Source organism: Carex rostrata, chromosome 35, assembly GCF_964058835.1.
Source record: "Carex rostrata chromosome 35, lpCarRost1.2, whole genome shotgun sequence".
Lineage (NCBI taxonomy): Eukaryota > Viridiplantae > Streptophyta > Magnoliopsida > Poales > Cyperaceae > Carex > Carex rostrata.
In genome coordinates, this window is record NC_135952.1 from 1939561 (window position 1) to 2083739 (window position 144179).

Consider the following 144179-nt stretch of genomic DNA (forward strand, 5'->3'; position numbering starts at 1 on the left):
TCATGCTTCCATCTGATACGCCATGTACATTCACACATTGAGTCTTCAAAATCATATTTATCGGAGCTTATAATATCAAATTTTTAATGACAACTATATAAGCACGACGAGCTTATCTAATTAGATTAATTTGTTTGTTTTCCCAGTCAACCAATTAATACAATGAGTTGTTTACTTATTTTCCTAGTCAACATTTTGATAAAATGTACACCTAAACAAAGTGAAATTAGTTGTGACACGTTAAGTTTACAAGACAAGTGTTCACAGAAAATCATTAAGAGGTGCCAGCCGGAGAGGGGCCACAAATGAACGAGTCTTTCGGCGCCACGTGTGCAGCTATATATCCGTATGTACCTGGAGCTGGGACCCACCAATTCGAATTCCTCGACTCCTCGTGCTTCCTAAATCCTAAGTTCATATTATAATAAAAAATTGATTTTGCAAATCATATCTGCCAGATCTAACCCAAAAGACAACTCTTAGCCAATGGGCTATATATATATATATATATATATATAGAGTTAGGCTGGGGTGCTATGGATAGCATAGAGGCCTCTATGCTACGGCTCAATATTCGAGTTTTCAAAATCCAAACGGTCGATCCGAACCGTTCATCTTATTCTCCATATTAATATCTGCTTGGAGACCAAATTTTACATTTTTCTGAATTTGTTTACTATTTATTAAGTATTTTACAAAATTGTTGATCCAACGGTGGCTGCACAAAACAGTAAAACCGTTGGATTAGCGATTTTCAAAGTGGCTTAATAAATAGTAAAAAAATTCAGAAAAATGTAAAATTTGGTCTCCAAGCAGATATTAATATGGAGAATAAGATGAACGGTTCGGATCGACCGTTTGGATTTTGAAAACTCGAATATTGAGCCGTAGCATAGAGGCCTCTATGCTATCCATAGCACCCCAGCCTAACTGTATATATATATATATATATATATATTTTTTTTTTTTTTTCTTTTTTTCTTTTGATGAAAAAAAAGTAGAAGGAAGAAGACGGCTGATCAAGAGGAGGAACGGAATCTGCTGGTCTCTAAAATTTCTGATTTTTATGTTATTCTTTCTAGATATGTTTAGTTGGGTTGATAATAGATTATTTTTAGAGTTAAGCTATTTCGAATATTTTATTTGGTGTTTCGTTGAGTAATAACTAAAATAGGGAATTCAAATATTTTGCCTTATTAGAATAGGTTATTCTCAAGAATTTAACTATTTTAATAAGATAAATAATAACTATTATTGATTTGACTATTCTAGTTATTCTTGTTTTGCAATCAAACATACCCTTTCTCTCTCTATCTTTTCTCTCCCCTCTTTTGAAGAGATAGAGAGAAAAATAAAAAGCAGAAAACTGCTATTTTTTTTAGAATAGTAGCATATTCAGATCCTCAAAAGGATGCCGGCAGTTCAATAGTAGAGGATCTACCAAACAACTGCAAGCTTGTGGTGTCCAAAATTAAATTAGTAAATTGAAAGTTGAACGGAACTAAAAGAAAAATTAATTGTGAAAGTACGATTAACATAATGCATGCACATAAAATAAATTTGGTATGTGTCTAATATAAAGATGTCATTTTGCATGAGCAGAACTAGATATTTAGATTAGAAAGACTCAAGTGTAAAATGCATAATATATAATAGGTGAGATTTCAATTGAAATCTCTATACTTACAAAGTAAAATCCTAACAACTAAGGCTGTGCTCCAATCAGGGGGAGAAATTCTTCATTAAAGGAAAAGAAGTGGACGCTCTCAGACTGGAGCTGCCCGCCACGTTTACTCGCTCTAGCAACGTTGCTGGGGTAACTTTATGTACAAAGTTCTGAAATTCATCCCTCCCAATTCAGGGTGTAGACAGAGTAACGAGCTCTTGTGTTCCTTCCTTCCTCTCCTGTCTCCTTCCTCTGCGCGACAGATTTCTGGAACACAGCCTAAGTTACAAATACATATTAATATTTTATGAGAAGACTAAATCATATAAGAACTTATAAAAAATAAAATTCAATTAAAATTTTAATATATATAATTAAAATTATAGTGTTGTAGTTGCTTGTATAATTGGCTATATCCCCATTAATTATAAATGGTTGAACTCAACGACAGGCTGGATCGATGCTGCCCATTGGTTTATATAATAAAACCCTAATTTAGTTAATCATGATAAATAGCGATTATCGTGCCACGGAAAAGCTAAGAAAACAACTATAGTTAGTCATTGCGTAGCTAAAGTAGGAAAAACGGCACGACATAACCAACTCCGTCACAAAACAATATAGTTACAACACAGAACGATACGGCACGTGTGACTGTTTCGTACACGTGCCGTAATCATCTAAACGAACTTCCATTATGAAGTGAAAGTAGTTGTGACACGTTAAGTTTACAGGATAAGTGTTCACAGAAAATCAACAACTTTCGGTGCCACGTGTGCATTTTTATGAAATTGGTAATAATTGGCCAATACAACGACAAATTTAATCTTTTTAAATATTTTTATGAATTATAATGTTTTACAATTTATACACATGAACTTTTAGTTTTGCTATGCAATCATTGACCCTCCTAGATAGTTAATTTAGTAATTTATTAATTAGTGCTTAATCTAAGTACGAAATGATCAACCAATATTGATAAATTTATTCTTGTTTAAATATTTTATGAACTATAATGCTTTGAAATTTTAATATCAGTTTTAAATTAATAATAATTTCTTAATCATGTTGTTTGCTATTTTTCATGTGTAATTAAGATACTTTTTGCCTATGCGCACTTCACAAAATAATAATAATTCTATTCATTTTAGTTATTTATGCAACTATATATTTTCTATAAAAATAAAATGAAGCATTTAAAAATAAAAATAGTAAAAAAATTATGAATATTTAATCGATCAGGTGTGCTTATATTTATAAAAAAAAATATATATAAACTTTATTCAAATAAAAAATTATAAATTATATATATTTTAAATATTGTACAATAAATAACTAAGAGTGTTCTACTCATTTGGTAGTAAAACTAATCAATAAATATTAAATTAAATATTTGAGAATCGTCAAATTAACAAATGATCGTCAAAATAAAAAAAGCTGAAAAATTACTTTTTGCAAACTAAAAATTTAAAAATCCTTCGTGCATGACATTACTGCTTTATTTTATTGGGGGAATTTCACGTATACCCCTCAAAAATTTCAAGAGCACATATTCTCCGGCCCCTCTAAAATTTAAAACTACATATTTCATCCCTCCAAACTTCAAAAACTCACAAATTTACCTATTTTATTGTCTTATATATTAAAACTCGTTTTAAATTTATAAAATATCCGTTTTATCCTTTATTAAAAGTGTAAAACATCCATCGTATTCAACTTAGAATATGAAGGGTTCCTCTACCATCCAAATTGCTTTAAGATTTGTGTGCACTAGATCAACACGAATCTTGAAGTGAACACGCACGTATATTGAAGTGGCGTGCACATATCTTAATGCAATGCTCGGAGATCAGAATTGCTTTAAGATCTGCGCGCGCTATATCCAAACGAATCTTATAGTGAATCCGTACGGATATTGGAGCAATGCGCACAGATAGGTCGGTAGAGGAACTCTTCATGTTCAAATTTGAGTCTAATGGACGTTTTATGCTTTTAATAAAGGGTAATTGAGTATTTTATAATTTTAGAATGAGTTTTATTTAATATAAAAGACAATAAAATAAGTAAATTTGTGGATTTTTGAAATTTAGAAGGGTAATACGTAATTTTGAACTTCTTGAGGGGGTATACGTGAAATTTCCCCTATTTGATTAATAGCGTGTGATTTTGAACATTTGGATGAGCACAAAGTTGAGATGGCAGCATTAACCAGCTTACCGATGAACATTTGGATGGATTTATCTTTACAATTAAGAGGGGGCTCCATGCATTATTACTCTCTGCAATGCTGTATGCTGAACAGGAAGGGATCACATCCTGCTACTTCTTTACTGATTGCAAGTCAATGACTACTGGACTGGACAGCACATGATAAGGAGATGTACCAAATCTGGCAGAAACTTAAAGTTAATCGAGGTTACTCGTGCATACAGCTTCATTACAAGGCAAGAAAACACCTTAGCACGCAGTAGCAGACGAGCTTCCACGAAAACGAAGAATTAATGCTAGCTGGGAGTACAATACAATACACTGGTTTTACTCTTCCCTGTTTTGAAACAACTCTGTAACTATAGATGGGTAGAGGTCTCATTTATTTTACCAGCGGTAGAATTGATCCACTTTATTTCTAATGTTATCGCGCGACTCAGCACAAGTACGTAATAAATATTTAGCCACAGAACGTAAGGTCACTGTCATGTACATGTGGATCCCACAGCTAGGATCTTTTTGTTGTTGTCGAATCTATATCCTCTGGGTAACATAATAGTTATGTTTGAATCACGGCCGTCTGATCAGAATCCGTCCCGATCCATTCCGAAATGGAATGCATAGAGTAGCTTTAATAGTCGTGCCGATCCAACAGAATTTCTCTGTTACCTTAGGTGATACGAATTCATATACATCCATTTCTTTTTTTTTAGGAAATTCAATGCATACTAGATTACTAGTCTTTCTGTTTTTGATTGAATATTAATCAATCTTCCTCATCTCAGTTTAGTTGGTTAGGTAAGTTAAGTAGGTAACGGACTAACGAAGAACGATGCTCAATTTTTTTAGAAATTAAAAAAAAAATTGTTGGAAAATAGAATGATGTTTTTATTTTTATTTTTAGGTAAGTAACCAAAAAGGTGTTTGAATTTTGGTCCACCTTTTTGGTTTGATTTGTTACTAATCTGGAGGAATTCAGAGTAAGTTCAATACTCATGGAACCTACGATCTGAATTAAGATGCGTGCGCTCTACTAATTAATCCATTGGTAATTAATTTCCATCATTAATTATTATAATTTTCGATTCTATCATACATAAATGTTTTATATATATAAAAAAAAAATTATTTTGTTAAGATTCACGCATGAAAAAATTTGAACCGTTGAAATGGAAATAACAGGTTCTATTATTCCTTGTCTGTTATTCCCAAGAAATAACAACAGATTTATTTCCTAAAAGAGGTGTATCCTCGATCTGCATTAACTCAAAATATAATCTTTTTTTTGTTAATACATCTCGACCTTCCAAGTCCCAACCATACAAAAAGAGAGCTGCTTTAGCAACTTTATTTTGAATCACATAGTTTGCAACAATGTTTTCTACCAGAAAAGAAACGAAAATTCAAAAGTTGGAATTAAGGGTCATTCCTCAGTTCCTGTTATAGGACTGAACAAATGCAACAATCCAACAAAAAAGGATCAAATGGAATATATATATTAGTACCATTCTTTCAATACCATTCAAAACCCACCTTCCTAGAAAGTAGAAATTAGAAACCATCAAGGCCACGTATCGCCGACATTTTTATTTTTACCCAATTAAAAAAATAATTTAATAATAATAACCATGATCCAAGAACATTATTAAAAGTACCCAACCCGTGGAATTTTTCCACGGTTCCAACCCTTTTTTTTTTTTTTTTTTTTTACAAAACAGAATTTTTTATTTTTTGAATTGAAATATTAGAAATGTTTAATATATTTCTTTAAAAATAGATGAAATACAATATAATTTAATTTATTAGAAAGACTGTAACAAATAACTCAGATCAATATTTTTCATGCCGAATTTTTCACGACTGTAAGAAAAATTAATATATTTCTTTATGTGTTATTGGAAAAAAATAAAAATGCTTAGATTCTGAATTATTGATCCCGGTTCAAAAGTCACTTCTAGGTAATCCAGAAAATAGTGTGATCTTTCTAATACATTTAATTTATAAAAAGTTATATCTATTTTGAGAATTATTTTTGAAAAATAATTATTAAATAAATTAAAGTTTTTATTTTTTTTTTCAAAAATAGATACAACTTTCTATAAATTAAATGTATTAGAAAGATCACAATATTTTCTGGATTACCTAGAAGTGACTTTTGAACCGGGATCAATAACTCAGAATCTAAGTATTTTTATTTATTTCCAATAACACATAAAAAATATATTAATTTTTCTTACAGCCGTGAAAAATCCGACCTAAAAAATATTGATCCGAGTTATTTGTTACAGTCTTTCTAATAAATTAAATTCTATTGTATTTCATCTATTTTTAAAGAAATATATTCAATATTTCTAATATTTCAATTCAAAAAATAAAAAATTCTGTTTTGTAAAAAAAAAAGAAAAAAGAGAGGTTGGAACCGTGGAAAAATTCCACGGGTTGGGTACTTTTAATAATGTTCTTGGATCATGGTTATTATTATTAAATTATTTTTTTAATTGAGTAAAAATAAAAATGTCGGCACGTATCCAGAACTTTTTAACTTTCAAACTTTATTAAAAATAATATAGGAAAACTCAGGAATGTATATTTTTGTTTTTTCGATTCTATAGAAGAAATCGAATAAAATATTATGTTCTACACAAAATGCACGCATGGGTGCATCATGAGTCTTGACCACATAAAATCCTTCGAGGCATTTCGAATTATTGATTTGGTTCCAACTATTTATTAATAATCTTTTTAATGAATTTGTAAAAATAAAACATTCTGATACATATCTGTTATTGTTCCCTGAACTCGTGTCGTAAAGAAACCAGTACACGTTTGAATTTGTGGTGGAAGCGCCAGGCCTGGGCCTACTGGGCCCCCACACCACTCAATAATTGTTAGATATCTTTGGGAGGTTGACAAGCGGGTCCCTTCATTTCACGGGTCATCTATGCCTGAGCCTGACTTGTTTTTCAGCATTCTCAACTAAGACATGTGTTGCTATCATATGTCTTGTTGACCTTCATATATAAGTGCAAGCACAACCACACTCTCAGTTCTGAATCCGTATCACTCCAGTACCTGAGGTGCAAGTAAAAAACCCTGACCATTCTTTTAACGTGGCACGAATCTCAAAGCAGACTCCTACAGTGTCAATAAGTTCCGGATTGAATTTGAGCTGGTTGAAATTAATCTAGACCGCCCATTATTATCAATTGTACCTCAGGTACCCGGGGTGGGAGCGCACAGACTCCTCAGTTCTAAACAAAATGCATGAAAGCTATGTTTTAGCAAGAAAACTTCATGGTTTGATTTACTATGCCTTTAAAAGCCCACTCAAAGAGATCATCTTTTATAATTGTTTTACATGTAGGGACCTATCTATATTTGGGCCGAAGCCCATTAACCCCGAAATAACGAATGAAAATGTTTAAATAGCTCCTGCGTTCGCCCCCAATATATATATATTTTAATCTTTTCCAATAATCCAATAAATGGAGATTTCCCCATTCTTGGTATAACAAACAATGCTCAGCATGTAATAAATAAAAGTAATTTAATAACACCAAGCTATTGAGCTCTTTTAGGCTGCATGAAGTCAAAACATCATGTCATCAATATCGTTATCACTCATACACAAGAGGCGGTGTTCATGCTTCCATCTGATACGCCATGTACATTCACACATTGAGTCTTCAAATCAAATTTATCGGACTTGAAAACGACATTGCTCAGCTCAATACCTTCGCATGGCACCGCATTACTACAAAGTAGCTGGACCGCCACAGGAGATGCCGATGTACCGGTGATGTTTCGGAACGCAACATTCTGTATCTTCACATTTGAAGGAGCCTGTAATATTTAGATGAAAAAAAAATGAAGTAATTATCAAATTTTGTAGAAAAACAAGCTTAAATTTTATCAATTTTTTTTTTCCCAAATAGAAATATATATAACTGTTGAACTTACATCAGCAATATCACTGCAAAAATTATGGGGACAGTATTTCTGGTCAATAATGATCGGGTTTGTCACGTCATCCATCTGAATATTCTCGAAAACGATATCAGATGCTACCAATGGAGAAGGGTTATTTTGCCAAGTTTTAATCCTTAGTCCGTTTGTGGTACCCGTTAAGGCGCAGTTTTTGACACGGAGACCCCTAACATCCTTCTCATTCAAATATTTTCCAAGGCTGCCTATGCTGATACCATGACCAGGACCACATTTTACATTTGATATCGTCACATTGGTGCTCCCGGGACCGATCGAGACACAGTCATCGCCGGTGCCTATAATCGTGTCGGTGATTGTGATGTTTGAAACATCTCCGATATGAATGCCGTCTGTGTTCGGGCTATCTGCGGGTGCTTTGATCTTGAGTTTGTTGAGAAGGATATTTTTCGATGCGAAGACAGTCATGTGAAAGAATTTGCTGTTCATCAAGTGTATCGCGTTTATTTTCGCATCCTCAACAAAGGCAAGCACCAAGGTCTGAAAATTAAAAAAATTAAAAAGTTAATTGAAAGGACAAGTATTCACATTTGCTCAATTATATTACTGAAAAAAATAGTAAAAAAAGAATCTAAAAAATGTAAAATTTAGTTTGCAAATACATTTTTACATAGAAATCACATTTTTTTTTGATCGATTATTTGGAATTTGAAAATAAAAATATTGATGCGTAGTACGGACCAATATGCACTATGCATAGTACCGTAGCCTCACTCAATTGCAAAGAAGATACCGAAATAAATGTTTAATTACCGTAGGTAAGGTATGGCATTTAGATTTATTTGGGCATTGGTTCTGTGGCCAAGCCGACGCCCCTTGTCCGTCAAGCGTCCCTCCCCCGGCGACTTTTAACCCTTTGATATAATGAAACTCAACCCAGTTACTAGAGAACAGATCGAGGTTGGTCGATGCTGACAAGCTGCCTTTCAGACTCACTGACATAGGACTCTTGCATGGTCCTTTCAATTTCAACGGTCCGACAAGGAACGCCCCCTTAGGTATCAGCAATGTCGGTGCTCCGTCGGCCCCGCATGCCCCCTCCCATGCTTTTAGAAATGCCTGTTATGTATCAGTATATCATAAGGGATCAGATATTAATACCAGAACTGTAAGCTAATACTGATAACTCACTGATGTGCTGTCGGTTAGTCCGTCAGCGACTGCGCCGTAATCCATTACATTGAAGACACATGAGCTCAAGTTTTGAGCATGAATTGTGCATGCAAAAATTACAAAGATCAAAATTGTGCACTTGAGAATTTTTAGGAAGTCCATGGTTATTTATTTTCTGTCTTTTTTTTATTATTAGCAATAATATTAAGGAACTTCCTCTCTCAAGTACCAATTTCTATTTTTTTTTTTAAATTTTGTGAGTTTTGGAAAACATATATATAGAGATAAATTGAGCTGATGTTTGTAACTTAAGTTTGTTTATCTACAATGAAATTTGTTTTGATTGTTTTACTGTTAGAAAAATTTGCCAAATTTGTAGGGTGTTTTATTTTCATAACAAACACTAGTAATATATTGCTATTAGATGGAAGTGTTTAGTAATTTAAGTAAAACTGATCAGTGTACATATCTAGGTAAACAAAATTGTAAAAGATAATATACAATTTGTTGCGATAGTTTTGATTTGCTTGAACATAAATAAAATATCCGTTAAATTTTTAATTAATGTATTTTTTTAGGTCTATAATTTTTACCTCTGTTCTTCACCAGGCATGTTTAACGGTAATATTTAATTTAATGAAAAATAAAAAATGTGTTCCTTTAAAATAATTAATTGATGGGTGAATATTTTAACAGAGAAGGTTTGGCTTCATGCAGAGCACGGATTGTATAATCAAAACACCACTGCATGTTGTTTGTGCGCTGCAGGAAGCTAAAACTACTATGTTAAAATCTCTACCCTTCATTGACCATGTCTAAATTTCAGTGAGCCATTAAGTCGCAATTTCATTTGATAAAAAAAATCATCTTAAGCAAATCTGTTTGACAAAAATTTCATTTGTTTGTGAATTGTGAATCACAATCATTAAATTCTGAAGCGAATTGTGAATTGTGAATATGAGTAGAAAAAAAATGTGCATTTCAAATTGTTTGCATCTTTGTAGACTGTTATATCTTTGTGGTGAGAATTATATCGTTTAAATTCTAACATAATAAAGTTTAAATTGTATTTACTTCTTCTGTCTAAACAAATAATTTGACCTCTTCAATTATTTGTGAGAATTGAACGAGACAATTATTTCCTGACAAAATGTGAAAGGCATGAATTATAAACTTCGCTTTCATTTTTATTTTTTCTCTTCCTTTTTTTTTTTTTTCTTGTGGACAGTAAAATGCCATATTTTATTCTCAAAAAAAAAAAAGGAAAAAAGAAAAGTATGGTGTTTGTCATGGAATTGAATGGTATTCCACAATTTGTCCCCCTAACTTTTCAATAGTAAGACTAACTAATTTATAATCCCTAATTTTCCTAAACTGAACTAGACCTACATTTTACATTTAAGCCATTGAATGAAAATTAATTGCAAGTAACATATAGTAGTATGACTTTTGAAAGTTTCTAGTATCCAACCAAATCAAAATATATATATGAGAATCATTTCACCTACAAGACTACAATTCTAGAACACTATTAGCCAAAAATTCAAGAATAAATAAAAACTAGCAAGTTATTCAAGGATGCCACAACATCTCATAGCAACCAACAACCTCACACTGAATTCATATCACCTAAGGTAACAGATTATTTCTGTTTTGATCCATACCGTCCAATCAGAATCCTCACGAATATTAAACAGAAATACTCGATTACCTCACACTGGGCTCTGGCTGTCAGAAGCTTTTGACACAACTGCTTCTGCTTCCTCGACAAGCAATGGTTTCTTGTACATTTGAAGCAACAAAGAGGAACAAACTACACTAATAGAGGAAGCAGCCATGCAAGCACCGGCAAGCCAGGGAGGAAGTCTGACACCAGTGAACGGGAACAGAATCCCTGCTGCAACCGGCACGCCTAAAATGTTATAGCCAAGGGCGCAGATATAGTTGAGGCGGATGCGGTCGAGGGTTTTGCGGGAGAGATCAATGGCAGTGACTACATCAGCTAAGTTGCTACGCATGAGCACAATGTCGGCTGCTTCGATAGCAACGTCGGTCCCGGCTCCGATTGCGAGACCAACGTCGGCTGCTGCAAGGCCGGGTGAGTCGTTTATGCCGTCTCCTACCATGGCAACTGTTAGGCCTTTCTTCTGTAAGAGTTAGGAAAGGAAGTGTTGGTTTAGTTGTAGACAATAGATGCCGGTGTTTTGAAAGTTTTGGTTCTGAAATTTTTTTTAAGCTAGGGTTTAGGACTGAATACAGAATATATATATAGTTATTTTGTAGAGTGAGGCTATGGTAATGTGCATATTACGGATTGACCCGTGCTATAGATCCATATCTCTATTTTCAAAGTTCAAACAGTCGATCCGAACTGTTAAACATGATCTCCATATAAAAATGTACTTGTACACCAAATTTTATATTTTTTGTAATTTTTTACTATTTTTTTAGATGGGTAGAAAACCACTTTGTTTGGATGGTCCAGAATTTTCAAATAAAGTGATTTTATACCTATCCAAAAAAATAGTAAAAAAATTATAAAAAATGTAAAATATGGTCTGCAATTACATTTTCATGTTCAATGGTTCAGATCAACTATTTGGACTTTAAAACAGAGATATGAGTTCATAGTGCAGAAATTTGTGTAATATGCATATTACCATAGCCTCACTCTATTTTGCATAACAACCATTCTGCTACGCAAAATGAAGTTTTGAACAGCTCGAGAGAGAGATTTATTATAACCTAAAGATTATTCTTTTTGTTTATTTACATATTTTGTTTCCGGGCAATCGACCAAGCTTCAATAGACCAGACAAGATTTTCGTAACTAAACAACAGTAAAACAGTACAGGCGAAATTTCTTATGTTTTCTTTTATCATTCAAGGGACTTATTTAATTGACAGAGTACAAAAACTACCTGTAATTCCTTGATCTTGTCGGCCTTTCCTGCTGGGTCGATCTCTGCAAATACTGTCCCAATTCCGACTTCTCTTGCAATAGCACGTGCAGTGGCCCAATTGTCACCTGTTACCATGATGCACGAAATACCCATTTGTTCCAAATATGATACAACCCGACCCGCTTCTGGTTTCAATGGATCTGAAACTGCAAATGCACCGCATATTTCACCATCTATAGCAACCAATACACAAGTCCTCGCCAACTGTTCCATATTATATACAAAATCTTCTATTTCATCTTTTATTGGAATATGGAACAGGTGCATGAGTTTCTTGTTGCCAACCAAAACAGATCGGGTACCAATTTTGGTGTTGACTCCGGCACCGGCATGTACTTCGAAATCTTTGATTTCTAAGGTTGAAAAATCATTATTGGATAATCCGTATTGTTGGTTGAGCGCCTTTGTATAGTCCACAATAGCCCTGGATAGAGGGTGCTCACTGTTTGCCTGACAAAACAAAATGGTTGTTTTTCGGTTAAGTACTCAGTTTAAGAAAAATTAAAAGTGACTATGCAATTCGATGGAAACTACCTCAGCAGCAGCAGCAAAATCGCACATCTCAATAAGAGTTATCTTGGCGAAGAGCTTTGTTTGTACCACAGAGGGCTTTCCAACTGTCAGCGTACCAGTCTTGTCAAAAATTATTGCTTTCACCTGGTATTAATACATCAAGGTGTTAGCCTATGCACAATGCCCAAAATACCCCTCTTTTCAAATGGTTTAATCTACGCAGATGAAGGAAAAAGGGTGGTATATATATATATTTTTTTTGATAAAAGTGGCATAGCAACCGATTGCATTACGAAACCAATCAGTCTTACAGAAGGCAGTATCAAACAGCTGGTACTTAAATGATGAAAACTAAAGTTTAACTACTCAGAGGGAGGTATATTGTCATTTACATTTCTTTGAGGATATATTGAAACAAACGAAAACCAAAAAACCAAACCTTGTGAGCTTTTTCAAGTGCATGGCCACCCTTAATAAGCACACCTTGGGAGGCACCTTTACCAGTGGCAACCATGACAGCTGTTGGAGTTGCAAGACCAAGTGCACATGGACATGCAATCACTAGCACTGAAATGCTGAACTGAAGTGCGAGCTCAAACTCATCCATGCCCTTTGGAATCCAATGCTTTGGGTAAAGGTGGGTCCCTCCGGCTATAAACCACCCGAGAAATGTAAGAAATGCAGCTACCACAACCTATAGTGAAAAGGGAAAAAAAACAACCAGATAAATGTTAAAATGTTTTTGCCTGTATCAAAACACTAGTATAAGAGTGGAACCACTATCAAAAGTTATTGTTTATCAGAAAAATACCAGACCTAGAAAATAAAATATGATTTGGGCCATTTTCTTAGGTGATTGATAATATGACGTCAAATAAAACACATTCAGGTTGTCTAGATTAAATCATATTAATCATATTCAGACTTGAGTTATTTTCATTTCAGATCAACAAAATGTCACATCATTCAATTTTGAGTTTGATCTGGTCCAGGTCGGTCATTCAACTCATTACAATAAAAAGCCAATTCAGCAGGTCAAATTAAGTTTTTAGAAGTCAATTTAGGTTATTTGATTCTGGTCAGGTCTTCTTTACGTTTGTTTTAATATCATTCCAGGTTAGGTTAACTCATTTTTCACGTCAGTTTGACTGCAGGTCAGACCTTATTACAGACTCTTTCAAAAGAAAAAAAAAAAAATAATAATAATAGGGAACTTACAGTGGGAACAAAAAACCGAGAAATGTGATCGGCCAGCTTCTGAACAGGAGCTCTATCCAACTGTGCAGCTTCTACTAACTGAACAATCTGTGATAAGGCGGTTTCAGACCCAACATGTGTTGCCTTAACAAGTATGCACCCATTCTCATTCACTGTGCCACCAATCACCTAGAGGGAGAGAAAATATTTGAAAGGATTTCAACATTTTGTATTATATGGTTCGGTTGAAATTTGATCAGTTTTCCACTGCTGTTTGGATAATTGGTGTTTAGTAAATTTAGCCGAAGTACAGAGGATCCATAGTATATATTTTACAATATCACAAAGAATGAGATATTAATTTTGTTTGTGAATGTTGTGTTTCTCTGTGTGTGTGTGTGAGAGAGAGAGAGAGAGAGAAGAGACCTTGTCTCCAGGTCTCTTGGCAATGGGTATCGACTCGCCAGTGATCATGCTCTCATTAACATGACTTTGTCCCTTAAAAACTACACCATCAACTGGCACTTTCTCACCTGGTACTATCTTTATAACATCATTTCTTTGTAAAAGTTGGGTGCTTATCTCTGTCTCTGAAATTACATTTCCGTCCCTGTTCATTGAAGGAAGAAAAATAAATTTTAAGATATTTGAGCTGAAGAATAATGGAGGGTAAAAACACGCAATGAAGTTACTCAATAATGCACCAATAGACCAAAACCAAAAAATTCTAGTAGAGGATAAGTTGCCCTTTTCAATTTTCTTCATTATTTTTGCTTTTCTAATTTCACTTCCGTGCACTAAGAATGAAACAAAACATACCAAGGATGGTTAACTTTTTTAATACTTACCCTTTTTCTTTTATCAGTATTCCATTTTTAAGGTTAGTTTTTATGATGCTCAATTGAAATTCCAACAGAAATCAAGCAGTGTGGGTACCACCTGTCAAGGTTGAGCAGACATGCAGTCTCGGGTGCCAGCTCAGTTAATTTCGACAATGCGTCAGAGGTTTTCCCCTTTGCCATGGACTCAAGGTACTTACCGAGGAGAATAAAAGAAATCAGCATTGCACTGGTCTCAAAGAAATCCTGACCCTCGAAATTCGGCAAGGTTGCGGCTTTTACCGCAATATAAACTGAGTAGAAATAGGCTGCATTAGTGCCAAGCGATACCAGCACATCCATGTTAGATGAACCCCGTCTCAGTGCATGATATGACCCCATGTAAAATCTTTTTTTGCATAGAAAAAAAATGGATATGTTAGAAAAATGCTTTAGTATTTGGAAAAAATGTGAATTGCAACTTTAAATGAAAACCGATAAGTGAAGAGAGTAGTATTATCAAAACTGGTACTGGAATCATAATCAATCAAATGCAGTGCCTGTATGATGTTGTAAACTGCATTAAAAAAAAAGCACAAGGTCAAAACTGGAATTTTACCTCCAGCCAATTATGAACTGAACAGGAGTACAGAGCACCCATCGAAGAAGCAAACCAACCGTCAAATTATTTTTCACATTAATTTCCAGCCAATCCCCAGCTGATCCGGCCATCGGCAAAACCATGGCAAAAACAAAAACAGGTACAGAAAACAAACAGCTCAACAGAAACTGATTTCTGTACAACCTCGTTTCCCCGTACCGGTCCCCATCTCCTCCCTTAGAAGGTGTGTCAAATTTCACATCAAATGAAACCGGGCCTCGTTTGGCAGCCTCTTCCAAGCATTGCATGACAGATCTCGGACCCGTTAAGTCCGGATCGTAACAAACCACCACTCTCTGACTACTGGGGTCCACCTCTACAGTAGTCACCCCTTCTATTCCTTCCAGCAGTGCCTCAATGAAACTGTACTCTTCTAGAGAGTTCTTAATTCCACCTATTTTTAAGTAAATTTTATTCACCTCCCAACCGGAGCTAATTAAATCAGCCCCGAAACCTGCATCCTCAATTGCCTCTATTAGCCCGGTTGGATTAGTTTGGTTTGGGTCAAAATGGATCTTGGCCTCTTCTAGAGCAAGACCAACTGCGGCTTTCTTGACCCCTTGTACCAATTTCAGAGCATTTTCAACTGATTCGGAGCAGCTGGTACATGCCATGCCTTTAATACGGAGTCGACATGTTGCAATCTCTTGAGATGAAGAGTCAATATCAACATCAAAATTAAGGCCCTTGATTGATTCTATAATGGTCTCTACCTGAAGAAAGAAGAAATTAATTACAAATGTTTCATAGCCTAAAACTCAAATTTTGGCAATTGTTACATTTTAGGCTTTATACCAGTATGACCTTCAGTAGCAGATGCATATAGAAATAAACCCCTCCTTCTAGAGACAACTATAGTTTTCTAAAATTTAATGCTACTTTCAAATTTTGTATCATTTTTCATATTTAACTTTTTTAATATTTTCTAAATTCTGAAGTTAATTAAGAAATGAATACATGAATATTGCTCCCAGTAAGATCAAACAAACAGAAATGCATGAGAAAATGTGTTTTACATACATTTGTAAGATCAGGTCGGTATCTGACGATTGTTCGTCCTTGCAGAGGCGAAACTGATACACTCTCAACTCCTCCAATTTTTGAAACAGCAGATTCAATAGAATTTGTGCAAGAGGTGCATTTTATGCCCTTCACCCTGAAAATTACTTCTTTCGTTGTTTGGTCTTTTTCGAGAAGGGGAGTTTCAAGGCCATTCGATCCTGCCATTTCTTCTGAAAATCTTACAAAAACAAAAGTTTCTAATATAAATTAAAAAAGAATATCAAAACCAAGGAGAAAGTGGATCTGTTATAAACTTAAGTAGCATGCATCCTGTACCACTGGTACACACTGGTACACAATTTTACATGTACAGCATTTTGATCTTTCTGTCAGTATAAATTACTAGTATCTGCTGATTCATAAAAGTGCATAAGAACAAAAAAAAGGAGGTAGAGAGAAAACATAATTATTCTAAAAAAAAAAAAGATTTTCAAATCAAAAAGTATTATTAAAAGGTGCATATGCAAAAAGTCGGAACCAATTATGTATTCCCCAAGTAAACGAAAACTAAGACAAAGTGGAAAAAGAAAAAAAAATTACCTTAGAATTCTCTAATTTGAACAAATTGCGACTCTTTCAATCCTGCGATTGTTTGATTGTTCTCATTTATTTCGCGGGTTTTAGGTTGAAAAAAACTGAAAAAGGCGGTAGGGGCATAAATCAAAAGGTTTCTCTTTTTAAATGGTGGGGAGTCGTGGGAAACTCAACTCATCTGTGGTACCTCAAACTTTGCGTTTCTGTAGAAAAAAAATCTATACCCTCCGATCTGTACTGACACTATTGTTAAAGAGGCCCAGGCTTACAGATGTGGTCCGGATTGGCCAGAATTCTGATCGGACGGCTCTTATTTAGAAATTCAAGATCTGAGGTAATGCAGAGGATTCTGACTCGGTCGTGACTCCCTCTCTGTTTGGTAGTGTTCGGCAAGGGTAGCTTAGGCTTCCTTAGAGCTCCTTAGTGCTCTAAGGAGTCTTAAGCTTGCCAAACACTTGCTCCTTTGTAAAGCTTAAAACCACTTTCTTAAGCCTCCTTTTGCCCACTTTCTTAAGCTTGTCCCAATTTTTAAGCCACCATTCTACATGGCTTAAGGCATTAAGCCTCCTTAAGAAAGCTAAAGATTCACTTTCTTAAATTTATCTTGCCAAACACCTCTTCCTTAGTGGAGCTTAAAATTTAAGCCAAACCAACTTGCCGAACACCCTCTTTAAGATTTCCCCTCGATTGGCGATTGATACTATGTTATGAGAAATCGGTATTTCTGTGGCGGGCATAGATTCAGAAAACTGTGTTGCTTTTCACTGACACAGTCGCCTTGGGATTAATTATGTTTTGATCAACGATTAATAAGTGCATTTTTATATTGAGATAATGTTAAATGATTCATATTGGTTATTTGAATTTTGAAAATGAAAATATTAATTTATAGTTAGAATCAATTTGCGCTATAAGAGAAACAATATTATATAAGAGAAAAAAATACCAATTAAATGCTTTCTCAAAAAAAGAAAAATACCAATTAAATGGAATTATATCATGTTTAATAATTAGAGAGTTCAAAATGAATCATGTTGCATGTATTATCATAATTTACAAACTTCTATAACAAACATTTTTTATAATTAAAAAGTCCATACATTAGAAACCAATATGATCATTATCTCTATATTTCATTCAAACCATAATTTTATCTGAATTGTATTTTAATTATACGCTATTGACTTTTTTTTAATTTAATTAAAATTTTCGATTAAAATCAACGCTCTTGGCCCTTGACTTTTGTATTTACAATTTTACATACGTATCCATCTTTTATCCAATATAATATTTCACATGATTACAAACAAAATTACAATGTTGGGACTTGTATACTTTTATCTCTGAAATTTTTGGTTTTTTGGATGTTGTCATCATGTCATTATCATCACCTATACGCGTGCCAGATGTGTAAAATGACGTAAATAGGCCTGACTTTTAAAATGGACCTCACCGGATTGAACTGGATATCTCCAGTTACATATTCAGATTGCTTTATTCATGTATTTTTTTTATAAGGATATAATTCTCACTATAAAATCATGAGCATGAAAAAGATTGTTGAAAAAAATAAAATGAACTTTTTTTTTATGAAAATTGTAATGTTTGTAAAAATTGATGAGAAATTATGCTTTCGTCCAAAAGCGATAAAAGAGAGAATTATGCATAATTAAAATTTGTGCATGGTTCATAAATAAATAAGTTTCTAATCAATTTTACACTAATTAGATATTTTTAGTAACTAATATTTTCGTGGCTATTATTTCTCAATATCGCATCTGAAGACTGAGAGAAGGAATGTTACTGTAAAATAAACAGTAACACCCATTCAACTTTTATGAGTTTATAATTTTTAAATTTTTAAAAATGCTACAAATATACCAGTCTGAGCATATCCAGACAAAAATGCTTTTGAAAAAGGTGCAATTGAATGTGGAATCAGACTCAACCACTGAAACTAAAGTGCCACCTTTGCCCTTTGGTTCCACCTGGACCAATGCAGTAGGGGTGATTAATGAGCGAGTTGTTAATGAGCGAATTTAAATGAGCGGATAAATGAGCGAGTTGTAAATGAGAGAGTTGTAAATGAGCGAGCTTTTAATGAGCGAGTTATGAGCGGCTCACGAGTTATGACTTATGACTCATAACAAAATTATATAGTGTGTCCACGCATAACAAAATTTGTTAAAAGTCATCGTAATAAAATCCAACAAATTGTTATAATTCATTTAAATGAGTGAGTTGTTATGACTATTACTTGTTTTGGACTTTTGGCGGAGGTTTTGATTCTGCCGATTTACAAAAAAAATGAATATGAAACTATGAATATTAGTATATTACACATGATTAAATATTACATTGTACTCATTATATTACACATAATTAAATATGAAACTATGCTCACTATTTATCAATTTTAATGAGGCAAGGTTGATGTTATACAAAATTACATAGGATTAAATGTGGCAGGGATTAGGTGTGGCAAATTCTTAATGAGCGAGTTATGAGCGAGTTGGGTCATGCTCATGCTTGTATTACATCAAAGGTTATATCTGGGTGATAATTAAATATGAAAAAATTAAGCGACTAAAAAAATTAAAGAAAACAAAAGAAATTGTAAGGAGTCTTAATCCTTCCTTGCTGAACAATATCGATAATATAATATAATACTTGTATTACATCAAAGGTTATATCTGGGTGATAATTTTTGTATAACCTTCCGGTGCACTCATATATTTTATTTGCTCAATAATTAACATATAATACTTTGTGCGAAGTAGGTCAAACTAATAAAAAAAATATTGGCAACGACAGAAATACTAAAAGCGCCCCCATTTCATGGTGGCATAGAATAAGAGATTCTTGCTTGTCTTATCTGATAATTGGACTGATCACAGAAGAGGGTTGTTTACCAAACATAAAATATTTTATATCTTTTAATATATATATAGTAAAGCTAGGGTGTGATGTGCTCACCAAGAGGGTTTGGTGAGCACAATTCTAAAAGTATATTGGATCGACTTCAAACACTGAATCCAAACCGTTGAAACCCATGTACTTCATTAGTGATGCATGTACATGCAAAAATTTAAAAGTTTCAATTTTATTTGCTACAAAGTCAAGCGGTCAAAGAAATAATAAAAAAATTGAATATATAAAACAACTTATAAATTAACTTATAAAAACTTCATTCCTTTGACCGCTTGACCTTGTAGTAAATAAACTCAAAACTTTCAAAATTTTGCATGTACATGCATCACTCATGACGTACATGGATTTCAACGGTTTGGATTCAGTGTTTGAAGTTGATCTGATATATTTTTGGAGTTGTGCTCACCAAATCCTCTTGGTGAGCACATCACACCCTAGCTTTACTCTCTCTCTCTCTCTATATATATATAGAGTAGAACTAGGGTAACTCTAAAACTTATCAAATCGATTTCAAATGACGAATCCGAACCGTTGAAACCCGCCTACCTTACGTGTGATGCATCTACATGTGAAATTTTTAAACATTCGAATTAATTTAGTATAAAGTCAAGCGGTCAAAAAATAAATGCACTAAAATTAATTTATTAACCTTCTAATTTTGATCACTTGACTTTATACTAAATTAATTCGAATGTTTTAAAATTTCACATGTAGATGCATCACACGTAAGGTAGGCGGGTTTCAACGGTTTGGATTCGTCATTTGAAATTGATTTGATGAGTTTTAGAGTTAAGCTAACCAAAACTTTGGTGAGCTTAAGAGCACCCTAGTTCTACTCATATATATATATATATAATGAAATTTGCGATTTTAAAAAAGGAATAAGAACATGCGCATCCAGCTGTAATTGCAAAAGATTATAGATATTTTTTTTTGTTATATATTAGTTTATTGGATCTTACAAACCAATTATAATTGTAGATGTGACCAATGATGTAAGATTTTTAAATATATTGTTTAGAGGACTAAATAATTGGAGATGAATACACTATAAATTATATTTTATAAGAGAAGAGTTAATTTGACAATTGTTTATCTTTTACGATTGATAGAGGAATAAATAATCAGTATTCTTCTGAAATTAACGACTTTCGATGTATCACTAAATAATATTTGTTGTCTGAAATATTATTGATTAAAAACTTATTTATCCAAATATATTACATTGGTAAATTTATTTTTTAACTTTTCAATTTCATTCAAATATTTATTTTAAAAAAAGGAGGGTTCAAATGTCTCCATTTTAAAAACGTTAATAACTCAAAATTTAAGCCATAAACGTCATAATAAAACAGTTAGGTGCGATCCATGTTATTTTTTTCTAAGTGCTCATAAAAAATTATCACATTTCAATTTTATTTTCATATGAATCAATAAGTTGAAAAATCAACGTTTAGAAATTATCTACAATAGTTTAATTTTACAAGTTCTTGATAACAACCGAAACAAAATTGAAATGTCATAATTTTGTACACGTACATAAATCAAATGACGTAGATCATATCCAACGGTTTTATTTTAACTTTTAAAATTTAAATTTTGAGTTATTAAAGTTTGTAAAAATGCAGAAAGACACAAAATGAAAACATTTAAACCCTCCTCATTTAAATAATTAATATCAGAATTGTTGGTATTGAACTATCATGAGATCTGACTTCTGAATTATGTATACTACTCCATGTTCTAATTGATCCTATCCACACACTCATTTAAATAATTATTATCAGAATTGTTGGAATTGAACTATCATGGGATCTGAGTTATGTATACTACTCCATGCTCTAATTGATCCTATCCCCACAAAAAAATTCTATATCTTTCATGATTTTTTTTTTGACATTGATCTACCCCTTTTAACCAGTGTAACAAAATGCGGTATATGCGGCCGCATATGCGTATGCGGTTCCGAACCGCATAGAAAATTAATATGCGGTCTAATATGCGGTTCCGCATATGCGGCCGCATATTCGGCCGCATAATTTTTGACCGCATACCGCATATGATCCGCATATGAACCGCATATGATCCGCATACCGCATATGAACCGCATATGAACCGCATATGATCCGCATATGATCCGCATATGAACCGCATATGAACCGCATATACTGCATATGATCCGCATCTGAACCGCATGTGATCCGCATATGATATTGTTATTGTGTATTCTTATATATGTATGTTGCTTTTATATTAGAGAATAATGGATATAAAATAGTTCTACAAATATGTGTATTCTTATTCTTGTTGTGAGATTATGCTTCCAAATATATATAAATTTTTATTTTAAAATCCGCATATATAAATCCGCATAAAAATCCGCATATGCGGCCGCATACCGTATATGCGGTATGCGGTGACTTTCCGCATACCGCATAGAAACCGCATTTTATAACACTGCTTTTAACAACCTTTACCACTGTCCCAAAGTAACTGGAGATGCCCATGATTGGATTTGGGGCGTAGATACCAACACCACAATAAAATTAGATTCTGCTCTCCACTACTACCATCATATCACCTTTTCAGCTCCTTTTAAAAGCATCTTTTGAAAAAAAAAAAAAAAGTCAGGGAAGAGCACTTTTTAATTTGGTCTTCTTAAATTAACGAGTAGAATTAGGGTGTTCTTAAGCTCACCAACACTTTGGTGAGCTTGACTCCAAAATCCGTTAAATCGGTTTCAAATGACGAATCCGAATCATTGGAACCCGTCTATTTTACGTGTGATGCGTCTACATGTGAAATTTTTTAACTTTCGAATTAGTTTAGTATAAAGTCAATTGGTCAAAATTAGAAGGTTAATAAATTAATTTTAGTGCATTCATTTTTTGAACATATTTTGACCGCTTGACTTTATACTAAACTAATTTGAAAGTTTAAAAATTTCACATGTAGACGCATCACACATAAAATAGGCGGGTTCCAACGGTTCGGATTCGTCATTTAAAACCAATTTGACAGATTTTGGAGTCAAGCTCACCAAACACTTTGGTGAGCTTAAGAACACCCTAGTTCTACTCTAAATTAACTATAAACTAGCTTACCAATACAGCCTGTTAACTGTTGAGTCAATTTAAGGCCCAAAATTAGTCTAAAACAACTCAAATTTCAAGATGTTAGTTGGGCCTGTTCATAGGCTCCCAGGCCCAGATTGTAGTCTTTGATTGGAACGAAACAAAGTAGGCCCAGAATATAAGTCTACAACTGGTTGGTTGCGTTTTCTTAGGTAATGCTAGTGGTTTGCAACTCGGGCGGGTACGGGTACCCCGGGTATACCCGTCTCGGGTACGGGTACGTCTCGGGTACGGGTATACTCGGGTACAAGGGTATTCGGGTACGGGTATGGCGGGTATAATTTTCAAAACCCATACCCTACCCGTCCTATACCCTTACCCGTGTACTCTTGACGGGTAAGGCGGGTACGGGTATTTTTTTTTATTTTTTATTTTTTGCTGTTTTTTTTCTGGTTTTTTCTGATTTTTTCTGGTTTTTTCTGATTTTTTCTGGTTTTTTCTGATTTTTTCTGGTTTTTTTCTGATTTTTTTGGGGGGAAAAAATCAAATTTTTTGAATTTTGAACTGTGATGAACAGTACTCGGGTATACGGGTATGGGTACTCGGGTAGTCGGGTACGGGTTTAGTCGGGTATGGGTTAACTCGGGTAGGGTAAACTCGGGTATTGGTCTAAAATAACGGGTCCGGTCCGGTTTTTGCCCGTACCCGTGTACCCGAGTACCCGACCCATACCCGGGCTCGGGCACGGGTACCCTAGCTGGCGGGTACGGGCGGGTATACCCTTAACGGGTTTTATTCAACCTCTAGGTAATGCTCTATGTCATGGAATGCAAACAAGATCAAATCTCCATGTTTTTCATAGAAGTTGAGTACCGTGCTATGTCATCAGCATGTTTGAAAACTGTTTGGCTTCAAGGATTTAAGCTTGGTTTAATTTATTCAATCCTCTGCCCACATCTCTTCAAGCAGACAATCTCAGTGAAGTATTTACTTTTTCACGAACGAACCAAGCATATTGAGGTTGTCTGTCACTCTATTAGAGATGTTGTCGAACAAAGCATAGATATTACAAGACTTAAGTGTCAACTATGTTTCTTCATATTAAAAGAGCAATTTGGTTTTCAAGCACATTTTAATACAAAGATTTTGCTGAACGTTTTAGATCTTTGAACATGAAAATATGGGCATAAAAGTATAAAATAACCTCTTTACTTTATTTGTTGAGCTTTGGTGCTTCCATCCGAATCGCTCTAACATGATCTCAAAATGTGATTATAGACAAAATTTTATATTTTTTAAAATTCTTTTACTATTTTTGAAATGGTCCAAAATCTTTCAGATTTATCGATTTTCTACCCATATTAGAAAATAGTAAATTTTTTTTTTAAAAATGTATAATTTTGGTCTTCAAGCAAAATTTCATATGGAAATCACATTGAGCTATTCGTACTGCTGAAGACATTTGGTACCGCTGATATAGTTACTGGTATAGAAATTTTTACGAGAATTAGCAAACCAAAAAACTATAAGGACAGCATTAGGGGGCTGAACTGGGCACTCTGTTCTTCAAAGTAAAGCTCATCTCTGTTCTCAAATCTAGATTTTTGGATCTTCTTTTTGGAATTTATTTTCAGTCAGTCAATGTACATTAGCTTGTTTTTTAGCTTGAGAAAATCAATGCTTTACTGAGATGCCATGTTATATTTTGTGAAGTCCTACAAGGCTGAAATGGGAGAGATGATCAGTAGAAGCTAACATCAGATTCTTTTAAATTCTTATAAGGGTAAAATGGGAATTATGGATTTAGAAGGGTGATGAAATTAAAATTAATGATAAAGTTGATGAATTGAGTAAACATGTGACTTTTCATAATTTTGAAGGGTAAATAACTAAATATAATATTATGAACTTTTGAAGAGGAAATATGTAATATTGAAGTTTTTGAGGGGATACATAAAATTCCTCTATTTTAGAAAGAGATAGAGAGGAGAGAGAGAAAAGGAGAAGATTCCTGCTCTTCTTTTTTAGAAGAGCTAGCATCGGATCCGAATTCTTATAAATGACAGTAGTGTGGTCTACAGTGCAAATTAAAGCAATAATTATTGACTTGACACATTCTTTTTCTCAAAAAAAAAAAAAAAAAACTTGTCACATTCAGATCCTATAAATGAGCAATTATGCATGTGCTATCATACACCTTCTTTTTCTCAAAAAAAAAAAAAAAGACTTGTCACATTCAGATCCTATAAATGAGCAATCATGCATGTGCTATCATACACCATACACCAATGCTATAATTTATGATGTTTTCGGATGATATATGTCCCTCTCTTATATATTTCAGTATGACTATTGTAAATATTAGGGGTGTCAATAACATCTGTTTACTCGTTTACTTTATTCGTATCATATTTGATAAAACGGGTATGGTAATGTTTTTTTTTTCGTTAAGTAAACGGATATGAATACGGATAAAGGTTATTTTGTACCCGTTGGGTAACGGATAATTATATAAAATAAATTATATCTATATAAATATTATATTCAATTTTCTATTTTTCATATCTCTGTATCAACGCTAATCCATGAGAAAATGTATGCCTTTTGTTGTAAGAATAATATTATATTAAACATATTATTTTTTTTATTTGAATGTTTTGTTATTTAGTTAATGAATTGAATTTTGAATTTGGTAGAAGAGATATTTGTGTTTTTGATTTTGTTTTTGCTTTAAAAAACTATTAATTATAATTGATTGCATATTTGTGTATGTTGCGTTGCAGAGACTAGTCAGAGAAATATTCACGGTAGGAATGCATATATTGCATTGCCTCCAGATCTACGTGATCGACCAGTGCTTAGGATATCGGGACACATGTAATATTCATTTTTTGTGTACGTTGTAATTATGCATTAATTGTAGTGATTGTAATAATTATTTCTATTTGCAGGACTTTTGATGCAGGGCACCCAGAGCATACGAGGCAGGTCAACAAAAGTTATTTTGCAGGAAATATGTAATAATTATCTTGGCCCGTACTCCAGTTACACGGATTTCCCTGAGGATAATAAGTTGGTTATCAAGGCAGAGTTTATGGTGAGAAAATTTTTCTAAAACAAAACCTCTAATAATTACTTGTTTCTTTTTTTTAAGCTAACAAACGATATTAATTTTTAACTATGCATTGCAGAAGCACTACCAGTTTGCCGATGAGGTAGCTAAGAGGGATGCATGGGATACTTTCATGAAGATAGCTGACAAACGGCTAGATCGACTGTTTGGACTTTTAAAATTGCAAAATCATATTATTGTAAGATGTTATAATTTACAAATGTTATAAGTGGATCGCTCATCTATATATATATTCATATTATATTTTTGTTTTCTAGACAAGTGAATATTTTGGGCCATTCTTTCACAATGAAGACGTATAAAAATATAATACATTTGAACTATGTGAAAAAACTAGTTATTGAAATTGATTTTTTGTTTTTGTCTCTTTCTTCATGATGTTTTGATATAATTCTGTCTTGATTTTGACCGCCCGAATAATTAGATTAAACGATGGATCCAGAGTGCAAACTTTGGGAATGGTGAAGTAAACGACTCAAAAATCAGATTTCAAAACTAAATGTATGAGGCGTGATACATTATATTTAATTAGCTAATTCATAATTTCAGCGACTCAAAAAACTCAAAACAAAATTAAGAAAACATTGCCTACGGGCTTAACCTTAACCTTAAAACAAAAACAAAAAAAAGTCAAGAAAACATTTATTGTGGGAATGGGGACCAGACCAAAATAATAAATACCAATGTTAGAGGTCGTTGTTATGTTAAAACTGAACCAAAAATCTTCCATTTACGAAGAAACATCAATGGAAGAAGATCAGAAGGTTGTAGATGTCGACCTCGCTCACCTTTCAGAATCAATGTCACTTGAACTCAACAAATTAGGGACGCAATCGAACGAGAATGAGATAGAGAATTTCACCATCTTTCCTGTACCCTATGAGTTTCGCCAAAGCAAGAAAAATCTCTTTGATCCCTCTGTGGTTTCCATTGGTCCATTACACCATGGTAAAGAAAGCCTCAAAGCTATGCAGGACCAAAAATGGCGGTTCTTACGGGATTTCCTGTTCCGCGGGAACCACATAAGTTTGGATCTCTGTTTATCAGAGATTAAGCTGCTAGAACAGAGAGCACGGAGGTGTTACAGTGAGAGGGTGGATTTTGGCAGCAATGACTTTATAGAGATGATGCTGCTTGACGGATGCTTTGTGCTCGAGTACTTTTTAAAATGGTACGAATGTAAGTTAGATTTTATTGGTCATTCTGTGTTCGTACTTTCGGATTTGCTACTTATAGAGAACCAAATTCCCTTCTTTATAATCGACAAGTTTAAAACCAGACGATAGAAGCGATTTTACATGTCGCCTTATTAAAATGTTTCGACAAGCTGGACCAGTAGTAGTTGTACATAACACCTTAATTCGAATCCCTAATCCAAATGAAATTCATTATCTCGTGCATCTATGGTACAACACCTCATCACCCTCTCTTTCAATCCAACAATATGTATTTAATTGCGAATATTTTTTTCTATGTATGTTAAATGGAATTAAAAATTTGTTTGTTGATTTTCCTTTATGGGTGCTCACAAGAATATTTCCCAAAAGAAATTCTCTAAGCTTGTCATTCCCAAATTCTACCCATAAAAGCTTGATGGTGATCCCTTGTGCCACTGAGCTCCAAAATGCGGGCATACAACTCAGACGAAAGAGCAAACTGTATTGTATGCTCGACATATCATTTGATCACCGTGTCTTGAAAATCCCTAGACTAACAATCACCAATGAAAGTAAAACTATTTTGGCCAACATCATAGCATTTGAACAGTACAAATCAGATCATAAAACGAGTGCAAGCTTGTCAAGCTTTGCACTGTTCTTGGATTCGCTAGTCAACACGCCAGAGGATCTGATGTTACTACAGCAGTGTGGGATCATCAATAACCATCTGGATAGTGAAGAGGAGTTGACTAATTTCTTCAACCAGATCTGCAAAGGCATGGTTGTAGAGAACGATCACTTTTTCGCAGAATTGTTCGTGGAAGTGAACAAATACTGTGAATCAAGCTGGAGCAAGCGGCGGGCAAGATGGAACAGGCATAAAAAACAATTTATTAAAGATTATTTTAGCAGTCCATGGACAGCAATTTCTCTTGTCGCTGGTGTGTTTGTTGTACTGCTTACATTTGTACAAGCTTTCTTCGCAGTTTATGCCTACTATGTTCCTCCGAGCTGATGTCGCCTTAACAATCATTTGTGAAAGTGGCTTTAATTACCATGTATGTTATCAAGTAGTTATTATTGAAATCATTTGTTTTTCTTTTTGTTTTTTCAACATTGTGTGTGATTTGGTTTAGTCTTATATATGTATCTTGTCTCTTTATTTGTTTTTACGATATGGTATATATGAAGTTGAGAAGCACCTTGTAATTCTGCATTATATCATTGGTTTTCTTTTACTTTGTTTTTATTTACAATTTTCTTTCTAGGTTATTTTCTGGACCGGAAACAGCCATGTATGTCAATAAAAATGAAATATACAGCAAACAAACTCTTTCAATTTATGTACATTTATATGATTAGTCTAAAACTTTCTCCTGTATTTCTACCAACAATATATGGAATCTGTATCCCCCGGAGATATCTCAACCAGTGTTGTAAAAAAATGTCCGTTTAGGCTAATTAATCGGTCGATTTCACGTTGGTCATGACCAAACCGTTATGGATTTTTCTGATTAATTGATCAATTATTTACAACAGTTTGGTCATGACCAACGTTATTTACAACAATGATCTCAACCTTTTAAGTTGACATGTGTAAAAATCTGAACAGTTTAGCACGAATCTTGAAGCAGCTCATTTTTTTTTATTAACCACCCGCTGCATCTAAATAGGCAACGTTTAAATCTGGCAGAGGATACGCGTTCCAATATATTTGAAGTCATGTTTGTAGCCAGCCTGTTGGGCCTGATTCCAATCCAGTCCATATCGTTGTTTCCTTCTGCTTTCGCTTTTTCTTTCTTGTTTCTGTTTGCATTCTACAGCAGAAATAAGAACTTTAATGGGTTAGCCAAAAGTAGATAAGATGAAGTATACAAAACAATAATGAGGATGAAAACCCAACCATGTCACAAAAGAAAAAGGGTAAAATGGTCATATTATAAGATATGTACTTCTACAAAAATGAATCTCAATAAGAAGTTCCAAGTCCTTTTGCAAATTAACCTTATAGCTACTATCCGGTTTTAAAAAAAAAGTCCTTTTGCAAATTACAACAGCAAATTAGAGGTCAGAGTTGTTTGATCCGATTTGAAATTTTGAAATTCAATGCGGAGTATTTATTTTAAAATCCGAAATGTGAATCTAAACAAACATGATTGTAGGTGCTTAAGTAGAATTTTTGCTTAATTTCTTACAGTCCAAATTAAGGAGTTATTTGCTGACAATGGTTTTGCTTGTCGCATTATTTTACTATTTGAACTTTAGTAGTGATGGGAGGTGATTTTGGCCTTTGGGAAGGCAGGGGTAAAATATAGAGATAAAAAAAAAAGTATGAGACAATTTGAATTATTGTAAGATAACAATAGCAGTGATTCTGCTCCAATGGAGCATTGGTTTTTTAATATTATGTATGGATGACACTCTGGGTGAAATTTCATGGTACCATCTAGCAAATGTTACTCTAAATATCCTCTGGGCACTACTTGGAGACACTAAACATATCCGCCGACAAGGTGGACCCACTAGTCAGACATTCAGAACAAATTTCTCTGGGTATTGAATCTAGGTGGACTTGGATCACATATGCTAAGCTGCGTGAGCCAAACTATCAGCGCCTACATTTCTACACATGACATCGCTACCTACCTTCATTAATACACCCCTTTTTAAGAAATTTCCACCTAATTTATTCACATCTGCTACAGCAATCAAATAAGAACGGAGTAGTCCGATGAGCATCGACCTACTTTTGGGTCCAATGAGTGCCAACACTGTCCGATCCACTTTAAGATCTGTTTGCATAGAAATTGAAGTAGACACATACGGATTTGAAAGCGAAGTACACACATTTTAAACCATGCATGTTATCAAGTAGTTATTATTGAAATCATTTTTTATTATATATATATTTTTTTTCATCATTGTGTGTCATTTCGTTAAGTCTTATATGTATCTTGTCTCTTTAATTTTTTTTTTTTATGATATGGTATGAAGTTTAGAAGCACCTTGTAATTGTGCATTATATCATTGGTTTGTTTTTATTTACAATTTTCTTTCAATTAAGGTTATCTTCTGGACAAGAAACAGCCATATATGCATATCAATAAAATGAAATATACAAAACAATAATGGGGATGAAAACCGAACTCCGCAACCATGTCACAAATCAAAGGGTAAAATGGTCATTATAAATACTAAAAAGGATAATAAATGGTCATTATAAATAGTAAAAAGGATAATGAGGTGTTACTTTAACGGAAACAGTGACAGTACCCCTGTTCAATTCCGTCTGATGTTAAATGGAGGTGTCATATCATCTCGGCTGAAGTCATCTATCATCAGCAGGAAAAATATTTGGACCGGAATCGAAAAATAGACTAAATTTTTGAACTGGATTTCGCAATCCCGCTGTTACTGTCAATATTACACTTTGTACACTCTTTCTGTTAATTTCTCCCTCTTATTTTCTGATAATTTCGACCAATAGAAAATTCTCAGTTCCCAAGTACAATTAGCCTGCTTCCGATGCTCCCTGCAATTCCATTAATTCCAGTCTGATACCTTCTTCTAATTTACGAGAGATCTTAAGCTGAATTTTGAACAAAAATGGTTTAACCAAAAACATGAATATCTTTGATTAATGAAAGTTTCTCGAAGGTGCGTAATCAGCTTATGAAATTATTGATGAATTTGATTTTGTAAGAAATTGTATGTAGGTCACTAGGTCTAGTTTGATTATTTAGCTCCGATATTCAAATTATAGTTTCCGCCTTGCCTGCGTACTGAATAAGTTTTCCAAAGTTCTCTTAAAATACACTTGTCCATACATGCATCATGCAGCTAGCATTAAATCACGTGGTCATGTGAACCATTCAACTACGTACAATGCATTTCATTTTATAGTTGGGTAATGAATTAATTCAGTTTATCACTTAAATATATATATATATATATATATATATATATATATATATATATATATATAGTTAGGCTGGGTGCTATGGATAGCATAGTGGTCTCCCGTGCTACGGCTCAATATTCGAGTTTTCAAAATCCAAACGGTCGATCCGAACTGTTCATCTTATTCTCCATATTAATATCTGCTTGGAGATCAAATTTTATAATTTTCTGAATTCTTTTACTATTTATTAAGCGACTTTGAAAATCGCTAATCCAACGGTTTTACTGTTTTGTGCAGCCACCGTTGGATCAACAATTTTGTAAAATACTTAATAAATAGTAAAAAAATTCAGAAAAATGTAAAATTTGGTCTCCAAGCAGATATTAATATGGAGAATAAGATGAACGGTTCGGATCGACCGTTTGAATTTTGAAAACTCGAATATTGAGCCGTAGCACGGGAGGCCACTATGCTATCCATAGCACCCCAGCCTAACTCTATATATATATATATATAGTTTAGTTCAGATTTCAAGGTGCACTGCCAACTGGCAACTGCATGTGCTTAATTATTTGTACTTATTATTCCTATATAATTCATTAGTCAAAGCCAATGGAAGATCTCGACGTCTACCCATTTCATTTATTAATTCCGTTGAATATTCTATGTTCAGATCGCATCTAGATCTCTCGACCAGCAGCTAATTAATTTGTACTAAACAAGAATAGGAAATGACCGAGTAATTAACGAATAACGATAGAGTTATTCGATGGGGAAATAATATTTCCCTTCCTCCGAATTAATTTATTGGATAGGAAAATAATCTTTTCCTTTCTACGAATTAATTTAGTTGTAAGAATTAATGTAGGGGTGTGAACGGATATTACAAGTATTTTCATACTGATCATATATATCTGTTACAAATTGTATTATCCGTATTTTAGTTTTATTCATTACAAATTATCTTATTCGTACTTTATTCTTACTTTGTCAGATAACAAATTATAGCAAATAAATAACGGATAATACTAATATAATAATAATTATTATTATTTGACAAATAAAACATTAAAACATATACATTCATTTCACACATGTATAATATTTTATTAAAAGTATTCTGGTCATGCTAAGCACAAGTAAAATAATTAAAGTATATATATATATATATATTCGTACCAGAAATGATATATTATGTAAAAAATTCTTATCTATATTCATTTTATCTAATACGATACGAAAACATGATTGCAAATATATAAATTGAGATAAACTAATAGTATTCATTATAAAATTATTGTAATGCAATCAATTGTCCGATTTCGTAAGGATTCAGATATGTAGCTTTTTTTTAGAAGAGCAGCGTCTTGATATATTAAATATTAACACTTGTGTGCATATGTATTCATATTTGCGCTCCAATTATAGAATCTATCAAATATTAAGTGGTCCTCCAAGTAATTAATGATGCATAGTTAATGAGCAGTCCCCACAGGTAATTATTAATTGGAGGATAGTTAGTTGATTCCTTTGATTTATTGATATTGTTAAGAAAAGTTCAGGTTTCAAGCTAAAATCTGTTTACAAAACTGTATTCTAGGACTCAAAATCGTTGAGTCAGGATCTAACAAAACCAAAAACTTATCAAAGAAAAGTAAAAGAGGTGATGAAAAACAAAACAAACATTGAAAGAAAACAACAAATAGGAAACCACATCGATCAGTTCCGAAGAGAATCTTTTACTAGTATAAATTATCAAAAAATAACAGAGAAACAGAAAGAGTGTGGAAGGTGTAATATATATATTGATAGTAATAGCAGGATTGTAAAATCTGGTTCAAACTTTTGGAGTTAATTTTTCAATTCTAGTCCAAAAAAAATTGTTTTTTTTTTCCCCAATTTTCTGTGGCAGCCACAATACAGAAAATGTAAAACTAAAAGAAAATTTGGGGAAAAAAAAATATTTGGACCGGAATTGAAAAATAGACTCCAAACTTTTAAATTGGATTTTGCAATCCCGCTATTACTGTCAATATTACGCCTCATGCATCATGCATGCAGCATGTGCAATGCGCGGCAAACAAGGCTTTGTCTTTGCGCGCGGAATCTGAAACCAAGCATTCACGTGCATGGTAATGTAAATCATTCAACTGCCATGCATTTCATTTTATAATTGGGTAATGAATTAATTTCGTTGACATTATATATATAGTTTTCTATTTGTATTTATATATTGTTCCTATTTAATTCATTAGTCAAACTCAATGCAGGTCAACCCATTTCATTTATTAATTCCGTTGATTCTATCGAGTTCAGATCGCATCTCTCGACCCAGTTGCTAATTATTTGTACTAGAAAACGACCGAGTAATGAATAGCGAGAGAGAGTTATTCCGTGGGGAATAATATTCCCTTCCTCCGAATTAATTTATTGGATGGGAAAAAAATCTTTTTCTTTCTATGAATTAATTTAGTTGTAAGAATGTAGGGATGCACAAGGGTCTTGCCACTAATTTCGTCTATGTAATGTAACTTGAAAAACATGATTGCATATATATAAATTGAGATAAACAAATAGTATTCATTATGAAATTATTGTAATGCAATCAGTTGTCCGACTTCGTAAGGATTCAAATGTGTAGTTTTTTTTTTATAGAAGAGCAATGTTTTCATATGTTAAATATTAACACTTGTGTGCATATGTATTCATATTTGCACGCTCCAGTTATAGAATCTATCAAATATTAAGTGATCCTCCAAGTAATTAATGATGCATAGTTAATGAGCGGTCCACACAAGTAATCATAATTGGAGAATAGTTAGTTGATTCCTTTGATTTATTGATATTGTTAAGAAAAGTTCAGGTTTTAAGCTAAAATCTGTTTACAAAACTGTATTCTAGTACTCAAAATCATGAAGTCAAGATCTAACAAAAGCTAAAACTTTTAAAAGAAAAGTAAAAGAGGTGATGAAAAACAAAACACCATTGAAAGAAAACAACAAAAAGGAAATTAACCAGATGGATTAGTTCCGAAGACAATTTTTACTAGTATAAATTATCAAAAAATAAGAGAGAAACAGAAAGAGTGTGGAAGGTGTAATATATATATTGATAGTAATAGTGGGATTGTAAAATCTGGTTCAAAATTTTGGAGTTCATTTTTCAATTCGGGTCCAACACAAATTTGTTTTTTTTCCCCAATTTTCTGTGACAGGCACAATTCAGAAAATGTGAAACAAAAAGAGAATTTGGGGAAAAAAAATATATGGACCGGAATTGAATAATAGACTCCAAACTTTTGAATTGGATTTTGCAATCTCGCTATTACTGTGAATATTACGCCTTGTACACTGCTCATCCATACATGCATCATATATTCATGCAGCATATGCGCAATGCGCGGCAAACAAGGCTTTGTCTTTGCGCGCGGAATCTGAAACCAAGCATTCACGTGCATGGTAATGTAAATCATTCAACTCCATTAATGTATTTCATTTTATAATTGGGTAATAAATTAATTTCGTTGACATTATATATATATAGTTTACTATTTGTATTTATTGTTCCTATTTAATTCATTAGTCAAACTCAATGGAGGTCAACCCATTTCATTTATTAATTCCGTTGATTCTATCGAGTTCAGATCGCATCTCGCGACCCAGTTGCTAATTATTTGTACTAGGAAATGACCGAGTAACGAATAACGAGAGAGTTATTGCATGGGGAATGATATTCCCTTCCGCCGAATTAATCCATGGGGAATGATATTTCCTTCCTCCGAATTAATTTATTGGATGGGAAAAAAAATCTTTTTCTTTCTATATATGAATTAATTTAGTTGTAAGAATGTAGGGATGTGAACAGATAGTACAAGTATTTTTATATTCATATCCATTATAAATTATTTTTATCTCTATTTTATTTTTATTCACTATAAATTATCTTACACGTACTCTATTCCTAACCATTATGATTGTCAGATAACATAATGGTAGCAGATAAATAGCGGATAATACTAATATAATAATTATTTTTATTATTTATTAAATAAAATATAAAAACATATACATTCATTTAACACATGTATAATATTTTATTGAAAAAATATTCTGACCATGCTAAGCACAAATAAACTAATTAAAATATTATTTTCAATACTTATTAATATATATAATATATAATTCTTTTTTATAATTACTCGATCGGGTAACATGCAAGAAATAGATTTTCACTACTACAAAAAAACACTTCTATTATCTGTTGAAATCGCATTTGGCCATCGGGTTTCGAACTGTTGCATATCGCCCCAGTAGAAAATATACACACCTATGCTATCGGCTCAAAACAGATGACGTTAATCAATATGCAATTGACAGCGTACGTTTGGCCTTATGGTTTGACGAACCCAACGCCATCACTTTCGTTTCGCCACTGATGACAAATATCATTAACGCTGTCTACTGAATTTCAATAACTGATTGCAATAGTTTCTTAGTTTTCAAGTGGATCATTAATTTCTGGGCCGATGGTGATGAATATGTAATTATTATTATTTTTTACTATTAATTCTTGTATTATGGGCTATCCTAGCCATTTTTAAAACACAGTTTGCAAAGCAACAATAAATATGCATGCCCTCATTCCATACCCATCTTTGAACCAACAATTAAATATACAAGCATTTCAACATATAATATATATCAATCCATACCACAAGCAATATATAAAAAGAGTTTGCAACAATTATTAACCAACAAGTGCTAACAACATCACATATACAGACAATAAACACAATAATAGTCCATTGTACCAGAAAACAAATTGTTTTTACAACACAATTATTAAAACCAACAACAAATTAATTAAGTGTTTCAACACAAGAACCTGAAAACAACAATTGTTTTAAACCACAGACAACAACTTGTCAAGTCAAGTACCTACACATCAATTAAACTGATGATAATTCCAAGAAAAACTTACACCATTGAATACGGATGTCATGTAATTCGTGTTCTTTGTACGGCATTTTGGACAGATGACACTTCATGAATAAATGAAAACATATGAATAACATATATAATAAAGAAGTTAAATCTGAAAGGATGATAGAAACAGGTGATTGACAAACCTTTGGAAAAAAAACGTGCATAATTTTTTATTAGCGTCTCAATGTTCTTCATTACATAATACCCGGACTCTCATAAATTGCTCTATGTGGGGCTCTGATCAAATGTGTATTGGTTAAAACAAGATCTAATTAGTAGTGCAATTGAAACTTCAAATAAGTTGCAAAAAAATATTCGATTAAAATATTTCTTACCTGAAACATTCTGACCTCCAGTGCTGTTCTTCCCGACATGTGCCGACCTCTCCAGGAGATGTATGATTTAAAAACCCTAGAATTATTAAATGTCAGTATACGGTACGTATCAGGAGCTTGACAATATTGATCAAATTGTACATGCAAGCAACATTCATTAATTTATCTAAATGTGCAATGAAAAAAAAACTTATCCATACCCGTCTTATCAAATGTGATACAGATAGGGTAAACGGGTATCACTGACACCCCTAACAATAATTGGTCATTATGTATCTTTTTTGCTTGAACATTTTGGTAGTATCTGAACCATTCTAGTAATTTCTTAACCATCATGTTATTTTTGTACCATTATGTTATTTTCTGAACTACTATTATATTTTTCTAAACCATTATGATATTTTTCTGAATGATCATGGTATTTCTCTATACCACTACGGTAGTTTCCAAGCCACTCTGGTATATGAACCATTCCGGTATTTTATGAACCAGATCAGGTATTTTTATGAACTATTCTGGTATTTTTCTAGACCATTCTGATATTCTTTTAGACTTTTATGATATTTTCTAAATCTTTTTCGTATTAAATAAACCATTTTCGTTATTTTTTATTATTTTACCTAATAATTAAATTAATTTAAATAATTTAACTAATTTCAATAAAAAAATTTTCCTTGTGTGCTAGAGAGAGAGAGAGATCGAGAAGAATGGAGTGCTGGAATGACAAATTCCGCAGAGGGGAGGGAGCAAGGAGCAGTTTTATAGCAAACTAATCCGCTGGATTATCCAACATGTTGCATTGGTTGTCCCGCTGAATAATCCAGTAGGTGTTGCCATACAACCCGCTAGATGATCCAGTGATTGAGGTATTTTTAAAAATACCCCTACCTGAGGAATAATTTGTTTATAATTCTTATTTTATTATATGTTATCAATAAAACTTTTAGCTCAAATGCCACTCGATTTGAAGTGGGAAAAGGCTGATTTAGTAATAGATAATTCTGGCTCGCTTGAAGAGACCAAGGTGCAATTCGAGTAGGTGCTTGGTCGGGTAAATTGTGAAATAATCACATGGGATCATAATAATCAGCAAGGGAAACAAAATATTCAGCAGGGGAAATAAATTGATATCAAGTAAAGAAGGAAATAATCAATTAAGCAAAGATGGAAAGAATCAATTCCGCAGCTCCTCTTCCTAGCCCACCTTCCTTAGATGGTCTAGGATTTGATTTGTTGTATTATCTAGCTTTATATCCTAAAATTAGAAGATGTAATAGGATTCAATCTTGATGTTAAATACGCTTGGCTGGTGTCATGTAAAACTACAACAAATATTCTCTGATCAATAAACTATGGGAGGGAAGGGTGATTCATGGGAGTTCTGTGTTATTTAATTTCATACAAGTAATTTTGTCATGATATCAGAGAAGGAATTGTTTTGAGGTACAGATTGCTGATGGTCATACCGAAGGTGATCTAGATACCTCATTCAATCCTATATCTCTGGTTGTTCCGCTGGTAGATAAGAAATGACGAGCATACCTCCAGAATCAAGCGTTGACATGCAAGATACATCGAAAATTCTCATTGAAGAATTCTCAAAGAAGCTCTCCCAAATCATGGCACAAAGTCAGAATAAGCCCTCTGAAGGCGTGGGGGCAATCTCATTCAAGCGAAAACCCAAATTCAGGCATCACCATAAAGTTGGATGGCCACAATTATCGAATTTGGGCACAAATGGTTGAGATGGAACTAAAAACTCGAGATAAACTCGGGTATGTGAAAGGGGACCAGAAAATTCTGTTACCAACCGATGAGGCACACAAACGATGGGAGATCGAAGACAACATGGTGAAGAGTTGGCTGATCAAATCCCTCGACAACTAATTAGTTGGAAGCTTCATCAATTGTTCCACTGCGAGAGAAGTTTGGGAAGCACTCGCCATGACTTTTTTCGATGGTAGTGATTTTGCCCAGTACTATGATCTACGGCGTAAAACCTATAACTTTAGACAAGGAGACAACTCTGTTGAAGCCTATTACAAGGAACTTCAAGGTTTGTGGAGAGAGATGGACTATCGCAGACCCAACACCTTTACTGGCATCGAGAATATCGAAAGGTATAACAAAATAATACAAGAAGAAAGGTTGTTTAATTTTCTGAATGGTCTTAGTGATCGGTTGGACCAAATGAGGGCACATATACTCCAAACTTCTCCACTTCCCACCACAGAACAAGCCTTCGCCTGGGTTAGGAGAGAAGAAGTGCGCCATAATCTAATGGTAGGAAGAGATGAGATGTCGGCTGCAGTCATGTATACCGAAACTAAACCCACTCTGAAATCTCCCTCTGAAATGCTACCTAGTAACCAAAAATCATATCACAAAAAATACCTAAAATGCACTCATTGTGGGGGCACACGACACACTAGAGAAACATGCTTCGAAATCCATGGATACCCTGAATGGTGGCGAGAAGGGAAGAAGAAGATTGGAGGGTACAACCGTGCAAAATCAAATGTGAACATGATTCAGTCAACAACTGCTGGCCAAACCACTGAAGCTACTGGAAGTACTGAAGCTGCTGGCTGAACCATTGGTTTAAGGAAGGCATATTTCTCTCTCAAAGAAAATATGTACTTGACCTTTTGAAGGAATTAGGAATGCTTGAGTGCAAACCCGTAGATAGTCCAATGGTACCTAACACTAAGGTTGAGATCAACCCTGATCAAATACCTGAGAATAGGGAGAGATACCAAAGATTAGTTGGAAAATTGATCTACTTGTCACATACAAGACCCGATATTGCATATGCTGTAGGAGTAGCTAATCAATTTATGCATTCTCCTAGTAAAGAACACATGGATCTAGTTATTAGGATTGTGAGATATCTAAAGGGGTCTCCTGGAAGAGGTATTTTATTTAAAGCTCATGGACATCTAGACATTATGGGTTATTCGGATGCGGACTGGGCTGGAAGTAACACAGATAGAAAATCTACATCTGGCTACTTTACCTTTGTGGGAGGCAACCTAGTGACATGGAGAAGCAAGAAACAAAATGTGATGGCTTTATCAAGTGCTGAAGCAGAATTTCGTGGCATGTCAAAAGGTATCTGTGAACTACTGTGGTTACGAAAACTATTAAAAGAACTGGGATATCCAACATGCAAGGAGATAAGTCTATTTTGTGACAACAGAGCTGCCATAGCTATAGCTCAAAATCCCGTCCAACATGATAGGACGAAACACATTGAAGTGGATCGACATTTCATCAAGGAAAACTTGGAAACAAAAACAATCAACTTCCCATTTGTGAAATCTAGTCAACAGCTCGAGGACATCTTAACCAAAGCAGTACCAAGCAAGTTGTTTCACGATGTATTGGACAAGTTAGGCATGTTTGATCTTTTCATGCCAACTTGAGGGGGAGTGTGAAATAATCACATGAGATCGTAATAATCAGCAAGGGAAACAAAATATTCAGCAGGGGAAATAAATTGATATCAAGCAAAAAAGGAAAGAATCAATTAAGCAAAGATGGAAAGAATCAATTCAGCTGCTCCTCTTCCTAGCCCACCTTCCTTAGATGGTTTAGGATTTGATTTGTTGTATTATCTAGCTTTATATTCTAAAATTAGAAGATGTAATAGGATTCAATCTTGATGTTAAATACCCTTGGCTGGTGTCATGTAAAACTACAACAAATATTCTCTGATCAATAAAATATGGGAGGGAAGGGTGATTCATGGGAGTTCTGTGTTATTTAATTTCATACAAGTAATTTTGTCATAAATAGCCCCTTAAGTCTTATGAAAATGAAATTTTATATTCCCGGATACTCTAATTAGTAATACTAATACGTTTGAAAATAATAATTTTTGTCGGTGTAATTTCAAAACTAGTTATTTTTTTACCTTCGTAGATAGTGATATATTTTTATTACTCGCAAATAGCAATTTCTAGTGAAGCTAGAACGATCATTTGTGCACCCGAATTGAAAGAAATAGCAAATCCTTTCAACTCATCTTTCTTTCTGAATTAATTTGTTACTGTCAAATATTTATCTAGCTAGCGGGTCAAAAAAAATAATTACGTTTGTTGTAAAATAAAGATAAAGAAATCAAACAGGCTATTGACAATGTATAAGATAGCTATCTCTTATTCTTATGCTTTTCTTGTGTGTTTAATACAATCTTACAATCCTCTATTTATAGGTAGAAAATGTAAATAACAAGCCATCTAATTTAATTCCATTGATAAATGTGAGGAGATGAAACATGCTTCATTAAGGAGAGGTTTTGATACAATTACTGAAGAGTTTCAAATGAACATCCATAACGTTATTTATTTATAACACTTCCCCTTGGATGTTCATTGTTCATTATACGCTGTTAATATGATACTTCAGGATCAAGCACTTTTTCATTATTTTCTTGTGGGCGAAAAGGATCATTTTCTGCATTTAGCGATCGTACGACCATTGGTGTGCTCAAAGGATGAGCTTTATCCATATTGAATCTTTTTAATACTTTTTCAACATAATTTGATTGATGGATAAATATTCCATTCTTTAGATGCTCGATCTGCAGGCCGAGACAAAATTTTGTTACACCAAGGTCTTTCATTTCAAATTCATTTTTCAACAATTTTGCAGTATTCTCAATCTCTTCAGGAGATCCAATAATGTTTAAATCATCAACATACACTGCAATGATTGTGAAACCTAGATTTGATCTTTTAATGAAAACACATGGACTAATTATATTATTTTTATATCCTTCTTTTAGAAGGTACTCACTCAGTCGATTATACCACATTCGACCAGATTGTTTTAGTTCATATAAAGATTTTCTTAATTTTATAGAGTACATCTCTCTGGGTTTTGACTTATATGTTTCAGGCATTTTCAATCCTTCAGGGATTTTCATGTATATGTCACTATCAAGTGAACCATATAAATATGCTGTTACGACATCCATAAGTCGCATTTTTAGATTTTCTGTAACTGTAAGACTTATTAGAAACCTGAGAGTTATCGCATCCACTACAGGTGAATACGTTTCTTCATAATCGACTCCAGGTATTTGTGTAAAGCCTTGCGCCACTAGCCTTGCTTTATATCTCACAATCTCATTTTTCTCATTTCTTTTTATGACAAATACCCATTTGTAACCTACAGGGTTAACACCTTTGGGCGTTTGGACTACAGGTCCAAATACTTGTCGTTTCTCTAATGAACTTAATTCTGTTTGTATGGCATCTTTCCATTTAGGCCAATCATTTCTATGTGTACACTCTTCCAGAGTTTTTGGCACATTATCTTCTTCGTTTATAACATCGCTTGCCATAGCGAATGCAAAAATTTCATTAACATGTGTTTCAGTTCTATTTAATATAATTCCATTTATTATATAATTTATAGAAACCTCATAATCATTTGGTACTTGAGTTTCTTCTGGAATTTCATCAACCTCTTCTAGGGTTTTATCGACTTCTTCAGGAGTTTTACCATTAATCTCTTCTGGAATTTTATTGACTTCTTCAGGAGTTTTATCATCAACCTCTTCTAGGGTTGAACCAACTGCTTTATTCTGCTCTTTTCTTTTACGTGGATTTACATCCTTAGAACCAAGTGGTCTTCTACGTTTTCTATGCACATTAGATTCATTAGATATTTTTGTAATGTCAATTCGAGCAGGTGCATTTATAGCTGGAATATGTGATTTAGTAACTCTATTCGTATTTGTGAATGCATCAGGCAATTCATTTGCAATTCTTTGCAAATTTATGATCTTTCGAACTTCGAGTTCACATTGACCACTTCGGGGGTCAAGATAAGATAACGATGAATTCCAAGTTACCTGTTTATCCAGTTTTTGTTTTTCTTCCCCTAAATTTGGGAATATTGATTCATTAAAATGACAATCAGCAAATCTTGCTGTAAAAACATCTCCTGTTAATGGTTCTAAATATTTAATAATAGAAAGAGAGTTAAAACCAATATAAATTCCCAGCCTTCTTTGAGGTCCCATTTTTGTGCGTTGTGGAGGAGAAATTGGAACATATACAGCACAACCAAATATCTTTAGATGAGACAAATTTGGTTCTCTTCCAGAGACCAATTGTAACGGGGAATACTTCTGATCAGCAGTTGGTCTTAATCTAATGAGTGCAGCGGCATGTAATATGGCATGTCCCCATGCAGAAGACGGTAGACTAGACCTCATAAGTAATGGTCTAGCAATTAATTGCAACCTTTTAATCAACGATTCTGCTAGACCGTTTTGTGTATGAACATGGGCCACTGGATGTTCTACCGTAATTCCAATAGACATGCAATAATCATTAAAAGTTTGAGAAGTGAATTCACCTGCATTATCAAGCCGAATTCTTCTAATTTGATAATCCGAAAAATTAGCTCTCAATTGGATAATTTGTGCTAATAGTCTAGCAAATGCAACATTTCTTGTTGCTAACAAACTCACATGTGACCAGCGTGTTGATGCATCAATTAACACCATAAAATATCTAAACGGTCCACATGGAGGTGTAATAGGTCCACATATATCTCCTTGAATTCTTTCTAAAAATGAAGGAGCTTCAAGTCCAACTTTATTTGGAGATGGCCTAATAATTAGTTTTCCAAGAGAGCATGCTTCGCATGTCATATCTTTTGATAATAGGATCTTCAGGTCCTTTAGGGGATGCCCATTTGCACTTTCAACTAACTTCTGGTTAGTAACCATATTTGATTCTATTGTACTTATATAAGTACCATATAGTCCAGAGGACATTGCTTGCATCTTTTCCATTACGATTTTCTGGTTATTCTTAATAGATGTGATATGAAGATATTCGCAATTTATCTCATTTATAGTTTCAATATGATAACCATTCTTTCGAATATCTTTAAAACTTAGTAGATTTCTTCTGGATCTACTTGAATATAATGCATCATCTATTATTAATTTTGTTCCTTTAGGTAATAAAATACAAGCTCTTCCGGAGCCTTCAATTAAATTACTTGTACCAGATATAGTATGGATATTAGTCTCACCAAGATGCAATTGTGAAAAATATTTCTTGCTTTTCAATATGGTATTTGTTGTTCCGCTGTCTATTAGACATGGATCTTCTTTACTTACCACTGCGTCAGTCATTTTCCTTTAAAATAAAAGAATGCAAGAACAAATTAAAATAAACTATATTTATTCATTTGCATACAATAAAAAAAAACTGAAACGTAAATTAAACTTTTATTAAGCATAAACATAAACATAAACATAACTTCTACATTTTATTCTCTCCCTTGGTAAAAGTGTCAATTTCTTCATCAACATTTTGGAGGAAATCTGATACATCAAGATGTGTATCTATATGGCATTCATTTTCGGGTTCATTTTCAGTAAGGTTAATTTCCACATTTTTTTCCTTTTTCTTAAGTGAGGTTTGATAAAGCTCTACTAGATGCTTTGGCGTACGGCAGGTACGTGACCAATGATTTTTCATCCCATATCTATAACAAACATTTTCAGAATGTTTCCCTTTCTCATTTTTCACCACATTATTCTCCTTTGTTTTGTTGTATTGACCATCACGTCGCCAAACATTGTTTCGACCACGTCCACGACCACATCCGCGGAAATTGCTGCGACCGCGGCCACATCCTTTCTTAGATGAAGTCGCATTCGCTTCAGGGAATGGACTTGCACCAGTAGGTCGTGCTTGGTGGTTCTTCATTAAAAGCTCATTATTTTGTTCCGCAACAAGAAGACATGATATTAGCTCGGAGTACTTCTGAAAACTCCGCTCTCGATATTGCTGCTGCAGGAGCAAATTCGAGGCATGAAATGTAGAGAATGTTTTCTCCAACATGTCTTTTTCTGTAATTGTTTCACCACATAGTTTGAGTTCGGAAGTTATCCGAAACATTGCGGAATTATACTCACTAACAGATTTAAAGTCCTGTAATCTTAAATGAATCCATTGGTAACGAGCATTTGGTAAGAGAACAAGTTTTTGATGGTCATATCTCTCCTTTAAACTCTTCCAGAGTTCTAACGGGTCTTTCACCGTTAAATATTCAGTTTTCAAATCCTCATGGAGATGGTGACGAAGAAAAATCATAGCTTTAGCGCGCTCCTGCGGGGAGGCAGTATTTGCTTCTTTAATAGTTTTTTCCAAGTCCTTCGCAGTAAGGTGGATCTCGGCATCGAGAGTCCATGGGAGATAATTCTTGCCCGAAATTTCAAGAGCAGCAAATTCAAGCTTTGTGAGATTTGTCATATGTACTACAAAATATATACGTATTAACTTCAGGTTATTAATGTCATAACTTCAGGTTATGAATATCATAACTTCAAATAAATGAAAATGGAGATAAATAAAAGTAAATAAAAGAATATGCAAATTAAATAAATAAATAAATTTAAATATATTAATAACTTCAGGTTATAATAAAATATTTATTTAATAACTTCCGGTTATTAAATTGCTTGACTGCGCAATTGTGGAATTTAATTTAAAATAACTTCGGGTTATATTTTCATCCAATGACCTATAATAACTTCTGGTTATTATATTGATTTTATATGAAAATTTCTAATAAAACTTCAGGTTTTTAATTGAGAATAATTTCAGGTTATTATTCATTCAGTGGCATATAATAACTGCTGGTTATTATATTAATTTTATACTAAAATTTATAATAGAACTTCAGGTTCTAAACATAAACAGTTCCTGACAAAAACAGAAAGTGCAGAAAAACATTTATAACAATAACTTCAAGTTATTATTTTATTCGGGTAATACGAACTTCGGGTTCTTGATAAAATTTTAGTTGTAATAATAACTTCAGGTTATTATTCTTATTATTATATTCAGGTAATATGAACTTCAAGTTCTTGATAAACATTTAGTTTTGATAATAACTTCAGGTTATTATTCCATCATTCACTTCAAGGAATGGTTCTTATAACTAGAACAAATATAATCAAAAATTTAAATGAAATTTAAATTAATGAAAGATATAAAAATTAATCACATAAATTACTTACAAGATTACTTTGTAACTTCCGAGCAATTCGTGCTGATAACGTGTTGTAAAATAAAGATAAAGAAATCAAACAGGCTATTGACAATGTATAAGATAGCTATCTCTTATTCTTATGTTTTTCTTGTGTGTTTAATACAATTTTACAATCCTCTATTTATAGGTAGAAAATGTAAATAACAAGCCATCTAATTTAATTCCATTGATAAATGTGAGGAGATGAAACATGCTTCATTAAGGAGAGGTTTTGATACAATTACTGAAGAGTTTCAAATGAACATCCATAACGTTATTTATTTATAACAACGTTTGATTTTTTTTTTATTGAATTAATCTTTTCAACTCCATAAAAGTGAAAACACAACACACATCCTATTTTTATTTGTCTTTTCAATAAATTAATTTAGCTATATTTTGGTCCATAATTTTTTTTTTGCCTCATCTTACTATTTTTTTTTTAAGAAAATGCTCGTTTTGACCTTGCCAGTATATACCGATTTAGTTGTTGAATAAGTTTCGGGAACATAATGATTGTTATTTTTTTTCTGTGAATTTAACCCATGTTATCTGCAAAATTTATATCCTTGTCAGAAAATAGGTAAGAATTTCATTTTATATAAATGATAAGTATTATTACCAATTTTTTTTTATCTCCACAATAAAGACCAAAATGGTTATATATATATATATATATATATATATTTATCTTATATTTTTGCTTTCTAGACAAGTGAAATATTTTGGGCCATATTTCCACAATTAAGAAATATAAAATATATTACATTAATTTTAACTATGTGAAGTAGTTATTGAAATTGATTTTTTTTATATTTTTATTTTGGTCTTTTTCTTCATGATGTTTAATATAATTATTCTGTCTTGATTTCCGCCCGAATTAGATTAAACGATGCATCCAGAATGCAAACTTTGGGAAAGGTGAATTCAACCATTAAAAAATAAGATTTCAAAACTAAATGATTGAGGCGTGATACATTATTTAGCTAATTCATAAAGTCAACGACTCAAAAAACTCAAAACGAAATTAAGAAAACATTTATTGAGGGAATGGGGACCACACTAATGATCAAAATAAATACCAATGTTAGAGGTCGATGTTAAAGCTCAACCCAAATTAAAATCTTCCATATACAAAGAAACATAATGGAAGAAGATCAGGTAGTTGTAGATATCCACCTCACTGACCTGTCAAAATCAATGTCACTTGAACTCGACAAATTGAACGAGAAAGATTACTTCATCTTTCCTGTACCCTATAAGTTTCGCCAAAGCAAGACAAATCTCTTTGATCCCTCTGTCGTTTCCATTGGTCCATTACACCATGGTAAAGAAAGCCTAAAAGCCACGGAGGACCAAAAATGGCGGTTCTTACGGGATTTCCTGTCCCGTGGGGATCACATAAGTTTGGATCTCTGTTTATTAGAGATTAAGAAGCTAGAAGAGAAAACTCGAAGGTGTTATAGTGAGAGTGTGCCTTTGGACAGCAATGGCTTTGTACAAATGATGTTGCTTGACGGATGCTTTGTGCTCGAGCACTTCTTAAAATGGTATGAACGTAGGTTAAATTCTATTGATGATTCTGTGTTCATACCTTCGGATTTGCTACTTTTAGAGAACCAAATTCCCTTCTTTATAATTGATAAGTTGTGCGAGATTGGTCTAAAACCAGACATGAGAAGGGATTTTACAAAATACCTTTTTAATGTTTTTGCCAAAGCTGGACCAGCAGTTCCAGATGACTCCATATTTCCATACACTCCATATGACTCCATATTTCCATACACTCCATATGACTCCATATTTCAAAACCCTACAGAAGAAATTCATCATTTCGTCCATCTATGTTACCACTACTCAACATCCATTAATCCAAATATTTGCTCGACATCATTTTCTCTATCTATCATGACTAAAATTAAATCTTTGCTTCTTGGGGTTTTTTTATGGGTACTCACAAGAATATTTCCCAAACGCAATTCCCAAAGTTTGTCATTCCGGAAAAGCGTGATCCCTTGTGCCGATAAGCTCCAAAATGCGGGCATAGAACTCAGACCAAAAAGCAAGCCGTATAATATGCTCGACATATCATTTGAAAATCTTGTCTTGGAAATCCCAACACTAACAATCACCAATGAAAGTAAAATTCTTTTGGCCAACCTCATAGCATTTGAACAGTACAAATCAGATAAAATGAGTGCAAACTTGTCAAGCTTTGCATTGTTCTTTGATTCGCTAATCAACACGCCAGAGGATGTCATGATACTACAGCAGTGCGGTATCATCAAAAACTGTCTGGATAGTGAAGAGGAGTTGACTGATTTCTTCAACCAGATCTGTGAAGGCATGGTTGTAGAGAAAGATCACTATTTCGCTGAATTATTCAAGGTAGTGAGCAGCTACTGTGAATTAAGCTGGATCGACCATCTGGCAAGATGGAACATGCATAAAAAACAATTTATTAAAGATTATTTCAGCAGTCCATGGACAGCAATTTCTCTTGTCGCTGCTGTGGTTATTGTACTGCTTACATGTGTACAATCTTTCTTTGCAATTTATGCCTACTACGTTCCTCCGAGCTGATGTCGCCTTAACAATCATTTGTGAAAGTGGCTTTACCATGTTTTTTTATCAAGTAGTTATTATTGAAATATCATTTGTTTTTCTTTTTGTTGTTTTTTCATCATTGTGTGTCATTTCGTTTGGTCTTATATGTATCTTGTCTCTTTAATTATTTGTTTTTATGATATGGTATGAAGTTTAGAAGCACCTTGTAATTCTGCATTATATCATTGGTTTTCTTTTACTTTGGTTTTCTTGCAATTTTATTTCAAGGTTTGACCTTCAAAAATGTTTTTATTTCAAGGTTATTTTCTGGACCGGATCAAACACCCATGTATGTCAATAAAAATGAAATATATATACAGCAAACAAACTCTTTCAATTTATGTACATTTATGAGATCTAGCTAGTCTAAAATTTTCTCTGGTATTTCTACCAACAATATATGGAATCTGTATGGCCCGAGATATCTCAACCACTGTTGTTAAAAACGTCCGTAATCGTCATAGATTTTTCTAATTAATCGACCGATTATTTCCGATTATGGCCGATTATTTCCGATTAATTGCTTGGTAGTACTTTATTCGTCCGACGACTGCATACCGTTATTTACCACTGGTCTCAACTTTTTAAGTTGACACATGTAGAAATCTGAACAGTTTAGCACGAATCTTGAAGCAACCCATTTTTTTTATTAACAACCCCCTGCATCTAAATAGGTTTAAATCTGGCCCGTACATGTCCCACCTCAAAAGTTGAGATATCTCAGAGAATACACCTTCCAATATATTTGAAGTCATGTTTGTAGGCAGTCTGTTGGGCCTGATTATAATCCAGCCCATATCCTTCTTTATGGATTTGCCATCCTTCTTCGGCTCTGGCTTTGTCTTGTTTGCATTCTACAGTAGAAATAAGAAATTTAAATGGGTTAACCAAAAGTGCATAAGATGAAGTATACAAAACAATAATGAGGATGAAAACCCAACCATGTCACCAAAGCAAAAGGGTAAAATGGTCATATTGTAAGAAATGTACTTCTACAAAAATGAATCTAAAAAAGAAGTTCCAAGTCCTTTTGCAAATTACAGGTTAGAGTTGTTTGATCCGATTTGAAATTTTGAAATTCATGCGGACTATTTATTTTAAAATCCATAATGTGAATCTACACAGGCATGATTGTAGGTGCTTAAGTAGAATTTTTGCTTAATTTCTTGCAGTCCAAATTAAGGAGTTATTTGCTGACAAATGTTTTGCTTGTTAGTTGTTAGATACTTATTTTCTGATCCACTGGATATCTTCTATTGTCGTATTATTTTACTATTTGAGCTTCAGTAGTGATGGGAGATGATTTTGGCCTTTGGGAAGGCAGGGATAAAAAGTATATAGAGATAAAAAATAAGTATGAGACAATTTGAATTATTGTAAGATAACAATAGCAGTGATTCTGCTCCAATGGAGCATTGGTTTTTTAATATTATGTATGAATGACACTCTGGGTGAAATTTCACGGTACCACCTTAGCAAATGTTACTCTAAATAGCCTCTGGGTACGACTTGGAGACACTAAACAAATCCCCAGACAAGGTGGACCCACTAGTCAAGAGACTCGGAACAAATTTCTGGTCGGCCATCAAGCAAGGGAGAGACGAGGATTGCGAAAGACATGAGGGGGTGAGACGCGGGGGCTCCTCTTCTCTTCCTCATCGAATTTGGTGACCTGTTGCTATTTACAATGTCCTTGCGATAAAAATCTACTTCTTGTTGACCACAGAATAAACATAAAAGTTTCTCACGTTTGGATACATATTGAAAATAATATGGCACTCAATTCGGACAATAATCACAACAGAGATCCAACAAAACTTGAACGAAAATTCTAAGTATCTCATAAATCTCAAACCAATAGGACATTATGGCACTATCTGCATTGTGAAATAATTAAAATTCTAAGTAAGATGCTTAACTTAAGTATTGAAGTATTATAGAAGTTTTAAGGATGAACAAATAGAAGTCCAAAAACTACAGTTGCCTATTGTCAGAGGAATGGAAGACCCATTTGGCGAGGTTAAACGCATAGTCAGAGAAGAAGCTTCTGATTGGCTCGTTGGTTGTGCCAGAATCGTCAAGCCAGTGAAGCCAGAGCACCAAGCTGCGCATGGCCCTGCCATGGGATGGGGATTAGGTGGATGATCTGACGGCATAGTTAGGACCCAAAGTAAGGCAAGAAGTGTTATATTCCAAAATTTTAAAACAGGATTAATTTGCTAAAATGATCTTTACACTAAATAAAATTTTCTAACTAAATTAAACATCGATCAGATTGTCTAATTAAGTTTATTCAAATCTAAAATTTCGAAATATAAATGAACTATGAATTATGTACATTCAAATTATAGGAGTTAGAAGTAAAATAATTTTAAAAAATATATATATTTATATATAAACTAAAATCTTGGAGATAATCGATTATAGGATTAAAAACACTAACTCAAGATTTAGAAATAAAAATTCTAGAACTTATAGAAGAAATTTGAACTATCCGAGAAAGTTTAGGGATTAATAATTGGAGAATGTATATACAAGTCGCGTTGAATTAATGGAAACAAAATTTATTTAAATTGATTTGTATTAGTAAATAAATAAATTGAGTTCTAAAATTGGAAACGTAAGTATATGAATTATTCGTACGAGATAAATTATGAAATTTACAAATTTCGTTCATTAGAAAGTTATAAAGGTTTAATTAGATATATATATAGATGATATCGAATTATTCGGATCCTAAATTGAAATATAATTATTCGAATAATTCGTAACAAATTTTCCAACCAAATTTGTTGAAATCCAATTAACTAATCGAGTTATAACAATTAAGTACATCCATTCATTTCTAGAATTCTTTCACCCATTGGATCCCATCCAGCACGAATCTTGAAGCAGCCCCATTTAATAAAATCCCTTCTCTTTCTCTCCTCTCCCTCTCTGTCCGTGGAGCCCCAACCAACGCTCCCCCCTTTTCTCTCTTTTCGCCTCCTCCATCCCCTCCCGTTCCCTAGCCCTAGCTCCCCTCTCTTCCTTCACTGACCCGCGACCCCACCCAGGAAATCCCCTTTCTCGTTCCTTCCAGGAGAAGGATCTTGGATTCGATTTTCCCCGCTCTCTCGTGCAGTCCCGTCGGTTGTCAGAAAACCCATCCCCCGTGCTTGACTTGTGCGCGGTTTCACCTGCCCAGTGCGACCTTCGTGCCTTGCGCGTGCCTACCCTCTGACAGGGGCTTGGCCGTACCCCTCTCTGTCCCTGTTGCCGTGTGCCTCCCTTCCTGGTATAAGTATACCTCTCTCTCTCTCTTGAGCTGGTTTTTGCTTTCCTATTGCTCATGTGTTGAGACCTTTGCTTGATTTTCTCTGTCTCCTTGCTCTCTCCTCTGAATTGTTGAGAATCCAAAACCCTAAATTGAATTTGGGTTTCTTGAGAGAGGATTCTAGTGTTGTTGTTGAATCTTGGGTGCTTGCTGTGATTTGGGGCGGCCGAAGAGCGAGAATTCGAATCTTGGGACCGGCCGTATCTACTAAGCTTTCCCTGTGATTATTTGCCTCTCTCGGTTAGTATTAGCACCCTTGATTTTCTTGATTCGGGTTGTTTAGAATTTGGCTTGCTCGGGTTGTTGATTTTCTCGGCAAGCCAATGCACATGGCTGTGTTCTTTGCTGTGTTCTTTGCTCATGACCTGTGTCTTGGCTGTGTTCTTTGCTCTTTTCTGGTTCTGTTTGCCTCTGACTTGTTGCCTTGGCTGTGCCTTGCCTGCTCGGTGCTGGTTCTGTTTGCCTTGACCTGCACCTTGTTTTCTGTTTTGCTGGTCTTGCTTGTGCTTGGCTGTGTTGCTGTTGTGTGAATTGCGAAGTGCTGGTACCAGTGGTACCAGCCCAGTATACTACTGGTATGGTGCTGATTTTGTGTGTGAATACCAGCCTTTGAACTGACAGGGACCATATTGCGATTAAATTATTATTAGGGGCTGTTTGGAAAATTATAGGCTCTTATGTGAACTATATAATTATAAGGGCCTAAACGTAAATGTGAATTGTTTTGAAATTGGAGGCCGGCCTCTATGTATGCATTTTAACAATTAGGCCTTTAAGATGAATTCGGCTCTTGATAACATGAAATTGAATTGATTATGCGTAGATTGAATAAGTGGGACCAATCATAAAATACAAGAGAAGTGATAATAAAAAGGAATTGAAATTTCGGTTTTGACATGGGAGATAAAATTACGGGATTTGGTTTAAAAGCCAAAAATGCATAATTGTTGGATTAAAAGTGCGGCTTTAAAATTTAGGTTTTGATAAAGAATCAAATAAAATCAGACACTTAATTAAACCAAATTAAAACACCCAACACATTAAACTAAAATAAAAGTTTTATAAAAAGTTTTTAAAGTTAAAATAATTCTTTTAAACATTTTTCGAACTTGTACAAAAATTCGTTGCTAATTAATAAAGAACAATTAATTAGCAACGAAAAATATTCGTTATGGACTTAGATTCGAAATGACTAATTAAACGTAGAAATTAATTTAGCTATAAAAATAACGAATTGCGCGACTTAGGAATAAATTAATTAGAAAACGCGTAAAATAATTAAAGGTTTTGTTCTTAAATTTTTTTTTATAAAAGAATTATACATCTAGAATATAAAATAGCCTAACCATATTAAAACAGATTATAAATTTCGCAATAATAATGTAATTAATATATTTTATTATTTGTCGTAGGGATTTTTAATTATAAATTAACTTCCGAAACCGAATTTCGACCCATTTAAAGTCAACTATAGTCCATTTAAAATAAATCGAGTAAGTAGGAAATTAAAATATATTAGTTAAGTAAAACACGTGAAATTTACCGTAGCTCTCGAATAATTATTTATTTGCGAATAATTCAACATTTAAAATTCTACAAGTAATATATCTTCAAATTAAATTATTAAAAATATAAATTAATTTAGATCAAAGTGAATGATCAATATCTGACGAACATATAAAGAAATTAAGATTAATTCTAAGTTCGATGACATGAAATTAAATAATTAATATATGCCTAATTGGATCAGCCAGACTGACTGAACCGGTAATTTTATAAAGCCGACATAATCAAGAATTTGACTTGCACATTAATTGGGATGAGGGTTAGAATAAAATTAACGTAGATTTTAATTAGTTTAAATTACGTGATCACAGATCAGTCAACTTCGTACGAGTCCGACCCGTGGGACGATCCGACTGACCCGCAGTTCGGAGCATACGCGGAGCACGCTGATTATTAGCGACAGAGACTCCAGCCCCCTCAGGTGTGGGATATCTGAATTATTCTTTTCGTGGGCGTACTCTTACCAGTCGTTCCATCTGACCTGACATCCGCACTTTATTTTTAAGTAGTTGCATTAAAACTTTAGAGCATGTTTATCCTTTCTGCACTATAGGTAGAATTGCATAAGCCCCGAAAAACCTGAATTTACTGTATTGTAGGAGTAGAGTAATTAAATAATACTATATTTATATTATTAGAATATTAGGATACTAGTTTGTCTTCTTCTTGTGGAGACAAAATATTATTATTATATTACGTGCATACGCATGCATTGGTGAGAGCTGAGCAGAGCCGAGTGACTTCGTTCCGTCTTGGTGTCACTTGGCATGGGACGGCCCGACAGCCACTGAGCTGAGGATCACTTGATCCTTGGATGGCTTTAGGATTATATTATATGTATAAACCTTGATTATATATCATTTTCGATCATTTTACTATTTTGACGTGAGCAGTTCCGGACTCGAGTTCTGTGGCACGATACGATTCGGGATTTATTCCTTCCCTACATTAGGAGCTACTTTGCCTAGAACGGGATTCCAAGCCGGGTAGTGTTGGGTAGAATCTTGTGCGGGGTTCCAGCACCGGTTTGGGTAGAATCCAAATAGGATTCCAAACCGGGTAGTGTTGGGTAGAATCTCGTACGGGGTTCCAGCACCGGTTTGGGTAGAATCCATGTGTGGTGTCCTATTGGTCTGGCCGGACGGTAGAGTTCTCTCCTGCTCATGAGGGAAGAGATTAACTTTTTACGACCTGCATTGTATGATTTCTCCTATTGGATATGTTTGGGTGATGAATCGTTAGGCGAGATGACACATTGGATTTGATATAACCATCGGCTAGTGTGCTACTATCTTGTGGAGCAATGCTCGATGTCACTAGGCAACGTGTATCATTGCACTCTGATCACAGTCCTTGGATTATATTGTTTGGATCTTTTTGATCCTATTGGCACGGCACGGGGTGATTACTTTATCCATATTATTATTATTATTATTGTATTTGGGCACACAGTGCAAGGAGTACTGGATTCCGACTTAATTTATATCCGATATTACACCTTGATTTTATTTTGGGTTATTTCGCATGTTGGCATAATAGAATAATCGCATCATGGCATCATTCAAAAGTATTGTAAATTCTATTAGCTATTAATATAGGTTCACACATGTGCATATTTTTAATTGTATTCATTTTATAAATAAAAGTGCTTTGACCGTAGAGGATCCCTGAGGGGATAATTCTGGGTCACATACTGGGCGATTCGTCGCTCACCCACAAGTTGTTTCGTGGGTTTTAGGTACAGGTTCTGGCAGTCCGCAGCAGGAGACGTCAGGAGCTGTCCCCGAGGGCCATACCACTTGACTTAGTTAGGGTTAGGCTTTTGATTGGGTTTACGAGTCCCGTACCTCCTGTGTTATATATACGGGCTCGATAGATCATGTATCCCCTTCTATAGATGGTGTTATTTGGATCCGAGATGGATCGAATTATATGTTATGTATGTGTATGTTTATTTATTTGCTATGTGACTGATGCTTGACATTTATATATTATTTTGCTTCCGCTGCTGTTGATTTATTATTTATGATTAGCCTTGCGTGCTTAATGATTAATTAAGCACGAGGCGAGGTTGATCACACCTTAACCCAAAATTCCTGGTTTGGGGTGTGACATCCTTAGGGTGGTATCAGAGCTCAGGTTCCTCATATTCTTTACATGATGGGCTCGGTACCACTCGAGATAACGAATAAGAAGCATAAGTCACATATTGATAAATATTAATATATATATATGTATATCCATATATACAAATATACGAGTCAAAGCACTTTGACAATACTTTCAAATAAAACTTCACATGTAGATACATGGAAATCAAAATCTCCTCTTATCATACGTCTCCTCTCTATCGTACCATGATTGAGTGTAGCTACTCTACTTTGCAGTCACACAATGGATGACCGTCACCGTCTCGAAATCGAACTGATAATTAGTGAATAAATAATTGGTATTATGGGTAAATAATATTTTTTAGTTAATTAAATGATGGCCGATGCAGTAAACGAAATTATATAAAGGGACTAAATCTTAGATTTATTAAAAATCTAGTCGAGACGAACTTTCGAACGATTATTAATTTCGTTAAGTGAAATATGTCATATTACGATTAAAATTTGTAAATTTAGATTATAGAGTTACTAATAAAATTTAAAAGATATGAAATACAAGCCTTGAATGTTCAAAATTATCGTACGAAAATTTAAGAAAGAAATTCTGCGGCGATGGAGAACCAGATCTCAGCCGTCGGAGCCTCACCTTGAACTCTCGATGGCCAGTGCCCTGTTTTGACCACTAGAAGGCGAGTCCAATCATCAATCAGTATTTCCGACAAAATAATAATCAGTCGCGTCTTTTATTCGGAACCTTATGGTACTAGATACGTGAGACTTCGACATCCCTCTAAGTCTAACAGGGTTGACCACGCACCATGCCATAGTAAAAGGTGAAAGTCAGATCATACGATACAGCCGTTCGAACAACGTACCTTCTTACTCAGAGGAGGTAAGCTAAAGACAAGGATTCTGATTACATCCGCTCTCCAAGCAGACCAAATGATGGCCTCAAATGGAGTGCATACATTGCATCCATGGTATTGAGTTAAGGGTAACGACACCCTACGAATTTACGTACTATTGACGGAAGTTAGTTTTGCAACTCTAGGAAATTTAGAAAACCAATTAATTTCCTAATTTTAATTTATTATACTACTAGTTCTAAATATTCTCTTAAAAATTCCAGTTAGGTTTTCCGAGAGGGCCTTGAGTGAAATTATTTTAGGACCCCTAACTTTCTAATATGTATTTTTACTTCTACCTCATTAATAAGCTATAACCTATATTGATTATAAATATGGTTAGATCCTTCTCAACAAAAAAAAAAAAAAAAAAAAAAAAAAATTTACAAAATTCCCTATCATCCGACCATTTGACCTCTATCTAATTTAAAATTTGCTTGACCATGTCTACTTGGTTTATCCAGATTAACTTAACAAGAATTGAAGTCCTTTTTCCTACCATAAACCGTTGAGTTAGGTTGACTCAGTGTAAACTAGTTATCTCCGAATTAAATTTCTATACCTTATTTGACTTTTAAGCATTAATGCGATAATAACCCCAAGATTGCATTGAATCTTAATATGTGTCTAAGTGTCAAATTCCTCTTGAAGTTCTAGAAAAATTCATGAACCTCTTGAACATTTCTAGACCTGAAGTCCTAGAAAATTTCACATCTCTATGTAGAAACCCCAAATAGAATTATTATCATTCATCATCTGATCGTAACTTCATTTAGTTATTTTATTTTCTAATTCATTACCTAATTACAATAGTCGTTATTCATGTTATGCTTAAATTCTTCTATGTTATCAACCTAAAGAAAATTGTCATCTATATGATTATTTGGATTATATTCTAGTTCAATTTCCGTCTACTTTATATTCATTGAAATATACTTTCATAGATTTTTAATTCTATTTACCTAAAATAAATTGACCTGGATTCATTACATCTTAACTCTTTAAGTTAATAATATTTAAGTATCTACCATTAAATATTGACAGTGCTAGAGATTACAACTCATTAAACTATTGACTAATTAGCTAAATTGTCAAATATATTCCCTAGATTAGATTTATATATTTTATGCTAGAACTAGTAATTATATTTCGCATGTATAAGAAAGAATGAAATATTGTTTGCAAAATTATAATCAATTAGATATATCAAGTTTATGTACTCAACAATACCGATCAAGATTTAAAGTAGCAATTAATGTGCCTTATCATTAAGGAAGTCATGTAACACTTAAGTGGTTTACTCAAGTCCCTAGCATCTTTTTTGAAATGGTAGGTCATGCTGGAGAGAGAAATTGAGAGTCGGAGAGAGTTTCACGTGAAGAGTTACTTGAGTTCTCATCTTTTTTGAGAGAAAGCACTCCAAGTCGCCATATTACACACATGTTAAATAGTTAGTTTTTTTTTCTCTTAAATAGAATAGGAGTCAACTGGTCAAGTATATAAAATTTTAACAAAAGTATGGAGGACAATTTTAAGTGTCCATGACATTTTTCACTAAAATATATAACAAATCAATTCTTAGTAACTGAATTTTGAAAAAAAAATGGGGGTAATTGACCCCCATTGTCTCCAACTAAATCCGCCTCTGACTTGGACAGAGGAGGCCCAGGTTTAAACTCCGACCAGAGAAACTTGACAAACTTCACGATTTTATTGGTCTCTAGAGAAGCATTTTGCACTGCTTTATTGTTGCAAAAATTTTTAGCCCATGCACAAAGAAGTAGTGTCTGGCCATCGTCTAATAGCTTCAAACGGTCAAACCAGTTATCTCTTCAGCTGCTCTCATCCATCCTAAGAAAGAACCGAGTGCTATGTCAAGGTATTGAATCGTGTCACCACTGAAGAATGGTTTTCCGTTGTAATCTTGACAAAATCTTCCTAAGAGTTGTAAAACTGCCCTCATTTGCTCCTTGGCCTCGGCCTTAGCCTCCTCAGTTTAAGACGTTATATATATTAAGCCAAATAAAGAGTTAAAAAACGGCAAGAGTTAAATAAATAACTAGTATAACAGAATCAAATTTAAATGGTATTTTTCTATTGCAAATTAATAATTAGGCCTTATAGCCCATGGGGCCGGACCGAACCAAAATTAAAATTAAAATTAAAAATTATTTTTGTGAGTACTAAATCAGACTGAATTTGGAGTTAGGCTATTGTGCTTCATGAAGTAAATAATGTATTTTACTTGACGTTCATATTTTGTAATTTTAAAGCTCAAACAGTTGATTCAAGCCGTTCAATATGATATTCATATTTAATTGTACTAGAAGATCAAATTTTAGATTTTTTGAAAATTTATTACTATTTTTTTATAATTTTTTAAAATCGCTATTTTTGACGGTCTAGAATTTTATGAAAAACAACGATTTTCAAAAATTCTAAAAAACAAATGTAAAAAAAAAAAAAGTAAAAAATTTCAAAATAATGTAAAATTTGGTGTCAAAGCACATTTAATAATGAAGATCATGTTGAATAGTCCGGATCGACCTTTCAACTTCACAAATAAAGATATAACCATGAAGTAAAACACGCTGTTTATTTCATGAAGTACAATAGCCCAACTCTTGAATTTGATTTTTTTTCTAAATTATATACTTTAATTTTTCTCACATGCATAGAAGACATGAATATTTTCTTGGAAGTCTTAATTTAACCACTATAAGGGAAATTTTACATAATACCCTTTTTTTTCAAAACTTAGAACAAAATATCATCCTTACAAAATTCTTAACAAAACGTCCCTATAGACCCCAATTTTCTCCTTTCTTCCCTCCCCTCACACTCCTCCCTAGGGCTGGCAAAAAAATTCGAGGTTCGTGATTCGATTCGGGTTTGATTCGAGTTTAATTCGATTCGAAATGGGTTCGAATTGAAACGAACCAAACCAGGTTCGGTTCGGAATTAATTCAAACCAAACCCAAACCTAGCCTGGTTCGATCGAAATGGGTTCGATCATTTTTATGGTTTGAATCTCATAATAACATCGGCCGTCCATTTACTTGATGAAATTAAAATCCAAGATAGAGAGTCATAATTTAACTTAGCCGACACTCCGTCGCTCTCAAATCTTAATAACCTAGTTCTCTCTCCACCTCTCCCTAACTCACTCTCTCTCTAGCTCTAAAATATAGCTGACGCTCTCGGCGACTGGCTATCTCTTCAGCTGTCACTCCTCTCTCCGGTCTAGATGACTGTCTCTCCTCTCTCTTCGGTCGTCTCTCATAGTTCATACCAGGAAAGCCGTCTCTGATGTATTTTTAATGAACAATTTTTCAACTTAAAAACACTTATTTCATAGTTCATACCGGTAAAAGGAAGCCATGTGAATTGTCTCACGAGAAAAAATTAATGTATAAACTACCGGTATAACTAGGACTGCTAAAAAATAATTTAGTTTGTGATTCGATTCAAATTCGATTCGAAAAATGTGTAGTTTGAAATGGGTTCGATTCGAAACGAATCAAACCAGGTTCGGTTCGAAATTAATTCAAACCAAACTCAAACCTAAGGTAAGTTCGGTTCGGTTCAGTTTGTTACCACCCCTACTCCTCCCTATGTACTCCCCTTTATTCTTTGTTTAAGTAAAAAATACATCTACATCTATTATCTCATTCATGCTTTAAATTATTTTTTTACTCTTTTGGTATAATGAATTAGAATTAAAAATTGCAGCTTAAAATTTTATTTACTTATATCAGAAAGCATAATATTAGCTTACACAGAGAATCTTTTCGACATATGAGTCCTTTTAAAAATTATTATAATTATTTTATAAAATCTTTTTAAGTAACATATAATTTTTTTAACATACATATTCTATTTAATTTATTCAGTTTAAATATTTTATATTTTTATTTTTCATAATTATAACAATTTTATCACATCACAAATGAAGAGCAATTTAGTGAGATGATTATGCTTCAATAACAATTTAATAATTATGTATATGATATAATCTTAAAAAATAAGAAAAAATAACCATTATAATAATTAATTGACATTTTCTCCTCGTTAGTCATTTTACAAAATTATCATCACGAGGATGACAAAATAATACCTTTTTACTATGTTCATTGGTTCAATAAAAATTTGCTTTGATCCAAGAGGAATAGATCTTGATTTATTATTGAAATGATTAACTTTATCAAAAGACTCTATCATTGGAAGTTCAAATCAATGTGTAATTTTCTATAAATTCTTTCGAAATGTAATCATTTCAGTAAGTATGGCAACTTCTAGATTATGCATAGCATTCACTTTCTATGGATCTATAAATTCATTTTTTTTCTAATTTATATTTTTTAAATTTTTCTTAAAAAAGCTATTAAAAGAAATTTTTTAGACCAAAGACCAAGCAATCTCACCAATTACGTGAGTGCTAGTGAAACAGATCAAGCAAACATGTATAAGTATTTTAAAATTAGTTATTCTCAAACATAATTAGTTGATGGAGTTGTTCACAATTCACCATTTCATATATATTTTTTTCATTCCAGTTGAACTTGTAGTCTCACCAATTAGATATTTATAATTGTAAGTAGAAGTTAGAAGGCAAAAAAGAAGACTTGTAAGCAGAACTAATTAATTTTATGTAAGCATAAATCAAATTAAATAGTTTATAAAATAAAATACAATAAAGAATGGAAAGTACGGAACATTCAGTTGCATTAATTTTCAATTGCTCACATTATCATTTCATTAAAAATTCCAATTCACATTATCGTTTGAATTGACCAATCCTAATTTAAATTGTACTTAATTTGTGATGTGATAAATTTCTTATAATTATTAAAATTAGAAATATGAAATTTTAAACTGAATAAATTAGATAAACTAGGTATGTTAAAAAATGTTAATTAAGAAGTTTAAACAAAAAATTAAGGAGAGTAAATAGGGAGGGTTGCGAGGGAGGCAAAGAGGGGAGAAAAGTGGAACCTACAAGGACATTTTCTTAATAAATTTAAGAAGATGATATTTTGTTCTAAGTTTTGAAAAGGAAAGATATTATATAAAATTTCTCCCGTTAAAACTAAACACCAAGGGTTTAAAAAAAAACAAGTCAAACTTAAAAATTGATCAATACAAAATAGGCAGTCCAAAACCGATGCATTGCCTTGTCATATGGATCAGTTGGCATCAAAGTGGTTCCAGATCCAGCCCAAACATCGTCGATATACTGCACAATAATCATGAACTCATATATCGATTTCCCGTCATGAATCAAAACCGGTATCTTCTTATAAACCGGATTCTACTTGAGCAACAACTTGCTCTTTGCACTTGATTTGTAAATGAATGTAGGATTCTTGTCTCCATTTCCATTTCCTTAATTTTGACTTTAAAAAAAAAAAAACCAATCTCTCCTCTGTGAGGAGCAGGGGCGGAACTAGAAAAATTTGATAGAGGTGACTGAAAAATTAAAATGCACAATTGTGATGAGTAAGATTTGAACCTAAGACCTCTCAACCATTGTAGAAAATATCGGCCGATACTGATACGTATCAGTATCGGCTGAGTCCGATCCGATCCTGAGCCGATCCTCACGTAGCAAATCATAAAGAAAAAAAAAACCCTGACCCTGAGCCGATATTCCGATCCTGTATAGGTATCAGCCGGGACCGAACCCGATCCTGATACTGATAATTCCTACTATGCTCTCAACAACAAAAATAGAGCTTTAACCACTAGGCTACAGCTAAATATTTGTCATTTATTGAGGGTGACTAAACTATATAGAAATTTTGAAAAAAAGAAAAAAAAATCAATTAAATTCCTATACGTATAATTAAAATTTTGAAATCATAGAGGTGACTTAGCCGCCTTTGACTGAGCCTTAGATCCGCCCTTGATGAGCGGCACAAGTTGTTGAGTATATGAGTTTTTCTTGAGCTTGAATCTCCCTCTCATACTCTTGAATCTTGAGTTCTAGTATATTATTTTTAATTAGTCATTCATTCTGGAGAATCCAACGGCAGACGATCAACCTAGAGGAAATCCTGTCGTTAAAGCGACAACTCATTTGAAATCCTTTTTTAAAAGTTAGTGATTTTAAATACCAACTAATAATTTCATTGATAAAAAAAAAAACATATTTACAATATATTAAATGACTGTAACTACTAAATTTACTCTTTATTCTCATAAAATATAATCTAGTATTATAATTCTCATCTAGCTTCATAACTGGATCCATTTCTTTGACCGCCACCACGCTCCGATGGCAACCGGATCTACTTACCATTGCACTCTAATCGAGTTGTTGATCACCATAATACTTTAATCGTCATCTCACTCCACGACCGGATCCGCTTCTTCAATCACTGCCGCACTCTGACAACGATCAGATCTACTCACCATCACACTTCAATCGAAATGTCGAAATGTTGATCATCCTAACACTATCTCGAAAAAATATTGTTAAAGTTAGAAAATTGAAATTGCAATGCATATGTTTTAAATAGTAAGTGTATCAAATTTGGACCATGCAATTTGATGGCATTTGCTTAATTTCCATCAAATAATTTAAAAAAATTAATAATGGAGTTTAATGATTTTATGGTAAATGACGAATCTAATCTTAAATTCACTCAAATTTAATACACATCCTATCTAAAAAATTAATAATACATATCAATTTTTAATTTTAATTTTAATTATATTTTTAATAAGATATTAAATAAATATACCGTAAGAAAATAGATGCCGGCCTTAATCAAATTTGTACTAACATAGTAACGATGCAATTTGCTTGAACCCGACCCAATAATATTTGGGGGCCCACAGATATGATGCGGGCTCGTGGCGATACCCTAAAGAAATCTTAGGAGACCTGGTCATGAAGCAAAGCAATGGTTCTATGCTGGCTTCAATTTCATCTCTGTCTATCAATCTATAAGGTTTTTGGTTCTCCTGTTCCATTTCATTTGCTTTCATGCTACTTGTGTTGCTACTTGTTTAAATGCTTTACTCATGCACTATGAGCGTCTTCATTTATATAATTATAAATATTGTGTTCAAATGCCTCCATTTTTAAAAACTTTAATAACTCAAAATTTAAATCTTAAAATTCAAAATAAAACCATTGGATATGAACTACATCATTTTATGTATGCACGCGTAAAAAATTATGGCATTTCAACTTTATTTTGGTTGTCATTTTGAGCCTGGAAAAATGTATACTAATGTGGATAATTTATAGACGTTGATATTTTTACTTATTGATTCATATAAAATCAAAATCAAAATGTGATATTTTTTTTATTGGCACATAGAGAAAATAACAAAGATCACATCTAATGGTTTTATTTTGATGTTAAAGTTTTAAATTTTGAGTTATTTAAGTGTTTAAAAATAGAAACATGATGGAGGCACAAAAAATGAAGGCATTTGAATCCTCCTCTAATTATAATTATTCTTTTACTGTATCAACAACTTTAGAAATTATCTCTAATTTTATACTAAATGAATTCCTCAAAAAATTTATACATATTAGAAATTTGGCTCGGTGAAGTAAACGACTCAAAAATCAGATTTCAAAACTAAATGAATGAGGCGTGATACATTATATTTAATTAGCTAATTCATAATGTCAACGACTCAAAAAGGTCAAAACGAAATTAAGAAAATATTAATTATGGGAATGGGGACCACACTAATGATCAAAATAAATACCAATTAATGATAGAGGTCATTGTTATGTTAAAACTGAATCAAATTAAAATCTTTCCATTCACGAAGAAACGTTAATGAAAGAAGCCCAATTCTAAAAAAATATTGTTGTTTTAGGTTAGTGGTTTTAAATACAAATTAACAATTTCATTGATAAAAAATGTAATTACAATAGATTAAATGACTGTAATTCCTAAATTTATTTTTTATTATCATAAAATCTAATATAGTATTATAATTCTCATCTTGCTTCATGACCAGATTTGTTTCTTCGACCGCCGGTGCGCTCCGACGGTAACCGGATCTACTTACCGTCGTGCTTCAATCGAGATGTTGATCACCATAATACTTTAATACCCATTTCGCTACATGATCAGATCCGCTTCTTCGACCATTGCCACACTTCGACAACGAACAGATCTACTCACCGCCGCGCTTCAATCGAGATGTTGATCACCCTAACAGTATCTCAAAATATATTGCTAAAGTTAGAAAAATGAAATTGCAATGCATATGTTTTAAATAGTAAGTGTATCAAATTTGGACCATGCAATTTCATGGCATTTGCTTTCCATCAAATAATTAAAAAAATTAAAAATGGAGTTTAATGATTTTATGATAAATGACGAATCTAATTTTAAATTCACTCAAATTTAATACACATCCTATCTAAAAAATTAATAATACATCACCAATTTTTATTTTTAATTTGAATAAATATTTCATAAGATATTAAATAAAAATACCGTAAAAATTAGATGCCGACCTTAATCAAATTTGTACTAGGAGACCTGGTCATGCATGATCCAAATAGTAACGATGCAATTTGATTGAACCCGACCCAATAATATTTGGGCCCACAGATATGATGCGGGCTCGTGGCTATACCCTAAAGAAATCTTATAGGAGACATGGTCATGAAGCAAAGCAGTTGTTCTATCCTGGCTTCAATTTCAAAAAAAAAGGTTGTTCTATCCGGGCTTCAATTTCATCTCTGTCTAATTGTCTATCAATCTATAAGGTTTTTGGTTCTGCTGTTCCATTTGCTTTGATGCTATTTGTGCTGCTACTTGTTTTAATGCTTTACGCATGCACTATGAGTGTCTTCATTTATATAATTATAAATATTCTTTTACTGTATCAACAATTTTAGAAATTATCTCTAATTTTATACTAAATGAATAACTAAATTTTTTTATACATATTAGAAAATTTGGTTGGTGAAGTCATCGACTAAAAAATCAGATTTGAAAACTAAATGAATGAGGCGTGATACATTATATTTAGCTAATTCATAAAGTCATCGACTCAAAAAACCCAAAACGAAATTATTAAGAAGACATTTATTATGGGAATGGGGACCACACTAGCTAATGATCAAAATAAATACCAATGTTAGAGGACGTTGTTCAAACTGAACCCAAATTCCATATCTTCCATTCACGAAGAAACATTAATGGAAGAAAATCAGATAGTAGTTGTAGATAACCTAATAGAATCAATTGCACGTAAACTCGACACATTGGGCAGTCCAAATGAAGCAGAAAATTTGATCATCTTTCCTGTACCATATAGGTTTCGCCAAAGCAAAGAACATCTCTTCGAGCCCTCTGCCATCTCCATTGGTCCATTCCACCATGGTAAAACAAGAGTCCAATCCATGGAGGAGCAAAAATGGCAGTTCTTACAGGATTTCCTGTTCCGTGGGGACCACATAACTTTGGATCTCTGTTTATCAGAGATTAAGAAGCTAGAAGAGAGAACTAGAAGGTGTTATAGTGAGAGTGTGCCTTTGGACAGCGATAGCTTTGTAGAAATGATGCTGCTTGACGGATGCTTTGTGTTCGAGTACTTCTTAAAATGGTATGAACATAGGTTAAATTCTATTGGTTATTCTGTGTTCATACCTTCGGATTTGCTACTTTTAGAGAACCAAATTCCCTTCTTTATAGTGGAGAAGTTGTGCGACATTGGTCTAAAACCAGACGCTAGATGGGATTTTAGAAATTACCTTGCTAATATTTTTGCCCGAGCTGGACCAGCAGTCCTGGATGACTCCAGATTTCCGAAACCTCCAGCTGAAATTCATCATTTCGTCCATCTATGTTACCACTGTTCAATACCCATTATTCTAGAGAAACCATTTGTATCAAGTTCCGAATCATTTTCCCCATCTATGTTAAGTAGAATTAAAAATGTGCTTGTTGATTTTCCTTTATGGGTGCTCACAAGTATATTTCCCAAAATAAATTGTCTAAGCTTGTCAGTCCCAAATTCAAACCGGCAAGCCTTGATGGTGATCCCTTGTGCCACTGAGCTCCAAAATGCGGGCATAAAAGTCAGACCAAAGAGGGACCTGCGTCATATTATCGACATATCATTTAAAAATGGTGTCTTAGAAATCCCAACACTAACAATCACCAATGAAAGTAAAACTCTTTTGGCCAACCTCATAGCATTTGAACAGTACAAATCAGATGAAATGAGTGCAAACTTACTGTCAAGCTTTGCATTGTTCTTGGATTCGCTAGTCAACACGCCAGAGGATGTGAGGATACTACAGCAGTGCGAGATCATCAATAACTGTCTGGATAGTGATGAGGAGTTGACTAATTTCTTCAACCAAATCTGCAAAGGCATGGTTGTAGAGAACAATCACTTTTTGGCTGAATTGTTTGAAGAAGTGAACAAATACTGTAAATCAAGCTGGAACAAGCGGCTGGCAAGGTGGAACAGACATAAAACACAATTCATTGATACATATTTTAGAAGTCCATGGACAGCAATTTCTCTTGTTGCTGCTGTGTTTATTGTACTGCTTACATTTGTACAATCTTTCTATGCAGTTTATACCTATTACATTCCTCGGAGGCCTTAACCATGTATGTTATCAAGTAGTTATTATTGAAATCATTTGTTTTTTTTTTCATCATTGTGTGTCATTTCGTTTAGTCTTATATGTATCTTGTCTCTTTATTTGTTTAATGATATGGTATGAAATTTACAATCACCCTGTAATTCTGCATTATATCATTGGTTTTGTTTTACTTTGTTTTTCTTTCAAGGTTATTTTCTGGATCGGAAACAACCATGCATGTATGTCAATAAAAATCAAATATATCGCAAACTCTTTCAATTTATCTCAAAATTCTAAATAGCGTTTATAGTGCTATAACTTTTAAGTCCAAAAAAGATATAACGTAGCTATTGCGCATTTATAGCTAGCTATTTAGAACCCTGATAAAAAAAAAACGGTTAATAGAATTATAACTTTTAAAGTAAAAAAAAAATATAATAGTGCAACTATTGCGTAGCTATAACTAGCTATTTAGAAGCATGATTTATCTACATTTATATCTAGTCCAAAATTTTCTCATGTATTTCTGTCCTCAATACCCCCGATATAATTCAACTTTTGAGTGGATACGTGTAAAAATAGTGTCCTCAATACCCCCGAAATAACTCAAACTTTTGAGTTGATACGTGTAAAAATACCAACCGTTTAGCACGAATGTTGAAGCAACCCACTTTTTTTTATTAACAGATCCTCTGTATCCGTACATGTCTCAACTCAAAAATTGATATATCTTAGAGGATACGCGTTCCAATATATGTGCACGTGCAGTAATGTTTGTAGCCAGCCTGTTGGGCCTGATTCCAATCCAGTCCATATCCTTCTTCAGCTTTCGCTTTTTCTTTCTTGTTTGCATTCTATAGCAGAAATAAGAATTTTAAATGGGTTAACCAAAAGTACATAAGATCGAGTATACAAAACAATAATGAGGATGGAAACCAAACTCTGCATCAAAGGGTAAAATGGTCATATTACAAGAAATGTACTTCTACAAAAATGAACCTAAAAAAGAAGTTCCAAGTCCTTTTGCAAGTTACAACAGCAAATTACAGGTCAGAGTTGTTTGATCCGATTTGAAATTTTGAAATTCATGCGGACTATTTACAGGTCAGATGAAGTATACATAACAATCATGAGGATGAGAACCAAACTTTGCAACCATGTCACAAAATCAAAAGGGTAAAATGGTCATTTTATAATACATGTACTTCTACAAAATTTAATCTAAAAACTTCACCAAGTCCATTATAAGCCAGGGAATTCATTAGAAAAAGTTTTTTTTTATTAGTTCTAGGGTTATTTGTGACATGAATATCCCGTGGAGGTGAGAAGAAGGAGAACAACAGGTCGACAGTATTTAGGGAGAGGACTCACACCATCCATCCTCCTTGAAGTTATCTTCACTATGTTTTTATTTATTCTTGCATGTCGTTGTTTATTTGCCAATGAGATGCTCAGGGAGGACCCCATCTGTAAGCCATTCTACGAGCCGATCACATTCGACGAAAATATCGGATGTATGAGCACACAAGATGTCCCCTTAGCAAGTTGCAAGTTGAGTCACTTAAGGCTGCTTAATTTTAAGTTTGGTTTTACTCAGCCGCCTCTGTTAAGCTTGTAACTAATAGTTTGACCAGTCAACATTTCTAACAACTAATCCTTTTATAATATTTGACTGGTCAACCTTTCTATTTCACTGATTGATCTATTCATTCATCTAATAGTTTAGGGAGAATTTCATATATACCATTCAAAAACACTCAGAGAGAAGGAGCAGTAGACTCGGATATAAGGATGTCAACTCCAACCTGATCATCTAAAAATAAGGTAACGACTCCAACTTTTTCAACACAATAACTCGTACTAAATTCGAGGCTGATATTTCAACCGGTTATCAAAGTAGTAACTGATTTTGAGAATCTATGTTTTATTACTGACACAGTTTGGAATATCTACTTTTAATCTTTTATATTGGGTATAAAGAAGAACGGTTCTAAGAAAAGAAAGATGGAGTGCTAAGTTAATCGTTGATTAATTATAGGAGCAAAACTTGGGTGTGATGTGCCCATCAAGAAAAGTTGGTGAGCAAATCTCTAAATGACTATCGGATTAACTTCGAACTACGAATCCAGATAGTTGAAATCCAAGTACTTACTGAATGATGCATGTACATGCAAAAATTTTAAAATTTTAAAATAATTTAGTACATGGTCAAGCGGTCAAAAATGATGAAAAATTAATACATAAAACAATTAAAAATGTCACTTATAAAATGTTCCTTGTTTTAATTGCTTGACCATGTGCTAAATCCATTCAAAACTTTAAAATTTTTGCATGTACATGCATCACTCACGAAGTACTTGGATTTCAACGGATTGGATTCGTAGTTCAAAATCAATCTGATAGTCATTTGGAACTATGCTCACCAACCCCTGTTGGTGAGCACATCACACCTTAGTTTTGCTCTTAATTATAGTTTTAAGAAAATCAAACATAATTAATCTGAGTTTTGGGTATATTTGATATATACTAAAGTTATATTGGGTAAATATGTGAGTTATTAGATTTTTAGATGATAAATATGTAATTATAAAAATTTGGATGGTAAATACGTAATTTTACAGTTTTTGAGTGGTATAATGAAATTCTCCCAATAGTTTAAATGTTAAAAGAAAGAGGAAATTTCATGTTTACCCCTCAAAAATTTTGAAATTTCAAACAATACATCATCTATTACGTACATCCATAACCAATCAAATATCACAATTAGTCTTACCTAATCATGATAGTTACCCATCAATATTTTTATTTGGCTGTGTGCAAAAAAAGTCTTAGAAGATATCTTTCTATCCACACCATAGTGTAGCAAAAGTCTAACAGACCATCATTTAAACGATGGATTTTCGCCCGAATTAGATTAAACGATGCATTCAGTATGCAAACTATGGGAACGGTGAAGTCAACGACTAAAAAATCAGATTTCAAAACTAAATGAATGAGGCGTGATACATTATATTTAATTTTTAATTTGCTAATTAATAAAGTCAACGACTCAAAAAGCTCAAACGAAAGAAAACATCTATTATGGGAATTAATGGGGACCACACTAATGATCAAAATAAATACCATTGTTATTGTTAGAGGTCATTGTTATGTTAAAACTGAACCAAATTAAAATCTTCCATTCACGAAGAAACGTTAATGGAAGAAGCTCATATAGTTGTAGATGTCGACCTCGCTCACCTGTCAGAATCAATGTCACTTGAACTCGACAAATTAGCGGGCAAACCGAACGAGAAAGAGATAGATGAATTCACCATCTTTCCTGTACCCTACAAGTTTCGCCAAAGCAAGAAAAATCTCTTTGATCCCTCTGTTGTTTCCATTGGTCCATTACACCATGGTAAAGAAAGCCTCAAAGCCATGGAGGACCAAAAATGGCAGTGCTTACGGGATTTCCTGTGCCGTGGGGACCACATAAGTTTGGATCTCTGTTTATCAGAGATTAAGAAGCTAGAAGAGAAAACTCGAAGGTGTTATAGAGAGAGTGTGCCTTTGGACAGCAATAGCTTTGTACAAATGATGCTGCTTGACGGATGCTTTGTGCTCGAGCAATTCTTAAAAGGGTATGAACGTAGGTTAATATCTATTGGTCATTCTGTGTTCATACTTCCGGATTTGCTACTTTTAGAGAACCAAATTCCCTTCTTTATAGTCGAGAAGTTGTTCGAGATTGGTCTAAAACCAGACGCTAAAAGTAGAAGGGATTTTAGAAATTACCTTGTTAATGTTTTTGCCCGAGCAATTGTTGATCTCTCCATATATCCAAATCCTACAGATGAAATTCATCATTTCGTCCATCTATTTTACCACTGCTCAATACCCAATGGTTCCAATCATCAAAATGAACCAGTTGCATTGAGTTGGGCACCATTTCGTCCATCTATCTTGACTATAATTAAATATTCGCTTCTTGAGTTTTTTTTATGGGTGCTCACAAGAATATTTCCCAAAAGAAATTCTCTAAGCTCGTCATTCCCAAATTCTGCCCGGAAAACTTTGATGGCGATACCTTGTGCCACTGAGCTCCAAAATGCGGGCATAAAACTCAGACCGAAGAGCAACCCGTGTCATATGCTCGACATATCATTTGATCATCGTGTCTTAGAAATCCCTACACTACCAATGAAAGTAAAACTATTTTGGCCAACATCATAGCATTTGAACAGTACAAATCAGATAAAACGAGTGCAAAATTGTCAAGCTTTGCATTGTTCTTGGATTCCCTAGTCAACACGACAGAGGATGTGATGATTCTACAGCAGTGCGGGATCATCAATAACTGTTTGAATAGTGACGAGGAGTTGATTGATTTCTTCAACCAGATCTGCAAAGGCATGGTTGTAGACAACAATCACTTTTTGGCTGAATTGTTCGCAAAAGTGAACAACTACTGTAAATCAAGCTGGAGCAAGCGGCTGGAAAGATGGAACAGGCATAAAAAACAATTTATTAAAGATTATTTTAGCAGTCCATGGACAGCAATTTCTCTTGTCGCTGGTGTGTTTGTTGTACTGCTTACATTTGTACAAGCTTTCTTTGCAGTTTATGCCTACTATGTTCCTCCGAGCTGATGTCGCTTTAACAATCATTTGTGAAAGTGGCTTTACCATGCATGCATGCCTGTTATCAACTAGTTATTATTGAAATCATTTGTTTTGTTTTGTTTTTTTCCATCATTGTGTGTCATTTCGTTTAGCCTTATATGTATCTTCTCTCTTTATTTGTTTTTATGATATGGTATGAAGTTTATTACAGGCACCTTGTAATTCTGTATTGTATGATTGTATCGTTGGTTTTCTTTTACTTTGTTTTTCTTTACAATTTTCTTTGAAGGTTATTTTCTGGATCGGAAACAGCCATGCATGCATGTCAATAAAAATGAATATACAGCAAACAAACTCTTTCAATTTATCTACATCTATATCAAGTCTAAAATTTTCTCCTGTATTTCTACCAACAATATATGGAAAAATCCGTATCCCCCGAGATAGGGCTGTATAAAAAGCTCGCGACTCGTGAGTTACTCAAACTCAGCTCGGTAACGAACTCGCTAACAACTCGTTCGTTTAAAATTCGAGTTATTCTGACTCGAGTTGAGTAACTCGTGAGTTAAACGAGTTGAGTTTGAGTTGGACTGAACTCGCTCGTTACAACTCGTGACTCGTTTGATTGATGATTTTCTTCATAATTTTTGACCTATTTTATTTTCCCAACTAGATGTGACTGACTCAAGTTGACCCAATTCATTTCATTTAATCATTTTGTTGTGAATTGTTTGTTAATTCAATATTTACTTCTCATATTATTACATAACAATAATCATAAGTTCAAATGTTCAACATTTCAACACCTTAAACGAGTTGACTCACGAGTCACGAGCCAACTCGAGTTACTCGCGAGTTGAATTTGAGTCAGCGAGCCAGCTCGGCTCAATAATCTCAACTCGAGTCAACTCGACTCACTATCTTCCGAGTTGAATTCGAGTTGTCCATAACTCGAGCTAACTCGGCTCGTTAGCAGCCCTACCCCGAGATCTCAACTTTTTAAGTTGATACGTGTAAATATCTTAACAGTTTAGCACGAATCTTGAAGCAACACTTTTTTTTTTATTAACCGTCCCCCTGCATCTAAATAGGCAATGTTTAAATCTGGCCCGTACATGTCCCAACTCAAAAGTAGAGATATCTCAGAGGATACGCCTTCCAAATTCCAATATATTTGAAGTCTTGTTTGTAGTCAGCCTGTTGGGCCTGATTCCAATCCAGCCCTTATCCTTCTTTTAGGATTTGCCATTCTTCTTCAGCTTTCGCTTTTTCTTGTTTGCATTCTACAGCAGAAATTAGAAACTTAAATGGGTTAACCAAAAGTACATAAGATGAAGTATACAAAACAATAATGAGGATGAAAACCCAACCATGTCACAAAAGCAAAAGGGTAAAGTGGTCATATTACAAGAAATGTACTTCTACAAAAATGAATCTAAAAATGAAGTTCCAAGTCCTTTTGCAAATTACAACAGAAATTACAGATCAGAGTTGTTTGATCCGATTTGAAATTTTGAAATTCAATGCGGAGTATTTATTTTAAAATCCGAAATGTGAATCTAAACATACATGATTGTAGGTGCTTAAGTATAATTTTTGCTTAATTTCTTACAGTCCAAATTAAGAAGGCTTTTTTTTTTTTATTGGTAAAAGTGGATTTTCACATGTTTCATTACAAAACAAATTAAGGAGTTATTTGCTGACAATGGTTTTGCTTGTTAGATACTTATTTTCTGATATAACATGCATGTAACTTGATATCTTCTATTGTCACATTATTTTACTATTTGAGCTTCACTAGTGATTAGAGTGGGAAAAATGACACCGCGGAGCCAGTTCAGTCACGTAATGGCACAGTTACAGTACGGAACGGCACGACATGTGTGTCGGTAACGTGTCGTGACTCGCGTGTTCTGTGTCGTGATCATTCGCGTACCATGACCATCTTTAGAAAATTTGACACGACACGGCACGTGAAATATTTAGTCACGGCACGTGAAATATTTACTCACAGCACGACACATAGTCACACCAGTCGAACCGTTAGATTTTGACCAAATGAGGAATCTTGAATAAACTAATCTAAATTATACTTAAATGCCCAAGCGAGTCACATTTGATTACAAACATTTAGGCACGGCGTGACTCATGTGGCGTGATCATTCGCGTGCTGTGATCACCCTTGACATTTCACTCACAGCACGGCATGGCACGTGAAAAATTAACTTGGTGACGGCACGGCATGGCACGAGACTAAAGTCATGACGTGTTAGTCACGGCATGGCATGGCACATTTTTTCCACTCTAGTAGTGATTGGAGGTTATTTTGTCCTTTGGGAAGGCAGGGGTAAAAAATATAGAGATAAAAAAAATTATGAGACAATTTGAATTACTATAAGATAATACAATAGTAATAATTCTGCTCTAATGGAGCATTGGTTTTTTCATGATAATATATAAAAATTTGAAGTAAATTTTCTTTATTAGATGTTATTACTTGTCCGTTGATCGATTGAGAGGAATGCACACCACATGTTCGCTGAAATGTCTGACCATGAATCTTCCACCTGGTTGATGCACACCACCTGTTCGCTGAAATGTCCAACCATTTCTTCCCTGCTCTCTGAAACTGGGACCATCAACCCTCGCCTTTCTGTACTCTTCTCCTGTACTCTCTTCTTATGCTCAAAACCTTTCTACACATGACATCGCTACCTAATCAAAACGAGAACAGAGTAGGTCCGATGAGCATCGATTTACTTTTGGGTTCAATGAGCTCCAACACGGTTCGATCCACATTAAGATCTGTGTGCACAGAAATTAAAGCAGACACATATCGATTTTAAAGCGAAGGACACACATCTTAATACAGATCAGGCAGTGACTGCTCCCATCAAACCAAAGTAGGTCCGATCCGATGGGCATTGGATCTACTCTGAATTCCAACCAAATAGTACGCTAAAGTCAGTCATACTATTCTGCATGTTCCCTTACTCTATTGATGAGATCCAAAGTGAAAACAGAGAAGAGCAATTAAAACAGAACAAAAAATAACAATGAACAAAGAGATGACAAAACAGAGGTCAGAAACTGAATTATGTTATAAATTGGTCAACCACTGGATTTATTTTCCATTTTTCATGAGCAGAAAGTTTCCCTTTCAATCAACAAAAATCATTTAAAAATATTATACAAATAAAAATCATACATTTCAGTAACAACTGACTATATATTGAAACATCACTTGGCAGGAGGAGGTCCAGGTTTCTACTCCGATCAGAGAAACTTGACGAACTCGATCCACGATTTTATCGGTCTCTGGAGAAGCATTTTTCACCGCTTCATTGTTGCAAAAGTTTTCAGTCCATGCACAAAGAAGCGGTATCCGGGCATCGTCTAACAGCTTCAAGCCAATTATCTCTTCAGTTGCTCTCATCCATCCTAAGAAAGAACCAAGTGCTATATATGTTGAGGTATGTAATCGTGTCACCACCGAAGAATGGTTTTCCCTTGCTGATCTTGACAAAAGCTTCCTCTAAGAGTTGTAAAAAACTGCCCTCATTTGCTCCTTGGCCTCGGCCTTAATGAGCCTCCTCAGTTTGAGACGTTATATATATTAAGCCGAATAAAGAGTTAAAAAACTGCAAGAGTTAAATAAATAACAAGTAATTAGTATAACAGAAAATCAAATTTAAATGGTATTTTTATATTGCAAATTAATAATTAGGCCTTATAATATTCAGAAGTAGCCCATGGGGCTGGACCGAACCAAAATTAAAATTAAAAATTATTTTTGTGAGTACTAAACCAGGCTGATTTTGGAGTTAGGCTAGCTATTGTGCTTCATGAAGTAAATAACGCGTTTTACTTGATGTTCATATTTTGTGATTTTAAAGTTTAAACAGTTGATTCAAGCCATTCAACATGCATGATATTCATATTAAATTGTACTGGAAGACCAAATTTTAGATTTTTTGAAAATTTATTACTATTTTTTTATAATTTGTTCAAATCGTTATTTTCGACGGTCTAGAATTTTATGAAAAACAACGATTTTTAAAAATTCTAAAAAAAAAATGTAACAAAAAATTAGTAATAAATTTCAAAATAATGTAAAATTTGGTGTCAAAGCACATTTAATAATGGAGATCATGTTGAATGGTCCGGATCGACCTTTGAACGTTCAAATGGAAAAAATCGAATCAGTATCGGTTATATACAGATATCAGTATCGGTTCACAACCGATCCTGATGAGGGCGACACAGATACCAAACAAATATGTATCGGTTGTTACAACCGATACTAATAGTTACTATCTGCATCGGTTCTAAGCTTAGAACCGATGCTGATAGTATCTGGATCGGTTCTAAGCTTAGAACCGATGCTGATAGTGCATGTGTTGTGCTTTCATTAGCTTTTAGTATCGGTTTTAGTGATAGAACCGATCCAGATAGGTATTAGTATCGGTTGGTTAGTACACCCGATCCAGATAAGCCGATCCTGATTCCTGTTTTTTCACTAGTGAACTTCACAAATAAAGATATGACCATGAAGTAAAACACGTTGTTTATTTCATAGGGGTGGCTAAGCCACCTTTGGATGAATCTTAGATCCACCCTTGATGAGCGGCACAAGTTGTTGAGTACATGAGTTTTTCTTGAGCTTGAATCTCCCTCTCATACTCTTGAATCTTGAGTTCTAGTATATTATTTTTATTCATTCGTTCAGGAGAATCCAACGGCAGACGATCAACCTAGAGGAAATCCTGTCGTTAAAGCAACAACTCATTTGAAATCTTTTTTTAATGGTTAGTGGTTTTAAATACAAACTAACAATTTCATTGATAGAAAATATAATTACAATAGATTAAATGACTGTAATTTCTAAATTTATTCTTTATTCTCATAAAATATAATATAGTATTATAATTCTCATCTCGCTTCATGACCAGATCTGTTTCTTCGACCGCCGCCGCGCTCCGACGGTAACCGGATCTACTTACCGTCGTGCTTCAATCGAGATGTTGATCACCATAATACTTTAATACCCATTTCGCTAGATGATTAGATCTGCTTCTTCGACCATTGCCGCACTTTGACAACGACCAGATCTACTCACCGTCGTGCTTCAGTCGAGATGTTGATCACCCTAACAGTATCTCAAAATATATTGCTAAAGTTAGAAAATTGAAATTGCAATGCATATGTTTTAAATAGTAAGTGTATCAAATTTGGATCATGCAAGTTGATGGCATTTGCTTTCCATCAAATAATTAAACAAAATAAAAATGGAGTTTAATGATTTTATGATAAATGAAGAATCTAATTTTAAATTCACTCAAATTTAATACACATCCTATCTAAAAAATTAATAATACATCATCAATTTTTAATTTTAATTTTAATAATATTTCATAAGATATTAAATAAAGAGGAGGGTTCAAATGCACCCAAATTTTTGTGCACCTAAATGCACCCAAATGTATCCTATCTTTTTTTTTTTCCGTTTTCAAAGTCCGAATAGTCAATCCGAACCGTTAGATGCGATCTATATATTAAGATGTGCTTGGAGACACTTTGAAATTATTAAGATGCGATCTATTTTATATTTTTTGGAATTTTTTTATTATTTATTAAATCACTTTGAAAATCGCTGATTTTACATTTTCTGGACTATTGGATCAGCGATTTTCAAAGTGGCTTAATAAATAGTAAAAAAATTCCAAAAAATGTAAAATAGATCGCATCTTAATAATTTCAAAGTGTCTCCAAGCACATCTTAATATATAGATCGCATCTAACAGTTCGGATTAACTATTCAGACTTTGAAAACAGAGAAAAAAGATAGGATACATTTGGGTGCATTTGAACCCTCCTCTTAAATAAATATACCGTAAAAATTAGATGCCGACCTAATTAATCAAATTTGTACTAGGAGACCTGGTCATGCATGATGCAAATAGTAACGATGCAATTTGATTGAACCCGACCCAATAATATTTGGGCCCACAGATATGATGCGGGCTCGTGGCTAAACCCTACAGAAATCTTAGGAGACCTGGTCATGAAGCAAAGCAACTGTTCTATCCTGGCTTCAATTTCATCTCTGTCTATCATGGCTTCAATTTAAAAAAAAAATGTTGTTCTATCCTGGCTTCAATTTCATCTCTGTCTATCAATCTATAAGGTTTTTGGTTCTCCTGTTCCATTTGCTTTGATGCTATTTGTGTTGCTACTTGTTTTAATGCTTTACGCATGCACTATGAGTGTCTTCATTTATATAATTATAAATATTCTTTTACTGTATCAACAACTTTAGAAATTATCTCTAATTTTATAAAAAATGAATGGCTAAATTTTTTTTATACATATTAGAAATTTGGCTTGGTGAAGTCAATGACTCCAAAATCAGATTTCAAAACTAAATGAATGAGGCGTGATACATTATATTTAGCTAATTCATGATCTAAGTCGTCGACTCAAAAAACCCAAAACGAAATTAAGAAAACATTTATTATGGGAATGGGGACCACACTAACGATCAAAATAAATACCAATGTTAGAGGTCGTTGTTACGTTCAAGCTCAACCAAAAATCTTCCATTCACTCAACCTTCAAAAAAAAAAAATCTTCCATTCACGAAGAAACATTAATGGAAGAAAATCAGATAAGTTTAGATCATGTCATTATCGATGGCGACCTGTTAGAATCACTAGCACGTAAACTCGACACATTGGGCAAACCAAACAAAGCAGACAACTTCACCATCTTTCCTGTACCATATAGGTTTCACCAAAGCATGAAAAATCTTTTCGAGCCCTCTGCCGTCTCCATTGGTCCATTCCACCATGGTAGAACAAGAGTCCAACCCATGGAGGAGCAAAAATGTCGGTCCTTGTGGGATTTCCTGTCCCGTGGGGACCACATAACTTTGGATCTCTGTTTATCAGAGATTAAGAAGCTAGAAGAGAGAACTCGAAGGTGTTATAGTGAGAGGGTGCCTATGGACAGCAATAGCTTTGTAGAAATGATGCTGCTTGACGGATGCTTTGTGCTCGAGTACTTCTTAAAATGGTATGAACGTAGGTTAATTGATCAATATGTGTTCAAACGACTATCAGATTTGCTACTTTTAGAGAACCAAATTCCCTTCTTTATAGTCGAGAAGTTGTGCGAGATTGGTCTAAAACCAGAAGATAGAATGAATTTTACAAATTACCTTAATTATATTTTTCTTTCCCAAGCTGCACCAACAGATGGCTCCATAGTTACAAACCCTCCAGCTGAAATTCATCATTTCATCCATCTATGTTACCACAGCTTAATACCCACTAATCCAACGAAACCAGCTATAAGTCCTCTAAGCAGATATCGATTGTCGTCATTCCCAAAATCTACCCTGATCCCTTGTGCCACTGAGCTCCGAACTGCGAGCATAACACTCAGAGCAAAGAACAACCCTAATCATATGCTCGATATATCATTTCATCATCTTGTCTTGGAAATCCCTACACTAAAAATCACCAATGAAAGTAAAACTCTTTTGGCCAACCTCGTAGCATTTGAACAGTGCAAATTAGATGAAAATCCAAAAATGCATGCAAACTTGTCAAGCTTTGCATCGTTCTTGGTTTCACTAGTCAACACGCCAGAGGATGTGAAGATACTAAAGGAGTGTGGGATTGTCAATAACTGTCTGGATAGTGACGAGGAGTTGACTAATTTCTTCAACCAGATATGCAAAGGCATGCTTGTAGAGAAAGATCACTTTATGGCTGACTTGTTCGCGGCAGTGAAAAGCTACTGTGAATCAAGCGGGGGCAAGCGGTGGACTAGGTGCAACAGACGTAAAAAACAATTTTATCAACATTGGTTTATCAATCTATCGACAATGATTTCTCTTTTCGGTGGTGTGTTTCTTGCACTAGTGCTTTCTTCTGTACAAACTTACTTTACAGTTTATGCCTACTACGTTCCTCGGAGCTGATGTCGCCTTAACAATCATTTGTGAAAGTGGCTTTAGCATGTATGTTATCAAGTAGTAATTTTTGAAATCATTTGTTTTTGTTTTTTTGTTTTTTGTTTCTTCATCATTGTGTGTCATTTGGTTTAGTCTTATATGTATCTTATCTCTTTATTTGTTTTTATGATATGGTATGAAGTTGAGAAGCACCTTGTAATTCTGCATTAATTATATCATTGGTTTTCTTAATTTTACTTTGTTTTTCTTTACATTTTTTCTTTTAAGGTTATTTTCATGGCTGGAAACAGCAGACATTTTTTATTTATATAAATTATTAAATTCGTACGTACGGAAATAAAAATAGTACTTGAATTGTAATAAATCTAGAAAGATCTAACTCAATGAGTCCGATTCAAATATATGGATCGGACTCAATGATTCAGATCTATGAGTATATTTTTAATTTTATTTTAATAAAAAGATAAACGTTGAAGGAAAAATTTGGAATGTAGAAGCCATAGAAAATCAGATAAGAAATGACCTCTACCGAATTTTAAAAAAAAATTTAAATAAAATAGAAGGATTGGCCTCTACGTTAAAAAAAAATTTGGATCTAACTTAGTATTAGATTAAATGTGGCATACAAATTTCTTCATTTTCACAGTTTAATATATATATATATATATATATATAGGACTTGGCTACGGTGCTATGGGTAGCTAAGAGGCCTCTCGTGCTACGGCTCAATATTCGACTTTTCAAAATCCTAACTGTCGATCCGAACCGTTCATCTTGTTCTCCATATTAATATGTGCTTGGAGACCAAATTTTACATTTTTTGGAAATTTTTTACTATTTTTTTAGATTTATTGAAAATCGCTGTTTTTCAGACAAATCTGGACCATAAAAAACAGCGATATTCAATAAATCTAAAAAAATAGTAAAAAATTTCCAAAAAATGTAAAATTTGGTCTCCAAATACATATTAATATGGAGAACAAGATGAACGGTTCGGATCGACCATTAGGATTTTGAAAAGTCGAATATTGAGCCGTAGCACGGGAGGCCTCTTAGCTACCCATAGCATATTAGCCAAATCCTATATATATATATATATATATATATATATATATATATATATATAAAGCGACTATTTTACTTCACGCTCATATTTTGCGATTTTAAAGTTCAAAACATCAATCCGAACATTTCATCTTCTTCTCCATATTGAAATGTGCTTGGAAACCAAATTTTACATTTTTTGAAATTTTTTTACTATTTATTAAGAAATTTTGAATGTCGCTGATCTGATGGTCCAGAAAATTTTACTGTTTTTACTGTTTACAGCAAAACAGTAATTTTCAAAAATGCTTAATAAATAGTAAAAAAATTAAAAAAATATATAAAATTTGGTCTCCAAGCACATTTCAATATGGATTAAACATCTAACGATTCGGATCGGTCGTTTGGACTTTCAAAATAAAAATACGACGTGAAGTAGAAACACATTTTACTTCGCAACTCACCGTAGCCCATCTCTCTCTCTCTCTCTCTCTCTCTCTCTATATATATATATATATATATATATATTTATAGATCTGGACCATTGAGGCAGATTCATATATTTGGATTTGACTTATTGATCCAGATCTTTCTAGATATGTTGGAAATCATGTATTCTGTTTTCGTACGTATCAATTTAATAATTTCTATAAATAAAAAATTTCCGGAAACAACCATGTCATGTATGTCAATAAAAATGAAATATATCGCAAACTCTTCCAATTTATCTACATCTATATCTACATCTAGTCTAAAATTTTCTCCTGTATTTCTACCAACAATATATGGAATCCGTATCCCCCTCGAGGCATATCAACTTTTGAGTTCATAGTTCATACATGTAAAAATCTGAACTGTTTAGCACGAATCTTGAAGCAGCCATGCATCTAAATAGGCAACGTTTAAATCTGGCCCGTACATGTCTCCACTCAAAAGTTGAGATATCTAAGAGGATACGCGTTCCAATATATTTGAAGCCAGCCTGTTGGGCCTGATTCCAATCCAGCCCATATAGTTGTTTCCTTCTGCTTTCGCTTTTTCTTTCTTGTTTGCATTCTACAGCAGAAATTAGAAAGTGCATAAGATGAAGTATACAAAACAATAATGAGGATGAAAACCAAACTCTGCAACCATGTCACAAAAGCAAAAGGGTAAAATGGTCATATTACAAGAAATGTACTTCTACAAAAATGTCTCTAAAAAAGTTCTAAGTCCTTTTGCAAATTACAACAGCAAATTATAGGTCTGAGTTGTTTGATTTTGAAATTCAGTGCAGACTATTTATTTTAAAATCCGTAATGTGAATCTAAACAAACATGATTGTAGGTGCTTGAGTAGAATTTTTGCTTAATTTCTTGCAGTCCAAATTAAGGAGTAATTTGCTGACAATGGTTTTGCTTGTTAGTTGTTAGATACTTATTTTCTGATCCACTGGATATCTTCTATTGTCGCATTATTTTACTATTTTAATTTCAGTAGTGATGGGAGGTGATTTTGGCCTTTGGGAAGGCAAGGGAAAAATATAGAGATAAAAAAAAGTATGAGACAATTTGAATTATTGTAAGATAACAATAGCAGTGATTCTGCTCCAATGGAGCATTGGTTTTTTAATGTTATGTGTGGATGACACTCCGGGTGAAATTTCATAATACCACCTAGCAAATGTTACTCTAAATATCCTCTGGGTACGACTTGGAGACACTAAACATATCCCCAAACAAGGTGGACCCACTAGTCAGTGATTCAGAACAAATTTATCTGGGTATTGAATCTAGATGGACTTGGATCACATATGCTAAGCTGCGTGAGCCAAACTATCAGCGCCGTGGCTCACCATGTTGATCGAATGCACACCACATGTTCGCTGAAATGTCCAACCATCTCTTCCCTGCTCTCTGAAACTGAGACCATCCACCCTCACCTTTCCCTACTCTTCTCCTGTACTCTCTTCTTCTCAAAACATTTCTACACATGACATCGCTACCTACCTTCATTAATACACTTCTTTTCAAGAAATTTCCATCTAATTTATTCACATCTGCTACAGTAATCAAATGAGAACGGAGTAGGTCCGATGAACATCAGACCTACTACTGGGTCCAATGAGCCCCAATACTATCCGATCTGCATTAAGATCTATGTGCACGGAAATTGAAGCAGACATATATGGATTTTAAAGCAAAGCGCACACATCTTAATGCAGCTGTGGTGGTGACTGATCCCATTATCTATTGAGACCCAAAGTGAAAACAGAGAAGAGCAATTAAAACATAACAAAAAGAAAAAGAACAAAGAGGAGCAACAAAGAGATGACAAAACAAAGGTCAGAAACTGAGTTATGTGATAAATTGGTCAATCACTGGATTTATTTTCCATTTTTCATGAGCAGAAAATTGCCCTTTCAATCAACAAAATTCATTTAAAATATTATACAAATACAAGTCATTCATTTCAGTAACAACTGACTTTATATTGAAACATCACTTGGCCGGAGGAAGTCCGGGTATATACTCCGACCAGAGAAACTTGACGAACTCCACGATTTTATCTGTCTCTGGAGAAGCATTTTGCACTGCTTCATTGTTGCAAAAGTTTTCAGCCCATGTACAAAGAAGCGGTATTCGGGCATCATCTAACAGCTTCAAGTCAATTATCTCTTCAGTTGCTCTCATCCATCCTAAGAAAGAACCAAGTGCTATGTCGAGGTATTTAATCGTGTCACCACCGAAGAATGGTTTTCCCTTGCTGATCTTGACAAAAGCTTCCTCTAAAAGTTGTAAAACTGCCCTCATTTGCTCCTTGGCCTCGGCCTTAGCCTCCTCAGTTTGAGACATTATATATATTAAGCTAAATAAAGAGTTAAAAAACTGCAAGAGTTAAATAAATAACAAGTTAGTATAACAGATAATCAAATTTAAATTGTATTTTTATAAAGGAAGATTTTATTACCTCATACTTTTCATATCTCATTAATCATTATATATACCTCATATTTTATATATTCGTTTACAATGTCCAAACTGTTGATCCGAACCGCTCAATATGGTATCTATACTAAAATATGTCTAGAGATGAAACTTTATAATTTTTGATTTTTTTGTACTATTTCTTAAGATAGGTACAAAATCACTGTTTTTGGACCGTTCAAAAAACAATGATTTTCTACCCATTTTAAAAAATAGTAAAAGAATTTCAAAAAATAAAAAATTTCATCCCCAATCATATTTTTGTATAGATATCATGTTGAACGGTTCGGATCGACAATTTAGACTTTAAAAACGATGATATAAAATATGATGTATGATCAGATATGAAAGACACTAGGCATTAGAACTCTTCTCATTTTTATATTGCAAAATGGAGTTTTTGTGCAACAAATTAGAAAGTAGGGTATTACCAAATTAATAATTAGGCCTTGTAATATTCGGAATTTGATTCTTTTTCAAATGAAGCACTTTTATTTTTCTCACAGGAGCAATTCTCACATGCATAGAAGACATGAATATTTTCTTGGAAGTCTTAATTTAACCGCTAACACTAAACACTAAGGCTGTGCTCCACAAAATCCTTGCGGAGAGGAACGGGAAGGAAGAGAAATTAAGGAAGGAGACAGCATGCGGTTCCCCTCAGTACAGTGATTCCTACACTCCAATTTGGGAGGAACAAATTTGGCAAATTTGTATAGTGCGTTACCCTCACTACAGTAGTGCCTCCCCTCCTTTCCTTCTCCGATTTTGTTCTAATAGAGCGGGTGAATAGCATGGGCAGCCCGTGTTCCTCTCCTCTTCTTCTTCGATGCCATTCATTTTCTTTAATGAAGAGGTTTCTACCCCTCTCTAGAGAACACGGGTTCCAAAAAAGTAAAAAAAAAAAAAAAACTAAACACTAAGCTAGTTAGACTTAAAAATTGATCAGTACGTGCATACCTTGTCATCAAAATAGGCAGTCCAAAACCGATGCATTGCCTTGTCATACGGATCGGTCGGCATCAAAGTGGTTCCGGATCCAGCCCAAACATCATCAATATACTGCACAATAATCATGGACTCGCATATTGATTTTCCGTCATGAATCAAAACGGGCATCTTCTTATAAACCGGATTCGACTTGAGCAACAACTCGCTCTTTGCACCAAATTTCTCTTCAAGGAATTCATATTGCACCTCTTTTAGATTCAGTGCAATTCCAGCCCTTATGACAAAGGGACTCAACCTTACCCCAAGTAATTTCACTTCCGGATTTCCACTACTTGCTGCCATTTGATATATATGCACTTGTTGCTCTTTTCTATGCAATAATTTGGGAGCGGAGCTTTTGTTTGTGTTATATAATAATGAGGCGGACTAGTCGTTTTTGGTGGGCTGATATATTGATGGGCACTTGTGCTATCTTCTCTAGACCATTTTGCACCTCATATCACATTATTTATTTAATTATTTATTAGGTCAAATAATCTCCCTCTCGGTCTCCGCCTTTTTATTAAAAAAGTATACTTGATAGTTGATAGTTGTTGATGTACGGCTACCAAATGGAGAGAAAGTAGTTAGAAGAGGCGGTGGGAATTAAAAGACAAAGCAGTGATGGAAGAGGCGCAAATTATAGAAACTCTTATATTACATTTCAAACACGGTTATATAGAAAAGACCTTGTATAATGTGAAACACAATTCCTAAACAAACCGTGCATAAATGACTGGGTTTAGGGGTAGTAATAGAGGCGCGAAAAACCAAAAACCCTAAACAAGATTTATAAACGGTTATATTTTAAAAACTGTGTACATTTGTTCCAATTTTATTTTTTTAATGTGCTTGCTAGCATCCATGTGTTTTAATTCTGACCATTAAAGAAACATAAAAGAAACTAACTTGTACAAATTTGAAACAATTTATACATACATACATATTTTCAAGGTTATTCACAACTTTTGTAATTAAATCTCCATAATCTGATGGTTGAAAACAAAATTGGTAATTATTGAATATTGATTTTCTCCAAGTGCCATCGTATTAAACCTTGACAAAATTGATAAACTAAACATCCACACCGTGAGATAAGAGAGAAAAATGAAGATGGCGGATAAGATTCTAAGAGAGAAAATGAAGAGACAATGGAGAGAGGGCAGGACTTAAATTGGATTGAAGGGGCAGAAGGTGAAAAGGCGCGTCTAGTGAGAAGGCAATTGGTACAAAAATAATAATTTTGAGCAGGATTGGCTCTGAAAGCGAGAATAATGACTACACGATTTAAAAGTATAAATTCTATAAATTCGCGTTTGGAGATTGGCGATAACCATACAGGACCTTTCACTAACTAATTGTGTATGAATATATATATATATATATATATTATCATGCACGGTTTAGTATTAACAAACCGTGTACAAATATTGGTGATTTCCAAACACACAGTTCGGTACTAATTGATCATGTTAATATGTTGGAGCTTTTTTCCATGCAAGCGCCTCCTCCATTACACACTGTTAATGTGCAAAATTTTCTCATCCATGTATGATATGTTGTGTATGGTCGCATTTTCTGTACTAGTAATATCCGTTTTATCCATCTAATACAAATATGATAATCATGTAAATGGATTTTATTGACACTTGATTAATATTAAAAGCAAGAATGACTACAGACCTGTATTTAGTGTTGACCTACAGATGATTTGCAATAATAAATTCATAGATAAAGAAAATAGATAAAGAGAAGAGGAAAAACTAGTGGAAGAGAGAAACTTCAGCGATACAGTACAAGATGAGAATGAAAGGGGAGGTCACAGGAAAGGAGAGGAAGGAAGGTCGCGCGAAGGCACAAGTTTTGGATTATACAGAATTTGGAATAAGGAGCAAAATGGTCAATTTTGATTTTATTTTCATTAAATTATATTTTTAATTGATAAAATTGAGAAATAGATATATTAATAAGATAATTAAGTTTAGATGGATAAATAATTCATTTTCAAATTTAGATGGGGAAATTTCTGAATCCTGGTTTTATGATGGGTATAAATGTCTTTTTTTTATTTATAAGGTGTTGGTGACGTGGTATCTTAAAAACTAACAAGAATCATATAAAAAAAACTCCACAAACAGGTACAAATTATTCATGTGAAATGCCAGTAACAACTGACTTTTTTATTAGTGATCATGCAACCTACACCTCATAGTCTATCATGACAGATGATGAATTAATTAAACGATCAAAATTGAAGCATCACTTGGCTGGAGGAGGTGTATACTTCGACCGGAGAAACTTGGCATACTCCACGATTTTCATGATCTCTGGAGAAGCATTTTGCACCGCTTCATTGATGTAAAAGTTTTCAGCCCATACACAAAGAACCGGTATCCGGGCATCGTCTAACAGCTTCAGGCCAATTATCTCTTCAGTTGCTCTCATCCATCCTATCCAAGAACCGATTGCTATGTCGAGGTATCCAATCGTGTCACCACCGAAGAACGGTTTTCCCTTATTGCTCATCTTGACAAAAGCTTCCTCTAAGAGTTGTAGAACTGCCATCGTTTGCTCCTCGGCCTCGGCCTTAGCCTCCTCAGTTTGAGACATTACTAACAAGCTATATAAAGAGGGTTGAAACTGCAAGAAGTTAAATAACAAGTTAGTATATATAACAGATAATCAAATTTAAATGGTATTTTTATATTGCAAAATATAATACCTTCTCATCAAAATAGACGGTCCAAAACCGATGCATTGCCTTCTGATACGCATCGGTCGGCATCAAAGTGGTTCCGGATCGAGCCCAAACATCGTCAATATACTGCACAATAATCATGGACTCGCATATGGGTTTCCCGTCATGAATCAAAACCGGCACCTTCTTATAAACCGGATTCGACTTGAGCAACAGCTCGCTCTTTGCACCTCTTTTCTCTTCCAGGAATTCATATTGCACCTCTTTTAAATTCAGTGCAATTCCAGCCCTTATGACAAAGGGACTCACCTTTACCCCAAGTAATTTCACTTCCTGATTTCCACTTGTTGCCATTTGATTTCGGAGGGGAGCTTTTGGTTGTGTTAACATCTACAGATTATATAATGAGGGGGACTAGTCTTGTTTGATTGGCTAAAACTATATTAAATGATGGTCTTTTAGACTTTTGCTAGACTTAATATCTATACTGCCGTCAGATTTGATCGGTTCAGTATTAACAAAACGTGTACAATATTGGTGATTTCCAAACACACATACAGTTTGGTACTAATGGATCGTGTTAATATGTTGGAGCTTGTTTTCATGCAAAACGCCTCCTCTCATTACACAAGGTTAATGTGCAAATTTTTCTCATCCGTAAATGATATGCTGTGTATGGTCGTATTTTATGTACTAGTAATATCTGTATTAATTATCCTTCTGATACAAATATGATAATCATGTAAACGGATTTTTTGACACTTGATTAATATTAAAAGCAAGAATGACTACAGACCTGTATTTGGTGTTGACCTGCAAATGATTTAATTGCAATAATAAATTCATAGGGGCACTGTTTTGAAAACTTAATTTTTCTGATAAAGAAAATAGATAAAGAGAAGAGGGAAAACTAGCGGAAAGGAGAATTTTCAGCGATACAGTACAAGATGAGAATGAAAGGGGAGGTCACAGGAAAGGAGAGGAAGGAAGGTCGCGCGAAGACACAAGTTTTGGATTATACAGAATTTCGAATAAGGGGCAAAATGGTCAATTTTGATTTTATTTTCATTAAATTATATTTTTAAGTGATAGATTTGAGAAATAGATATATTAATAAAATAATTAAGTTTAGATGGATCAATAAGTAATAACTCATTTTCAAATTTAGATGGGGAAATTTCTGAACCCTGGTTTTATGATGGGTATGAATAACTAAATTTCTCTTTTTTTATTTATAAGGTGTTGGTAACGGGTATCTTAAAAACCAACAAGAATCATATAAAAAAACCTCAACAAACACAAATTATTCCTGTCAAATGCCAGTAACAACTGACTTTTTTATTAGTCACAACCTACACCTCATAATCTATCATGACAGATGATGAATTAAACTATCAAAATTGAAACATCACTTGGCCGGAGGAGGTGTATACTTCGACCGGAGAAACTTGGCATACTCCACGATTTTCATGATCTCTGGAGAAACATTTCGCACCGCTTCATTGTTGCAAAAGTTTTCAGCCCATGCACAAAGAAGCGGTATCCGGGCATCGTCTAACAGCTTTAGGCCAATTATCTCTTCAGTTGCTCTCATCCATCCTAAGTAAGAACCGATTGCTATGTCGAGGTATCCAATCGTGTCACCACCGAAGAACGGTTTTCCCTTATTGCTCATCTTGACAAAAGCTTCCTCTAAGAGTTGTAGAACTGCCATCGTTTGCTCCTCGGCCTCGGCCTTAGCAGCCTCAGTTTGAGACATTGTTAAGTTATATAAAGAGGGTTCAAACTACAAGAAGTTGAATAACAAGTTAGTATATATAATAGATAATCAAATTTAAATGGTATTTTTATATTGCAAAATATAATACCTTGTCATCAAGATAGACGGTCCAAAACCGATGCATTGCCTTCTGATAAGGATCGGTTGGCATCAAAGTGGTTCCGGATCGAGTCCAAACATCGTCGATGTACTGCACAATAATCATGGACTCGCATATGGGTTTCCCGTCATGAATCAAAACCGGCACTTTCTTATAAACCGGATTCGACTTGAGCAACAACTCGCTCTTTGCACTTAATATCTCTTCGAGGAATTCATATTGCACCTCTTTTATATTTAGTGCAATTCCAACCCTTATAACAAAGGGACTCAACCTTACCCCAAGTAATGTCACTTCCTGATTTCCACTTGCTGCCATTTGATTTTGGGAGGGGAGGTTTTGGTTGTGTTAATATCTACAGATTATATAATGAGGGGGACTAGTCTTGTTTGGTTGGCTAAAACTATATTAAATGATGGTCTTTTAGATTTTTCCACACAGTCAAATAAAAAAAATTGACGGGTAACTATCATGATTAGGTAAGACTAATTGTAATATTTGATTGGTTATGGAATAGAAAGGTTGACCAGTCAATTATTATAAAAGGATTAGTTGAATAAATAGATTAATCAGTGAAATAGAAAGGTTGACCAGTCAAATATTATAAAAGGATTAGTTGTTAGGAATGTTGACGGGTCAAACCATTAGTTACAAGCTTAACACTTAACAGAGGTGAGTAGACACAAACTTAAAATGAGAAATTTGTATATATCTCCATTAAAACTTCTCTTTTCAGATATTTTCCATTGAAATTTAAAATTTAGTTATTTTCCAATTAGAACTCAACTGTTTTATTTATATTCTCATCTCTTCATTTAAAATTTAAAATTAATATTACTAAAAAAATTAACAAACTAGAATTTGAGCAATCCGACCAATAGAATTAGAAATTTCTTTCATGTCATTGTTCTTTAACCTAATTGTGTACATATGGATAGAAGAAGCTCTTTTCAAAAGATTAGTGTTTATGGTCTGAAAATTTTATATGGTTTCACTCCGATTACTTTTGTACATCAATTTGTTATTTTTTTCTTCATTTAAGAAAAATGTAAAGACAATAGATCAAAAAAGAAGACCATGACTTGCACATTAACCCAAATCCTGTGTATTATTTTTTGAAAATATATATAATATATTCATATTGACCTTGTAATATATATAGCCATTGTGTAACAGAAAAAAAATACAACTTTTTAAATATAAATTTTCATATTTCTCCTCAGTTTTGCATCTCTAAAAAAACTAACATGGTATCAGAGCACTAAGTTCTAAGTTCTGTAACCACAAAATTCATTCCGTATCAGTTCACTGGTATTCACAACATAAACAAAAGAAATCCATAAAATAGTTAAATCAGCAAAGAGCAAATGGCTCAAGAGGGGCAACACGAGGCTACTAACAATACCTCCAAACTTATAAATACGTTGCTCAATGGCATAAATTATCTTACATGGGCAAATGCTGCAGCGAGAGCACTCAGCGGTCGAGACATGAGATAATACATCACGGGAGACAATTTAATCTTCTATATATAAATCATCATTTCTATGGAATTAAAATATTGTTTCAATTTATCCAATATTCTATATTATTTTAAATAATTTCTAAAAATAAAAAATCCGTGAAGATATATTAGAAAGCTTCCAAGGGTTAACCCAGTTGTATTATGGGCTTGTTCTCAGCCCAATAGACACAAATCAAATCAATTGAACAGAATAAAACAACTCTTTATCACAATTCTTCTGTAGCGTGTTTGGTTCAAGAAAAATAGAAGATGATAACTGAATAACTGGTATGTATCACTGTTCTTCTAGTCTATTTTAAGAATTCTCTACAGAAAGTTATGGATGTTCAAGTATGCACAGTTAATGCATTTATATTTTTATGTTTTTCCCTTAATTTATGAGTTTTTAGAGTTTTTATATGATGTTTTAAGGCTAGAAAACAGATGTAATATTATGTGATATAATAGATAATATTAAAGAAAAAATAATAAAAAAATTAGTTCCTACTTATAAAGTTTGAATATTGTTTGATTGATCGACATAAATTAAGAGTCTATATATTCAGAAAAATATCTCTTGAAAGTCTATTCATCCATATGATATTATGAGAACAGAGAACTCTGTTTTTGTGAAACAAACCAATAATTCATTCTATTGTGTTTAATATAGTCTAGTTTAGATTTCATAGCGCACTGCCAACTGCTCATTTGTATTTAATTCTTTCGTCAAACTGAATGGCACATCTCGAGGTTTCTAAAGAAGGCAACCCTAACAGCTTTTGCATTACCTCATCTATAATCCTTATTGAATCAAGGGATAATTTCTTGAGGCAGGGAAGGTTTAAAGACGTCGGCCTTATAGCTTCACCTTCCAAGTGTATTTCCATCTCCTGCAACGACTCACAGGAGAAGACAGAATCGGGAACTTGAAAAGAATAATTCTCTGTGAAAATATGGACAGATAGAAACTTGAGTTTGAACTTTGCTGCCTTATCAAGCCATGTAGTGGCAGGTTCGGGGTTGCTTCCTTCCTCATCCCATTTGAGTTTAAAAGAATCCAAATTTATTATTGGAGCACGGTGTTGAAAAACGCCATTAATAAAATTTGTGAATTTTTGTTGAATTTCAGAAATATCGTCTTCATCTTGATCTTCTAGGCGGAATTCATGAAAATCAAAATCGAGAACAGGTATAGATCGCCAGAGATTGAGGAATCTTTTGGATAGCAAGGATGTCTGAACAGCCTCCTTTGTGCTCAGCAAAGACAAAATGAGTATCAGCAAATCATCTCCCAACTCACTTAACATATCAACATTAACATCGGCAACTGCAATCTTTCTTCTCTTTTTTGTAGGGCTTTTAGTTGGATCCATGACTGCTGTTCCTGTCTGTGTATAATTAATTAAGACAATTAATGACTAATTAAGTCTTTTCAGATGCGATACGGGTCAGATAAACGGATAAAAGGGTGTCATTGACACCCCCTAGAAAGAACACAAAAATTAAATTAAATTCATTTTTTTATCTTGAAATAAAATAAAATTAAAAGAGTACCCTTAGACATAACCACACAGGTAAAACTGGCAGCCCTTACTCTACATTCAACACTAACTACAACAGATGAAAACCTTAGACATATATACACATATAGGAAGATATATAGGGGCTTAATCACATATCAAAAAAATATGATTGGCAGGTATTAAATATATACTAACCATAGTGGAACTTTAGTCGCCTGAATCAGTATAGATGCTTTTGTTTTTGTTTTTGAAGGTTAGTGTCTAACAGCCATCCAACATATGTATTAATAAGAAAAGTATTTACAAACAGTATAGATGCTTTGAAGCACAAGAGAAAAATAGCACATTTTTCTTCCACCTCCAAATTTACAATACAAGGCAGATTTCGACAAAAGAACTCGATCGTTTCAATAATGGAGATGAAGAAGGTTGCATGTGCTTTCCTTTTCATTGCTGCATCCGCCACTGCTGAAATGGTATCTGACGCACCCGCTCCTGCACCTATCAGTGGGGCCTTCTCAGTCTCTGCACCGACTGTCGGGACCCTTATCGGTGCCTCCATCCTCTTTTTCACCGCATATTACTTGAACTAAGTTCTTTCTAATTTATGGATTAGTTAAGAAAAATGTTGAGAAAAGAAAATTTATGAAATGGGGTGTGATGTATGTGGATCATATAGCTCTTTCTCGAATATTGAATAATCTCATCCTTGTAAGTGTTTATTAATATTTACTTGTTAGTTTATTAATAAAATGTTTGTTATTTAATTATTGTGCTTTTTCATTTGTTAATGAAATGATCAGAGGATCACTTTACTAATAAAGAGTTCATCACTTATCCTTTATTATTTAGATCCCATACTATATGTTCTAGTCAAAATAAACAAAAAAAAAAATTCATAAAATCCAACTTATATTTATGAGAATATTTGTTGTAATGGCGCATGACGAATCAGTTTTAAAATAATACCAAATCAGATAAATAATCTTTTTAAATTATAAAGAACAAGTTATCTGGCATGGCACATGATTTAAGAATTTGCAACTTGACATAATTACATGGAACCCTCGTACTGTAAATTTTAAAATGATTTAGAGAAAAAAAAAGTACAGTAATGAAGTAAACTTACCCGCATTGGCCAAAAGCAAAATAAAGCAGATAACTTAAAAAATCAATTTTGTTTGATGTTTTCGAGGGTATTTTTTAAAATTGTTACAACAAATAATAGCAGGTACAGAGATAAATGTGATATAAAAAAATTAACTGTACCAGCATGATAGTTATGTATTACATCAAAAGGAAGCTTCAACTTCAGCTTTTATAACCACAGCAACTTTTATTTTTTAGATCACATCTAAGACTTAAAAAAAAAAAAAAAAAAAGCACCAATAATGAATGAATCAAGTGCAAGGGCAAAATGGAACCTTAAGCAAAATCCCTTCTAGCTTGCCTATTCCTATATCCCGATACAAAAAGTGTTAATTCCGGTAACCAACACCAAAGTGGAACCTTCTAGCTTGTCTATCATTAAATGCATACTCCAGCCTCAATGGGCCCAGAGGTGAGTCTACCCGAATGCCAACCCCATACCCGTAACCACTGCCCGGTTTTCCCCTTGCTCCTGCTGGGTCACCTGTCAAACACGGACCCCACAAAAACAACAAAAATATTACACAATACTAACTTTTTAGATTTAGTATACCATTGTTCTGGTCTATCTTTCTATAATTAGTAGTGTGAGGCTATGATACTATCCATAGCGCAGATTGGTCCATACTATGGATCAATATTTTTGTTTTCAAAATCTAAATAATTGATCTAAACCATTCAACAAGATGTCCATATGAAAATGTACTTGTAGATCAAATTTTACATTTTTTTAGTATTTTTTTAGATAGGTAACATGTACTTGTATAAAGATTCTAGAACATTCAAAGGTAGTGATTTTCTACCTATCTAAAAAAATGGGTAAAAATTTTTCTTAGAAAATGAAAAATTTAGTCTGAAAATTTTTATATGAAAATTATGTTGAATGGTTCAGATCGACTGAGAACAAAAATATTGATCCATAGTACAGACCAATCTGTGCTATGCATAGTATCATAGCCTCACTCTAAATAGTATATACATGTATCAACCTAATACACAGTTATGAGTTATACTTGGTATGTATCCATTCCCTTTTTGACTTGTTTATGAGAGAAGCTTACCAGGCACTTTATGACCAGATCCAAGATCACTTCCGTAGTCACCAAAAACCACTCCTTCTAGTGGCCCGTACTACAAATTATAAATAAGGATTATATTTCAACTTGAAACTCATTAATAATGTCACATCTCTAAAATCCATTTCAAATCAAATCATAAGATAACCTGGTATGTTGCAGACTGATACAATACTTGTTAGATAGTACCGAACCAAGCAGTACCGAATCAGAATCCAAAAATTCAATGAGAGAGTTTTTCACAAGGGCCTCAGCATGAAAAGTTTTGGGGTTGATTATCAGTCTATCACAGTGCAAAAAGAACTGTAAATAGGGGTGCTCATTGGGTCCAGTTTTTTTGGTTTTCAACCGAACCAAAAAAGTTTCGATTAAATGGTTCAGTTTTTTGGTTTAAATGGATCGGTTTGGTTAAATTTTGTATTACTTAGGTTTTTTATATTTGGTTTGGTTTAGATTTTTCAAAACTGAAAAGACCGATCTGACCGAACTCTATATGGTTCAAATCCATGCTTTATATATAGTTATATAATGTATGTAAAATCAACAACTTATATTTTGGTTTGGATATTTTAGAACATCTACATATTTTGTATGGAATTGAGCAATGTATGTAATGTCAACAACTTGTATATATAATTCATAATTATTTTTATGATTATTAAATGTATTTGTGTATGTATTGAGTTTTGACCTTTTAAAATTTAATATCTCTTATTTCAGCTCAACCAAACAACCGAAATTTACTTTGGTTATTTTGGTTCGGTTGACAAGTATAATTCGGTTTTAACCGAATCGACCCAGTGAACACCCCTTTACTGTAAAGGAGCATCATGCCTTACCATACGGAAAGATACTTCACCACTGCCTACAGCATATGACCGACCGGACCCCACAGCTCCTTCCTCATATCCACGTACGCTGTTGGTGCCACCAATTGCAAATGCTTCATGAGGTGAAAAATTCCCCTCCACGTGGCCACCGGATCCACTGCAGAAAACACCAAGATAAAAATTAAGAGATCTTAATTCAGGTTTATAACAAACTTCTTCAAATATTGAAGCACACCAACTAAGAGTAGTCCTTTCCATTTTTAGTTTATGCAACAAAATAAGTTCAAGGGTCAAAGTGATTTGATCTAGGAAAGGAAGAACTTAAGAAAATTTAGTCACCATAAAAAACTCTTATTAGAAAAAAAAAGTAATACATGGAAGAACACAAAATAAAATATAATAAAATAAAAAAGAGTACCTAAAAAGGAAGCGGGCTGGGCCGACATCAAAACCTTGGCGAATACGGGCAGTTACTCGGTTGAAGCATAACCACTCAGGTAAAACTGGTAGCCCTTGCTCTACATTCAACACTAACTGCAACAGAAAAAAATCTTAGACATACATGCATAGACAGACAGGGGCTGAATCACAATTAAAGAAAATATGATGGCAGGGGTATTTAAACATACTAACCATAGTGGAACTATAATCGCCAGAATCAGTATAGATGCTTTCAAATTTTGCGAGGAGTGTGTCATCATACGGATTTCCACTGGAGTAGATACACAATTAATAAGCTGCTTATGCAGTAGTAATAAAGAATAGAGGGAGGGGGGCCCACCTGGCTGTAAGCTGGCAGTTGTAGAAATCTCTTATGATTGGCTCACCCTTGTCATCACGAGCACCCGTGTGCTTATGGAATACAACAAAATATATCATGACATGTGTCAGTTCAATACTCAAACAAATAGCAAAAGTTCAAAAGCCCTTGCACAATTTCTATTCATTTCACTTTCAAATACTATTAAGCTCCTCACTTTTACCTAGTAATAGAAATGGCTCATACAAGCCTATTGTGCAAGAGTGAGGCTATGGTACTATGCATAGCGCGGAATGGTCCGTACTACGGATCAATATCTTTGTTTTCAAAGTCCAACAAGTTGATCTCAACTGTTAAACATGATCTTCATATGAAAATGTACTTGTTGATCAAATTTACATTTTGTATAATTTTTTTACTACTTTTTAGATAGGTAGAAAATCACTTGATCTAAAAATTCTAGACCATTCAAAAGTGGTGATTTTCGACCTATCTAAAAAATAGTAAAATAATTCTAAAAAATGAAAAATTTAGTCTGCAAATACATTTTCATAAGGAGATCATGTTGAACGGTTCAGATCAACTGTTTGGACTTTGAAAACAGATAAATTGATCCGTAGTACGGAGTGCTATGCATAGTACCATAACCTCACTCATTGCACAAACATTTTTAAGGTATCTTGTAAGTACCTGGAATATTAAACCAACGGTGCCACTCCACTTAGGCCTGAAAGGTCGGCTATATTCTATCCCAGCAGTGACTCTACCAATTGTCAGGCCTAGATGATCTGTTCGATCACTTCCATGTACCAGTGTACCTGGAGTTCTTGAATTCTGATACCAACAACATAAAAAAATAAATAAACACAATATGAGAACAATTTGCTAATCATTTGGTAGTGACAATTTTTAATAAAATATGTCTTGTGTGATTTGATGGATTTATTTTAAAAATATTTCTTAATCAATACTACATAATAGTAAGGAACATGTGAGAAGGATTTGTTTGTTCAGTCCCATGTACCAGTGTATCTGGTGTCTTTGAATTTTTGTACCAACAACATATAAATTAAACACAATATGGGAACAATTTGCTAATCATTTCGTAGGGACAATTTTTAAGAAAATCTGTTTTGTGTGATTTGATGGGTTTATTTTAAAAATATTTCATAATCAACACTACATAATAGTAAGGAAAATGTGAGAAGGATTTGTTTGTTCAGTCCCATGTACCAGTGTATCTGGTGTCTTTGAATTCTGGAACCAACAGCATAAAAAATAAACACAATTTAACAAGAATTTGCTAATCTTTTGGGAGTGACATTTTTTAAGAAAATCTGTTTTGTGTGATTTGATGGTTCATTTTAAAAACATTTCATAATCAATACTGTATAACAGTAAGGAAAATGTGAGATCATCCAGAAAAGGGTCCTCTAATATGGATAAAATTCAAAAGTCTAGTGCCTACATTCACATAAATTTAAGTTGCGTCCCCCCCACTTCCACAAAATTTACTGTCTCAAATCAGAACAGATGGTACCAAGAAAAAAAAAACACTGCAATATACCTTAAAATAGAAACTACAAAGGTAGAAGTAATTTGCTAACCTGAACCATCATAGTTCGAGAGGTTCTTTTGTTGTCACCATCAATCCAAGGGTCGGTGTAATTAATGCGAAAAATGGAGTCTATCTGGCCTCTTTCTAGAGAGAGATTTAACTTCTTGTTCCTCCCAAACACATTTCGATGTGAATATGCAAAGCTGCATTTAAGTCAAATAAGCGGATCAAGACTACGAGTTTATAAATTTGGCCGAATGAAATAAACACTTTTAGGGGCAAAAAGGGAAATGCAAATTACCTGCCAATGAGTCCTGAAAGTGGCCCATTTGTAATCCTGCATAACAAATAGTATGCAACTGGAGCTTATAAAAATGACAATTTTACTGGAATATAATAATATAATAGAGGAGCGGGTTTTAAGTTCCCAATTGGGTAAATTACACAGTAACAACCCAAAAGTTACAATGATAAGAATTTTTACCAATCCTACAAATATAGAATAGAGCCAGGGAATAAAGTATCCCATTACACCTACAAAATATGATAATATCCTTGTTTAAACCATTTTTCTATTCCACTTGTTCAACAGAGAACAGCGAAAACATTTTTGGAAAAATGTTACAATTTGCATAGTGTATCTGAGGTATATATTATGATTTGCATGGTTTAGAATAAATAGATGATAACAAGAGTGCATTGGCACGTCTGACGTACCCACTAGAGATGCCACCACCAGCTGAGAAACCACCTGCAGGCCTTTCTACAAGGTTCATTACAAGATCTACTTTGCTAGAATCTAAACAATAAAACATGCGTAAGTTTTTAGAGCATCCGTACATAAAGAAACAAAAGTTTTCACCACAGGAATTAGAAAATCATATATATAAAAAGAAAAAGAGTAAGGCTACGGTACTATAAATAGTGTGGATTAATCCGTACTACGGTTAATATTTTTGTTTTCAAAGTCCAAGTAGTCAATTTGAACCGTTCAACATGATTTCCATATGTAAATGTACTTGCAAACTAAATTTTATATTTTTTAGAATTTTTTTACTATTTTTCTAGGTAGGTAGAAAATCACTCCTTTTGAATGGTCTAGAATCTTTAGATCAAGTAATACTCCACCTATCCAAAAAAATGTAAAATTTGATCTACAAGTACATTTTCATATGGAGATCATGTTGAACGGTTATGATCAATTGTTTAGTCTTTGAAAATGGAAATATTGATCCATAGTACGGACCAATATGCGCTATTCATAGTACCGTAGCCTCATTTACAGAAAAATAATGAAAGTCTTTCTGACCTCCACTTTGTTGGGGAATTATGGAGGCATCTTCCATAATTCCCATTGTCAGTATTGTCTCAGCGTCTCTCTGAACTTGTTCCCGGTTAAACACCTATTAATTTAACACAGATAAGAAAATAAGCTAGTTTCAGTTTAGATAAACCAATATTTTGTATATGAAAAACAAAAAATAAAATAAAGAGAGGATACCATTTAGTACAAACCTGGCCTTTCTTTGTAGTTAATTGTTGGAGTATGGTCTCTGGTTTTGTCTTACCAACAGTAGGTTCACCCCTGAAAAGAACATAATAATGTCAAGTGCAAAATAATACAGAAAGTATAACCTTCTATAAAATATATATGTGGGATATAAAAAATAAAAATAAAAACTTACGTTTTTCTATCAAGAAAACGAAGAATAATATTGTTAACCTCACACTCGGATACTTGCATCCTAAGCATGCCCCCTGACAGAATTTCAATACCTGTGAACTAAAAATAATAAAAATTGAAGGTGAATTAATTCCAGTATAGCAAAACACATAAAATTTATGAAAATTGAAACTGGGCACTTACAGCACCAAGTAGACCACGATCATAATACCAATCATTGATGGATTTTATGACTCGTTCAAGATGCCTTATGTTTACTATCTTCCCTGCATGACTTGACACAAGAAACTTTTAAATAAGGAGCCCCATTTCAGATATTCAGAGGTTTTTTGTAACTAATTTAACACAAATTTACCATATTGGTCATGGAAAGCATCTTGTAAGAACTTGGTTGGAAGATGATTTGCACCTTCACAGATCAACCCTCTAAATTCCTGGTTTGGCTCTACCTGTAAAAGCAATTAAATATTTTCAATCAACTCAATCAAGTCTACAATAAAACAATAACAAAAAGCAAAGTCAATTCACTACCAAAACTAGTGTGTTAAGAAACAAGGAATCTGATGCATGCAGATTATGGCCAGTAATAATAATAACTGTATATTAGAATGAGATGTCCCATTTGACCTTTATATTCTAGAGCATGCCATATAAAGTAGTGACCCCAGCAAAATTTAGTAAATTCATCAGAAAATACTAATTGACTAAACAGGGAATTGATGCAGTTGAGATATGCCAGTACTGTTAAATTTAATATTACAAAGTTAATAAATTGAAATAGAAATTACAGGACCTTCTGAATTTATATGAGAGCAAGTATCCAGATGAAACTGAATTCTTTTTATTTCTTAATAGAAGGCTATATCATATGAACATTAGTTTAATCGACATTTTGATTCCCTTCTATTTCTAGGTCAAACCAAAAATAAAAATATTTTATTTCCGCCACCCTCATAGATGGAAATGAATAATTCTAACCATTTTTACAAAATAAAGCAAGTTTCTCAGCTGAACCTTGAGCTCGGCAACAGAAGTCCGATCTCCAGATCAGGCATCAAAATCTATCATACACCGATTGCATCCAATTCCTAAAAATAAACTTTTGATTAAAAAAAAAAGATGTACCTGAAAGACGAGACGGATGCCATCACGGGTGTCAAAGGCAACGGGTACACAGGAGCGGAAGAGTCCGGTCTCTACAATGCGGGTCACATCCTCATCTACATCACGTGATGTCAGCGCTGTGTTCGCTCGGGATGCTCTCAATGCCTTCTTTGCCTCCTCTTCCAGGTCACTCCTCTCCAATGGCTCCCCGTCCTGTCAAACAATTTTCAACCAGGCATTACAAACTTTCTATTTTCTAGCCAGTAGAAGGTGTTACTGGTAATAAGGCCAACTACCCAGCATATAGCTCCAAGCAAGCAATTCTGTTTCAAATTTTTAACTTTTACCAGAATCCTAATAAAGTATATAGGCATAAATAATTCCCCAAATTTTCTTTGGAACTCCTAAGTAACTGTTTTGCATATAACCAGCATTGGGCTATTTTCAAGCCAGTAAGTGGTGTTACTAGGGGTAAACATTTTGATATAGCAGTTTTTGATTCATGCAGCACATGAGTCATATGCAGAGCTGCTTTGACTCTATTGTCCATGTGTTGCATGAATTAAAAACTGATCTGTCAAAAAATTTACCCTGTTACTAGTAATTAGGCTAATTACCCAGCATATAGCTCGCAGCAAGCAATTCTGCTCCAATTTCTAATTTTTACCCGAATTCTGGTAAATCATTATATAGGCATAAATTTTGAAATTCTAACTTGTAGATGTACTGAAACAAAAGTTTAAATCATAAGAGCTCACCTTAGTTCGTACCAAAACCTCGCTAATCAGAATTCTCTCTTCTTTAAGTGTCATACTTTTGGGGTCCTGGTTCTGATCGGATATCGCTAACGCGAGCTTAGGTCGAAGCTTTTGGTTTAGGGTCCTCACATAGCATGCAAGGGCAGACTGGACCGAGTCCACGAAGCAATCCAGGCGGAGGCGTGCGAATGGGAGAGCGGATAGGATAGGAGGCACTGGAGACGGAGCGAGCGAAGGGACTTTGATGGAAGAAGAGATGAAACGCACTTCTTTGTTCTTCGTACGAGCCATGGAGAGAGGAGTAATGTTAGTGTTAGGGTTTTGAATTTGGAGAGGGTTTAAGGTTTACGCCATTGGAGGTGGAGGTTGGAGAAAGAGGAAAGGCAATGTACCCTATGAATTCATTTCACCTGAGGAGGTAACAGAAACTTTTCGTTTATATATGGATCGTTCGATCTTCTTTCCACGAATATTAAAGATAGCTGGATCGGTCCGGATTCTGTTTGGACGGTCCTGATCTAACCTTAGATATTATGTTACTACAGAGAATATGGACTCGGTAGCGTCTAAAGGGGAAATGATGATTCTCGTTCGAAAGTCGGGGAAATGGAGGGGACTGGTTCGGAGGAGTAAATATTTTAACAGTGTAGTATTTACTTCATGCAGCGCACAGACTATGAATCAAAACAGGACCGCATTTGGTTCGTGCGCTGCACGAAGCTAATTCTACTCTGTTAAAATCCTTTCCATTCCGAGTCCAAGCTCTGTAGTTTGAAAAACAACTGGAATCTCCTTTTCAAATGCAGAATTCGGCAGAATATCACATACATCCATCAAAATTTCAAAATTCTGTATGGTTTATAATATCAATTATATTTTTTAAATTATAAAAAAAAATTATTTGTTTATCATGACCATTAATTATGGACTGATTTATATTTTTTTTCTTTCTATTTTGTTAACAAGTAAAAAATGTACTTATTTGAAATACAAAGCTGATTGGGCTCTTTTAATGTGTCAGAACGTTTTATAGATGATCATTTTACAAAATATTAGGATAATGTGTTTTAAAAAGATCACATGTGTCACCGCACAGTACGGGTTGTTATAGTATATACATCAGTTACATGTCTCGTGTTGTGACTATTTAAATGATGTGACTGTTATTCCGATTTGCAACGCTACTAAATTTACTACTTTACATATAATAATATACATTATTTAAATCGTGAAAAAATTTAGAATAGTCATTTAATAATCATATATAAAATCATCAGTACCTCCAATTATATCACGGCACGGTGCGGTTTTGTTATAATATATGCCTCAGTTACGTGTCTCATATTGCGACCATTGTATGATGTGACTGTTATTTGGAAATTTGAAAAGACATACGAACTAGTCTGATTACGACACATCACGAGATCATGTGAGTCACATATAATATGAATTGTTAGATCTTGATTAAATGTTAAATTTTGCATAAACTAATTAAAATTACAAAAAAAATAGTTAAACGTTATAAATAGGACCGTTCAATTTTATAATAAATCAATTCAAAAATTAATAAATTCACATATAAACATCTAGTAGATTGGATTCAATTCAATTAATTTGAAGTTAAGTTAATCAACGCTAATAAATTTCCAACTTTTACATATAATAATACACATTATTTATTTCGTGAAAATATTTAGAATATTAGTCATTTAAAAATTTAGAATAGTCATTTAAAAATCATATATAAATTCATCAATAACTCCAATTCTTGACATTGATTATTCTTATAACTATCAGTTATTTGAATTATTGTAATTTACTGGCATTTAATTATTCTAATAAGATTTTATATGATTTAATAAAACCAACAACGCATGTTTAATGTTCTCCATGAAAAATTGGTGAAATTTTTAATAAAATATAACTTTCAAGCATTGTTGGTCTGATTTTTATTCTCCAATACTGTTTGGATATATATTTTTTTAATAAATTCGCACCCATTGTTAATTCTACATACTTCCACTCCATGACATCAATAACTTTTTGTTTATATTTTTTCTCACTCCTTTCTGTTTTTTCAGAGTCATGTAAATCAACAACTGATGGAGTTATCACAAAAAGTATCACATCTTGATAAGCATTTGGAAGTAGTAGATAGAAAAATTAAAAAACTGGAACAGAAATTAAAATTTTCAAAGTTGAGAATGAACAAGGCACATGCTGTGATTTTGAACTCGGAAAATAAGATGGTATAGTTTTTCTTTGTTCACTTAATAAATTTATATTTGTTTCTTTTTAGCAAGTAATATTGTTGTATCCACAATTTTTGTCTAGGAAAGTGTGTATTACAGTACTCTATGTACGGAGCCGAATCTCCTGCCACCCTGTGGATAGGAAATTCTTGTCTCTAAAATCACTAACACGTGTTCCGGGTGAATTTTGAGGCAAAATTATATCCAATATTTAAATGTTAAAACCCATTCTGGACCCAAGTGTCAGTAATTTTAGGGACATGATTTACTACCCATAGGGGGCGCGCAGGTGATCCGGTTCCTCTATGTTCATCTATATCTGTTGTGGGTTTATAATTTTATATATTAATGCAAGTCCACAAAAAAGAAACCCAAAAAGTAGTTTTTTCAAGTCAGTTGCAAGGTATACTGTTATCCATACAATTCTTGATATTAATCCTTGAGAATAATTCAACATCTCATAAACTGGTCACTATTTAATTATGTGTATTGTTTGTTGTGTTAATTTTAAGAGGGCTGGCTATCACCAAAACTGTGAGTTGCTTGAATATGCTGATGCACTTGTAGAACAAAATGACTTATCAGGTTTAGCAGAGCTTTCAAATTATGAGGTTAGATTCCTTGGATGCATGCAGTATAAATCTATGGACATAATTTCTTAATTAATCATCAATGCCTTTAATTTTCACTAATTTTCATTTTCTTTTGTCCTTAATTTGTATGAATGTAGATGGAGATGTTCTTTCTGCAATGGACAAACAACAAATATTTCAAAGAGGACTAGCTATAAGAGCACCATAATCCTATCACTTGAAATATGAACCAAGTGCAGGTCATTCTGGAAATATGAATGATGTATTTGGCGTGTTTTAAATTAAGTTTAGTTTTAGATGGTTCAAATTTTTAAGTTATTTGGAGTTCCCTATAATAATTTATTGCAGTTTTAGTAAACAAGGATCAGAATTAAGTGCAGTTGTTTAGAATCCAGTTTTTACATTTATTTTTTTATTGCAGATCCTTGAACAGCAATTTTTGGCACTTGGGTTCATGTACTCAACAGTTGTTTGTCAAGAATATATTTTAGATCTTCAAAAATAGCTCAGTCTATTTCTTGGTTGCTAGAAAATATAAAATAGAAATGCAAAGGACTGCTCCTAATTGGTGTGCTTCAACATCAACATCTATCTTTCTAAAATTAGTAGTGTGACACTATATGATACTACGCATAGCGCAGATTGATCTGTATTAATACTGATTAATATTTTATTTTCAAAAGTCAAATAGTCTGAACTATTAAATAAGGTTTCCACATAAAAATGTAATTGCAGACTAAATTTTATATTTTCTAATTTTTTTTTTTACTATTTATTTAGATATGTTGAAAATCACTACCTTTAAATGAATTTATATAAATGATTAGTAACCTATCTAAAAAAATTGTAAAAAATAAAAATTTGAACTATAAGTACATTTTCATGTGGAGATCATGCTCCAACACTCTTTTTCCTATGAACAAATATTGATATGGATATGCAATCTTATAAAGTTATTTATAAAAATAGTATAACGGATTTTTAATCACCTCAATCCGAGTTCGGATGAAGGAGTAATGGCCAAAATGCCGATACGGTGCAATGCAAGTCGATAAGTGTGGACAGATGTACTGGTGCTATTTTTTTAGCAGTTTCCTTTATTATATCTTGTATATTTTGATCATATCTATGTTGAGAATGTTTTTTTTGAAAGACCTATGTTTAGAATGTGTTGTATTAATTTTAGAGGGTCTCTAGCTATTTTGGGGAAGTTAATTATGGAAGGATATAGTTGACACATTCTATATATATATTTTAGAAAAGTAGTGGGCTTTAAAAGGGAATTTGATTAGAGCATTGAGTGCATAAAAATTATTGCTATTCGTGAGAGATCGATAGGCAGTTATAATCTCCTTTCTCCTTTCTTGTACTTTTAAACAATTGCTTGGTGATTTGGTGGTTTTGGGTTACCACCTAAAAAAGATTGTGCGTCTCTTGTGTGTTTGTTGTTGTTTTCTTATCTTTGTCTCTTGTTCGCTGCCCAACAATTGGTATCAGAGTTTCCATTACTGCATTGGGTCCTAATACAAGGCGTTCTAGGAGATCGGCAAGCATCAACCACCAATTTGTAAGAGATCAGATCTCAATTAAGCAAGTTGCAAAGGTACATTTATTTGAAAATAATTTTTTTTTGTTTAAATTCTGTCTCACATGATATTCCTTTGTATTTTTCTCGTCAAAATATTTGAAATTTCGCTGCTCTATCTACCATAAAACCCCAACATGTAATACAAACAAGTTTATTTTAAGCAATAGTATCCTATTATTTGTAATTATATATAGTAAATAATAAGGATTTTAAAATTTTTAAACTTATAATTTTTTTAAACTAGATTGATTTATTACGGAACTTGGTAACTAATTTCACCTTCTTCTATTTTTTTTGGTTGATTATTAGCTAAAAACTTTCATTATTTTTTTATCAGGTTTTACCGTGACTTTTTAACTTTTGCTGGTTCCAAAACCTTAACTGATTTCTGGTTCCAAAACAATAAGAAAAAAAACCATACCTCTAAAGAACTTTTTAGTATCAATATATCTGTTGGCAGCATTTTGTCACCAACGATAAAAAAAAGAAGAATAATCCATTGAATTAGTTATGTATATCTCTCTTCGATTTTTTTAGGTAGGTCTCTCCCCTCTCGCTTATATGTGCCATTTAGTTTCTGACCAAATAACTTATTTTGTACTTTAAGTCGACTTTTTAATTGGAACAAAATTATATTATAGATACTCTTCTTTTTTTTTTTCTTCTTTTTTCTTATTTGGGAATTGTAATAGACAAAGGTGGGAAGCTGGATCCCTGTTGTACTATTAACAATTGGGATATGTAGTTTCTTTTTATAATTCTGATGTGTTCATCTTAATTGTTGGAATTTGATAAACGATTAACCCTCTGCAACTCATTAAAGTTCGTTGTTTTATGTACTCTAAAACAGGATTAATTGTGGAGGAAGGTGAAAGATGATGAATATCAAGGCACATGTTAGTGAGGAGAATGATGACATTGATAGGATCACTAGCTTGCCAGATGATGTTCTCACGCATATCTTATCTTTTCTTAGTACAAGAAATGCCGTGCAGACATGCATCTTGTCAAAAGGATGGATAAACACATGGACTTTTGTGCCAGATCTGAAATTTGACATTAAAGAGTTTGGATTGCCAGAGAATATTAAAGGTCATGAAATGTGTGTACAAGAACTTGTGACCAAATTCGAACTACTCGTGAGAAATGTGTTGGAGAAACGAGAGGCAATCCGTGTTAATAGATTTCAACTTTGTTTGGATTCTGGGGTTTTCTGGCCTTGCAAATCTCTTGCTGATTATATTGGTAATGTGATGAAGTTGGAGCCTCGAGAGTGCTCAATGAAACTATGTTCAAGAGAAAAGTTGAATTTAGACACCGATCTCATTTTCACTTGTGCATCACTAATATATGTCGAGCTATGTCTCTCTACAATAGGACGGTTTTTTGTAGCTATGGAACTCAACTCAGTAAACCTTCCTTGCCTTAAAACCCTTAAACTTGATGGCATTACAATGAGCGATGACTCTTTCAAGATGCTTTTGTTGGGGTGTCATGTGCTTGAAGAATTAGTGTTAGAACATTTTAATATCGGCATTATGGAAATATGTTCCAACACTTTGAAGAAATTGGTTCTTGGGCGTAATAATTATATCGTAAAGAGATTGCAAATTTCCACACCTAATCTCCAATATCTGGATATTAGTAAACTGTATGATATGAGGGGAAATCCGTTGCTAAATATTTCATCGCTAGTTGATGCTTCCATTTATAATATTATTGATTGGCATGGAAGGAATGTTACTATGGGAGTCAATCTCATTCACTGCCTTTCAAATGTCGTAAGCTTACAGATTAATTTGCAATTCTCCAAGCGAAAGGTATTTTTTCTTTGCATTTTTTCTATTTTTGCATGTACAATTTGTTCTTATTTTCTGTACTTCAGAATTAAACAAAACCCAACTCTTGTTTTATGCACTCCAATATGTCTATCGAATTTTGTCTGCCATAAATATACAATGATTAATGTTTTCAATTGTGATTCGGATACAATTGAGAATCTTAAGTGTATATGATATTTGTTTGTAGTTATTGGATCGAGTAAACATATCCTATGGCTATATAAGCATCCAAAATTCTCCTTTATATTTAAATTTTGTTCCTTTTTGTTTTTCTCTCTAACAAAGTTTTAATTTTTATTTTTATTTAAATAGATACAGAAGAAGGATCGTTCTAGTTTACCAGTCTTCAAGAACTTAAAGTACTTGAAATTTGTGAGTTGTCGTTTCATCGCCTTTGATCTTCCACTATATTTTCTCCATCACACACCTAAACTGGAGGAGCTAACCTTAGCCAACATCTATGTAATCTCTCTCTCTCTCTCTCTTATTAAATACTATATTTGGATACCTCAATTAAGGGATCAAACAAAATCAGTCAATTAATGAGATGTTAGAATAATTTAAATTTATGAAAATTAAAGAAATGACAAGCTTTGAGTATTTATGGTCAATAAATAATACTATAAATAAACACTATAACAAAGACCGTGTAATACGAGGTGCTATTCATAGTAGCATCCTCAATTAACCCCTTTGAGAAAGATATATGATCAATGAAACATATATAACTTGTTTTCTCACTGCAGAAGATACGTGTCACGGACTTTTTCGACGAGGAGACAACTCTGGAGGGAATGGGATTTGTTCGGCGGGACTACCTTAAGACTGTTAGAATTGTAGGGTTTAAAAATAATAATGAATTTGTGGATCGGCTAATCAACAAATTTCTTGCTCATGTTAAGATCATTGATGATTTTGTTATTAATGATCTAGTAGATGATTATTCATGGTAACTTGGGGGAGATTTCATATATGATTCTGTCGTATTAATATCATCTAATATGTAATATGTTGTGGGTGTATGACTCAGTTGTATTAATATATATCATTTAATATAACATCGATCCTTGTCTGAAGTTCACTCATAATTAATTGTAATGTTTTGTTCTTATTAATAACGTTGTTTGAAGTATGCACTATATATAGAAATTTCTGTTATATATGTTTTGTTATTGCAAAGTTTTTTCTGTTACTTTTATTTTCTCAATGTAATATAAATTAAAAACTCGTTTTGAGACTGTATTTATAATTTTTTTTACAAGAAAATACTTGCTAGTAAATAATGAAAACTATATATTACCGTTAAAAGGACACCAACATTAATTTGTATGTATATGTAGTGAAAATAATATAAATTTTATTGATTTTACTTTCGTACTAAATGAATATTATTATTAGATATTTAAAAATGGACATAATACACTGCATGAAATTTATTATTAGAAAAAAGAAAGTGGATTTCTTTAGTTTCATTATTTGCTAATACTAGCCAATGATGAATTAGCCATATGGCCTTACACGGTAGTTAAATATTTAATCTTATTAGTACAAATAGCCATATTAATTGGGTTGTGTATAAAAGGACTAGTTAAAGGAAGAAGAGTTATTATAATATTAATAGTACTAACTACTAATACACCCAATTTACGGTAATTATTAAAATTCAAATTTATTCAAAATCTTAGTCTAAAAACTTAAGGACCCCTAAAAAATAGATTTCAAGTAAAACCTGCTCCTATTTTTACGACCTGTAAGGGGTTGATTAGAGCATTGAGTGCAGAAAAATTAGTGCAATTCATGAGAGATTGATAGGAAGTTACAATCTCTTTTCTCCCTGTTAAGGGTTTCCACCTTAAAAAGATTGTGCGTCTCTTGTGTGTTTGTTGTTATTTCCTTATTAATTTGTGTCTCTTGTTTGCTGTCCAACAGCTGGTATCAGAGTTTTTGTTGCTGTATTGGGTCCTAACACAAGGTGTTCTAGGAGATCAGCAAGCATCAAGCACCAATTTGCAAGAGATATCAGATCTCAAGCAAGTTGCAAAGGTAAATTTATTTGAAAAAATATATTTTTTTGTTTGAATTCTGTCGCACATGATATTTCTTTGATAGTTTTCTTTTCAAAACTTTGGAAATTCTGCTGCCCTATCTACTATAAAAACCCTTAAACAAGTTTATTTTAAGCAATAGAGAGGCTTATTATAGATAGTATCAATTGTAATTTAAAGAACTTGTTTTTGAGACTGAAGTTATCATTTTATTTTTACAAGAAAAGACTAGCTAGTAAATAATGAAAACTATTAATTACCGTTAAAAGGACCAACAAGCAATCAATGTCAGACTTCGAAAGACTTTTACATAGCCCAAAATAATCTAGACACAAGTCGACATACTGATGGCAGGGTCATAGCCTCTTCCCTCTTATAAGAGTTGAGGATATAATAAAATATTACAAAGTTTGTATATATATATATATATATATATATGTATATATATATATATATATATATATATATGTATATATATATATATATATATATATATATATGTATATATATATATATATATAGCATGCTATAGCGATGTAATAGCGGCGCTATAACATATTCAGACCTTAAATGCTAAGCTATGAGATAAAAGTGCGTTATTTCAACTATGACCGTTATAGCAGTAATATATAGTAGTCCGCTATTTGTGTTACATGGTATGTGCTATAACGCATGTTATGCTACATAGGCTTTTATATAAAGGTCTAATTGAAAATTAATTTTAAAGATCAATTTTTTTAAGGTACAGATTGATTTTTCTTTTAAATAGAAAAAAATAGATGGTTTATTCCATGATTCTAAGGTTTTTTTTTAATAGAAAGAAAATATAAAATTAATGACATGATGCTTAGATTATCTTGAATGAAAAAAGATATATAGTTTATGATATTATTAAGGATATTTTGAATAGCAATTTGGACTTGTATTGGTTCAATATGAATATTCTTTTTTTTGAAAGAAGTGGCTTAGCCACCTATTTTCATAAAACAGAAAATCATGCAATATCCAATTAGTACCAATCGGACGAGATCGATACATCAACAAAACAAAACAACACATATAAACCTACTACAACTTAGTATAACAAAAATAAGTAATCAACAAAGTAGCAAGCTATAACAACACCACAAACACCATAGACATGCCAATAGACAAAAAAGACCCTGTACGCCTGTAAATTGGCAGAGGATATGGAGGAGCTAGAATCGGACACGTCATCCATCAAAGTTATCCCTAGTCCATGCATATGGGTTGAATCCTATATAACCTCCATGGAAACCGTAGTAGAACCTATTAGGTCCTTCAAATCAGAAGGTAAGGTTAGATTAAGTTGAGATGTAAGATTATATTTTTGATTTGTAGCCCAAAAGTTAGCTACTTATTCTAATTTCTTAATTATTTTGTGTTACTTATTGCTTTATCAGACTTTTAATAATGTTGTTAATTAGTAAAAATATAAAAAATATTTTTTTAAATTAAAAAATCCTATGTATGATAGTTTTCGTTATAACTACGCTATTTGCGATAGCTTTTCTTTGTCTTTCCTCTATGACGTGATAATCACTATTTAAAACTTTGATATATATGAGGACAAAATAATATAAATCTATTGATTTTACTTTCGTACTTAGTGAATTTTATTATTAGATATTTAAAAATGTACACAATAAAAACACACAAAATTTAAAGTATATAATTAATACACTGCATGAAATTTATTAATAGGAAAAAGGTGAACTACAAGAATAGAACAATATCTGCAATGGTAAAAAAAAAAATACCATTATTAATGATACACCGACATAAACATACTATTTCTGAGCATATCAGTATTACCGACAAGAGTATCTGTGAGGATATCGTCGTAAAAAAGTATTTTTACTCTCACATATACTTTCCTATTCTTATAGTGGTGGATTTATTTAGTTCCATTTTTTTGCTAATACTAACCAGTGATGAAATATCCCTATGGCCTAGTTAAAGGAAGAAGATGTACTTAGTAGTACAAATAGCTAATTCGGGTTGTATAAAAAGGATATGTTTTGGCTTGATTGAGAATAGGCTTATTTTGAGGTTAAGTTATTCGGAATATCTTATTTGGTATTTGATTGGGTTAGAATAGTTAGAATGGTGAATTCAATTTTTCTATCTTATTAAACAATAGCTATTTTTGATTGGACTATTCTAGCTATTTTTGTTTTAGAACTCAACATATCCAAAAGGACTTGTTAAAGGAAGGATAGTATTAATCTTAGTAGTTCTAAATACTAATCCACCCCATTTACGGTAATTATTCAATTTCAATTAATTCAAAATCTTAGTCTAAAAAAGGACCCCTAAAAGATAGACTTGCTATAAGTATAACCTGCTCCTATTTTTACGACCGCTTGTCGGTCCTGATTCGTTTCTATATTTACTCGCTTAACTTACTTCCTTATTTTAACCTAACCCAGCTTATATAAGAATCAACCCCGCAAAATCTTTTCAAAATTCCCTCGCTCTCTCAAGACCTCTCTCACTTAAGATTGGTGATCGGCTCACCGTTCCTTCGCCTCATCCGCCACTCTACGTCACGATCTCCTATAATAGGTGCTCGAACTGTACTTTTTTTTTTTCATTTTCCTTATTCATTTTGTCTAGGGGTGGCAAAAAAACTCGTAGCTCGTGGCTCAATCGTGACTCGCATTTGACTCACTAGCTAATAGCTCGCTCGTTATTGAACCGAGCTGTTAACGAGCCAACTCGCCACTAGTTCGGTCCATAATTAACGAGTTCAAGCTGGGGTCTAGCTTGCTCGCGAGCTAGGCTAGGCATCAATTTGTGAATTTTTATGAATTTGTGTGTATTTTATACTATCTAGCTCAGTCTAGCTCGATCTAGCTCAGTTCAGCTCGATCCAAAAAAATTGTATAATTATTTCCTTCTTAAAACAAGATCCAGCCAGACCCAGCTAGCTAGCTCATCAGCTCGCGAGTTAGCTCGGGCTAACTTGTCACGAGTTCAAGCTTAGGTTTTAGCTCAGATGCTCTAGGTCCAGCTTACTTGGCTATAGCTCAGTCCAGAATTAACAAGCCGAGCTAGGACCTAGCTCCGACCGAGCCAGCTCATTGCCACCCTTAATCTTGTCTTATGCTGAGTTAAATTGCATTTGGGGCATAATTTAGGAATACTAGTAGTCATTAACAGTTTATTTTCTTAATTAATTATACACAAACAGGAGGAACAGGAGTCATGAATCCAACTCAAAGCCCTACAAAAAAGAGAAGAGTTATGGATCCAACTCAAAGCTCTACAAAAAAGAGAAGAAAGATTGCAGTTGAAGATGTTGATGTTGATAGGATAAGTGAGTTGGGAAATGATATGCTAATACTGATTCTGTCTTTGCTTAGCACAAAGGAGGCTGTTCAAACGTCTTTGCTATCCAAAAGATTTCAGAATCTCTGGGCTGCTGTCCCTGTTCTCGAGTTTGATTTTCATGAATTCCGCGTAGAATATATTGAAGAAGATGAAGATGAAGAGGATATTTATGATATTCAAGAAAAAATCATAAATTTTATTAATGGTGTTGTTAAACACCGTGATCCAATAATAAATTTGGATTCATTCAAATTGAAATGGGATGAGGAAGGAAGCAACCCCAAACCTGCCACTACATGGCTTGATAATGTGGCAGCAAAGTTCAAACTCAAGTTTCTATCTGTTCATATTTTCACCGAGAAATATGATTTTAAAGTTCCCGATTCTATTTTCTCCTGTGAGTCATTGCAGGAGATGAAATTACACTTGGAAGGTGAAGATATATGGCCGACGTCTTTAAACCTTCCATGCCTGAAGAAATTAACCCTTGATTCCATAGAGATTGTAGATGAGGTAATGCAAAAGCTGTTAGAGTTGCCTTCTTTAGCAGAAATGGTGCTCTCTTGGTGCGATTTGAACATATGTAATATATCATCTGTCAAATTGAAGCGCCTGGTACTGGACTGCGAATTGAATCCCGAAACTCCTCGTGACATATCAATTTCAACCCCGAATCTGCTCTACTTGGAGGTACATTCTTCGTCAATGCGAAGAATAAAGTTCAACAATCTGGAGTCTCTTGTGAAAGCGTGCATGTTTGCTAATGAGGTCCCCCTGTTTCTGACAGGTCTTTCAAATGTAACCTGTCTTGAGCTAATGCTGTTGTCTCAATGGGGTGTCTTGGTAAGATCATATATTATTTGTAACTTAGTTTCAATATATGCTATTTTTTATAATAATTATTGGATTCTTGTATTGCTATTAATTACTTGCAAAGCAAAAGTATGGAAAATATATATTGACTGACTTGACTTGTATTTTTTTTTTTTGGGGGTTCTTAAATTAGCAAATGAAGGGAGTATGGAAGGAAGAAACAACTAAATTTCCAACTTTCAATAATTTAAAGAGCTTGAAAATTGAAGAATGGCGTATGACTAATAAGTTTGAATTGGTAGCTAGTTTCCTCTTGCATGCACGTAACCTTGAAAAGATGACTCTACTCCATGCACGCCACTGTCAGGTATGTATTGTGATTTATAAGCTGATGATTTTAACTAAGACCAACTTGAGTCTTAATTACACACAGTTCTGTTTTGATTTATTCCAAACTTTCATTTTAAAGAAAAATGCACCATTGGAAACTTTCCAAACCTACAACTTTTGGGAACCAATTAATTCTCTCTCTTACCAGAGATAACCTATTGGGATGCATCAGTACTAGTTTTCAAGCATTTTAAGTCCTTCCTAACTAACTATCTAACTCTTGATTAAATTTTCATTATAGTCACATTACAAGGTGGAGATAAGCCTTGGATTTGCTGGGGACAACTTTCTCATTATGGAGATCAAAGGCAACAACTTTAAATTTAAGGAGATCAAAGGCATGGAGAAAGATAAAATTAAGGCTGACATAAAAGAGCTATTGAAGCGTGTTTACAATACACTTCTAAAAATCAGACCTGAGATGTATATCATTTCCTCATAGTGTAGTAATTTGTTGAATAATTATACCTTTTTTCACATTATTCTGTTTTTTTGGTGTGATAATGAATATTGTATATTGTCTTCTTTTTAGTTGCTTCTTAAAATAATATCAATGTTTGATTCTGTTTCTTACATAAAAATAGGAATATATAGGGTCTTGTTTGCAATTTTCACATATCAATTTTGTCAGTCCTTTTATAGCACAATTTAGTCCAAATATTTATTATTATTATTATTATTATTATTATTATTAGTATTATTATTATTATTATTATCATCATCATCATCATAATCATCATCATCAACATTAAAATATGATTAAGAGCAAATTTTATATTTTTTGAAAACTTTTACTTTTCTTAAAATAGGTACCAAATTATTGTTTTATATGGTCCACAATTTCCTGAAAAACAATGATTCTATACTTATCTAGTAAATATTTCAAAAAATATATAAAATTTGATCTTTAAGCAAATTTTAATGTGGATATCATGTTGAGTGGTTACGATATTTTGTTTGTACTTTGAAATTGAAGATAAAGATGTTTGGGTACGATTGGAGCATGAAGTAATGGGGCATTTGAGTCCTCTTTTTAGATAGATAACAAGTCGGTATGTGTTCTTATTGCAAAACACAATGATTTTTTTTCTTAAATAATCTTAGTTAAATTGTGTAAATAAATAATCATTGATGTATCAGGTACTTATATTGAATCACAACGAATCAGAAGCGTGTTAGGCTGATAAATGAAACAAAAATAAATATACACAAATACACAATTCAATTGTAATTATGCGTGAACTTAAATAATAAGCAATTTGAATGATAATGGAGGATCCAAGAATATGAATTAATGCTCCATTGGTACTTTTTTAGAACACATTATTCTTCAATGATAAAGGGTGGGATCTAATAAAGTGATCCTCTCATTTCATTAACAAATGAGAAGTACCATAATTAAATGACAAGCATTTTGTTAATAAACTAGCAAGTAAATATTAATTAATACTTAAGGATCAAATCATTTAATATTCAAGAAAGAGCTATATGATCCACATACATAACCCCCCATTACATAAATTCTCTTTTCTCAACATTTTTTTATCAACTAATCCATAAATTAGAAAGAACTTAGTTCAAGTAGTAGGTGAGGAAGGAGAGGACGGAGGCACCGACAAGGGTCCCGATAGTTGGTGCAGAAACAGAGAAAGTTGCACCATTAGGTGCAGGAGCGGGTGCCTCGGATGCCATTACAGCAGTGGCGGATGCAGCGACGAAAAGCAAAGCACATGCAGCCTTCTTCATCTCCATTGCAACGGTCGAGTTTGTCTGTCGAAACCTGCCCGGTGTTAAAACTTAAGAACTGAAAAAGATGTTCTCTTTCTCTTGTTCTTGGCAGGCTTAAAGAGAGGAAGAGGAGGGACGGATTTTTATAGCTGAATAGATGAATAAAGATATTGATAGCGTAGTTTTGACTTCGGACAATGCACGGACAATAGAATTAAGATGAAAAATTGTATGACTTGTGCGTTGCATAAAGTCAAAACAACATTGTCAATATTTTTATTCTAGTTGGATGATCTATTAAAGGAAAATTTGTTTGATTAGGTTGTTAGTGAATTAGGGTTCAGAGAAAGAGGTCAGGTTAGTTTGCCATTTTTATTGGCCTTTTTTTAGGACTTATTTTTAATTTTCATGTATTTGAAATTTGTATTCGGAGGTTACATATGAATGAGTTTTTTTTTAAAATAAATAAAGGCCTATATTTTAAGTGTCATTTCATGTCAAAAGTTGAAACTTAAACGATCTGGATGTGTTTTTATTCTGAATTAAATTGTTTCAGTTTTCCATACTCATTAGATGAATATTTATGAGAAAATAGGTACATGTATATCAATGTAGGACATTAATATATTTTTCATATACAAAGGTACACAATAGCAAATATCAATAGGAATAAAGATATATATTAACAGAGCTGTTTTGATTTCATACATTTTATTTTATCTCTATATTGATTGTGGCTGTATAAAATTAAAAAAACTCTGTTAATATATAGTATGATACATCTGAAGCTATTGCATGTGTATAAAGAATGTGGAACTTAAGTAATTACTAATTACTTTACATTTTGTCGGTCAAATCTAAAATGCTTTCTGTTAACTAACTAAAATTAGGACTCATGGGCTGGATTATGATTATTATTAGAGCTAGTGAGGTTACTCTATAGTATAACACAAATTGATCTGTATTATGGATTAGTTTCTTTTTTCAAAATTCAAATAATTGATTCAAACCGCTCGATATAATATCTATATATGAGCGGATTCAATAATAAATGATAGAGGTTAATTGATCTCAATTATTTTCAATAATTATATATTTAGGTACCGAGTGGGACTATTCCAATTCCACATCCAAAGCTAACTAATGTACTAAAATCAATTTGTTTTTTAATAAAAAAGTATGTACATATAAAATTTACAAGTAGAAAAGTTTAGGGACCAATTTGGGTGTGTGGGTGATATTATTGGACCATCCGTGTATTTTATTCATTAATTTAACAAAACATACGACATTTTTTTCATACACACCATATAGCTTTTGCTTGCCAGTGAGTTCATGGAAAAATCTTCATTCCATATATAACAAGGCATCACTTTCATTATCTTTGATGTAATGCCTTGGTTTGTATATATGCAATATGCCATTAATTAAGAGGTAATTAGATAACTTTTTTACATGACTAAGCAAATTTCATTTCTAATCAATTAATTTTCTGCTCCTGTTGCACTTGACAAAAATCTTCATGCACATGATAAAAAATTGTTTACTGTAAGGGTGTGAGGTCCAAATGGAAAAAAAAAAAAAAAGAAGTATTGCGCTGTATTAGATAAACTCTCTGGTTCTCTAATATTCTGTACAAGTCACATTTAAAATAGCAACACTTTTCTTCTGATAATTGTGATAACAATTATAGAGAGAATGAAGAGCAATTTTATTATAGGCTTCAGTAGTACCATGTCTCAAATATACTTAATTCCTGTCTATTATAACATACACTAGATTGTTATTGTTCTACAGAACTGAAAGTATCATGCACAGACCTTGAAAGCAAGAGATATAAACCCAAAAATCAAAAATCAAAAGGCATCAAAGCAAACAATTAATTAAAATAAATAATATCATTTAATTACCCAAATAAAATCTCAACAATATATAATAAGCACAACATGAAAGAAAACATAAACAAGAAAATGAAATTGGAGGGGTAGTAAACTATCACTAGTCTAGTTTTGACTCTAGTGATTCCTTCAAAATTAAAGGATAACTTCTAACTAAACATTGAAATTGTTCTGTTTCCACAACCCCTCCAAGAGTTTTACGAGATGCTAAAAATTTCAAGCATGTTGTTTTCAGATGAAAACATCTGTGCCTCTCCGCTACAGATAACAAGGTAACCACATTGCTCATGTCAATACCACCACACAACATCTCCTCGCATATTATCTTTAATCTCTTCAAACCGTATCTATCAGCTGCAACCAATAGATGCTGAGCCATTAATTTAGCATCAAGTTTCTCTTCGCTCCCTTCTATCTCTTCAAATCCAGAAAATGAATCATTATATATGAAATGAAGCATTGCTTTAAAAACTGGAGCTACCATTTCTTCAATTTTAATTATTGTATCTGATTTCTCCTTCAACGGACCGAAAAATTGTGCTGAAAATACTGGTGATCTTGTGGCGAGAATGCATTTGTGAGCACAAACCGTTTGTCCATCCACATCAAATGTAACATCTGCTCCATTTCCATTCTTCAAAAGATGGCCCATTTGCTGCAGTATGGTACCAGGCGGAATGACAACTTGCACAGTTGATTCCACAGGATAAACTTTAAAAACAGTAACAACACTTTTAATTATAAAACAATCATCCTTGATATTTGACTCTAACTCTGCTCTTTTACAGAATGATTCCAAGCCCCAACCGGAATCGAAACATTCGAAATTTCTAATTTCTATTGTATTGCTTAAGGGTAAAGCACATTCACTTTGGTCTAGAATAGTAAAATTAACTTCTGCCTTTACACATTCAGGTTCACTTTTGAGGTGAAGATATATCGATATGTCATCGTTTTCTGCCTCATTGTGTCCATTTGGGTAGTAGCGGATACTCCAATCATACCCACCGATACTAAAGATGGTCGATTCAATAAAATTCCCTTTACCAATATCCTTATCTAAGGAGTATCCCATAATCTTAAACATATGTGATTCAGTTACCTTTTCCATTGCTCTTGTACAACATTTGGGTTTTGCTGTACCAACAGGATTCTGTGTAGAGAATGTCATGGTTATATATATATATATATATATATATATATGAGAAAAGCAGAGAGGAATGCAAGAAGATAACTGTGCTGCTTGATTCTTCCTTATAAAGATGGAAATGATGGACCGACTTAGCAATAAATATTCATTGGAAAAGATGAAGAATACGAGTGGTTTCTTCAGAGAATTCCGAGAGGCGTTAATTTATATCAACGAGGTAATCCTTTCATTTAATATTTTTGAATACTGAGAAGGCGCATGCATGTCCCTTTGAATTCTATATCTCAATCAATTATGACTGAAACATGTATTCTAATGAGGCTAAGGTACTATGCAAAACATTTTTCCTTTTTTTAGTTGATTGGTTATAATTTTTCATACCTGAGGAGTATGATTTTTTGATTGGTTACATTTCACCATATTCAATAGTTGTGTGAAATCAACATTAAAAAGGATAAACACGGTGCATGATGAATGCTAAGCAATCTCCAACAAGTGTTGAATGGCATGCACACAAACAAGTTATGCAATTTTAGTTGATCATGTCTCGAAATAGAGCTTTATCATGAGCTTATACAAAGGAAAGCAATGTATTACTCATAATTTAGCAAATTTGGACAGGTTATTATCATGTTTTAATTATAGAGGCTTTACTTTTTCCTTATTATTAACTAATTTTAGGGTTTAGGGTTTAGACAAATAATATATTACAAGTTAAAAGATCTCATTTCCTCTAATTATTAACTAATTTAAATCCCCGTTACACAAGAAGTTAAACAAAAAATTATCAAATTTAAAAAAAGTTGATTAACACAATATTTCAATCCCCGTTATAACGCACAAATACATATATATTAATATTTAATTAGTATTTATAATATATATTTGTTGATTTTCTCTAATATCTTATTATAAAATTAAAAACCGTATAAAAATAAATATAATTAATAAAGATATGTTATTATCAAGTTATATAAGAAACTTTTTGTTTTGCGATTTTTCTTCTCTCTCTACAAATTATATATACACTATTATCTATACAACTTAGAAAATATTTCAAACAAGTAACATATGCATGATAAATCATGCAAAACACATCTTCTCTAACAAAAGTTCTTGTAGAGTAAATTTCTAACAAGGATTTGAAAAAAGGTCTCTTCATGTTAAACTTATGTGCACCAATACAAGATAAAACCAAAAAAACCTTTTTGACTTGAACTTGGATCACTATGGATCACCATAAAAAAAATAAACAAGTTTTATAATAATAAAGGGTTTGACTTTAGAACAACAAGTATATATTTTTGGTTTAGACGGATCGGATCTAGAGAAGCACTTTCAAATGATGAAGGAAATCGGAGTCATTGATGAGGCTGACGGGTTGATCCTCTCCTTTGATTGAGTCTCGGCTTCTGATAGCTCATCTTATATATGTTTATCACTGTTTCAAGTGTGGTGATGCTTGAAAAATAATTCTGTGAAACTTTGTAATATCAGTTTAATTCCTAGCAAAATATTTAGCCGCTTTAATTATATCATGTTGGATCCAAGCTTGTTTGATGCATGCAAAACTTTGTATTTCTTTCTTATGCTAACTTTGATACGTAGTGTGTACTGCCCTCTTATTGTAAAATTGATTTTAATTTCGTAATAAAACTGATGAGTTCCACCCACTTTAGTAAAAAAAAATAATAATAAATAATTAACTAGGAGCAAATTAGGTCAACTGGAAAAGTACAGGTCAATCGTTTGGGCCATTTGATTTGGGCTGTTTAAAGCAACTGGGCCTTTTTTTTCTTTTGTTCTTTTTTTATTCAAGCTATCAGCTCATGTTATGATAAATTATAATATTTCGGGCCAATTTGTCAAAAAAAAAAAATGATGATATTTCTGGTGAAAAACTAAACTGTTACATATTTGTTTTGTGATATTTCAAGTAGTTTCACCTTGTAATCCCTATCAAGCTCTCTAAAAAAATTATTTCATGGTGATCCGGATCTCAATTTTTTGACCCTGATGATAAGGATCTACGATTTGAGAACATGCATGTTTACATTAATTAAAGTTCATGTCAACTTCTGTTTACATTAAATTATTTTCATGTACTTAAAGATATATATAAGAGCACTTCTGTATGACCTCTCACCTCTCCATTACTCCATTAAAATGGCAGCAAACTGGAATTCATGGAGCTTCCATGTCCGCAGGAGCGATGCAGTGCTAGTCGCTCCAGCTGAGCCAACCCGGTACAAGTTCAAAAATCTTTCGGACATAGACGACCAACAGGGATTCCACACCTACGTGCCTGTCATCCAGTTCTACCGTCACAGTCCATCCATGAAAGACCAAGACCCATGTAGTATTATCCGGCATTCCTTGGCAAAGGCATTGGTTCCTTACTACCCGATAGCTGGTCGGTTAAGGGACGTGCAAGATGGATCGAGGAGGTTAGTGGTCGAATGCATAGGAGAAGGTGCTTTCTTCGTGGAGGCTGATACTGATGTACGCATGGAGCAGTTCGGCAATTTGCTGTGCCCGCCATTCCCATTCCTCGAGAAGCTTCTCATTGGCATTCCCCGCTCCGCAGACATGATTAATTCGCCGTTGCTCCTTGTTCAGGTAATGTCTGAGTTCAGCATCTCATATGTTTGCTCCACATGCAACATACAGGTTTAATTATTGGGTCCATTATGAATGGATAGACTTAATTAGTTAACTAATTACTACGAGTAGAACTAGGGTGTACTAATCAAGTTTACTAAGTTTCTATGTGAACTCAATTCTAAAATCTATTGGATCGGTTTCAAATGACAAATTCAAACTGTTGAAATCCATCAACCTTTTACAAGTAATACAAGTGATGTGTCTTCGTGCGAACATTTTAAATATTCGAATTAATTTTGTTTAGAGTAAAGTGGTAAAACAATGTTCAAAAAATAAATGTATTAAAATTAATTTATAAACCTTCTAATTTTGATTGAAAGTTTATAATTTTTGTATGTACACGCATCACTCATGAAGTAGATAGATTACAACGGTTTTGATTTATAGTTTTAAGTCAATATGATAGATTTTAGAGTTGATCGTTAAAAAAGAGTTTTGATCATGTTTGGTTATAGAGTAAAGTTAATGAAGATCAAATTGCTTACTCCATCTTACTCATGTTTTACACTTTGTTTGGTATTTCAAGTCATGGAATAAATTAATTCATATGACGTAAGATGTTAGAAAATGAATACATATTTACACTAGTGGGTCCTACAATAAGTGTGAAGTAAGTTAATTTATCTAGAGAGGTGGGATAACTTATTCCGAATTGACCCATCTCTTACTCCATCTTACTTCTTCTATTTTACTCTTTGTTTGACATCTTAAGCGTGAGTAAGAGATTTACTCCACCTCTTACTCCACAACCAAATTGTTACTAAGTGGTAAGGACCTCTTACTCCACAACCAAATTGTTAGTCCACCTCTTACTCCACCTCTTACTCCACAACCAAAGAGTATATTTTATGTTTTATCACACGAGATTGCATGTATAAAAGGCTATGTATATATATGTGTGTTGCATGAATTGTAATCTATTAATATTTTCATATTGTGCTTACTTATATTTTTTTATTTTATTAATAGCAATTGATATTTGCGAGTGTCTTGCATCTACATTTTCTTGTTACTAACTAATACCAAATTATAATTTTAGTATGGACCAAAGCAAAAGTGTTACACCAACAAGGAGCAGATCGACGATGCCAGATATGTGGACAAGGTGATTTCAATTTCAATTTTGTAATGCTTAATATGGATTTATATAATTTTGTATAATTTAATGTACATGAATTTTGTATAATTTTATTTAGTTTTGGAATCCTAATTTTAAATAGCTTCCTCTGTTTTGGAATTCTGATTTTAAATGGCTAGCAAAACTAGAGACTAGCCAAAAAAAAAAAAATTGGAAAAAAAAAGACAATTATACACGGATATTTAACTAAAACTCGTGTAGAAATGTATTTAAACATAAAATAATAATATAAGAGAGCTACATGGATATTTAGCTAAAAGTCTATGTAGAAATAGTAATTGTACACAGACTTTAATTAGCTAAATGTCCGTATAGAAATAGTAACTGTACACGGATATTTAGCTTAAAATTCGTGTAGAAATAGTAATTGTACACGGATATTTACCTAAATATCCGTGTAGCTCGATAATATTGAGAGCGACGCTGGCAAGTGTTTGTACACGGTTGTTTATGTAATAATCCGTGTAGCTCTCTTATAATTGCACATGAGTAAATATCCGTGTATTTATTCAAGTATTTCTATACCCTCACACTTCACACGGAAGAAAATCCGTGTAGCTCCTCCATTTATGTCCATGTGCAATCTCTTATTCTGTAGTAGTGTTAAGTAGTGCTAAGGAAGCTTAATTCTGCATAGCTAAATTGGTACAAGCTAAGCTAGATTACCAAAACAAGCGGATAATATCCAATAACAAACCTTTAAATACTCATAAAATTATTTCTCTAAAATGAAATATATACATAGAATAAATATTATGCGTATAATTCATCTAAAATCCACTTACTGTGCATTTTGTGTACTTATTGATGTTTGTAATATTTTCCGTCCACATTTATGATTCAAATTTCATTCAAATTGAAGGATAAGACCAACATATGTCAATGACATATTCATAATTAAATATCTTATTATAAATAGTTAAATTTATTATGGTAAAATCCAACAAGTGACCTTCAAAAAAGTAAATCAAAACAAGTGTGTATTATACATAAAACAAATCTACCAATATTGTTTTACATAAACTGCCGTTTATTCCAAATAAGGCAGAATTTTTTTTCTTTTTTTCTTTTTTTTTATGCAAAGTTTATTGCCCTTAGGCCATTATTTCCAATCACAAGATTCAAATTAGAACTATAATTAACCGTGTCTAATATGAGGTGTGAACATTTTTAACAAGGAGCCGAAGTTCATCCTTTCTATGCACAGTAAATCCTGGCTTTTCACTCATGTTGAACTTCTCCGTTGTCATTCCACTCGGCAAATCCCAATCCAAGCGGTGTATGAGATTTGCCAATGCAAGCTCTGCTGTGACTGTAGCAAACAATATGCCCGGACAAATCCTGCGTCCCGCTCCAAACGGGATGAACTGAAAGTCGTTGCCCTTGTAGTCCACTTGCCTACCAATGAATCTTTCTGGCATGAACTCCTCTGGCATCTCCCAAGATTTTGCCTCCCTCGCAATGGCCCACGCATTGATAAGGACTTTAGTTCCTTTAGGAATTGTGAAACCATTTATTTCGCATTCTTCCATCGATTCCCTTGGAACAAGCAAAGGGCCAGGAGGATGTAGCCGTAGGGTTTCTTTAATTACTGCTTTTAGGTAACTCATTTTGTCCAAATCTTCAGATCTGACCATGTCACCAAGCTTTACTATTCCCCTCACCTCTTCTTGCACCTTCTTCATATGTTTAGGGTTTTTGATAAGCTCTGACATTGCCCAATCTATGGTGATGTATGTTGAATCAATTCCACCAGCTAATGCATCCTGAATAATTTGATTGTGATATGTAAGTTCAATGATTTGATATATATTTTCTCAAAAAGAAAAAAGAAAATAAAAATGCTTACCCCGAGTAGCCCCGTGATCTGATCCATGGTGATGTTAAAGTTGATGCTTGAATCATTCTTCAAAGAAAGTAAAATATCAACAAAATTATCGTGTCCATCATTATTCTCTTCACTTTTAATATGAGCTTGAATTACCTCTTGAATCAACAATTCCCACTTATTTCTATATCTACTAGCCCTCCCGCTTAATCCTATAAGCCTTTCTAACCATAACAAAGAAGGAAACAAATCACCAATACTAAATTTTCCAAGTATATGAAAACTCTCTTCTACAAGCTCTCGAACCATAACATACATCTGTTCTTCCATCATGATTTTTCCGGAAACAACCCTAAAAACTACATCATTCATGAATGAGAACAAAACCTTGCTCAAATTTATAGGATCACCACTCGAAATGGAGGCATGGTCACCGATCTTTGCAATTAAATTACCAACTTCCTCCTCTCTAATTGTTTTGTAGGAGGCAATCTTCTTGGTACTCATTAAATGGATTGTGAAGATCTTTTTCAATTGCCTCCAATTGTCACCATAACGCTCAAAGGCCAAGTCACCATAAAAGATGATGTCAGAGGCGACAGCAGAAGGTCGAGTAGCAAAGGTGAGGTCGTGGGTCCGTAGGATTGCACATGCCATATCAGATGATGAAACAATAAGCCATGGAAGTTCACCGAAATGAAGTAGCATGAGGGGCCCATATTTCAGAGACAGTGAATAGAGAGATTGATGGTAAAGAGAACTTAGTTGGTGGATATTTCCTATGAATGGAAGCTTTGGAGGCGAAGGTATCAACTTTTCGGGGCCTTTTGAGAAGTTTCTTCTTTTTATGCTGAAACAAAGTATGAAGATAGATAATAGAGAGATACAGAGCAGTGACAGATTATGTGATAAAGTAAAGATCACTTCTTGAAGAGGCAACATTTTTGTGTTACTCAAGTATTTTCGTTCCCCAATGTGTTATATTATTATATATAAGGGTGTTTATAATTGATCACATCATCTTATAGACTTATAGCACAAATCAAGAGGATGACATTGCTTATCAAATTTGAATCTTATCGTCCCAATTTTGTGGCGCAGTTTTGCTTACTCTATTAAATAATATTTGTCAAGAATCTTCATTAAACACGAGTTGGCACTTTGTGGAAGACGACAGATGCCGAAATGCGATGACTTTTGAGGGTGAGAATATGAACGCTGTCGTATTGGCAGAAATGATAGTGCACGAGGAAAAGCTGTGGAGCCGATTTTCATGACTTTGTGGTACTGGTAAGGAGGTCATTTTCATTTTAAATTCAACCGTTGAAAGAAAATTTGCTTTCTTCCATGACTAACAGAGAGAAAAAAGAAAGGAGATCATTTTCATTTCTTTTGCTTAACGGAGAATATGATCTAAACAGAGAAGGTTAACATTGGTTAGGATTAATTTAATCAGTTATGATCATGCTCAGCCTTGGTGCTGGGAAATTAGGACGACCGCTCTGGGCCTCAAGATCCAAAGGGAGCCCTAAAAAATAAATATTTGTATATATAAAAAAAAATTAGTTTGCATATACTAAAAATAAATAAAATATTAGAGTCTAAATTTTGTATATATAAAGGACTCTTTTTTTTTATAAATTGATATAATCTATTGGCATATCAATAAAAAATCAGACCGGCTAATTGTTTCCATAAGTATTTCAACATTGTTTGCTTATAAGTCATTTTTTCTTTTTAAAAGTCTAAATAGTCGATTCAAACCATTCAACATGATATCCATATTAAAACGTGCTTGAAGACCAAATTTTACATTTTTTATTTTTTACTATATTTTCAGGTAGGTAGAAAATCATTATTTTTTATGGTTCAAAATCTTCTGAATCAATGGATTTTCTATCTATTTTGAAAAATAATAAAAAAATTCCAAAAAAAATGTAGAATTAGGTCTCCAAGTATGTTTTAATATGGTTTTCATATTGAACGGTTGCGATCGATTATTTAGACTTTGAAAATGCAAAAATGACTTAATAAGCATATAGTATTAAAATACTTATGAAAATGTATTAACCGGTCTCCAAGTATGTTTTAATTTTCTCTCACTTCGCGCCTCAAAATCTTCAGAATCGGCCCTGATTATAATAAGGTATGATCTAGCAACTTAGAAATGCTTTGGAGTGAACTCCTGTCCAAATGCTCTCCGACAGGAACCCAACCTATTTAAAATCACAGTAAAAGACATGTAAAATGGAAAATCAGCGACACTTGTAAGGAAAATCTGTGTAATTTACTCATATTATTATTATTTTTTGAGTGAAAGCATATTTGTACTAATTTAAAGTAGAGAAGTCAATTCTGGTAATTAAGATCTTTTAGTGATTTTTAATTTTTTATTCAGAAATGCTTTTCGGTTTTCTGTGTATGAGAGATATGCCATGTGTCAACTAGAGATTGGCTACATTGAATGAGGGGCAGGAAAATCATTCGGTTCCGTATCTTTGGATACCGCCAGTAGAGAAGCGACTATATATAATTATCATGCAATTTTGATGATCTTCTCGACCCGAACAAAGAAGACCACAATTGAATAGCTACATTAGATCTGAGAAACTCTTGCGTACATTGCTACTGTTAAACTTTTTTTTATCTTAAATTCTAATTTGCACATGATTCTTGATTAAAGTTTAAAATTTTTATTCCCAACATCTAATATATCTGATAGATAATTTTCAACATCTGTTTTTTACATGGTCATAAATTAGTTTTGGGCTTGGGCTTGGGCTTCACTTCTCTTTGATTCCATCTAATTAACAATGCGGCCCATAGCAAAAATTGTAACATTTCATCTGAATTTAGTCCAACTTTGCACCACCTCTTCCAACGCCGAGTTTAGTCTTGGTCTCTCTCTCTCTCTCTTCCCAATAACCATATTTGATAATATTATATATAAAAAAAAAATCTTATTTCTCATTTAAAGAGTCATAAGTGAAAAAAAAAATGAAATGTGACTCAAATTTGAGTTTGATGTTCGGATGGTGTCTTTTGATTTGCTTTAAGATTTGGGTGTAATTTTTTTTTAAAAATATGTCTTGCTATTCTAAATGGATGAGTGAATTTTAATGCAGATTAAATCACTAATTGTACATCAAATCAAATTTAGTTCGATGTCTACAGGGGGAATAAATTACATAAACTGCCTTCTAAAAGGAAACTTTTTATCTATAAAAATTGTTAAATTCAGACGTATATAAATAGAAAGAGTGTCTTGTTTTCAACAAATATAGAAAGATTAGGTTTATTGAGTCCAATTCAAATATTATGGATCGGATTCAATGATTAAGATTCATTTTTTTTTTTAGTTTGCATCCAGACCGTCCGATTAGATGAGAATCAATTCCTGGTCCGCAGATGATCCCAGAAAAACATAATATTTGGATCTTAATTATTGAGTCTGATCCATAATATTTGAATTAAACTCAATGAACCCGATCTTTCTATTTTTGTTAGAAACGAGACACTTTTTCTATTTTTGTATATCTGAATTTAATATTTTCTATAGATAAAAAATTTTCCTCCTAAAATATAAAGATGAGTGGGGCCTTCTGTCAGTTGCTTTAGACCACAGCTTGTTCTAGATAAATGAAACACTTGACCTAACTCCAACAGATACTGCTGTTGTGAAATTCCATAATCTCAATCTCTTGCAATTGCTTCTTGTTTTTTATAGGTTACAAGCCCTAATACATAATCTCATTGATTAGGGTGTTTTTTTTAATATTACCTTTTTAATCATTATATACATAATTTAGCTAATTACAACAGCTACTAATATAGTAAATCAAATATACTAAGAAATAAAGGTAGAATTGTTACCTTTCAATTGGTTAGATTTTGCTAGCCGTTCTCTGATTCTCCATGATCAACACAATATTGTCTGCACATAATTTTTTTTTTTTGAAAAATAGTGGTATTTTACCACCGATTTCATTGAAATCAAGAATCATAGCATATTTGATCTAGTACTTAAAATTAGTACCAATATCAAATATGTCAAGTCTTTACAGCTGTTCAACACATAAGCAAAAATAATAGAAAAAATCAAACATCTTATCATGACCACAACACAAGAAGGCAACAATCCTAAGAAAATACAAAAAACATCATAATATGCATAAAACTAAGTACTACAAATCTAATAAGTCTTCATCCTCTTCTTCGACGCCAAACATTGGAAATGGGGGGTTGCCACCCCCAGAAACCTGCACCAGGATGCCCAAAGTTTATTATAATAATAAGATATAATTCACATAATTCAAACATTAGTTGTTACATTAATTTATTTTTTATGTAACAATGATCCTCAATTAGCTATACATGTTGTTATAAACAATTGCGAACTTTTCCTCACTGAAATTCAATTATAATAATAAGAGATAAATAATAAAAGTTGGTTTTTTTTAAACCACCAATTACAAATCCAGACAAAATAAGTTAATTTCTTAACAAAGAAAAAAATTAAATATAGAATTTGCATATATCTTTTGAAGGATATATACTAGGTACCAAACTGTTATGGTAATTTCTAAACCAGGAACTAAATGTTGTATCGATTTATTCAACTATTCCAACGGTTGATTTCATGAATTGGTAGATATATTATCCGAGTCCATATCGTCTCAAGTCCTGCAGATTGAGAGTTTATATATACTGTAGGTAGAGATCTTTTCATTTCATGGGGATATCCGAATTAAATAGCAAATTATTCTGAACTCAAGCCAAGGAACATTGTATGATCCTTGTCTGTCTAGAACACAACGTCCAAGCCAAGGAATGTAGAACTTTTTTTTGGGTATTGTATAATTTCAATAAACTACAGGGGTGTTTTAGAAAAAGGAGGGGCAGCATACCGACTGGTATGAGAGGCCTTCTCATAGGCGTTTTTTCAATCCCTGTTGGGTTGTTTGGTTTTGGTTGTTTTTTTGTCTTTCTATGATGTTTTCGTTGTTTTGTTTGTTAAGGTTTCTCCTCTGATACCGACTGGTATGAGAGGCCTTCTCATAGGCGTTTTTTCAATCCCTGTTGGGTTGTTTGGTTTTGGTTGTTTTTTTGTCTTTCTATGATGTTTTCGTTGTTTTGTTTGTTAAGGTTTCTCCTCTGATACCGACTGGTATGAGAGGCCTTCTCATAGGCGTTTTTTCAATCCCTGTTGGGTTGTTTGGTTTTGGTTATTTTTTTGTCTTTCTATCACTAGTACAAAAAACCTCTTTACTGACTGTTAAAAAACCCCTTGACTGACTGTAATTGAGGCGTCAGTGATGGCGCCGCCAGTATAGATACTCAACACTGACGGGTAAAAAACAGTCAGTGTAGATAGCCTACACTGACGGTTTAAAAAACAGTCACTGTAGAAACCCTACACTGACTGTTTTTTAAAAAAAACAGTCACTATAGGCACCCAACACTGACTGTTTTTAAAAAAAACAGTCACTGTACGCACCCTACACTGACTGTTTTTTTTTTAAAACAGTCACTGTAGGCACCCTACACTGACTATTTTTTAAAAGACAGTCACTGTTGGCGTAAAAATTTTGGCATGATTCTGCTTGTATCAGGGCTAGCCTCCATATTTTTGCTAGCCATATATAGTACTATACTACATTCATTGACTGTTAAATAGAAGATCATGCAAATAATGTACACAACATAAACAAAAGACAACACAATTTAATAACATAACATATTCATTCACACAAAAACCACACTATAGTAAAATTTACATAACACATAGTAACAAAATATGCATTTGAAATTAACAACATTGCATTTGTTATAACTAGTTTAGAAGTTGTCCAAGAAAAATGTACACCATTGTCGTGTTATTGCATGAAGTTGCGTCGATGTATATTTTTCTGCCGGAAAATCATGCTGCATTAATACAATTAAGAAGTTAATTTTATCCAAGTTGTATGAAAAATGAATCAAGTTTAATCATAAAATACATACATTAGGAAAAACATTAAATTGCGTAATGGCTAGGTTTTGCATGTGTTTCATGACATAAAATCCACACACCTTGCCTCCTTTTTGCCTAGGGCTCTGAAATGCTCAATGTAAGTAAAATAATTACCCGAGAGAGCTCAATCGCAAAGAAGGAAAAAAATTAAGTATCAAATTAAAACTCAAGTGTACAAGTTCACACCTCAATGAATTGCCACACATTGTGTTGATCCCTCCTTGTGCACTCCTTTGGACTCCACATAAGATTCAAAAATACGCTTATCAAAAAAAAAAAAAAGATTCAAAAATACTGAAATTTTATTAAATGTCAATTAGTTAATTAGTCACATACCAACAGTTAGTGATATGCTATGCTATGATAAAAATTAAATGGAATGAAATATAAAATGGAATGAAAGATACTAATTACTAAGTACTAACTACATGAACCGAAGTACAAACCTTTCCTGTTCCTGGGGGACCAAATAAAAGAAGAACTCCCTTCGATGGTGATAAAAGCCCTGTAAAGTACCTAAGAAATAGTGAAATACACAAAAATATATATCAAGTACCAGTTTTTATATTCATATTCCATATATAGACGACCCCTGAGAACCTGTTCATCTTTAAATAGATACTTTTACAAAGAATATATACAAAAAAGGACAAACGACGCTATAGATATATGCAATGGATAATAGACCAGTAATGATACCTTTATGTGAGAAAGAATAAAAGTCGGAGCTTACTTGGGATATCTTATGGGCATCTGGATGGCTTCCTTTAAGAGGAATTTTGAATACCAAGAATTGAAATTTTGGCTGGTGCAGCTGGTAAGTTGTCCGTAAAAGTTACTGGTACAGTATGCAATTTTGAACAGTACCAAAATAAAAAACGTTAGAAAAATAAGTTAGGGTTTTTCTCAAAATTAAAAGAAAAAAAGATTGGAACTAAGAAATTAAAGGGAATATTAGCCTAGCGATGCTTTTTTTGATTCGGCAGAGCAAGGCGGAGGTGTGCTCGGTTCTCAGAGGATTAGGTGGAGTGTGCTCAGTTCGCAGTTCGCTGAGAGAGCAAGGTGGCGGAGCTGTGCTCTGATGAGATGGCGGAGGTGTGCTCGGTTCTCGGAGGAAGACGGCTGGGGAATCTCAGAGGAAGACAGTGGAGGTGTGCTCGGTTCACAGTTTGCCGAGAGAGCAGTTCGCGGAGGTGTGCTCGGTGCTGATCGACAGCAGTTCGCCGAGAGAGTGGGAGAAGAGCAATTCACCGAGAGAAGGAGCAAATGAATTAGAAGGGGGAAATGAAAATTTTGGCGGCTGATCGGCTTCTATTTCGGAACCAACACTTCAAAATTTTTAATTTTCAATTTTTCGTTTTCTGTTTCCCGGCCAAAACAGAGGACATACACTGACTGTTATTCTCTAAAAACAGTCAGTGTATGCTACAGACCTACACCGACGGTTTTGTATATTAAACAGTCACTGTATGTAGGGACCTACACCGACGGTTATTAAAGGTGAGCCGTCAGTGTTGGGTTTTTTTTTTTTTTTTTTCTTAGTGCTATATAATAAGATGTACATGATTTGAACTAATTTCGTATCATCTATTGTACCTAGCTAGCTAAAATTATGAGTTTGGAATCCAAACTATTCAATCGAAATTTGAACTAATTTAATCCAATTTAAAAATTTTAAGCTTATTTAATATTTATGTCAATACCAATTGAACGATATGAATTTTTTATGTAGTAATGCAAATTTTGAATTACTATAATATTCGTGCCAATACAAATCAAATGATTTGAATTTTTACAACATTAAAAAAATCGATGAAATATCTAGGGAGATAGGCTCACTGATTAAATAAGAAGTTACATGTGGATTTATTAGAATATATATTTGTACATATGACATAAATTTTGTAAAATATTTAATAATTATATTTTTCTTATTTTAATTAAATTTGTACATGTCGTGACTATTTGATGAACAAATTCAATTTATTATGTATTATTAGTTTTTCGCATGAGCTGTGAAATTTACTAATTAATTAAGATATTTGGCATTTTTTTCGTAAAAAAAATTATTGAAAATTATTATTAGTAAAATTTACAAGATAATGAATGTTAAACGTATTTTTGCGTCTTAGTAAATGATTTAGACACATAAAATAGCATGTTAGTACATTCATGTTGTCTTAACAACTCATATGCTATATACCTGTCATGCAACAATAACAATAGCTGTGGAAGTTAATAAAGGAACAAACAAAAATGTTGTGCCTTGGTCGATCGGAACCGTTACAATTAAAGATTGCTAGCTTAATTTGTTTCTGTCCAAATTTACATTGATTTTCACATCCATCAAGCTTACGGAATATCAAGCCATCGAATGGCTATAATAACATTACGTCGGATCGAAGCTTAGCCATAACCAAATTTAAAATCATTTATGTTGTATATGTTAAGGATTCTCCCTTGATCATTTAAAAATTAACTTTGAATCATTTCATGAAAAATCAACCGTCGATTTATAACGGGAAAATGCACGGTCCACATTTAATGACACTATTTTAAGAGGCAAATAATAATGAAATTGTATAAAATTGATATTTGTAAGTATAATTTGTTTAGCTAATATGCGAAAATGTAGATTTTTCTTTTTTGGAATTTTGTGCATATAATTTATTGTGCAATTATTATCTAATTGGCTACTGGGTTAATCAGAGACCTCTGATGTGTGATGAACTGTTCTAATTTAAAAGGAGGCCTCCATTTTAGTAAATGAATTGTGTGGGGATATCTTCTCTTAGGTAACACTGACCCTTTTATTAAAAAAACAGTCACTGTAGGGTGAGGCAACACTGACTCTTTTATTAAAAAAAACAGTCACTGTAGAGCATACTATCAACACTGACCCTTTTATTAAAAAAAACAGTCAGTGTAGGGTGAGGCAACACTGACCCTTCCTTTAACACAACAGTCAGTGTTGGTGTATAGCTCAACACTGACGGTTTTTGTGAAAAAAACAGTTACTATAGGGTGAAGCAACATTGACGGTTCCCTTAATACAACAGTCAGTGTTGGTGTACAGCTCAACACTGACTGTTTTTTAATAAAAGGGTCGGTGTAGGTTATGATCAACACTGACGGTTAGCAAAAAAAAACAGTCAGTGTTGATTCACTGACGGTTGTTTACAATTAAACAGTCAGTGTTGAAATTCTTCTTATTTACAATTTTGCCACGCAGTTTCTACACTGACTGTTACACATTAAAACCGTCGGTGATTGAGAGTCAGTGAAAGGGTTTTTTGTACTAGTGTATGATGTTTTCGTTGTTTTGTTTGTTAAGGTTTCTCCTCTGATACCGACTGGTACAGGACAATAATTTAACTCAAGAGGTCACGGAATTTGTTTCTTATTTTCCCCTTTCCATCAATGAACATTTCTTTTGGACCATGCAAACTATAAATAGTTGATTTTGTTGTGAAGTACATCTTTATGTCAATTAGGGAACTATTTTTCCACAATAAATGAAATTTGCCGTAATCTATTTTTCATCTTTATTTAAGTTCTTGTATTTATTGTAAAATTATTTAAGTAATTCATGAAATGGGGTGCATCCATATATCTTATCTTCTTATGGTTCTTTTAATTATGAATATGAATTTATTGTTATAGGAAAGCAAATATTCCAAATATATCAATTATGAATATGAATTTATCTTCTTATGGTTCTTAATTATTTAAGTTATATGTTTCGGCAGAGGAAAAAAATTTGAAATAAACACTAGAAGATTATTTGTCACTAATTACACAATAAAAATTTATTTGATTATTTGCACTAATTAAATAAATAAAATTAGAATAGCATGGTAACATTACTCATACATTATTATTTTTATATGAAATGAATAGACGAGTCAAAAGCTCTTAAAATATGTGACATCTTTAAAATATTGTAGCAATAAATGCTATTTTTTATATTGTAGCAATAAAAGTCATATTTTTAAAAAAAAATGTCATATAGAAATAGATTCTATCTCAATATTTCCTATAACTAAACCCATGATACAACCGAATACTCATTCAACACATTCCTATATCTATTCCCATGTACACCAATGAAAATAATAATATAAGAGAGCTTTAGTTAAATATCCGTGTATAATTGTCTTTTTTTTTCCAATTTTTTTTTAGGCTAGCCTCCAGTTTTGCTAGCCATTTAAAATCAAAATTCCAAAACAGAGGTTATTAAACAGAGGAAGCTATTTAAAATTAGAATTACAAAACTAAATAAAATTATACAAAATTCATGTACATTAAATTATACAAAATTATATAAATCCATATTGAGCATTACAAAATTTAAATTGAAACCACCTTGTCTTTTTTAGCTACATGGATATTTAAACATAAAATAATAATATAAGAGAGCTACATGGATATTTAGCTAAAAGTCCGTGTAAAAATAGTAATTGTACACGGATATTTAGCTTAAAGTTCGTGTAGAAATAGTAATTGTACACGGATATTTACCTAAATATCCGTGTAACTCGGTAATATTGAGAGCGATGTTGGCAAGTGTTTGTACACGGCTGTTTATGTAATAATCCGTGTAGCTCTCTTATAATTACACACGAGTAAATATCCGTGTGTATTTATTCAAGGATTTCTACACCCTCACACTCCACACAGCAGAAAATCTGTGTAGCTCCTCCATTTATGTCCGTGTGCAATCTCTTATTTTGTAGTAGTGTTAAGTAGTGCTAAGGAAGCTTAATTCTCCATAGCCAAATTGGTACAAGCTAAGCTAGATTACCAAAACAAGCGGATAATAGCCAATAAGAAACCTTTAAATACTCATAAAATTATTTCTCTAAAATGAAATATATACATAGAATAAATATTATGCGTATAATTCATCTAAAATCCACTTACTGTGCATTGTGTGTACTTATTGATGTTTGTAATATTTTCCGTCCACATTTATGATTCAAATTGAAGGATAAGACCAACATATGTCAATGACATATTCATAATTAAATATATTATTATAAATAGTTAAATTTATTATGGTAAAAATCAAACAAGTGAACCATCAAAAAAGTAAATCAAAACAAGTGTGTATTATACAAAAAACTAATCTACCAATATTGTTTTACATAAACTACCGTTTATTCCAAATAAGGCAGAATTCTTTTCTTTTTTACTTTTTTTTATGCAAAGTTTATTGCCCTCAGGCCATTATTTCCAATCACAAGATTCAACTTAACCGTGTCTAATATGAGGTGTGAACATTTTTAACAAGGAGCCGAAGTTCATCCTTTCTATGCACAGTAAATCCTGGCTTTTCACTCATGTTGAACTTCTCCGTTGTCATTCCACTCGGCAACTCCCAATCGAAGCCGTGTATGAGATTTGCCAATGCAAGCTCTGCTGTGACTGTAGCAAACAATATGCCCGGACAAATCCTGCGTCCCGCTCCAAACGGGATGAACTGAAAGTCGTTGCCCTTGTAGTCCACTTGCCTACCAATGAATCTTTCTGGCATGAACTCCTCTGGCATCTCCCAAGATTTTGCCTCCCTCGCAATGGCCCACGCATTGATAAGGACTTTAGTTCCTTAAGGAATTGTGAAACCATTTATTTCGCATTCTTCCATCGATTCCCTTGGAACAAGCAAAGGGCCAGGAGGATGTAGCCGTAGGGTTTCTTTAATTACTGCTTTTAGGTAACTCATTTTGTCCAAATCTTCAGATCTCACCATGTCACCAAGCTTTACTATTCCCCTCACCTCTTCTTGCACCTTCTTCATATGTTTAGGGTTTTTGATAAGCTCTGACATTGCCCAATCTATGGTGATGTATGTTGAATCAATTCCACCAGCTAATGCATCCTGAATAATTTGATTGTGATATGTAAGTTCAATGATTTGATATATATTTTCTCAAAAAGAAAAAAGAAAATAAAAATGCTTACCCCGAGTAGCCCCGTGATCTGATCCATGGTGATGTCAAAGTTGATGCTTGAATCATTCTTCAAAGAAAGTAAAATATCAACAAAATTATCGTGTCCGTCACTATTCTCTTCGCTTTTAATATGAGCTTGAATTACCTCTTGAATCAACAATTCCCACTTATTTCTATATCTACTAGCCCTCCCGCTTAATCCTATAAGCCTTTCTAACCATAACAAAGAAGGAAACAAATCACCAATACTAAATTTTCCAAGTATATGAAAACTCTCTTCTACAAGCTCTCGAACCATAACATACATCTGTTCTTCCATCATGATTTTTCCGGAAACAACCCTAAAAACTACATCATTCATGAATGAGAACAAAACCTTGCTCAAATTTATAGGATCACCACTCGAAATGGAGGCATGGTCACCGATCTTTGCAATTAAATTACCAACTTCCTCCTCTCTAATTGTTTTGTAGGAGGCAATCTTCTTGGTACTCATTAAATGGATTGTGAAGATCTTTTTCAATTGCCTCCAATTGTCACCATAACGCTCAAAGGCCAAGTCACCATAAAAGATGATGTCAGAGGCGACAGCAGAAGGTCGAGTAGCAAAGGTGAGGTCGTGGGTCCGTAGGATTGCACATGCCATATCAGATGATGAAACAATAAGCCATGGAACTTCACCGAAATGAAGTAGCATGAGGGGCCCATATTTCAGAGACAGTGAATAGAGAGATTGATGGTAAAGAGAACTTAGTTGGTGGATATTTCCTATGAATGGAAGCTTTGGAGGCGAAGGTATCAACTTTTCGGGGCCTTTTGAGAAGTTTCTTCTTTTTATGCTGAAACAAAGTATGAAGATAGATAATAGAGAGATACAGAGCAGTGACAGATTATGTGATAAAGTAAAGATCACTTCTTGAAGAGGCAACATTTTTGTGTTACTCAAGTATTTTCGTTCCCCAATGTGTTATATTATTATATATAAGGGTGTTTATAATTGATCACATCATCTTATAGACTTATAGCACAAATCAAGAGGATGACATTGCTTATCAAATTTGAATCTTATCGTCCCAATTTTGTGGCGCAGTTTTGCTTACTCTATTAAATAATATTTGTCAAGAATCTCATTAAACACGAGTTGGCACTTTGTGGAAGAGGACAGATGCCGAAATGCGATGACTTTTCAGGGTGATAATATGAACGCTGTCGTATTGGCAGAAATGATAGTGCACGAGGAAAAGCTGTGGAGCCGATTTTCATGACTTTGTGGTACTGGTAAGGAGGTCATTTTCATTTTAAATTCAACCGTTGAAAGAAAATTTGTTTTCTTCCATGACCAACAGAGAGAAGAAAAAGAAAGGAGGTTATTTTCATTTCTTTTGCTTAACGGAGAATATGATCTAAACAGACAAGGTTAACATTGGTTAGGATTAATTTAATCAGTTATGATCATGCCCGGCCCTGGTGCTGGGCAGCCAGGGCGACCGCTCCGGCCCCATGATCCAAAGGGAGCACTAAAAAGTAAATATTTGTATATATATAAAAAAATTAGTTTGCATATATTAAAAATAAATAAAATGTTAGAGTCTGAATTTTGTATATATAAAGGACTCATTTTTTTTATAAATTGATATAATCGATTGGCATGCAGATCGGATAATTGCTTCCATAAGTATTTCAACACCGTATGCTTATAAGTCGTTTTTGCTTTTTAAAATTCTAAATAGTCGATTCAAACCGTTCAACATGATATCCATATTAAAACATGCTTGAAGACCAAATTTTACATTTTTTTTTATTATTTTACTATATTTTCACGTAGGTAGAAAATCATTATTTTTTATGGTTCAAAATCTTCTGAATCAATGGATTTTCTATCTATTTTGAAAAATAGTAAAAAATTTCAAAAAAAATTTAGAATTTGGTCTCCAAGTATGTTTTAATATGGATATCATATTGAACGGTTTGAATCGACTATTTAGACTTTTAAAAAGCAAAAACGACTTATAAGCATACGGTGTTGAAATACTTATGGAAATGTATTAACCGGTCTCATAAAAAAAAAGTATATATAAAGCGCTCAAAATTTTCTCTCGCTTCAAGCTTCAAAATCTTCAGAATCATCCCTGATTATGATAAGGTATGATCTAGCGACATTGATTTTAAATGGGTTGGGTTCCTGTCCGAAAGCATTTGGACAGGAGTTCACTCCAAAGCATTTCTCAGTAAAAGATATGTAAAATGGAAAATCAGCGACACTTGTAAGGAAAATCTGTGTAATTTACTCATATTATTATTATTTTTTGAGTGAAAGCATATTTGTACTAATTTAAAGTAGAGAAGTCAGTTCTGGTAAGGTCTTTTAAGATTTTTATGGATGTTTTAGTAATTTTTAATTTTTTATTCAGAAATGCTTTTCAGTTTTCTGTGTATGAGAGATATGCCATGTGTCAACTAGAGATTGGCTACATTGAATAAATTGAATGAGGGGTAGGAAAATCATTCGGTTCCGTATCTTTGGATACCAGTAGAGAAGCGACTATATATAATTATCATGCAATTTTGATGATCTTCTCGACCCGAACAAAGAAGACCACAATTGAATAGCTACATTAGATCTGAGAAACTCTTGCGTACATTGCTACTGTTAAACTTTTTTATCGTAAATTCTAATTTGCACATGATTGTTGATTAAAGTTTAAAATTTTTATATCTGATAGATAATTTTCAACATCTGTTTTTCACATGGTCATAAATTAGTTTTGGGCTTGGGCTTGGGCTTGGGCTTGGGCTTCGCTTCTCTTTGATTCCATCTAATTAACTATGAGGCCCATAGCAAAAATTGTCGCATTTAATCTGAAATTTAGTCCAACTTTTCACCTTCTCTTCCAACGCCGAGTTTAGTCATGGCCTCTCTCTCTCTCTCTCTCTTCCCAATAACCATATTTGATAATATTATATATATATAAAAAAAAATCTTATTTCTCATTTAAAGTGTCATAAGTGAAAATAAAAAGAAAGAAAATGAAATGTGACTCAAATTTGAGTTTGATGTTCGGATGGTGTCTTTTGATTTGCTTTAAGATTTGGGTGTAATTTTTTTTTTTTTAAATATGTCTTGCTAATCTAAATGGATGAGTGAATTTTAATGCAGATTAAATCACTAATTGTACATCAAATCAAATTTAGTTCGATGTCTACAGGGGGGAATAAATTACATAAACTGCCTTCTAAAAGGAAACTTTTTATCTATAGAAATTGTTAAATTCAGACGTATATAAATAGAAAGAGTGTCTTGTTTTCAACAAATATAGAAAAATCAGGTTTATTGAGTCCAATTCAAATATTATGGATCGGATTCAATGATTAAGATTCATTTTTTTTTGTTTTTTAGTTTGCATCCAGACCGTTCGATTAGACGAGAATCAATCCCTGGTCCGCAGATGATCCCAGAAAAACATAATATTTGGATCTTAATCATTGAGTTTGATCCATAATATTTGAATTAAACTCAATAAACTCAATCCTTCTATATTTGTTAGAAACGAGACACTTTTTATATTTTTGTATATCTGAATTTAATAATTTATATATATAAAAAATTTCCCTCCTAAAATATAAAGATGAGTGGGGCCTTCTGTCAGTTGCATTAGACCACAGCTTGTTCTAGATAAATGAAACACTTGACCTAACTCCAACAGATACTGCTGTTGTGAAATTCCATAATCTCAATCTCTTGCTTGCTTCTTGTTTTTTATAGGTTACAAGCCCTAATACATAATCTCATTGATTAGGGTGTTTTTTTTAATATTACCTTTTTAATCATTATATACATAATTTAGCTAATTACAACAGCTACTAATATAGTAAATCAAATATACTAAGAAATAAAGGTAGAATTGTTACCTTTCAAATGGTTAGATTTTGCTAGCCGTTCTCTGATTCTCCATGATCAACACAATATTGTCTTCACATAATTCAAACATTAGTTGTTACATTAATTTATTTTTTATGTGACAATGGTTCTCAATTAGCTATACATGTTGTTATAAACAATTGCGAAGTTTTCGTCACTGAAATTCAATTATAATAATAAGAGATAAATAATAAAAGTTGGATTTTTTAAACCACCAATTTACAAATCCAGACAAAATAAGTTAATTCCTTAACAAAGAAAAAGATTAAATATAGAATTTACATATATCTTTTGAAGGATATATACTAGGTACCAAACTGTTATGGTAATTTCTAAACCAGGAAATAAATGTTGTATCGATTTATTCAACTATTCCAATGGTTGATTTCATGAATTGGTAGATATATTATCCGAGTCCATATCGTCTCAAGTCCTGCATAAGTGGGGCCCACAACTTTACGATATGGATTACTCTCAGTTGAGGCAAACTCAGTCCGGTATCTATGTTGAAAGTATGGTCTATATTTACTAAATGAACGTGCGGTACCGGAAGTGACCTGAATTCTATTTACCCCCCCCTAATTTTTATATAAATAAGATTTCTTCTTTAACGTTTGAATTAGTTCAAAACATTGCGAAATTACATTTTCCTAAGACCCTTGCAATCCAATAGTTCTCCTCTTAATTAGTTATGGAGCTTAATTACAAAGTCAAACTTTCCATTCTAGTGCAGATTGAGAGTTTATATATACTGTAGGTAGAGATCTTTTCATTTCATGGGGCATCCGAATTAAATAGCAAATTATTCTGAACTCAAGCCAAGGAACATTGTATGATCCTTGTCTGTCTAGAACACAACCAAGCCAAGGAATGTAGAACTTTTTTTTGGGTATTATATAATTTCAATAAACTACAGGGGTGTTTTAGAAAAAGGAGGGGCAGCATACCGACTGGTATGAGAGGCCTTCTCATAGGCGTTTTTTCAATCCCTGTTGGGTTGTTTGGTTTTGGTTGTTTTTTTGTCTTTCTATGATGTTTTCGTTGTTTTGTTTGTTAAGGTTTCTCCTCTGATACCGACTGGTACAGGACAATAATTTAACTCAAGAGGTCACGGAATTTGTTTCTTATTTTCCCCTTTTCCATCAATGAACATTTCTTTTGGACCATATATGCAAACTATAAATAGTTGATTTTGTTGTGAAGTATATCTTTATGTCAATTAGGGAACTATTTTTCCACAATAAATGAAATTTGCCGTAATCTATTTTTCATCTTTATTTAAGTTCTTGTATTTATTGTAAAATTATTTAAGTAATTCATGAAATAGAGTGCATCCATATATCGTATCTTCTTATGGTTCTTTTAATTATGAATATGAATTTATTGTTATAGGAAAACAAATATTCCAAATATGTCAATTATGAATATGAATTTATCTTCTTATGGTTCTCATTTAAGTTATATGTTTCGGCAGAGGAAAAAAAATTTGAAATAAACACTAGAAGATTATTTGTCACTAATTACACAATAAAAATTTATTTGATTATTTGCACTAATTAAATAAATAAAATTAGAAGAGCATGGTAACATTACTCATACATTATTATTTTTATATGAAATGAATAGACGAGTCAAAAGCTCTTAAAATATGTGACATCTTTAAAATATTGTAGCAATAAATGCTATTTTTTATATTGTAGCAATAAAAGTCATATTTTTTTTTAAAAAAAGGTCATATAGAAATAGATTCTATCTCAATATTTCCTACAACTAAACCCATGATACAACCGAATACTCATTCAACACATTCCTATATCTATTCCCATGTACACCAATGAATATGGAATCCCGCAAATTATAAAGTGGGTTCCCGACCCCGTCAAATCCTATCCCGCATAATACCGTGACAACCTAATAGGCCCTGAGTGAATTTTTTTTTTCCCCACAGAAACAGTGAATGGCCGAATAGGACCTGAGAGTTTATATATTGTAGGTAGAGATCTTTTCATTTCATTTCAGTGGGCATCTAAATTAAATAGCAAATTCTGAACTCCTTTAATAAATTTGTGTGTTCCTAATTCTCTTTATGTATCTTTATTTTTGTGTGGGAATTTGGTAGCAGAATATTTGGTATATCTTTAATTAATTAAGAAAAAAAATTGGTACTAATTTGATACTAAGAATGAAAATAATTCAAGCATAATGTATTAAATTTGTGAATAATTCGAAGAAGTTCAGATAATAAACTTAATTAAAAGTTCGTTTTAATTCGTCTATTTATTTGAAAAGAAGATGAAAACAAATAATTAATTATTAAATCTGATTACTATATTTTTGAAAAGTAGTGAAAATAAATCCACCCATTTCTATTAGAAACCATACCAACTAATTAATTATAAGCTCCAAAAGCAGAAACTTAATTAATTATAAGGTCAGCCAACATTAGCTACAATTACAATTAAAACAACATCATATCAAGTTAAAGCTACACAAAATGCACAGTTTACCTACATATATATAACCAAAAACTAACTAAAAACTGTACTAAGAGATATCAGTAATCAAACAAATCTCAGTCGACATCGTCTTTATCTTCATTCAAGATATCTCTAGACATTAGACGTACTTCAACGGCTGCCAAACCTAGAAACATCCCTAGTAGGGCTAGTAGGGGGGTCCCGATCGATCCACCCCCACCTCGTGTTCAGGCCTAGCCTCCTCCACCTCCTTAGATCATAATCTGGTACATATCCTTAACATCAGAGAAGAGAATTATGAGACTCAAGTGTGAATAAGAATCATCATCTCAGAACATACACCAAAAAAAAAAAAAACTTATTACTGTACTAAGTCCATCTTCAAATTAATCCATGTGACCATGTCGATCGATCGGGTATCAGAACTTTGTTTGCAATTATTAAAAATTTGAGCACATGCATGGATTCTTATTCTTGTTTAATTTCTGGCAGCTATGTTTGTCACAAGCTGAATAATAAATTTCATATCATATATGACAACTTCCATAAATGCATATTTATCTGGGACAGATTTAATTTGTAGTTGCTCTCAAAAGAGACCAAAATCTCAAATTCTCTCTCTACCTTATATTGTCATTATATAGCTAGCTTGGCTTGAAACATATAGATCTCAAGTCTGAATAGTTAATTTCATATCATATATGACAACTTACATAAATGCATATATATGTTGAGACAGAATTAATTTGTAGTTGCTCTCAGTGAGTCACTGTTTTAGAGAGAAAGAGAACAAATCTCAAAATCTCTCTCTATCATATATATTGTCATTATATAATTGCCTTGCACTAATGAACAACCAGTTAGGTTATTTTGCCCTTTCATTTGTGAGTTGTGACAAAGAAAGAGAACAGTTGTATGTATGAAAATTGTACACATGACTATTGACTTATGGGTCCCATGCATTATATATATATGTGCATGCAGATATATATGCATCATGTATAGTACTATAGCTAGCTAGGTTAGGTGTACATCTCCTAAGTTGATCAGATATTTCTTCTGTTCTCTTCAGTAAGATCAATTTTGTTTCTGTAACATTTGTTCTCTTTCACATATATGTATATGTAGTTTATGACATTTGTAGAAAATAAATGTCAGAGAGGCTACAGTACTCTATATATGCAAAGCTGTGTATTCATTTTTATTTTTATTTTCAAAATCCTAACAATTAATCTAAACTGTTCAATTCTTACGGACTAAATTTTACATTTTTTGTATATGTAGTTTATGACATTTGTAGAACATAAATGTCAGAGAGGCTACAGTACTATATATGCAAATTAAGTGTAGATTGGTCTGTACTGTGTATTAATTTATATTTTTATTTCAAAGTCCTAACAATTAATCTAAACTGTTCAATACTTACGGACTAAATTTTACATTTTTTGTATATGTAGTTTATGACATTTGTAGAACATAAATGTCAGAGAGGCTACAGTACTATATATGCAAATTAAGTGTAGATTGGTCTGTACTGTGTATTAATTTATATTTTTATTTCAAAGTCCTAACAATTAATCTAAACTGTTCAATACTTACGGACTAAATTTTATATTTTTTGTATATGTAGTTTATGACATTTGTAGAACATAAATGTCAGAGAGGCTACAGTACTATATATGCAAATTAAGTGTAGATTGGTCTGTACTGTGTATTAATTTATATTTTTATTTCAAAGTCCTAACAATTAATCTAAACTTTTCAATACTTACGGACTAAATTTTATATTTTTTTACTACTTTTAGATAGCTGGGTTAATTAACAATCACTACTTTTGAATGTCTAAAATTATTAAATTACTTTATTTTTAACCTATCTATAAAAAATAGTAAATAATTAATTCTAAAAATGTAAAATTGAATCTTCAAACACATTTTCAACCTATCAATTGTTTGGACTAAAAACACATTAGATGGTTTAGGTCTGATTTTGAATAAGTTTTAT

General features: G+C 33.2%; 16 protein-coding genes and 6 pseudogenes across 23 annotated transcripts; 10 read left to right on the forward strand and 12 right to left on the reverse strand.

Moving 5' to 3' along the window:
- Positions 1-7485: 7485 nt before the first annotated feature.
- On the reverse strand, positions 7486-9154 carry LOC144549322 (exopolygalacturonase-like). Its single transcript, XM_078298035.1, has 4 exons — positions 9011-9154; positions 8633-8938; positions 7835-8359; positions 7486-7717 (listed from the first exon to the last, which is right to left on the reverse strand). Exons 1-4 carry the CDS (start codon positions 9152-9154, stop codon positions 7496-7498), a joined length of 1197 nt encoding a protein of 398 aa, XP_078154161.1. The 3' UTR covers positions 7486-7495.
- Positions 9155-10455: 1301 nt separating this feature from the next.
- On the reverse strand, positions 10456-85208 carry LOC144549554 (copper-transporting ATPase HMA4-like). Of its 5 annotated transcripts, XM_078298325.1 has the most exons (11): positions 85199-85208; positions 16747-16840; positions 16165-16376; positions 15103-15857; positions 14605-14892; positions 14092-14275; positions 13687-13854; positions 12908-13162; positions 12490-12612; positions 11914-12405; positions 10456-11139 (listed from the first exon to the last, which is right to left on the reverse strand). In XM_078298325.1, the coding sequence occupies exons 3-11, from the start codon at positions 16369-16371 to the stop codon at positions 10705-10707; spliced, it is 2907 nt and encodes a 968-aa protein (XP_078154451.1). In that variant the 5' UTR covers positions 16372-16376; positions 16747-16840; positions 85199-85208; the 3' UTR covers positions 10456-10704. The 5 variants fall into 5 exon arrangements, with proteins under 5 accessions (XP_078154451.1, XP_078154450.1, XP_078154452.1 ...); XM_078298324.1 differs by lacking the exon at positions 85199-85208 and having other exon boundaries at positions 16747-16862; XM_078298326.1 differs by lacking the exon at positions 85199-85208 and having other exon boundaries at positions 16165-16384; positions 16747-16861.
- Positions 26625-28053, forward strand: LOC144549323 (UPF0481 protein At3g47200-like). The gene is made up of 2 exons (XM_078298036.1): positions 26625-27057; positions 27374-28053. Exons 1-2 carry the CDS (start codon positions 26625-26627, stop codon positions 28051-28053), a joined length of 1113 nt encoding a protein of 370 aa, XP_078154162.1.
- Positions 38204-38851, forward strand: LOC144549324 (uncharacterized). The gene has a single exon (XM_078298038.1). The coding sequence runs from the start codon at positions 38204-38206 to the stop codon at positions 38849-38851; it is 648 nt and encodes a 215-aa protein (XP_078154164.1).
- On the forward strand, positions 38953-39684 carry LOC144549325 (secreted RxLR effector protein 161 pseudogene; annotated as a pseudogene).
- Positions 43552-44580, reverse strand: LOC144549326 (uncharacterized). Its single transcript, XM_078298039.1, has one exon. It carries the CDS (start codon positions 44545-44547, stop codon positions 43552-43554), a length of 996 nt encoding a protein of 331 aa, XP_078154165.1. The 5' UTR covers positions 44548-44580.
- Positions 46475-47911, forward strand: LOC144549327 (UPF0481 protein At3g47200-like). Its single transcript, XM_078298040.1, has one exon. It carries the CDS (start codon positions 46475-46477, stop codon positions 47909-47911), a length of 1437 nt encoding a protein of 478 aa, XP_078154166.1.
- On the forward strand, positions 65018-66439 carry LOC144549328 (UPF0481 protein At3g47200-like). The gene has a single exon (XM_078298041.1). It carries the CDS (start codon positions 65018-65020, stop codon positions 66437-66439), a length of 1422 nt encoding a protein of 473 aa, XP_078154167.1.
- LOC144549329 (uncharacterized) lies at positions 69617-71049 on the forward strand. Its single transcript, XM_078298042.1, has 2 exons — positions 69617-70041; positions 70584-71049. Exons 1-2 carry the CDS (start codon positions 69617-69619, stop codon positions 71047-71049), a joined length of 891 nt encoding a protein of 296 aa, XP_078154168.1.
- On the forward strand, positions 77675-79009 carry LOC144549330 (UPF0481 protein At3g47200-like). Its single transcript, XM_078298043.1, has one exon. It carries the CDS (start codon positions 77675-77677, stop codon positions 79007-79009), a length of 1335 nt encoding a protein of 444 aa, XP_078154169.1.
- LOC144549555 (glutathione S-transferase U17-like) lies at positions 82370-84400 on the reverse strand. The gene is made up of 2 exons (XM_078298329.1): positions 83974-84400; positions 82370-82914 (listed from the first exon to the last, which is right to left on the reverse strand). Exons 1-2 carry the CDS (start codon positions 84304-84306, stop codon positions 82528-82530), a joined length of 720 nt encoding a protein of 239 aa, XP_078154455.1. The 5' UTR covers positions 84307-84400; the 3' UTR covers positions 82370-82527.
- A 954-nt stretch (positions 85209-86162) lies between the features above and the next one.
- On the reverse strand, positions 86163-87149 carry LOC144549557 (glutathione S-transferase U17 pseudogene; annotated as a pseudogene). The gene is made up of 2 exons (XR_013509708.1): positions 86726-87149; positions 86163-86643 (listed from the first exon to the last, which is right to left on the reverse strand). The product of XR_013509708.1 is annotated as a glutathione S-transferase U17 pseudogene (transcript).
- On the reverse strand, positions 86163-88962 carry LOC144549556 (glutathione S-transferase U17-like). Of its 2 annotated transcripts, XR_013509707.1 has the most exons (3): positions 88570-88962; positions 88054-88487; positions 86163-86202 (listed from the first exon to the last, which is right to left on the reverse strand). XR_013509707.1 is itself a non-coding variant. In XM_078298330.1 (2 exons), exons 1-2 carry the CDS (start codon positions 88897-88899, stop codon positions 88110-88112), a joined length of 708 nt encoding a protein of 235 aa, XP_078154456.1. In that variant the 5' UTR covers positions 88900-88962; the 3' UTR covers positions 88025-88109. The 2 variants fall into 2 exon arrangements, 1 of the variants encoding a protein (XP_078154456.1); XM_078298330.1 differs by lacking the exon at positions 86163-86202 and having other exon boundaries at positions 88025-88487.
- A 1827-nt stretch (positions 88963-90789) lies between these two features.
- On the reverse strand, positions 90790-91458 carry LOC144549332 (F-box/FBD/LRR-repeat protein At1g16930-like). Its single transcript, XM_078298044.1, has one exon. The coding sequence runs from the start codon at positions 91456-91458 to the stop codon at positions 90790-90792; it is 669 nt and encodes a 222-aa protein (XP_078154170.1).
- A 1396-nt stretch (positions 91459-92854) lies between these two features.
- On the reverse strand, positions 92855-100933 carry OEP80 (outer envelope protein of 80 kDa). Its single transcript, XM_078298174.1, has 17 exons — positions 100528-100933; positions 99791-99982; positions 99021-99114; positions 98849-98931; positions 98667-98764; positions 98497-98566; positions 98291-98384; positions 97699-97780; positions 97283-97318; positions 97031-97184; positions 96114-96257; positions 95445-95515; positions 95297-95375; positions 95082-95197; positions 94673-94820; positions 93819-93888; positions 92855-93241 (listed from the first exon to the last, which is right to left on the reverse strand). The coding sequence occupies exons 1-17, from the start codon at positions 100816-100818 to the stop codon at positions 93087-93089; spliced, it is 1977 nt and encodes a 658-aa protein (XP_078154300.1). The 5' UTR covers positions 100819-100933; the 3' UTR covers positions 92855-93086.
- Positions 100934-105835: 4902 nt separating this feature from the next.
- On the forward strand, positions 105836-112081 carry LOC144549333 (F-box protein At4g22280-like). The gene is made up of 5 exons (XM_078298045.1): positions 105836-106780; positions 107114-107263; positions 107548-107628; positions 108731-108844; positions 112064-112081. The coding sequence occupies exons 1-5, from the start codon at positions 105836-105838 to the stop codon at positions 112079-112081; spliced, it is 1308 nt and encodes a 435-aa protein (XP_078154171.1).
- Positions 112082-112114: 33 nt separating this feature from the next.
- Positions 112115-113848, forward strand: LOC144549334 (F-box/LRR-repeat protein At3g58900-like). Its single transcript, XM_078298046.1, has 3 exons — positions 112115-113046; positions 113210-113491; positions 113648-113848. Exons 1-3 carry the CDS (start codon positions 112117-112119, stop codon positions 113846-113848), a joined length of 1413 nt encoding a protein of 470 aa, XP_078154172.1. The 5' UTR covers positions 112115-112116.
- Positions 113849-114647: 799 nt separating this feature from the next.
- Positions 114648-115347, reverse strand: LOC144549663 (arabinogalactan protein 23 pseudogene; annotated as a pseudogene).
- A 1785-nt stretch (positions 115348-117132) lies between these two features.
- On the reverse strand, positions 117133-118203 carry LOC144549335 (BTB/POZ and MATH domain-containing protein 1 pseudogene; annotated as a pseudogene).
- Positions 118204-120348: 2145 nt separating this feature from the next.
- On the forward strand, positions 120349-120858 carry LOC144549336 (benzyl alcohol O-benzoyltransferase pseudogene; annotated as a pseudogene).
- Positions 120859-122947: 2089 nt separating this feature from the next.
- LOC144549252 (cytochrome P450 71A1-like) lies at positions 122948-124808 on the reverse strand. Its single transcript, XM_078297974.1, has 2 exons — positions 123834-124808; positions 122948-123750 (listed from the first exon to the last, which is right to left on the reverse strand). The coding sequence occupies exons 1-2, from the start codon at positions 124752-124754 to the stop codon at positions 123133-123135; spliced, it is 1539 nt and encodes a 512-aa protein (XP_078154100.1). The 5' UTR covers positions 124755-124808; the 3' UTR covers positions 122948-123132.
- Positions 124809-134908: 10100 nt separating this feature from the next.
- Positions 134909-136764, reverse strand: LOC144549244 (cytochrome P450 71A1-like; annotated as a pseudogene). The gene is made up of 2 exons (XR_013509633.1): positions 135790-136764; positions 134909-135706 (listed from the first exon to the last, which is right to left on the reverse strand). The product of XR_013509633.1 is annotated as a cytochrome P450 71A1-like (transcript).
- Between the last annotated feature and the right edge of the window lie 7415 nt (positions 136765-144179).

Coding starts and splice junctions, on each gene's coding strand:
- LOC144549324 (XM_078298038.1), top strand. CDS start 38,204: ATGACTTTTTTCGATGGTAGTGATTTTGCCCAGTACTATGATCTACGG.
- LOC144549252 (XM_078297974.1), bottom strand. CDS start 124,754: ATGTTGCCTCTTCAAGAAGTGATCTTTACTTTATCACATAATCTGTCA. Junction 123,751..123,833: donor AGATCACGGGGCTACTCGGG/GTAAGCATTTTT, acceptor CAAATTATTCAG/GATGCATTAGCTGGTGGAAT.
- LOC144549556 (XM_078298330.1), bottom strand. CDS start 88,899: ATGGCAGCAAGTGGAAATCAGGAAGTGACATTACTTGGGGTAAGGTTG. Junction 88,488..88,569: donor CCGTCTATCTTGATGACAAG/GTATTATATTTT, acceptor AACTTCTTGTAG/TTTGAACCCTCTTTATATAA.
- OEP80 (XM_078298174.1), bottom strand. CDS start 100,818: ATGGCTCGTACGAAGAACAAAGAAGTGCGTTTCATCTCTTCTTCCATC. Junction 98,567..98,666: donor CGTTTTCTTGATAGAAAAAC/GTAAGTTTTTAT, acceptor TGTTCTTTTCAG/GGGTGAACCTACTGTTGGTA. Junction 93,889..94,672: donor GTGAAGTATCTTTCCGTATG/GTAAGGCATGAT, acceptor TATAATTTGTAG/TACGGGCCACTAGAAGGAGT.
- LOC144549323 (XM_078298036.1), top strand. CDS start 26,625: ATGGAAGAAGATCAGAAGGTTGTAGATGTCGACCTCGCTCACCTTTCA. Junction 27,058..27,373: donor CTTTTTAAAATGGTACGAAT/GTAAGTTAGATT, acceptor ATGGAATTAAAA/ATTTGTTTGTTGATTTTCCT.
- LOC144549334 (XM_078298046.1), top strand. CDS start 112,117: ATGGATCCAACTCAAAGCTCTACAAAAAAGAGAAGAAAGATTGCAGTT. Junction 113,047..113,209: donor TGTCTCAATGGGGTGTCTTG/GTAAGATCATAT, acceptor TTCTTAAATTAG/CAAATGAAGGGAGTATGGAA. Junction 113,492..113,647: donor CTTTCATTTTAAAGAAAAAT/GCACCATTGGAA, acceptor TTTTCATTATAG/TCACATTACAAGGTGGAGAT.
- LOC144549327 (XM_078298040.1), top strand. CDS start 46,475: ATGGAAGAAGATCAGGTAGTTGTAGATATCCACCTCACTGACCTGTCA.
- LOC144549322 (XM_078298035.1), bottom strand. CDS start 9,154: ATGGACTTCCTAAAAATTCTCAAGTGCACAATTTTGATCTTTGTAATT. Junction 8,360..8,632: donor AATGCCATACCTTACCTACG/GTAATTAAACAT, acceptor TTTAATTTTCAG/ACCTTGGTGCTTGCCTTTGT. Junction 7,718..7,834: donor TTTGCAGTGATATTGCTGAT/GTAAGTTCAACA, acceptor TAAATATTACAG/GCTCCTTCAAATGTGAAGAT.
- LOC144549333 (XM_078298045.1), top strand. CDS start 105,836: ATGATGAATATCAAGGCACATGTTAGTGAGGAGAATGATGACATTGAT. Junction 107,264..107,547: donor TAACCTTAGCCAACATCTAT/GTAATCTCTCTC, acceptor TTCTCACTGCAG/AAGATACGTGTCACGGACTT. Junction 107,629..108,730: donor GGCGGGACTACCTTAAGACT/GTTAGAATTGTA, acceptor GCTGTCCAACAG/CTGGTATCAGAGTTTTTGTT.
- LOC144549326 (XM_078298039.1), bottom strand. CDS start 44,547: ATGACAAATCTCACAAAGCTTGAATTTGCTGCTCTTGAAATTTCGGGC.
- LOC144549332 (XM_078298044.1), bottom strand. CDS start 91,458: ATGGATCCAACTAAAAGCCCTACAAAAAAGAGAAGAAAGATTGCAGTT.
- LOC144549330 (XM_078298043.1), top strand. CDS start 77,675: ATGGAAGAAAATCAGATAAGTTTAGATCATGTCATTATCGATGGCGAC.
- LOC144549555 (XM_078298329.1), bottom strand. CDS start 84,306: ATGGCAGCAAGTAGTGGAAATCCGGAAGTGAAATTACTTGGGGTAAGG. Junction 82,915..83,973: donor CTGCCTATTTTGATGACAAG/GTATGCACGTAC, acceptor TAACTCTTGCAG/TTTTTTAACTCTTTATTTAG.
- LOC144549328 (XM_078298041.1), top strand. CDS start 65,018: ATGGAAGAAAATCAGATAGTAGTTGTAGATAACCTAATAGAATCAATT.
- LOC144549329 (XM_078298042.1), top strand. CDS start 69,617: ATGGAAGAAGCTCATATAGTTGTAGATGTCGACCTCGCTCACCTGTCA. Junction 70,042..70,583: donor CTCGAGCAATTCTTAAAAGG/GTATGAACGTAG, acceptor ATCGTGTCTTAG/AAATCCCTACACTACCAATG.
- LOC144549554 (XM_078298325.1), bottom strand. CDS start 16,371: ATGGCAGGATCGAATGGCCTTGAAACTCCCCTTCTCGAAAAAGACCAA. Junction 13,163..13,686: donor CTCGGTTTTTTGTTCCCACT/GTAAGTTCCCTA, acceptor TTTTCACTATAG/GTTGTGGTAGCTGCATTTCT. Junction 11,140..11,913: donor ACAAGATCAAGGAATTACAG/GTAGTTTTTGTA, acceptor TAACTCTTACAG/AAGAAAGGCCTAACAGTTGC.